Source organism: Amorphotheca resinae, assembly GCF_003019875.1.
Source record: "Amorphotheca resinae ATCC 22711 unplaced genomic scaffold M430scaffold_9, whole genome shotgun sequence".
Taxonomy (NCBI): domain Eukaryota; kingdom Fungi; phylum Ascomycota; class Leotiomycetes; order Helotiales; family Amorphothecaceae; genus Amorphotheca; species Amorphotheca resinae.
In genome coordinates, this window is record NW_020194479.1 from 1 (window position 1) to 124,987 (window position 124,987).

The window sequence follows — 124,987 nt, forward strand, 5'->3', positions numbered from 1 at the left end:
AACCCTAACCCTAACCCTAACCCTAACCCTAACCCTAACCCTAACCCTAACCCTAACCCTAACCCTAACCCTAACCCTAACCCTAACCCTAACCCTAACCCTTAGTAAAGAGAACATTTATTCTAGTCTCTTTAGATTTAAAAAAGAGTTGTTCCTTAAAGAGCTCTAGGTATTAGACAAACGACTAGATAGATTGTCTTAAGTAAAGTACTACCTTCTTACACTAGCTAAGTACCTTTAACTTTACTATTTTTAGGCCGCCTAAGTAAGATAGTATAACCCTCTTAAAACTATACTATGTCCTTATATCCTCTCCTTACTCTTACTCTTTATATATCTATATAGATTAAGGGGTCTTCTCTAGGTATAGTATAGTATACATAATTTTACTCTCTTTTATCGTATAGATGTTAGGGCTTATACAAAACTCTATCTTATAAGTATATACAAAATCGTTATATTCTAAGATATTCTTACTTATAAAGGGCTTTAGGGCTAAGGCTTATTATTACTTAACTATTATCGTTATAAATACTAGTAGTCCTAAGGGTGTTACTAAGTATCTTCTTATAGACTCTATAGCCTTATTATAGATACTGTCTTATTCTTAGATCGTGTCTCTAGCCTTGTCTTTAGGCGCGTAAAGACGTAAAGAGAGACGCTAGCTCTTTACGCGCTCTTTCTTAATAAGCTATTAGAGCGACCTTTTCTAGGCCTTACGCTCTTTCTTGTCCTTCTCTTTATTTAGTTACTTAAGTTCCTTATTACGTTTCTAGGCTTTTATAAGTTACGCTTATAGCCTTTTAACTTAACTAAGTGTTACTAACTCGTTACTAGCGTCTCTTACTCTCTAATCCTACTCTTACCTAACTACTATATAGCTTACTTATATTATAGTAAGAGTTCCTTTACTAGGGTTTCCTTTACTAGTAGCTCTTTTTACAAGAGTCTCTTAGGTGTCTCTTTCTAAACGACTAAGTACTATAACTATAACAAGCTACCTCCTTAATAGAGAGAAGAATTAGAATGTTAGAGATTAGTATTAGAGGTAATATAGTAGAGAATTATAGTCGAGTAGCTAGTAAGTCGTAGTATACTTTAATTTAAATCTAAAACTAATTCTTACCTCTCTTTCTTACTCTCTACTCCCTAAGATATATGTGTACTACCTAAAAACCCTAAGTAGCCCTAGCGTACCTATAAGTACACGGGGCCCGCGCATTCTTAATCCTACCTCTTTAAGTCCCTAACATAGTTATAGATATAATATATATAAGGTTAATAAAGAGTATAGGTCTTATATATATAATATACTAAAGAAGTACTACGTAATATAGTAAACGTAGTTAAGGTAACGTCTTTACTCTTAGAAAAGGGTTAAAAGAGTTAAGTCTAAGTAGAGTACTTATATTAGTAAGAAAAAACTTAGAATAAGAATAGACCTAAATAGCTTAATAAAGACTACTTTTACTAGTACCTTTCTTAAGATATATATGTCGCTAGTAAGATAAGTAAGCCTTTAATAAGGGTAAAGAAAAAGAAAGAAGCTTATAAAAAAAAGAACCTTATATAAACTTCTTATATAAGACAATACTATTAAGTACTTAGATAAGGCTATTAAAACCTCTAGTATTCTAAGGTTAAGAGACGTCTAGTATATTTATATAAAAAGTAAGTAATTAATAAGTCTTAGTAAGTAGTACTACCTAAAGATAGAATATAAGTTTAATAAAAAAGAAATAGACGTTCTTTCTTAGTTCTTATTATATAGTAGTATTAGTATTCTCTTAAAAAGGTTTAGAGTAAAAGTAGAACACTAGACTAGACTTCTTATAAAGGCCTTAGCCTTAGATAAGGCTTAACTAATCACGACTCTTAGGTAGTTCTTATTATATTATTATAGTAAAGTAGTAAGAAGTCCTTTAACCTAGTAAAGCTAAGACGTACTATATATATATATAAGAGTAATCTAGTAGTATATACATCTCTTTATAGAATCTTAAGTAGTTTTACCTTAGGCCTTTAGTTACGTAAGTATACCTTAGTTTAATACTATAAATAAGATATGTCTTAAGAGAGGTACCTTAAGAGCGTTAGTATAGAGTATAGTACCTAAAGGGTATTTAGATCTTGTCTACTATATTCTAGTAATAAGTCTTAAGAAGGGCGTGTCTTAAGAGGTAAAGGTAGTACTATTAATAGTACTAATAATAAACTCTTAACCTTAACCTTAACTAGATTAATCTCTAGTTATATAAGTATATTACTACCTTAGCGCTCTAAAAGTATAGTACTACTATTATAAACTTTACTATAAAGGCCTTAATAAGCTTAACCTTAACCTTTATAACGTATAGTACATAAGCCTAAATCTCTACTAGTAACGCTCTTACCTTTACTTATATAATATAGTTAGCCGGCAGGCCCTTTATAATTACTATAAACTTACTCTTATAAAGCTAGGCTATAGGCCTAAACGCTCTTTATACCTAGCCTTAATCCTAGAGCACGCTCTTTAGTATAGACTTCTTAAATGTATTAAAACCCTTAGTATTCTAAGGTTAAAGAACGTCTAGTATATCTATATAAAAAGTAAGTAATTAATAAGTCTTAGTAAGTAGTACTACCTAAAACTTAGGTTTAATAAGAAAAGAATAGATATTCTCTCTTAGTTCTTATTATATAGTAGTATTAGTATTCTCTTAAAGAGGTTTAAAGTAAAGATAGAATACTAGACTAGACTCTTTATAAAGGCCTTAGCCTTAAATAAGGCTTAACTAATTACGACTCTTAAGTAGCTCTTATTATATTATTATAGTAAGGTAGTAAGAGGCCTCTTAACCTAGTAGAGCTAAGACATACTATATATATATATATAAGAGTAATCTAGTAGTATATATATCTTTTTATAAAATCTTAAGTAGTTTTACCTTAGGCCTTTAGTTATATAAGTATACCTTAGTTTAATACTATAAATAAGATATGTCTTAAGAAAGGTACCTTAAGGGCACTAGTATAAAGTATAGTACCTAAAGGGTATTTAGATCTTATCTACTATATTCTAGTAATAGGTCTTAGAAAGGGCGTGTCTTAAGAGGTAAAGGTAGTACTATTAATAGTACTAACAATAAACCTCTAACCCTAACCTAACCCTGACCCTATCGACACCGTTAAGGTCGTCGTGGCGAGGACTACATAACAAAATCGATTTAAACGTTTAGCTTATTATAAAGTTATAGTAACGAGAAGATTTGTACTATATACACTTTCGTCTGCCTTAATCCCTTCGTATGTTGTCTTGCCTGTTGTGTTATTGTACCTACATGCTAGGCAGGTTACTAAGTCGACAATCTAAGTAATCCACGTATGACCCTGTTCTCTTGTAATGACATCTTCTAAGACTTCTAGGCAGTTTCCTTCGCGTGTCCCTCTAACTTTCTAGGAATGAGTGGAGGCGGGCCAATGCCCTGCTCGCCGTTTAGAAGATGCGATCCCCCTCTCGGGCCGTTGTTGTTCTCTAAGATACGCAAAAGCTTTGCCACCACGTCGGAATTTCCAACCCCGTGCACTTCTCTGTGCACGGCAAGTAAGTCCTGCGTCCATGCGCACTTTGAGTGAGGGAGTCGGATGTCATAGAGAAGAAGAGCTTCTTGGAATTCTGGTGGGTAGTAGCCCGCGTGTGCCCAATCTAGAAAGAAAAGATGACCGGCCTTGTCAAGTATCAGATTCCTCGGATTCAGGTCCATGTGACACATGACCAGTTGATCAAATGCCCCAATAAGACTTCCCTCTCTAAAGAGTTTCGCAGTCAGCCACTCTTCCAACTCGTGCACAGAGCTGAACTTAGTATGAGCACCATACACACTGAAGAGTCGTCCCCGTGCAGTGTTCTTTACTGGACCTGGGACTGTGCTGCAAAGACGAGCCAAGGAAATGAGAGCTTGCTTGATCTCATTCTTGATATGCTGCCGCTCCCGCTCTGTGCGAGTCTCCCATTTGATATGGTCGAGACGCTCTCCATCAATGTACTCCATAACAATGTACTCAGACTGTCCATCGGATAGGGTTCTGTAGACACGTGGCAGTCGCACATAACTTTTCTTGAGAACCTCTTCCATGTTTGCGACCTCCGCCTCTACAGAGATATCCATTTTCATAATTGCTGTAGACGTGACCTTCACTACATGAGGGCGATCGTTGGTGCAGATGCCTCGACCCAAAGCTTCAAGTTTCCAAGCTCCTATCAACTTGTCATCGGTGATATCTTTTAGATCTCTTTCTCCCTCAGGATAAGCCATATTTTCGAGAGTTGCATAGCATGACACCGCCAGATGTCGGAATCGCGGCTTGTGGCTTTTGTCGAAATCTAAGTCTAAGTTAGGCAGAATTACGAGCCGGAATATTTATCATACCTGTATGAATAGCTGCCGATATTGCGAGGATTCTTTTTCCCTTTAGGATCTATTTATTGGTTACAGTAGCTATAGGATGGATTTTTTTGTGGAAATCTCGCGCTTCGCCAAATCAAACCAGAGCAGGTCAGACGCGCGGCAAATCAAGTGAATCTTATTGGATCATCCATTAGCTTCGTCTCCCCTTTGAGACTGATTCTATTAGCCTACATGACAGAGGCGTGAAGGTTGAAACCTGACCTACTTTTTACGATTTGGCCCATTGATAGAGGAACACCAAAATCTGAAGGTCTTTGCACTTTTGTATTAGTTTTTAGGACGTAGGGAAATTCTGCCATTTTCGCTCTAAAAAGGGTCGCTTTTTGTCGGATATAGAACGGGCTTATTAGGGTCCTATTACCAAAGATCCGTTGTACCGATTTGCCACCTTTACCTGTATATAGCCTCTCTAGACCCTACCTTCAACTCTTTAATCAAGTCCTTTCCTCCCGTTTTGACACTTTTCATTTGTCCGCGCGTTCGTCACAAATTTGGTTGCCCATTCACGCATTTCGAGTCAGTTAATGGAACCTTATTCTATCGATCAAAAATATTGCCCGCCTGCCACAGACTCGAACAAACGTTGTTGAAACAATCAATTCAATTCCAAATAAAATAGAAAAGCCAAATCAGAAAAGCGATCAAGCAATCAGCAAGTTCCTAGAGGCTCTGATTCGTCCTCCTCCATACCCTCTGAGCCACCGCCCAAGTTCTTCTACCCCACCATTTAATCTCATGATCACTTCCCTTTCACTATGTGTAGAATGTCCCCTGTGTCATCTCTGGAGTTTCAGCCATTCGGTTTCCTCTGTGATCATACGTCTGAGATACAGCATCCCAAGTCTCGCGTCCGGTTCCGCCGATCCAACTTTGCTCTTTGAAATAGTCCGTTACTTTTAGAGTGCAGGTATTACGTGTATGTCTTGATGGACCATAGTGATACTTTTCGTAGCCTTTGTAAAGAATTCCCCGTACAACGTCCCCGACAGTCAAGTTCGGCTGAGCGGGGAAAGGGATGCTGAATACCACGCCACTTGACAATTCGTATGTCAAGTTTGATACTATAAGAGTGTCTGGCATCAGGGTCATATCGAGCCGAATTGATTGGCGTTCTGAAATTCGAAGATAAACGGCCCAATGATTAACAAGAACGCTACCGCTAGCCGCTGTTGGGTTTGGAGAGTGTGCAGCCAAAATAACGTGGGTTACTACTAAGTCGTAGGTTACATCAGTCATGCCAACATACCGAGGATTACTCATGGCTCTAAAGAGATGTTAGTATAAGATATTTGTAAGCTGGCTGATCCTCCTTACAAGTTTCCTCGAGAGATATGCTTTTCAGATGTGGCAGTATTTGACAATAGTGTGCTCCGTACTTGTATCATCAGTCAAGTACTCGTACTAATCACCTATAGTACTTACCAGGTTCAGAGGGCTAAGAGGAGATGAAGTCAATAAACGATATAGTATTTAGTAATGCTGTAGTAAGAAAGTTTGGGTGACAGATAAATAAATCTTGGAAGTCTTAAACCGGACGAACGTTTGATATTATACATTTTGTACGCCCTTTTCAACTTCTAATAAAGCCACCGGTTAACACAGTTCGAATTTTTGTGTGTTCGAGGTTCTGCTTTTCGAACTTTACTACAGCCAATGATTAGGTGTCTCTACTAGAGGGCCACAAGACTAGTATTCGAACAGAATAGACCATGGCGCCTCTGCCATAGACATGAGTCTGTTCAGCTGCCTGCGACGCACTGACGGTAGCTGGCTTGATTCCGGACTGTCTTGTATAGGCGTTACGCTTGTTTCGTGTTTCAACAATCTAAGAACTCATCCAACAAGACAAAATTAGAACCCGCGCCTGGATTGAGCCAAAAAGGATCACCAGAATCGGCCAAAATCAGAACCGAGAAAAGTGTACGCCAAAAACGACCTATCGTGCTTAATTGCCCTGAAGTTCGAGTCACGATGTCAGTTAGATTGACTCGAGGGTAGAGTTGATAGCTCTATCTCTGACTGTTAGCCTGGTTAGCTAGTCTAGGGCCATGGTCGGCGGTACGGTTCTTCTTACAAGACGGCGAATAGGATGATGAAGTAGGTTTTCTAAAATGAAGAGAATGAAACCATAGCAAGTAACTCTAAGGGTCCGGCGTTCGATCCTAGCCAACACGAACGGAGACAGAACCTTTACAGGGAGTTGTCTCGAAATAGGCTCGAGACAGTTGCAATGTCACAACGATGTGTTTAGGTTAGGCTAAACTCGGCTTTATTACTTATTAGCATGTATCCTATGTCTGTCGGAGCCTCATTTAAAGAGGGTAGTACGCAGTTATACAGACTTGATTAGCAGCCGTTCCCTCTGCTGTTAGAGTTGGCGGGGAGATTTGAACTAGTAGGATCAGCTCCAATCATTCGAACATTCGAACCGCCTCTCAAACCTCAACTCAGAGACCCTAACGGCGCAATTCGAGCTCCCTATTACTGTTCTCTTAGTGTTGGTTGGTGCGGCCAAGCAGCAGGGACCAGACTTTTTGGTTAGTTCCCCGCCAATAGACTTTCTTATTAGAGGAGCCTATAATCTAGCGAACCCACGTGACCGCTTATCCGTATTTTATGGTTGATTTTAAAGCCTTCCAGAATTGATGACTTACATGCTGCAGATTCTAGAGGTGGCTTTGAGGCCTAATTGAGCAAGATATGAAGAATTGTCGAGCTGGGGGATCACCTACCGGGATAACGGATCCCGTTCCCCTAATCACCAACTGATCCCTGCCGCATATAACAGGGATCGTTACTCTCACTCTCCCCTTTTCAAGAGTCTCTGTTAGACCCTGTCAGGACTGTTGGATATTCAGGCTCTCAGGCACCTATCGCGCCTTTACCTCTCCTCTTTTTTGAGTATATAGAGCAGTTAGCTACCTACCTTTCTAGTCAATTCAATCCTGTTCTAATCTACTTGAAATCGCCCTGTTATTACCACCTCTTTTGTGATATAACCTCCCATTTGTTTGACAAGAATCCCAAATAATTAATTTTCTAGAATTCGGCCACCTATATGCGAACTCACGTGGTTCCCTCACAAAACGGGCCCGAGGATAGGGTTACAGTGTGTTGGTTATAGTGATCTAGTAAGGCAGGAAAAGTTGCAGTACCTATTACTTTGAGGGGGTTGTATCACTACAATAGCAGAATGCGTATACTCACTAATCACAAACCATTGTCATTCTGTATGCAGTTAGTGTCACAGAAGCTGTCCTAAAAACATTTTTGTTGAATATAGGCGGCTAGTGCCGTGCCTCCCTGGGTCGGCCGCCCGAGGCCAATGGCCCCAGTGGGCCGCACAGGAACCAGCGACCGTTACGGAGGGAATGACCTGCATTAAGGAGTCATAATCCTAGGTAGACTCCGTTACAGTATGCCCGCATGCAGAGTGATCCTGCAGTGGTCGAGCTGATGACGCAGCACAACATTAAGCAGGGAGAATTCAGTAGGATAGAATAGTAGAGAGCTGCGCAAGACTTAAGGCGTTCGGCTTTGAGGTATGATAATTGAACCAAGCTATTTTTTAACCATGAAAAGGGGATCCAGAATCGACCCTGCTTTTACCTAGATTTCGATATTCCTTTCTGATGTGCGTTATCGATCCTAGAGCCAGTAACTTCTCTTTCACTGTTAGGGTTTCACCTTAGACCGTTACAGGAATCAGAACTGCAGAATGGTTCGTATTCAACTGGGCACTGCTAGGGCCATGGATCCTATATACATTGTACCTCAAATTCTTGATTGAGTTCGCGCTCAACGCTGACCGCGAAATATACAATTGATACGATTACCTTTTTATCGAGACCTAACGCAGTAACGAGTGGTTAACAACTGTAAAACCCATATGAATTTTCTAGTATTCTATCTGGAACTTAAATTGCAGAATTGTACCGCTAATAGAATCCTGTTGATTGAACAAGCCAGACTAGAGAACTGGTCATTTTATCCAAAGATTCCTAAGACTTTTTTCACGACACTTCCTCTCTCTAGCTTTCGTGGATTTCTTCTGGTTCCGCACTAACCTTTCGTAAAGCATCTATCTCCTGACAGTATTGTTTTCTAGTACTCTAATCCTAGGTCGCCCTCGTCGAGTTGTCGTTTCTCAAATACTGAATGAGCCATACGCCTCTCTCGATTGGCTCTAAGTTGCTCGATTAATTCCTCGCGCGTCTTGATTGCCTTGAGCAGGTTGTTGATATGCTGGATACAGTTGTTCGTGACTAGGTGGTATTCCGTATTCCCTATGAGCAAAACCTCGCCTGCAACTAAAGTTAGCATTTTTGTTCTAACAGGTTCCTAGTAAGAAGCCAGTCACCTTTGATCGAAATGTCCGTGTAAGTCAAGCTTCCATCCACCTCCCCCTTATACCTGTATTTCCCAATTTTGCAATCCCACTCCGGCTTGTTTGCCTGGAATTTCTTATTGGTGTCTGCATCTGCATAGATCTGGAACATCTCTGCCTGTACGTCAAGATTCCCGGGGGTTCCGGTAATCCTCGCGACTATAAGACGCTGGTGTCCGAAAATGGGGCCTGCCTTGAATGCATATGCGTGTCCGGCCTGCATGCCTTTTTTGAACTTGGATAGCGCCTCGTATTCCGCGCTGTTGGCTGCAACCGCAATACTGACGAGGTATGCTAGTGACAGGAGAAGGAGTTTGATGAATTGCATTGTGGGGTTTTGGGTGTGGGTGTAGCTAGAAGGTGCGCTGAAAAGGTCGCTATCGTAGGAACTTGGAAAGGTATTTCTGATTGTAATAGAGAATCTGTGTTGGCTTGATAGGTTTCCAAGAGCGAGAAAGGACAGAGCATTTATACTTTTTTGTCCACAACTGTTTTCATCAAACGAAAGAATTCCTAATCTTCTTCGCCCTCCTCCTCGTGATCCTGATCTGCTTCCTCCAAGACTTCATCGGCATGGACAACGCTGATTCCAACGCTGATGCCACCGTCTAAGCTTCTTGGTCTCTCCAAGCTTCCTCCTGACTTCCTTCATCGCCAGGAGAAGCATAGTTGTAACTATGGAAGGACCACGAGAAGCATTAGGATTGGAAGCCGTCTGGGCACACGCAAAAGCTACCATAGATAGTTACTATCCTTTGATTGACGGGGCGTGTGTACGGAGGGAGTGGTTTCACGGGTAGACCGTAGGGTGGTTAGTGTGTATCAAGAATGTCGTAAAATCTGATTACATAATTCTAGTATATGCTTAAGTCCTTGATCTACCCAATCCTAGCTGCCTGGATAAGCTTATTGAAATTAAAGTTATACGATCTCCCGGGGGGTGGGTTGGGGAGGCTAAGCTGCGCGGCAGAATTCTTACCAGTGCGTTCTGGACTATAGACCCACGACGGCTGTGTTTTGCTTCCAGCTCCTGAATGGTTTACTGCAAAGCACTACACGGTAAAATGCGCCACGTTGCATGATCATGCATGATCAGATATCAGTAGTGAAAATCCTACGGAATACATGCGCAGCTCTGTAGCGGTATCCTCGGGGCTGAAGGCTCTGCGCCACATGGGGTGTTCGTGTTCGCTTATTTAAGGCTTAGACCATAGAGCCGTGGCCGTCTTCGCGACGCAGCAAGCTTGAACACCTCTACATCCCCCTCAAGACAAGAAGTCTATCGCAGGAATTTCCATACAACCAACAAACAAGTCACTTTGATTGCCAGAAGATTCACCTAGTTATCTGACCCTTAGAACAGCAGCTATGACCGCATTACTCTCTGGAGTCGGCCTCAAGGTTAGGTCTTTGTTTAAAAGCCAGAAGCCTCTTGACACGTGGGTTAAAACTGCCACTACTGGTTCGTTGCATTCTTTCCTTTGGCGCCGAGCAGTGTTGTATACTGATCCAGGAAAGATGACGTACAAAAAGCCCTTACTGAAATCTTTATCAACGGCAACGAGGAACAAAATTTTGGGCCCGCTCTTACACCCACCGAGCTCTCTACTTTCAAAAAGAGCTTCCAGTCTCTCTCTCCAGCTGATACTGGAATCTCTGAATGCCTCAGCTTCTACGCTGGATACCCTTTTCAACCGTTACCGTTGCCGCTTTCGAGCGATAGCCTGCTTCGCGCGGTGGTGGCGCTTACAGGGAGAGATGAGAAGGCTTTAGATCGCAGAGACGTGGTGAGAAGAGGAGGGGAAGATAAAGTCTTGAAGCGGGGAAGGACTCAAGACGACAAGCTAAGGTTACTGTAAGTACGAAATCTTTGTTATAAACCTCACGGCTTTCTTTCTCTCTTGGTTGTCCCATGGATTTGTAAGCTGCTGCCGAGGCACGTATCAAGAGTACTCACGAGCTTATGGGAAGTTGACTAAAAGCAATATCAATATCTCATCTTATGCAATTTAGACTGAGTATTTACTGACCTCTTCTTTTTCAACTAGTTTTTGTGCTCTCTCGGGTGGAGAGCCAACACAGGAGGATATCCTTGATGTGCTTTCCCTCGTGCAACCTCGTCCCGACATGATTTACGGACCCTGGGGACATGAACAGCTTCGTCCTATGGCTGCAAGATTGGCGCCTCAAAGTCCCACGGCTACATCCGCGACTAAGGAGCTCGGGATTCCGAAAGAGAAACTTGTTGCGTTCATGAAGGCGGTTGACTTCGAAGGTCCAACGGTCGAGGGGGATGTTATTAGTTTAGAGATGTTTAAGAACATAGCCAATGAGAAGGTTAGTCTCTGCCATAGCTATTAGGTACATTCACCAGCTAACGTATACTCTATAGCCTGGCTTCCTTGATGCTGTGTCCCGAAAAGCTGGTATATTCCTTTCGAATCCTTAAAGGATCAGGAGAGAAGAAAGTCTGTCCTGGAAGTTTCTCTAGTCTAAATAGCAAAGGAGTAATCTGAATGGCAGCATAACGACTCTGGATTGACGACTAAATGCATGTATATATTTATATAAGGTTACTAGCGATGATGGTGTATTACACACTGAGAATTAGATGCCGCGGTGATTGCTTTATAAGATCAAATTCACCTATAGGCAAACTTGTTGTTAGCATCTAGTAGGGGCTTAATTTACCCTTTATTAATGGTTGAAAACTTACTGTTTGTGTCCCTTTAGAGCAGGATCTCCTATCAAAAGTAGGTTTAAGCTGTGTTCGCAACCAGGATTCAATGTACTAACATATATACTAACCATTATAAAGAAAATAGCAGTGATTTACTATCTATTAATACTATTATTTCTGTGGCGGGTCAGAACTCGGTACAGGGTCATTGCCTAGGTACGTGACCTAACGCCTTCGTTATCCTGACCGAGGCTCGTAGAAAGGGACTATCGTTAATTATGCCCAAGCGAGTAGAGTTTTCCAACTCTTTGTACAAGGTTCCTTTTTCTTTCTTAGAGTACTCTCCTTGTAGAGTTGGTCTAGAAAGCCTTAGTAAGTTCATTGTGGGCCTTCACATCTACAAAGCTAGTCAGACCAACTTGCTAAATCCGCCATCACATATCTGATGTTAGAAGCTTCCTCTTCTCGGCCTAAAGGTCTGACTTTCCCGCTGGAAAGCTCGTTAACCAACCGCCTAGGGTATGTGTAACCTGCTTTAGTGTGTTGACAAATGCAGGTCACTATCGTCACTCACTATCATTATTCAGCATCTATTCGTCCTGTAGATACCAATTGTGACTGATTAGTTATTTCAAAGATAACACTTAAAAAGATTGAGCATCCTTACGTCGTAACATCGCCTTACTCGTTTTACAAAGAAGATGTGAACATCCCACTGGGTGTGACTGTCTATATAAAAGCTGTCTAGGCAGCACTTCTGCTCTCTCTTCGGAATTCAACCAACCATCTTTTTCTGCTTTTTTCGATACTCAAGCCGATTATCATCTCTTATTTGCTTCAACTCTAAAGATCAAATTCCTTGCCATCTCCTCTACTTCAACACTTAAACCGGTTTTGGCAACCCAGTACAATTTCTCTTTCACATCATTCCTCAAATCTCGACGATAAACAAGTCAAACAGGAAAGGCCATAGCGGACACCACTCCAGAGGCAGATACAGCCACAGCGACATACGCGAAGAAGAGGCTCCACCCGAAGTGTTCAGCCTGACCCTGTCCATCATAGTGTACAGAGGTGACCCAATTGATTCACAATTGAACCGCTACACAACTTTCTACTGGCTTCTTCTCATTTGATAAAAGATTGAACGAAACTAGACCTCCACAACAAAGTGCAAAATTTGAGCGTGGGATTCCAGTTGCGACAACTCAATCGAGTCCCCCTAGGACTTGACCATACGAAAAGAACTCGACAACATACTCGACAACACTCCTATCAATAACAATGAACAATCCTGGAACTGTCAACATTGGACTAGTGATGGTTTGAGGAGACTGGAGGAGGCCGATATTATACCGAAGAATATTGTCAATAACGCCACAGATCAGATTGTTAATATCGGTCTCCCCTCTCCAACAAAACGCGGGGTGGAGTACGCAGTTGCGCTTTTGCCAATAGCATCGAATATGAATCATTCTTGTGTTTCAAATGTATGAATTTTCTATACAATCAAATCCATTCCGTTCCATTGCACTCCTAAGCGTCAAAACCAGGCGACGCATAAACCCAACAGCGATGGCCGCATGGTCCTCCACGCCTCTCGCGACATCGCACTAGGTAAAGAATGCTGCATTACCTATTTCGATTTAGTAGCGAATGGTTTCATTCGAGGAGAGGAAAAGAACAGTTGAGAATGTTTTCATGTCTACTTGTGCGTGTGAGATATGTGTGGAGAAGGGTGGGCGGTGATGTTGTGATGTTGCTAATAAGATGATGAAGCGCATAATGTATCTATTAGAGTTTAGACAGGTAGATAGAGGGTTGGAAATATATGCCAAGCGCTGGCTGTAAGCTAACTGCTAGTAATAAGGCATGCGTGACTATCGAGGGTGAAGAAAGAAACTGTCATAATAACTGTTTTAAAGCTCTTGCACAGGTAAAGCTGCACATGCTTCGCACTGTCTTATGTTAGCTAACGTTAAATAAATAGGCAGTAATAATAATACCGTACTAAGTCCTGAAGATTGCTTATCGTGAATCAAACAATGGGTGGTATTACAGCACATGTACAGCTTCTGGTACTTGGTATTGCATTCGCTGCACTGAAGAAGTATACATAAGACGCTGAGCAGCTTTCTAGCATAGGAGTAACTTACTAAGCGGCCACATTCGTCGCACTCTGACTATACACAAATAAATCAGCCATCGTTTGTATCAAAAGAAAGCTACCCTTGTAGATTGGATCAAAAGAGCAAAGATCCAGCATGCTCGGACACGATCGGCAACAAATAAATAGCAGCTTACCTTGGTACCCGCACTATCGAGACCTCTTGCATTGTTTTCCTTGTAACAGTTTGGTCCGCCGAATTGATAGCAGTTTTCACACCACCACTTGTTGCACCTTACACACCAACGGTGCTTTAGGCAACTGACGCAGCGAGCATAAAATGGTAAGGGGGCAGTGCGCGGGCCGTTGGAAGGAACTTCTTGGGCGACTTTGATTAATGATGAATGTAATGGTGGTGGTGATAGTAGTGGTAGTTGGTTTACCGTGGAACCAGGACCTTCAGGCGAAGAATGGCATATATGGCAACCCCTAGGACCGAGTGCCACGCTGGCGATAGTTGGGATGATATAGCGAGGATTTGGATATGTGTGTCTTGGTGCTCTGCATAGAACAGCATCCCACACTAAGACTCCCTGGGTGGCTCTAAGTAATGCAGAGTATAGGAACTCGAACTCTGGAGGTTGAAATGCTACTTTGGAACGAAGATACCAAGGGTTCGGGTCCTCGTCTGCGTCTGATGCCACAGGTTGATCGCAGAACTTTCCCGATACTGATGGAGGGCCAAAATAATAGATAGCTTCAAGACGGGGACTGTCTAAGCGGCGTCCACCCCTGAAAATGTCATCGATCAGGTGCTGGAAATCGAGTCGATCGAGACCGCGCACATCGATGAGGGAAAGTAGACGGATCTGACATGCGTGGTCGAGCAGGATATCTCGAACCATATCCACATGAACATATTGCCGGTCCAAAATCAGGGTCTGCACTGTTGGCAGCAGATCCCGTTTCCACGATATATTGGCAAGTTTCTTAAGGGGCAAACAATACCTCTCCCGTTCTTCGACGCTGTGGCCATGATCATCAACTACAGTATGCGGTTCATAGGGCTCGAGCTCGCATAGGTGATATGGCACCCCACGAACAGTTGAAAGATCGAGACGCTGGAATGCATTTGGGTCGCTGCAGATGACCTCGTTGAACCTACGCGACGTGACTGAGAGGTTGAAGAGAGCCGAGATCGATAGGTAGGGAGCTAATTGAGCGAGTACAAGATGGTTTGAGAGGAGATCTATGAGACTGGTTGGAATGTGTGTGGTCATTGTTTAAAGACAGCCGTTGCTTACTTGATACTATACAGACCACCTTGGGTAGGTATTGTCGATACTATACAGAGCACCTTGGGTGTTGTTCTTGTGTAGAATGGCCAAGCTGGCTTCGCTAGCGGTTTACATAATTAATGACTCAGCTTATTCCTGTACTGCGGCTCGGTCCGCAGGATCTGTGGATCTGTGGATCTGTAACATCACGACTTGGTCCGAGACACAATAGAGATGGAAAGAGGATGAGGCTGTGTTGTTCTCATCTCTTATTCCTCTACATCAGAATGGCTGCCCCTAAGCTCGGTAAGTCCAACTTTATATTTACAGGCACTATCTAGAGTACTCAATGCTGCTGTGCCCCTCAGGAGCCATTCTAAAACGGTTATAAAAATAGAACAACCTCCACAGCCAGTGATCCTACAACAATTCCTACAGGTAGCCCTACATCCTTTAGGGTTATTGGCTGTCGAAGCTCTTGAATAAGGTATATATATCAATATCTTTTACCTACTCAGTCAGACATTCAAACATCATCTCTTTACTTATCTACCCGAGACTACCTCTTACACATTTCCATTAAGCAACTCAGAATTCTTTGACTTCATCCCACAGTCAAACTCGTTCAACGCCATCATGTTGCTCAGCTCTTATCTGACTGTCCTCACCGCCCTCGTGACGGTTACTGTCGCGATACCGATGCCGGCGCCGCCCAAGCTGTCAATAGACACTAAGAACGTGCCGGCGAATCGGCCACCTACCCCCAATTACGACTGGCCGAAAACCATCACAGATGGCGAAAGGCGCCAGCGTCACGGCTCAGAGAGCCCGACTGTACTACCCGGCTCTCCTATCGGCGATCCAAAGAACTACCAACCCGGCCAGCATAAGCACAATAACTCCCCGGCATCAGGACACTAAAGGCGCGCCGCGCTCCGTCGTGTTATAGGCGATGAGATTATGGCGTGATATACAGAATTTGAGGTAGAGACGGAGCCTGAGTCATTGAGTTGTCTGCGACATTGTATAGTAGGCGTTGTTCGGGGGAGGCGGGGCCGTGTGGCCGTGCAGTGATTCCTACCAGACTGCAGAGGAACAGGAGGCCACACATGGAATATGGTTTTCACTAGAGGCGTTGGGTTTGTAATATAGGTACTCCAGGGAATTCTTAGCTGCCAATTTCAAAAAAAAAGTTTTGAGGTTTATCCTAAGTTCTAACATTACTGGTAGAACCTGAAGTTGTGATTCATCCAGTGAGTCGTGACAAATCAGTAGCTAACATAAAATAACATTCTGCTAGTCTGGTAGTATTTACCCTACGTCAAGCCAGCTTATGCTCTGGACAATGATACGGCGTTGTCCTCCTGCTTGAATCATCGCTCTTTCCGAGGGGCACTTGTTCCCGGAACACAAGAGGCTCAAGAGCTGGAGCTACATCGCCTCAGCCAAAGAGGTTTACTATCAGGTTACAGGTACACTTGTGATTGATTTAAATGTTGAAGATACCTAGCCACAAGGAAAGGAAGTAATATGCCAAAATCACAGACAGAGGTTATAAGGGTTTAGTAAGGTAGACACTTAAATTCTTTATGCATAGACCTGCTAACTCTATAGAGGATACGTACTAGACTTAGCAGCTGTAGTAATTGTAGACATCTAAGGCACCTAGGTATATAAAATAGCAACTGACATCTATTTCTCTAAAGTGAGCAATATAATAATCATTGAACACCATTGTCGTTCCGACTCGTTCGACAAGGTAAGAAAAAGACAAACCTGTTGTAGAGGTACACTATCTAGGGAGTTGGTGACTCGATCATTTCTTGAATATCTAAAACCCCTTTAAGTTTCTGCACGACTCGATCAATTACTGGAGCTTTGCCTCGGGAAGAGGCACTGCAGAATACGGTGCACACTTCCAGAAATCTACGATCAAATCGTCCCATGTCATGCAATTGTGGGTGTGCCCTTCGACGTAGGGCTGAATGTAACGACGAAAACGTCTTCTATCTTTAAGCAGGATCTCAATGGAATAGCTCTCAAAATCTTCGGTGATCATCAACGGTCAATCCCAGAAGCCGAGAGCCTGACGATGCTGGAGCCCAAGATCCGTAGAGTTCTCCTGTTATACCTGTAGCAGCGTTAGCACACAGATTGCCGGCGGCACTCATGACTCACCCGCACGCTCATTTCACTCCCAATTAGATACGCTACAATGAACTCCCGTCCCGTGACCGTTTTGGCTGCAATGCCCAATGCTGTAAGGTAAGCATAGTCTGAAGGTTCCACTCCGTTACATGGCCGCCCTTTCATCAAAGATTCAAAATCACCCATATCGATGCCGCGCGCCATGACCCCATTAGCGAAAGCTGTCGCTGGTGCAGGCACATTATTTCCGTGAGTCAGGAAAGGACTCTGTGGTGCACAACCCTACTCACTCACTTGCTGCACAATCTGAGGGCCGAGTTCCCAGCCCAAACCTGTCACAGTTTCTATGCGTTCTGATATATCGGATCAGTCATTTTCGAAAGGGCTGATACCAGTTCAGCTGCGAAATATGATAGGATGTGAAAGAGTTACACTCTCGGGATTGATAACCAAGGATAGAAGGATATCGCTACTTATGCTCTTGGGCAAGATATAGAAATGACTATAAGATCAAAGCAATTGAATAGTAAAACATTCCAAACGGAACACGGACTTGAGATAGAGATCTCCATGTTTCGTGGGTTGCATTCCGACTGTAGTCAAACTCCGACGGAATTCAACCCATCATATGGCTAGACCATACACCGTCGGGCAGGATCAGAGCCATGGTGGGGTTGCGGGGTAGAGCGAACTAGTAGATGTCTTGCAGGGGAGACAGGTACATTGAATACCATAAAAACATCATCCAGCTATCAGCTTCTGAGCAAAAGGTGATACGGATAAGCCCAGGACTGATCCTCCACAAGTTCCGTGATCAAAGTCAGTAATTGTTTCTTATATCCGAGATTCGAGGGGGGACGGTGATTGTTTTTGTATCTTTCGGTCCTGGAAGCCTGTCGATTAGAGTTCCTTGGATACTATATAAGCACAATATCCAGAATGCCTCTGTGATCGCGAGTTATAAAGTGGTGTTTGGCGCCGTAATTAATAGGAACAAGACAGACGATGCTAGACATGTGATCCCATACCTGATTCAGAAGTTAATTTGGGCCAAGACCTAAAGCCTCTTCGGTGAATATGAATGTGAGCTCAGCGTTTGAACAGTATTGACGATAATGCTTCTAGGGTGTGCAACATCATGGGTTATGCTACATGTAGCATCTCTTGGCCAGTAAGTGTCATCTATTTATGCTATAAATATGATACATTTCCCATCGGTAGTCGAAGGAGACACCTTATAAGGGGTACAAGTGGTAATAGTACTAAAAAGTAATACCTTTAACTGAATGCATTTACTACTAAGATTTAAGATTCAAACAGATTTCCCTTTCTTTATATTTTATAAGTTTAATTGAGGCTACAAAGCCTAATGAAAGAACACATAGGCAAATATATTATCTCCCAACTTTAGAATTGCTAATCATTCTACATATGGTGTCGCCTTCTTATGCCCCAATTCTTCAGCAGACATCACTATTTCTTTTACCATCATAGTCAAAGTAACTACATTGTAAATCTTCCAACTACATTATTTATTTTCCAACTACTGTCCTACAAAACCACCACGCCACTCACTCAGGGTTTGCAGCGGGCCCCAGACTTTCGGTTCACAGGAACATCGTTGCTCCATGGGCGCCCGGTCTAGGATGCGGGGAATGTGGTTGCCACAACCCCACCAAGACGTTTGTCTATGTCGTCATTTCAGTTGGTGGAATATAATTGACAAAAGGCTAATTACCTACAGCATGTAGAGCATATTCCTCTTTCATACATTCTTGAGCTTTCTCTGGATTACTGCTAAATATGGCGGGTAGATGATAATTGATATTTTCCTGTAGTAGGTGCCATAGCATCATAAGGAGGAATAAGCTGTTTTATATGCAGTCAGATGTTAAGCAGCCTTCTAACTTCGAACTCCTTATGATTCAGGGGACTTGTGATAAGAATGTTGACATCATGAGCGACAGATCGCTGAGCACTTCTGATTCGTTCAGACGTTCGCCAACCACCATCACCAACCGTCATCGTTGACCTAATCGTACAATTCGTACCACTGATACCACCAGCAAGGATAACTACAAGATATGCACAGCCAAATATTGCCGGTGACAAACTCTCTGCACGGTATATATCCTGAACCCTCTGTCTGTGGCTCCTCTCCCTCCAATCCAAATCACTTTGAAAATACGATCTAGTCGCCTTGGCAAAGATGGCATCTGGTGCTGATACTATCGGTCCTGTAATTAGCCCACCTGAAGATTCCATCCCTCTTACTTCGTGGCTGACAGAGGTGGCAGCAATTCAAACCGCTCCACAATGTGTGTGAGTTTCTTCACGCCCTCCACGTCTACGCCGAGGATGCCAACAAGGGAATCACGCGATTTGTGGAGGCCAACCATTTTTGCTCCCATGCTCGAAAGGGTAAGTCAAACTCTGGCCGACCATTCCTCTCTCCCGCAACTTTCGCTGATCCAGCTTCTTCTCGGTAGATCTTCGACAGTGCCTGATCTATGACTCGAATGCGAAGGATGCTCGATTGATTGGCGTGGAGTACATGATTCCGAAGCATGTATACCTTACATTAGATCCTGAAGAGCAAAAGCTCTGGTAAGTCCATGTGTGCTGTATCTTGATACATTCAACTTCTTTCCCACGAGTCTATATGCTGACTCTCCGGTCCGTTCCTAGGCATTCTCACGAGTTCGAAGTAAAATCTGGAATGTTGGTATTCCCTAAGCCGGACGGATGGGATACTGAGGAGTGGGAGAAGGCTGAACTTGCTGCTATGAAGGAAGTAGTAGGGTTGTATGGGAAGACTTGGCATTTTTGGCAAACCGACCTTGGACATGAGGTTCCTCTTGGTATGTTGAAATGTCTCTTCTATGAAACCGAGTGCCAGTCAGCTAATTGGGCGCTTAAGGCTATCCGACTCTGATGGGCTCCTTTACACATGCAGATCAATTGCATATGGATGAAGCCCTCAAAAGGCGTGATCAGCAGTTCGGAATCAGCTATAAACAGAAGGCTGCCGCGAGAGCCGATATCCCCCCGCCTGGTGTCCATGAAAGTAAGTTCCTGAAATCGCTCCTATACTATTTGAATCCTGGACTTAATATTTGCAGATGCGGACTACTGGTGGAAATCGAATCGTTGATTGTGTGTGTAAGTGCAGACAGAGTTCAGAGTGCTGTCACTATAAGACATATAATGAATAAGCGAACCGACCCTAACGTTGCTGCTCTTGGGAGAGTAATAATCAGAACATTTAATATAGCAAGAATTAAGCATTGTTAAATTCCGATGCACAAAGATGAGAACGGTGGAGGGACGCGTAAAACCTTGCTTACAATAATATATAGGAGAAGCTTCTGATTCTATATACATCCAACTAGATGTAAAATGTATGGGGTTCATAAAGGCTAGATGCATTTGGCTGAATGCATAGTAAAAAAGTATTCATCCCAAGCTTAGGTTTTCTGTGAATAGCTCTAATATCTTAGTAGCCAGGTTATCTAAGTAGCAGCCGACAACGCTTTGAGACTTTAAGAAACAAACATCTCTGTTGAAAACTTCAAACTGCCCTCGTGGAGATTTCAAGGCGGAGGAAGATTCGAAGTAGCTGACCTGACTTATTGATATTAGCCCATCGGGGAGTTCTACAAGAACCAGTAAGAGAGAAATTTTGGGTTGAGCTCGCATGACAATATGTCCTTCATGAAATAATTCCACAGGAACTTATATCAGAACGAGCAAGATAAATATTAAAGTAACCGGCCAGCGATATAAAGAGCAGTATTCCCCGGATGCCGAGCCGATAAATCTTCATTACGGTAGGGGTAGATGTAAAGTGAGGATGTTCTGGACTATAAAGGGGTGTGGAGGAGGTGCGGGTGATCTTTTGATCCTAGGTATGAAGCAATCTCTTACTGACTACACCCAGAAACCACACATAGCTTTGCCACGCCCCCATGTTGAACGGTTCATCGATCAAGGAGCCTGAGTAGAGCCGTGAGGGAACAACTACCTCCAAACACCAGGCTATATTTGCTGATGGGGAAAGAGAGAGCATGGATCAGTGAAACCTTCTGGGGATAGTTCACCAGAAGAGATAGAGATAGCATACAGCAGAAGACATGAATATACATTATGTAGAAAGGAATTATGTATGTTCGTACCACGCCCGGCGATTTCAGACCGTTATGTTCACATCATTCATTGAAACCTCAACGCCAGTTAAGCGGGGCACGAAAATCGGGCTCACAGTCCCATGCCGGCCACCGCCAAGCACCCAAGTTCCAACTGGAATTGTGTGCAGTAAGACGCGACCACGCAATATCGTTATATATATACTTCAGGACTTCCCAGCAGTTCGAACCTCTTTCATCCATTGTTCCTCGTCAATGTTATCCAATCCAGCGCCCACGATCTCACAAATTTCCTTGGCACTTGCCGCACCAAAAAGCTTTCCTTCGATTGCCGTCAGGTAGGCGACCCCAGCCCGGACTAGGACCGCATCGCCCTCAAAGACCATGACGTCCCACAGCCGGGTTACATTATCGAGACTGAGACGATCAGTGAAGAGACTCGCGAACATATCTCGTAGGTATAAGTCCGGACGTGGAGCGATGTCAGAATCTGTGAGGAGCTTGTATAATCGTGGGGATCTATGCTGCAACGTTGAAAGCAGAAGATTGTAGCTGCGCGATACTGCGCCAGAGTCGGAGGTGTGGAAAGAAAGAGGTAGGGGGCGGTTAAGGATGTTCGAAAGCGCCTGGAAACATGCCGCAGGCGTGTCCATGTTCAAGAGGAGGAGTGCTGCGATGGTCTATGGGAGCAGGTCAGTCAAGATGCCACAAAATTCCCATTCACACCATCATCCGGGAGGGTTAATAGAGTGAAAATCACAGGAGTTAAGAGAGCGAGAAGTTGCTCACATTTGTCCCGTGTATGTAACCAACATCACTCCGGTACATCGCATATGCCTTGAGCACATCCTTCAAAGGTTCATGGAGCGGCCCGGTCGGCTGAAATATCCTCAGCTCGGGAAACGTGCTCTTGACGTCAGATTCGATCCTGTTTAGCCAGCCCTTTTTCCTCTCTTCCTCAGGAGTCAATTGTGAGCCTTTCGTTATTGTCTTCTCCAGTCCTTGTGCTCTTCGTAGAGCCGCAGTGTATGAGGAGGGTGTCAATCCGAGCTCATTGCCAATTGCTTTAGCCCAGACAGTGCCCCGACTTCTCGGAGCAATGCCCCTCCACCACAGCTCTCGGGTCCGCTTCTGACGGATAACGTTATCCCAATTCGGTATGACGTGTTCCTCCCAGATCCGCAGCAACGAGCTTGCCGTGTCGTCTTTGCACGTAGATTTCGCTCGTTTCTCGGCCTCTCTTTTGCGATCAGCTTCTAGGGACATGGCCATCATCCTCTGGTATTCCTTCAGATGTCTCTTCTCCTCCGCTGGATCTTTGGGGGGGAGCCATGATGGTCGGGTTCGGGATAACACGGCTTCCTTCTCTTTCGATATGGGAAGGGGGTCGATCATTATGTTGGTTCTTCGCAGTGGGGGCAATTCAGCAATTGCGGATCTAATCCTCGTGGGTTTGTCGAAGTTGGTAGCCGCGCCGTTACCAAAGCTCCGCCGTTGTCGAGGATCGGGCTCTCTGTTTTCTTCGTCCGCGGCATGGGCTTCCAGAGCTTCCGTCAGGGCTTTTGCTTCTGCATTGAGTTCCGACAAGACTGCCGTCCAGCTCTTCGCCCGTCCTTTGGGAAATGTACTCGGAGGTCCGACGCTAGCTCCACGATTCTGAGGAGGCTTAGCTGGTCGCAACTCGCCTTGCTCGGCGGGGACAGGAGATGTGCCATTTCCAACGCTCCTCACTCTCTCCTTCGGCCGTCGTTCAGGGCTTGGGGAGGTTGATGGTGGCACGCTGACTGCGCGTTCTTGTGGGGGCCGGGGAGATATCGGTATATTCTCGAGATAAATATCGTCCGGAACATCGTCCCCGTCATCGTCGTCACATTCCTTCTCGAGCTCAGTTGCAGATTTCCGCTCACGGTTAGATTGCCAACTTCGTCTCCGCACCCTCAAGTGGCCTGCAGGCAGATCGTGTTCCGGGCCAACCGGTAGATTCGGACTTGAGCTTCTGTTTCGTTTGGTCAGGGGTAAAGATGGGGTGCTCGGACTTGTGAGGGCTCTCCTTGACGATGGGCTATTTAGAGGGCCCTCTGGCAGCAAGCCCAGCCCGACCCTCGTTGGACTGCGGGCATTATGAGCCGGCACGGCACCATCCGCTGTCACGCTCCTGAGCAGGGCCCTCCGGTTCTGGTAGGGTGCCGGTGCCGGGGATCTGGCCTTGGAGGTAATCAATTCCCTCTGCGCCCGGTTGCCATTTGTCGTCGACATCGGCACCCGATGCCGCTGTCGGGCGGATGCGCGGAGATCGGACGCGTAGGAGGCATCGTAAGGGTTCAAGGACGTCTTGACCGCGAATTCCCCGACGTCAGGGTCCGCTCGAGACTCGTCGTCGAGGCCGATGTCCTCGAAATTGGCGACGTCGGTGAGGATGGTGTTGTCGTCGGACTGGTACGAGGAGTGGAAGGAGGAGGACTTGGAGGACTTGGAGCCCGTTAGGTCGGGCGGGGATCCAGGCATCGGAGAATGGGCCGCATGGTCATGGAAGGTCATCGCATCTTTGTAGGCGGGCGAGGCGGAGGGCGGAGAGGTGAGGGCGCGTTGGAACTGTAACGTAGCTATTTTGGCGGTGGCTAATGCCCGGGCAGAAAGACTGCCTGGGGGGGTATCGCGGGTTGGGGGACGTTCGTTTCAAGAAGAAGGGGAGGATAATGGAACGCTTCGAGAAGCCTGCCCCTGATCTGATGTACGAGCAGCCGGGATGTTGGGACGGGCGGGAGTTGCAGGAAGCGCGTCGGGATGTGATATGAAGTCAACTTGGTGAGATGACTGAATTGAAGGAAACGGACGTATGTCGAAGCGGGCGATGGGAGACGAAGGAGCGTGCCAAGAAAATAGAAGCAAGGAAATGGATGCTATTGATGCTGCAGAAGCCGTAAGGGAGCGAGTTGTTGGCGAAGTCGAGCTGTCGTCGGAATTGAAGTCGAAGTCGAAGTCGATGCCGATGTCAATGGCGGAGTGGTTGTCGCCGTCGCGGGGAGCGGAGAGGGAAAACGAGAGTGGTGGAGCGGAGGTGAAGACGAAGACGAAGATGAAGACGAAGACAAAGACAAAGACGAAGATGGAGACGGAGACGGAGGAGGTTTGGAATCCTGTTGGTGATGAGCGCTGCCCCTTCCTTCCTGTTTGAACCTTGGGGGGCCGCCCAAGTAGGTTAGGCGCGCCCGCTCGTGGGGAGGGAGCCTGAGGCGGCCTGAGGCGTCGAGTCCGCCAGCAGTCCGCCCGCGAGTCCGCCCGGGGTCCGCCGCCGTCTTGGCGCGCCCTGGCCCGGTCTGGCTGGGTCGATAATGCTGTCTAATGATAATTGGCTCTTCACCAGCTATTTTGATCCCCGCGGTCCCCACTGGTAATCTCGCACCTGAATCGTGAGACGGGACCGTCATGGTTGTTACTCCATGAGATCCTTGGAAGTTGGAAATCCTACTTTTCCGCTGTATAAGACGGGCGACGAGACTGGAGATGGCAGAGCAGAAGCAGAGGCAGAGGGCACAGAGGATCAGAGCTGAGGGGAGACAGGAAGATGACAATCTGTTTCTGATGTGATGCTTCCGATGTTGACAACTTGGCTGAGGTCAACATCACTGCAGCACAGTGCAGCACAGATGGTAGTACATTGGCAGGACAGCAATAGCACCAGTAGCCGTCTACTATTGACGTGTTTTCCTTGCTTTGGCTTTTTGCCTTGGCTTTTGCGTTGGCTTTGGCTTTGGCTTTTGCACTGGCTTTTGCTTTGGCTTTTGCTTTGGCTTCTGCTGTGGCTTCCGCTACGTAAGGATGCCAGGGTTTCAGCGCCCAGTTGTCCAAGGGTTGCCAGCTTTCCCGCACATCTTTCCTGCATCCTTCTACCGCAGACCACCACTACTGTAGTACTACTGTGCTCTGCACTCTGCACTCTGCACTGTGTAACGGCATACATCCACGCTTTTTACACAGGGAATCTCCCAAGTGAAGAGTCCGTGAGGCCGTGGCCTTATCGGCGACTCGGGCCTCGTATCGCGAAATCGTGAAATGTCTCGCACACGGCTTACCTAATCCCCTGCAAACACAACCGAGGCTGGCGGCCGTTGCAGATACGGTAGAAAACAGGAACTGTTCATCAGTGGAGTGCGGCGACTCTCTGATCCACGTGAGAATCATGGCCAGAAATTCCCATCATCCTCAGTCACAGTGACATCAACCTGCGGATTCTTCCCTGTTCGGTGGTCATCACAATCAAAACCGCTCGCTCGCCGTGTGCCTGGTTCAGGGGTTCTCAGGGGATGTGTCACGTGATCTCGACCCGCGCGTCATTCCGTCGCTGGGACCGAAGTCTCGTCGTGCCTCAGGTACCGCTAGTGGGAGGGAGTGCCTGGTCCCGCACATCGAGCGTGGCAAAAGAATCTCGAGGTTTTTGAAGTATATCATCCCATTTTTGTCCTTTGTTCTTAGAAGAATCCAACAATTCGACTTCAACCCCTTGCCTTACCTAGGTACCTTATCTTACCTTGCCCTTACAAGACCCATGTCGGTTCACGTGATTTCGTTCCTTTCTGGTTCCCCCCCCCTCTTTACAGTAAAATCTCACAACACTTCCCCCTCACCCCTCTATTCAATAAGGCCAACCTGTGTTCTTGAATCAGCCTTGGTCATCTCTCGCCCTCAACAAACCGGACACGTCCCGTAGATCCATCCACTTAGCCTGTTCTTCTTGGCGGACGAGAGTGCGGCTCGCGGAAGACAGGATCCCAACTCAAAAACCATCAGCAGAGGATGCTTTGCGACGCGGGATAGGTGGGGCTGCGGCATGACGCGTTCGCGTCTCGAAAGGATATCGTGTACACCACAGCCGAGAGCCTGGATGGTCGTGGATCATGATTATAGCTGGACTTAGTAGAGGATCCGCATCGATGGAGGGGCCAAGAGCTGGTATATCAGGATCAAAGCACATCACATGCATCCTACACGGGAAAGAGGAAGTCAATCAGAGCGCGAGAGTGCCGCCTTTCTCTGGAGGATCCCTTGGTATGGGAACACGTTGGGTGCATCTAACTTATAAATCCCCGATTATCCGGTATGGTATATCAGCCAAGATCCAGTAGAGTGGAAATGGTACAGATCTGAGAGGGCGGGAAGATCAATATAGTACCACGCCGGCTGAGGCCACAGACCACCGCATAATACCACGGCACGGAAAAGCAGGCCGTGAGAAGATTTATCAGAGATCATGAGTTCGAAATTCCGGATAGCAGGAAACTGTGCATGCAGAGGTTGGGCATTGCCCAATCAGGCCGAACGAAGCAGCCGAGTGTATGCTTCCGTGAGGAAGAATGCTTCCGTCCAGGCAAGGGAAACTCACAACGCATTTGACAAAAGGGATAGAAATTCGTATACGTATATATCCATACCTGGTCTGTAGCAAAGCACTGTAGAGAAATCTTGGAGAGGCCATTTGTGTTGTTCAGTATACCCGTACCAAGAAGAGCGTCCAGCAAAATGGTAAGATTTTTCGTTTACCTCCCTCCCCGCCATCTCCCAGTCCTGCCCCTCACTTCAAGCTTCTCTCAGATACAAACTGACAACGTCGGGAATAGCATATAATCGTAATCGGCGCCGGCCTCGCCGGCCTCACAGTTTCAATCTCACTGGCAAGAGGCGGTCACGAGGTCACGATCCTCGAAAGCGCTCCCGAGATCACGTACATCGGAGCAGGTAGTCAGCCCTTCTCTTAGACCTCTGTCCAACCCCTTACAGCTCTTCCTACATACTAACTGTCCACAGGCATTCAGGTATCACCCAATGCCTCCCGCATCCTTCGTGAGCTGGGCGTCGATGCGTATATCGAGAAATACTGTACCGAGCCCGTAGATCTGCGAATGATGAGTTGGAAAGATGGAACTCTCCTCGTCTCATGCCCACTCAAAGAGCCTGCCGAGAAGGAATATGAATCTCCTTACTGGTACGCATACCTCCGGAATGGGATCCGTACCTGTGGATCAAGTACTGACAGGACGAAAGGCACATCCATCGTGCTGACCTTCACCGAGGTCTGCTGGAAGTAGCCAAGGCAGCGGGCTGCAAGGTGCTTCTGAACAATCGCGTCGTCTCAATTGATCCTTCTAAGCCGTCGCTTCTGACAAAGGGCGGGGTCACATATGAAGCAGATCTTATCGTGGCGTCAGACGGTATGGCCTTCTTAACCTCAATTCCTCAAATCGACTAACCCAGAAGCTTAGGCCTACATTCCGTGGCCAGATCAGTCGTTGTGGGAGAACCTACTCCGCCAATTCCAACGGGACAGATGGTGTATCGCGTAACACTTCCTGCCAAGGAGCTCCAAGGAATTCCTGAACTGAAGGAAATTGTCACGGTACCGCGAAATAATCATTGGCTGGGACCTCATGGGACGGTTCTGTCGTATCTTTTAGAAGGTGTCAATGATACCCTGATAAACTTTGTCTTTACGTACGTTGGTTAATCGGATCGCGGGTTCGTTGGAGCGAGAAGCTAAACTAAGGATAGGTGTGATGCCCAGATGCCGGAGGGGGTGAACCAGAGACCCGGGAATATGGCCGAGGTAAGGAGGCGGTTTCAAGATTGGGACCCTAGGTTAGTAGTTGCCCCTTGTCTTCCCTACTGCCCATCTTAGCATGACTGATCATCCGGTACCAGAATCGTCAAGATACTAGAGCATGTCGGCGAGGTTCTGGAATGGAGGGTGAGACTTTTCCAAATTCATCAACGCTCAATTCTCACGTGGACAACAGCTCTTCACACATAGCTACCTCCAAACGTGGAGTCATACCTCGTCGAAACTCTGTCTGATCGGCGATGCCGCCCATGCAATGACGCCCTACCTTGCCCAAGGTGCCGCAATGGGAATTGAAGATTCCGCCATCCTCGGTGGACTCCTCCAAAAGTATCCCTCCCCCTCAGATCTCCCTAAGACCCTCAAGTTATACGAGACCCTGAGAAAGGAACGGGCGAACAAGGTAGCGCTCGCGAGTATTGACTCGCGGTATTACACGCAGATGGAGGACGGGGAGGCACAAAGGATAAGAGATGCATATCTTCTGGCCAATCCTGGGATCAAGGAAGGCCATCAGAACATTCGGTGTAGGAAAGAATTTTTGGATTGGTTGTTTGGGTATGACGCTTTTGAAGCTTTGAAAGGATACTGACGTACAGAGTTGGGTCAAGGGCGGCGAGCCGGATATCTTGCCCATCAAAGTGACCAGTTTTCCAAGCTTTGAACATGGTGGAATAAAAAAAAACCACATCACTCCAACTGCGGCCACTGCCACACTGGTGGCTAGTTAAAACCAATGTTCCCGACATTTCTTCAGCTGCGTTGACACACGTGAAGAAAACCCCGCCTCCTGCTTTTTGAGTTCATAAATCCGTATCGAATATCCTCGCTTTTCTACCTCCTCCGATGGCACCCCTAGAGCTACTTCCACATATTTCCTAAAATATTCTGACCGCTGAATCCGCAAGATCGAGGACCAACAAGTGGACATACCACAAAGATTGTGTCGTAAAAAGTAAGTCGTTCGGAATAGGGTGGGCATAGAACGTGGGGGGTAGTGTTTTCCCCTTACATCTCAGCCGCCATAGCTGCGTCGACAGCTATCGCATATCATCAATCCGCTGTCTCATCCCCCTTTATTGTATGTCTCCTGAAAAGGGATTTCAGCTTCCGCCTCCCCGATTCGGCTGCGCATACGGGTTCTCAACCGCGCCCCACGGAATATAGCTAATATCGGGTGGGAGGGGTTGAGCCATGCTGTCCTCGTCAATTCCAGGAATATGATTACGATATACATTTCCCATCGGTGCGGAGAAATAAGTAAACGAACCCGCAGGACCCAGTCCAGAAGCATCTACTCCAAAGAAATCTCTGAAATCCCAAGGGATGTCGACGGGTCCTTTCTGGAACCAGGAATTGATCCCATTTTCGACAATGGGCAGAGTCCCCTGGGGCACTAATGGATATGATTGGGACTGTGATAATTGGGACTGCAGTTGATTATAATACTGGGGGATCTCCTCCGTTTTGGGGATCCGCTCGTTGTTGGGAACTGGCTGGGGATCGAAAATGCCGACGATCTTGGCAAGCTGCATAGCCACCGGGACCAAGATGGCAAACGTGGGACAGAGTTTTACATCTTGCAAAGCATCTGCTATGTCTCGAACGGCTTTCTTGCGAGCTGCATCCTCGGGTGTGTCCTGGTCATCCCAGGGGCGAGCGAGGAAATCGAGGGCCAGGATAAAAACAGCATGGTAGATGTAGTAGGCATCGAGCCACGCAACGCCGTCAAACATGCCCGTGGCCAGGAGTTGATTGAGAAGGTCAACCGTCTTTCTGGAAAAGTCTCCGCACGCATTGCTGAGGTTCACCTCTTCCTTATCGAGATCTTGAGAACGCACATGCTTTCCCAGTCGGCGGGCTAATTGCACACTCACCTTCCGGAGAATGAAAGGTCGTGCCACAAGGGCCTGCGTATGATGGAATTGGACGTGGAGGAGGGTAACGGCGCGGCGCTGCCATGGTGTATGGGTAAGACAGTCGAGGCGCAGAGCGGCGGGTAAACTGTTATACCAAGAGTCAAGATCTAGGAGGAACTGGATGGCAACCCCTATCTTGGGGTGGTCACCATGCTGTGCGGGATTGCTGGGCGAGGCGTAGATTTTGCGTCGAACATCTGACATCAGCTTCGTGATGCGTACAAGATATTCAACATAACCTGGTGGGTCTGGATTTGTACCCTCCAACATGATCTCATCTGGAAATGTAACATTGACTTCCATGTCGTCAATTGCGCAAGGTCTGCCGAGGATCGCGCACTGGTTCTGCTCGAAAACGTACAATGTCCACCACACCCGTTTCCTCACCTCCCGCTCCATCTCGTCGAATCCTCCCGAGGTACCTTCCCGATGCATACCGAGGGCCATAGCCATTCTCGAAGCGCAGCCCAACAACATGAAGGCACTGTTGCGCTCGGTGTTGTTATGTTGGTATAACTGGAGAAGGAGAAGGGCCTGGACATTGACCAGGGTGCTTGTGCTGACCAGCGAATGTAACCGGGACTGGACCATTTCCAAATAGTGATGCTGAATCCGCAGTGATTCAGCTTTATCGCGATTTTCCAGCGCTTGTGCTCCAAATACAAGCATCATGAAAATACAGCATATCCACCCAGGCTCTTGGTCTTTCAGGAGTCCGCCTGGTTGGGCCCACATAGACTCGTAGCGAGTCTGAAATGTACCCCGATGGAATAGACGGTAATTAGGATGGACGTGGCTAAAATATGCCTCAACAAAAGTATCGGTGACCTCCCTTGACGGAAGCAGAGATAGCGTGACGGGCTTCCTTGTCCGACCAGACACGGCCCAAGCACTGGTCGGTTTCGCGGGTCCTTTGGGGCCGTGTAATCCACGATTTGGGCCTGTGGCGACGCCTTGGCTGCTATCTCGGTCGTTGTGGTCCTCAGAAGATGTATCACTCTCAGCCTTTCCAATAGGCTCAAGCGCTTTGCTCCAGTTTGATTTTGCAAAATCCGACGAGATCCTCGAGCGCTCGTCGTCTAGCTGGGTGCTTCTCAAGGCCGCATTGAACTCTGCCACCATATGCCGTACGGTGAGCACAAAGCCAAATGAGCTCGACGGCCCAATATAGTGAGATGGGCCACGGGGGAGAGGAACGAGCTTTTCCTCGACGAGGGCCGGGCTAGCAGGCGCATCATCGATGCTGGAATGAGCTTCGGAAGGATTGGATGCGAGCGAGGGGCTCCTCACTGTACTGGCTTCAGAGTTCTCCGGAGGGGTCTCGGAATGCAACTTTTGAGGCTGGCTGAAGACCTCCTCTGCAATGGTTTGGTCACTGAAGGTGGGCAGGGTAATATCGTTTGCTTCGGCGATGGCATAGAGCGAGTCGATGCTGTTCGTATCCTTGTCGGGGAACAGAGCTTTGACAAGAGCATCCAGCACTCTATATCGTATACTCAGAGTCTCTACGCTGCCATAGATTCGAGTTTTCCGGGGCAACGTCGACTGACAAGTTGCGCCGGCCTCTAGACATGTCTGACAGGGCTGCTGGCCATCTGACCCGGAGCGTAAGCAGCGGATCCGTCTCTTCTTGCACCGGTCACAACTGACCAGCGCTCGCCGCCGGAGATGGTCGGGGATTCGCGCCTTGCCGGTCTTTTTGCCTCTGGTCTGGGCGTCCATCATGAGTTGGGGCGAGATATCAGAGGATCACGGAAGGGTGGCGAGGCGGGCGAGGTTGATATCAGGGAATCTCGCCTCGGGACAAAGCGAGGAGATGCGGATGCTGTGGCCAGCACAACACACGACTCAACAACAACAACGGGAATCGGCGGTGATACGGTTGCGGTGGTTCTCCCGGTATATCAAAGGTACACGGGGGAGGTTGGAGAGAGCATTTGCGATTTGCGGGGTCGGGGGGAGTGGAGGGGAGATGCGGCGCTGATGGGATAAGCTTTGCGGAACTCTTCTTGGTCGATCGTCAGTTGGAGCTTGAGCTTTTGGCTTTGGCGGGCGGGAATTAGGTAAGCGTGGAATCCATGAGGTATCTATAAATTCGCCATGTTTTTCGATATTGAAATGTGTAGATCAATTATCAATTTAAATTTAAATTGTAATTTAGATTCACACCCAGTGACCCAGCATTGTGCTCCCGTAATGTTTATCTTCGGTCTTCGGATCGAAGGGGGTTTTAGAGTTCGAGGGCCTTGGCTCTCTCGCATGCAGCACCGTGGTCCGTACAGGACGTACATATTGGACTTTCTCAGCGCGCACCATGGGGATTTGCGATGTTTTAAAGCTCGATAATAGCCGTCGCGGCGATGGGGTCTGTGTGAGGGCGCGAGAAGCAAAGATTCGCGTTTCTTCCCAGGGGGGAGCGGCACTACACAGGCTGTTGCGCCAGTACACCGAGGAGGGCTACGCGGGCTACGAGGGCGACGAGGGCTACTGTATTGCCTCCTTGCGTCTGGACCGCCCATCTTTTGCCTCAACCATCGACCAGACACTCAAGACACTCAAGACACTCAAGACACCAACAACCACGCCGGGCCTCGCGCCAATCGGAGCCCAACCATGGCCAGCCAGACCCATGCCCGCGCTGGGGTTCTTGGGCGCCCTGGCCGCTGGACGATCGCGGGCGTGGGGCCACCGTCCGGCTCTCAGGACTCGAGGGCGCTCACCAGGGCGCGATCTGCGACGGGGATCCAATCCGACCTCTGGCAGAGAGACAGGCCGCGAGGTGACTGAATCGCGTCGACCGCCTTCGACTCCTTGGCGGGCGAGCTCCTCTCCAGCGTACACTGTGTGCCCGTCCACCCTCAATGGGCCTCCTTGGCCTCCTTGGCCTTGGCCTTTGCTCAACCCCCGAGTTCTTGTACCGCTCTCCCGGTACAGCGTCGATGATCATTGTATTGCCTGTAGGTCTTATATACTGTGCTCTGTTCTGCTGTCCTGTTGTCGCCCGCCATGTGCTTCGCATGCGGCTTCTCCCCGTCGTTTTCCACGCGCGACCATGGCCCATACTCACGCTGCAGACCAGAAGAAAGACAACGTCGTGGATGTCATTGAGTCTCGGAGCGACGGTGGCGAGAAGGGCTCCAGCATCCCTTCCATCGACCTCAAGTTGGATTCAAAAGGCCTGCCACTGGTGCCCCAGCCCAGCGCTTTCAAGGATGATCCGCTGGTCAGTATTCACAACCCCATCACCATCCCACCACTGTCTGACACCGCCGTCAGAATTGGCCTTCGTGGCTCAAATGGACTGTATTGATCCAGGTGGGCTACATGGCCTTCCTAGGGCCGTACAATGCCGGCCTCATCAACCCCAGTCTCGTCCTCCTGAGTAAGGCGATGCACCGAGACTCGAAGACGGCCGCGTACAGCACGACGACGGCGATTATCCTTGGTGGGGTATCACCCTTCATCTTCACCCCGCTGATGCACCACTATGGACGACGACCCATCACCCTCCTCGCTATCCTGATGACGATCTTGGGAGGGATAGGCTCAGCATCCTCGAAAGACTTCAGTGCCCTGCTGGGGACGCGTGCTCTCTGCGGAGCCGGCTTCGGGGGGATGATGTCTGTCGGCACGGCCTCTGTCAACGACATGTTCTTTCTCCATGAACGAGGAGAGAAGACTGGAGTTTATGCCATCTTCGTCACGAATGGCGCTCATGTGGCCGCTCTGAGTACGTTCTCCTTGTTCTCCTTGACCTCCAAAACATCAACCTCTTCACCATTCCCCCCCTGGTCAACAGGCTCCACTTCCAACCCCTGGGGCTGAAGATGGTGTCCCATATTCCACATAAGGCTGACAATTTCTTCCTAGTTGGCGGCTTTCTCGGGCACGCCGCTGGCTGGCAGTGGGACTACTGGCTCGGGGCCATCTCGACCAGCCTCTCCTTCGTGGTCGCCCTCTTCCTCTTCCCTGAAACCCTCTTCAGCCGCTCTCCCGCCTTCCTCAACTCCAAGACGCACGAGCGCTCGTATTTCCAGATGCTCTGGGATTTCCGAGGGAACATGATCCCCGGTCACCGCCTGCGAGCGTCCGACTTCCTGGACTCTTTCCTCATGCTCAAGTACCCTAGCGTAGCCTTCTCCTTCTGGTACTACACGTGGGCGTGGACGTTCATCAACGTGCTGCCCGCCATCTCCATCGCCACCATCTACACGAAAGCCTACGGGCTGTCCTCCGGCCCTATTGGAGCGTGCCTCGGTGTCTCCTTGATCATTGGGAGTGTCCTCGGGGAATTCTTCGCCGGGCGCGCTTCAGACTACGTCGTCTACATGTTCGCAACCCGCAACAACGGCGTGCGCAAACCCGAATACCGGCTTTATCTCTGCCCCCTCTCCGCCATTTTCATGCCCGCGGGGCTCATCATATTTGGGTGCACCGTTGGTCGTACCTCCTCCTACGTGCCCCCACTGGTCGGGCTCGCAGTCGGGGTTTTCGGGCTCCAGATTGCGTCGACGACGCTGTACGCGTATGTGAGTGACTGCTACAAACCGCAGACGGCGGAATCGGGCGTGCTCTTCAATTTGAGCCGCGGCTTGAGTTTCGTGGTCGGGTTCTTTGCCTTGCCGCTTGCGAACCGCGTGGGCTATGACGGCGCCTGGGGAATATTTGCTGGGATTGTGTTTGCCTTCTTCTTACCGGTTGCTAGCTTGTTGGTCTGGGGGGAACGATGGAGGAAGTCATTGGGGGAGCCACGGTTCAATAGGGATAGGTAAGAATGGGCTAGGGTGAAATAATATTTGTGATTTGCACGTCGTTAGAGTGAATAGCTACACAGCTTAATTTTAATTCAGATAGATTCCATAGGTCACACAAGTCAGCAATGGGACGGAAATGCATCATACGAGATTCAATTGATCCGTATCAGATACTTTGGACAGGTGCTTGCAATATAGCTCGCATGCTTGAGTTGGGAGCCACAATTCATCAACCACGCCAGGCCAGACCATCCCTCCATCCCATCATCTCATTAATAGAGAACCTCGATCCTGCACAAACAAATCCCATCATACCATCCCATCATGCAAATAAAACCCTTCCAGGCCGGTCAACTGGGTTTCACCAAACCTAGCTCAAAAATGGACGGGTAAAAAAAAAGACGTGGGCCCCGAAGTTAGAGCAGCCACCAAAGAAGTGAATAGAAAAGAAAACATCGGATGGCATCGTCAAGACCACTGGAGCGCCAGATCACCCTAATAACGCCATCTAATTCTCTGAATTTTATGTCGATCCATCTGAACCTTCCCAGGACCTCCATATTATTCCGTTCTGTTCCAACGCTCATTTGAACGCCGTTAATACAAATGGAACTTTTACTAAAGCGTGCTTCAAGTTGCTAAGCGCGCGAAATGTTTACTCCAGATCCAACCGACCTGATCTGAAGGATCGTCCTGGTTCTTGGCTAGCCAGAGCTCGCCTTTCTCGCCGATAACATCGAAGATCTAATTGATGGTTAGTCCATTGAATCCGAAGAAAGGGGGACGCAATAACTTACTTCACCCGCATCGTAGGTAAGGTATGGGTATCCAGCTTCGGATTTTGTCGCCTCGATGTTGAACTCGAATAAACTTGCAGCTAGATAGAGGACATTGTAGCCGCCAGAAACGTTGCGGTCTCGAGAAGAAGCTCTTGACGATCGCTGGCTATCCTCTGGGCCATCGGGAAGAGGCATTGCAGAGTTGAAAAGTTCGGAGTATGGTCTAGTGGACTGAGGTGGCCCGTCGACGTGGTGGTAACCAGAAGTAGACGTAGAACCAGACTCCCGTCGGTGCTGGCTGTTGTAATCAGTGCTGGGTCGCGCAGCTCCACTTTCGGAGGTGTAGCTTCGTCCAGTGTTTGGTCTTGCCAGATTCGAGGCCTGTGAACGGTTTCCAAATGTAGACGTGGCATCAGGAGTAGCAAGAGTCATCGAACCGTTCCGGGTGTGCCACTGGGAATGTGATTGTGCCTGGTGAGCAGACTGCGCGACTTCTGGAGGGGTGGGGGCAATCGGCGAAAAGACAAATTGACCACTGTGCCGGTGGTGTCTTTCGAAATCTGGCGTTGGAAGACTTGGGGTATTGTCACTATCGACAGACAATCCGCGAGACCGACTCGATAGATTAGATGGACGCCCTTTAGGATCGCTTGTCGATTGTGTAGACTCAGATACCCGGCCTTTCGACGTGGCTATGCCTGTGAGGAAGTAACCATTCACAATTCCAAGCTCGTGGACAAGGGCCTCGGCATGCGTAAACTCTTGGGCAAACATATTGATCATGTCCGCGATATCCTTCGGCATCCGGTCCTCCTCCAAAACGGTTCGTAACTTGTCCTGCCATATTCCATACCACGCTGTTTGGATATTTACGAACTGAACGAGACAAGCATTGCCGACAGACTCGGTGAGAGTCGAAAGTTTCGGCAGCTCAAGCTTGAGAGTTTCATTCAAAGCCTCGTATTGGTCAACCATGTCCGCGAGCTTGTCGTCGATCTTTTTGCCCTGGCTCTTCAGCGACAAATATTTCTCGTAGTCGAGGCGGCGCTTATTGCGCTTCTTGATTGCGAGACTTGGGGGACCGTAGGATTGAATGACACTCTCAAAAGGCTCGATGACCTTTGACCGCACTAAGGCCAACTAGAAATCGGTAAGCACCGACCGATCAGAGGGGACATGCTGCAGAACTACTTACGTGATCCTCCAAGGCAACGGTTCCTATGTCCCTCATAGATACGTTGAAACGAACCCACTTGCTCTCAATCTCGGGATTTGTACTGGCAGAGATCCGCATGACGAGTTCGATTGACGAGAGGTATTCTAAGAATTTCCTCACGTAGATCGTGATTTCCCGAGTATAAAACTCAACGTCGCGTAAGACAACCTGCAATCTCAAGAAATCGTGGCCGAACCTTTCGTACAACCTGAGGTATACGTCGTCATCATGAGGACGCGCCATATTTACAGCTTGGAGTTTGTCTGTACGACGACCAAAGGCTTTGGCAATTCCTGAACGAACGTCTGATTCCTTCCGCTTTCGGCCGACGATTTTACCAACCATCTGAATCCTCTTCTTTAGGTCGTCAATGTTCTTAAGCAGCTTAGCCAACTCGTCGACAGTGACGCGCAAAGCCGGCCAGTCTGGATGATCCTCGGAAGTATGTTCGAATATCTGGGCGAGAAGCAATTGATAGCGCGTAATGCGCTGAACTGGCTTGACAAGGAGAGCGTCAAGGTCCCAGGCCGCTGTCAGATCTTTAGCAACAAGGTTGCATTCACTAAGCCACACTTTAACCGCACTGTCGGCCTGTAGCGACGCCAGTCTAGCGCTCGCGTTTTCGCTATTTTTTAAGTAGTCGGTATAGATGGTTTGCATCTTCTTGAGGTGTTTGCCAAAGTTCGCTCCGATAAAAGTTCTTCGGTCTTTCTGATCATCGCTGTCTTCCACAAAGGTGGGTGCCACAGAAAATCGGTCATCAACAGATGGGGAAGGGGCCGTAGATGCTGCAGGAGTGGCTTTGCCTTTCCTTTGTGATCGTGGAGAGTAGACACTCGAACCAGCAGATTTCAATTCGTCGAGAAATATGGTCGAGAAAGCAACGATCTCATCAGTGTTCCTAAAAATCGCCTTGATGTCATTACTATCCAGCTTAGGGCATGCCTCAGCAGTTCCCTTGTAGATTTCTTCCACCACATTCATATCCTTCAGGTAGACGGATTCAGTGTCGATCAATTCTTTGATGAGCATTCGACGCTGGAATAGCCGCTTTCTCAACTTCTCTGCGGCCTTCTTATCCTCTTCCGAGAGGTCCAGTAACACATCCTTGGATCCAAAAGATTGGTTGGCTGTACTTTCTACCGATGATATCTGAGCTGATGATCTTGGTGTACTTATAGAAGGTCTCGGTGAGTAAAAATCACCACTAGCGCGTGGGGACTCCGTGTTACGGCTTGTGTTGTTATGATTCGATGGGGGTAAGCTGGATGTCGCCCCATTGTTGTATATAATGGGCGGAGGTGGAGATCGAGTCGGACGAATTGGCTGTACATCATCTAGCTGCCGAGGGACTGGTGGTGGGGGTGGAGAATACGGCGGTATTAGCGGTACTGGTGCGGGATCCGAGAAAGAGATTCGAAAACTTGAGTCTGTCGACAAGGGAGCGGGGCGAGCATTGGAACTCGCGCGGCGTGGGGTTTCAGTAGCAAAAACTGGGGACGGCTGGGGGCTGTAATTCTCGGGTTTTGGGGGGATGCCAGGGGACGGCTGAGATTTTGGAGGCGGCGTGGGCTTTCTCTCAGGCTCCGGCATTGATTGGAGAGGCGGAGAAGAGTAATCACCATGCCCAGAAGATTCAGCTGTCTCCACTGAATCGTTAGTCCAAGAGGACTGGTGGCTTGAGCGGTAGATGCGAGTAGAACTTTGAATATCGTGCTTTTGTTCGTATGATGCCTCGTAAACCTCCGGCTCACTGGCGTTAGCACCATATCCATCAGAACTCTCGTAATCCAATTCTGTAACAGGAGTGTTCAAGTAGTCATGGACATCGTTCATGTCCAGTGATTGCGGAGCAGAGCTGATACCCAATAAAGCGCTGGAGTCTGCAGTCTCGGACTCTGGATGGAACAAGATTTGAGGAGGCGGATGGATCTGTGAGGTTCCTGCTTCCTGAGCGCTACTATCAACGTTGCCAGTAGTTTGATCTATAAATTGCAGCGAATCCACGGGTCCATGATGTTCAGCAATCTGCTCCGGACCAGCTGCTGTGGTTGTGGTAGCAGGAATGGGTTGATCGTATTGCACAGAATAGTGCCTGAAAGCGCCGGGGGGTAATGGATCCGGCTCGAAAATGTCATTGGTCGGTGTATGGTCTGGCTGATGCTCCTCGGCTGGTGAAGTATTGGGTGAACCCTCGATAGAATTTGGTCCGCTTCTAAGTGAGTGTCCCACGCTGAAGGAGGCCTGCTCCGCACTCAAATCGTCCCATTGAAAGAGGCTGCTAGACACCATAGCCTCCGAAAATTGCGCTGCTGCAGACATACGATTTAACTGCGGAGCTTCAGTTTGCTGTTCATTATCAAATTCGGTGGTTCCAGTAGCGTCAGTCATAGCTGATGCCGGCTCCTCCTCGTCAACAAGAAAAGTTCCGGGCATACCCAGTGTAGGAGAATCTGGACCCGCTAGGGATCTGCCTTCCTGAGGTTGGGAAAAAGAGGTCGTTATCTGCAGAGGTTTTACTGCAGTGGGCGCGGGATCCGGTACGGATTCGGTGGGTAGGGGCAATTCTGGCATTTCACCTCCTTCACGACTCTCCTCTCCCGCCGTCTCCTGGGCCTCATGTTCATTCAACCGCCGCATATTTGCTGCGCGGATCTCCCTTTGCTCACTCTCATGGATGGATTTTGTATAGGCCCTCTGGATTCGTTCACGGCGAGCGGCAAAGTCAACCGGGCCAGAATCCACAATCTTCCGGGGCTTGGATTCATTCGATCCGCCATTGCGTGTAATCTTCATCCCACTTCGAACCTGTTGCGGTGATCCGGAGCCATCAGCAGCCCTCGATCTAGAGCTTACAGTTGACGCAGATGAAACAGGTAGTCGCGGTCGCGAACTTCGCAAAGGTGGAGACGTCTTTGGGGGTGGAGCAGAGATATAGGCCTTGAGACTGGAGGAGTTGGTGTTGAGCTTCCTAGGGCTCTTTGCCTTTCGTGGGGACAGGCTGGTAGGGGCAGTTGTGCTGCCAGGTGGGGTGGTACGGGTAGTGGTTGTCATTGCACGGCCCGCCGGGCTCCATGGTCTCTGATCTGATTTTCGTTTCGTATTCACGGGTGTCCTGCTCGAGAATGGCGAACTTGAACCAGTTGACGTCGGGCTCGAGGAATTAGAAGGAGTGCTGCGCCTCTTAGTTGACAGCGGTAACCGTGATGCAGACTTTGCTGCCTCGTGCATCTGGGCATTACTTGCGGATGTGGCAGGAGAAGATGTGTCACCACTATTCGTAGTTCTGACTCTAGTATCTACGGGATCGCTGTGATTCCGGTTGTGGGCAGGTGATATGTGTGGTGCTTTGTTAGGATCCACGTCTTCCAAGGCTGGAGTTACCCCGAGGTACCAGGCCGTTGGGGAGGATGGAGAAATGTCCAGGCTAGACTTGCTCCGTGGTTGGGTCCCAGAAGGATCCAAACTAGATTCGGATGTTCCGCAAGTTGCTTGAGATATACCATATCCAACACCTGAGGCCTCCTGTCCGACAGGAAGAATTTCGCCAAATAGCGGTTTCCTAGCCGGTGGTTTGGATAGAGAGGTAGGTGAGATAGGAGGAAGGTTTATCATCGACTTCGAAGCTTTTGGGCTATTGCCAGATACTGCACTCCCTGGCCGAGTTGCACGAGCTACACCAGATAGGGTTTCGGAACGCTGGTTCTCAGGTGTGGGCCGGGCATACGGACTCGGTCTCGCAGCTGTCGGAGACTTCGTACCGCCAGATCCTGAATTTCGGGACGACCCTCCTGTCCTTGATGTGCCATTTCTATGAAGGTTCGAGGCCGATGCTGTTCGAGGCTGATCTCCGACACGATCCCTCATGTGTCCATGACTGCTACTAGGACTCTCCTTTGTAACAAGACGCGGGGCTGACTTTCGCGGTGCAGAGGGTGATGGTTCACTATTATTTTGGTCGAAGCGCTTTAACAAATCTTTGACGCTCGGCTTCCCAGTCTGTGACTTCCCATTGAGCGCAGGCGATGATTTGGCATTTTCTAGTACGGACTTGTCGTTGACCGGTGCAGAGGCAGATCGGTTCGCGGGCTTAAGATTGTTTCGCAGCACAGGCAAGGTAGGATTTCTAGGAGCCGTGCCATTGCTATTCGAGCTTGTAGACGGTACAGATCGAGGGTCGGATATCATTGCAGTCATCCCGTCTGCTGTGATCTCAGTATGCTCGTTCGACGCTTGTTGTACACCTCTATACTCCCTGTAGAACTCATCCGGCTCCCCATTCGGGCTCAGTCCAATTTCGAATCCATTTGCCGTCACAGCCTGGAGATTGGCAGTGGTGAGGGCAGAGATCTTGTGTTCGGATTCAGGGGAGATAGATGAGGAGTTTGACAGATCAGGGGGCGTTTGGGGAGGCTGCCGATGCTGTTGTTGCTGCTCGGGGGATCGAGGGAGCGGGCGCCTAGAATAGAAATTCTGGTCTTCGTTGGTTCCGTCCTCCATCGTGTCCGAACATTGATCAGGCCGTCGTGCCCTGGACCAAGTAGTGACGCTTCAGAGATACTCACCGATCCATGTAAGTGTGCTAAGTCGTGGGAGACGCTGAGTGGTGGTGAGACCTGATTCGCTGGCGGGTCGTTTGGAGATTCGACGTGGTACTCGCTGTACCCTGCCTGGTGTGCTGCGTTGTGCTGTCGGGGGAGGTCAGTGAGTGGTGTCGCGAAGCCGGTTTATAAACGAGAGACTCAGGGGCATTCAAGCCCTTTGATGCCGGGACGGGATGGGCAATGGGCAATTAGGTGATATCCCTTGGTGTTGCAGAGGTGCGCGACGGGGAGTATGGGCGGAGGATGCTTCGCGAGATGTTCGATGTTCTGGTATTTCGTCTAGACCGTAAGCAGTTGATTCAGCCTGCTGCTCCGGCCCACTTAGCGTCGTGCAGGGGGATTTAGCGATGTGGTGCCTCAGGCCCAACATTCACGACTTTTAGACTACCGCCGTAGCTCTTTGACGACCTACAACGTCAACTATTCACCTGTTCTGCGTCTTGGAAGATCTGCCCCCTCTTCTCAGAATCCTGAATCCCTCTGAACTCTCTGTAATTACCAAAGACCAAAGCTCTAGACTCTCGACCACCCAGAACTGTGTGGACATAGTGACTCTGACATTCACAGAATCTAGATCTAAAATCCTGCTTCAAACTTCTATTCGTGACTCCTAATAATGCTAAATGATGTTCTATCCCTGACATCCTTATTCCCATTATTAGCAGTTTGTAGGTGTCACAGTCAAGAATCAAGATAGCGAGATCAAGAAAGTCGTGCTAAACCTCCTGCCGGCTGCCACCGCTACTCCTCATCATGCTCTCTAAATCTTATTTGCTTTGTCTTCCTTGAAGCAACCGATATATGTACGTAAACATCTCACGAAAACTTCAGAAACTGCCATTGTGACCAAACTTTCCGAGCTTATAACTGACAGCTTGCTGGCATGATGAGATTTCATCGTTCGAGGTCTCTAACGTCAGCTCCCCCCCAAATGGGGTTTTGATTGTGAAAGTCCACTTCAAATTCTCTGATGGATCCAAATATCCCGGCCCCTTGTGACATCTATATTGAAGTTGGGATTGGAGTAAACTGCTTACTTAGTCTTTCGCTTAGCAGCGCAGGGAAGCCAGAACAGGACCCCTACGTTGATGGCGACTTGCTCAGGTCTTGCTCAGGTCATGCTCAGAAATGCTCGGCCTTTGCTCAGGGAATCCGGATCAAACTGATGCAGGACGAGAAAAGGTTATATCTGAAGCAACCTATGGCTCTCTTCCCAAATCCCCATACAGGAGGCAATCATGCTTTCACCTTTGGCTTAGCCGACGGGCGGCGCGGATTGATTGGCGCTAAAGACGGCAGCCGCACCGGGTGGCTCCCAGATCGTCCTAGTCCCACTCCAGCCTCCGCGCGAGTCGTGTGCCTTATGTAATCAGCCCCTTCGCTCAGCTGCTCACGACTCACGGACTAGTAGGATTATCTTAATTCTCTGTTTATCACCAGCCCTTATCGCGATACGCGGCAAGGTACGCGCAGAGTACAGGCAAGCTAAGGTACACTTCTCGCTCTTGGGATTATCATTGATGCCTTGGCTAATACAACGTGAGATCCACTACACCGGGGAACAGGGACCCTTAATAGCGCCTTCGGGGAAGCCCAATGGCCCGAACCGACTCCAACTACTCGTGCGCTCGCTCGCTCCAGCTCCAGCCAGCGCGTCTCCCTCCCATGAACTGAACCATCCCGCGCATCAACCCGCAATCCCACCTCCAACATGGCGGGAAAACGGAGAAGATCCAGGCCAGGTCAAGGAACCGAGGGCGACAGCAAGCGTCCAAGGCTTTCCGGGGCTTGCAATGGCAAGGATCCCGTAGTGAGGACGGCCTTGCTCGCCCAGTACTATCCGCAGGTCTTCTCCCTTCGCGAGTATCTGATTTCCAAATTGCCCCCGACTTCCAAAATTAGGAGGAAGAAGATCCTGTCTGTGGGCAGGAGGCCTCAATGGGGGGTTGGTGAGCATGACCAAACGCTTGCAGATATCCTAGACAACACTTTGGTCGGAGTGTCGAAATACAACGCCGTCTCGCCCGAGGAAAGGCTGCAGCAGTGGTCTTCCTTCTCGCAGTGCCTTGATACTTCCGAGTCGAATCTTACGAACCTCGGTGGGACTGGAGTGTTTTCACAGTCAGAGGTGGGCATTACACCATTGTCATCACTGGACGGATTGTCCGAAACACACTCACTGACACCTCTCACAGATCGTTGACTTCGCAATCTGGCTATTAATTTCAAAAGCGCCCAACGGGAGAGTCCAACATCTTCTTTGTCAAGGCTTTCGAAAAGATGTCAGCTCTCGTTCCGTGTATCGTAATGAGAGGATCATATCCGCGATTCCAGGCGTGATCTCTACCTATCCTAACAGTCATGTGACTTCTATCAAGGCGTCCCCGTGGCCCCAAGTTCTGGCACTGATGGGCAAGGAGGGTGAGAGGATGATGATTGATTTGATTCTGGACTGTGGGGTTTTCTTGCCTGTCCGAAGCGGACGTGGCAGCTATTATCAACTCAGCGGTTTGTCAACCTTCGTTGGATCACCAGTGGTCTTGCTAATCTGTCTCACAGGACAGCCTCTGGGGGAGCTCAAGCCTTTGCCGAAGACCAATGGAGTTACCAATCTTCCGGTTACCACGGAAAATAGCAAGTTCGCGATTGATGCCACCAAATCAGAGATCCGCACCCCGGCCAGCATAGTCTTCGTACGCAATCGCATGTTATATGCCCGAGCCGCATTAAATGCGCAAGGCGGTGTTAGGTTTGGTCTTCGACATATTCGTAGGTCATTCTGCGGGTGACATAGACCTATGTCAAATGCTGAATCTTCTAGATGTTCTCAATCGATATCCATATCACCCAGGGGATGATCATGACTACCCAGCAACGGTGGGCAATCTATCGACGCGTCCAAAGCCCCATCTGGACACCATACGTGTGATGATGTACATCTTCCCCCGACAGTTTGGTCTGCACAACGTGTTCACTTGCGATGTGGATCATCGGGAGACCGTCCAACATTTCAAGGATTATACTTTGCGCGAAGATGAGATCGGTCAAAAATACCCTTCATCGACTGCTAAGGTTCCTAAACGACTGAGGGGCAAGGTAGTAAGTCTAGTACAGAAGCTGCAGATACAACATAAGAGATGTCCTTACAAGGAACTGCTCGAGTATTACTGTCCCGTTAGTTCCCGTCATTTCCCTGTCGCGTTTCTTCGCTGAGATCTCAGGTGTTCGAGGCAACAAGGCAACCCAGAGTTTCTGATCCGCCGCTAGAAATCAACGCATCGACTTCGACAGCATTCAAAACTCAAGTCTCCATGAAAGCAAGCGCTCCAGTGACATTGTCTGGCTCCGCTCGAATACCTGTACAGAAACCTTCGTTGATCGACCATGCAACACCCAACGCCATGGTATCTGCCTTTTGCAGAGCCGTTCTCTCACATCTTGTGCCTCGTGATTTCTGGGGTACAGGGGAAGCGCAAATACACAACGAGAATGTATTTCATCGGAACGTGAACAGATTCATTAATCTTCGAAGATTTGAAACTCTATCACTCCATGAAGTATCACAGGACTTAAAGGTACGTATTTTTGGACCTCTGCGCTCATTCCACATGAAACTAATAACCTCAGTCTACCAGCATGGAATGGTTATATCCCCCGAACTCCGCAAATCAAAAACTCTCGCAATCGGATCGCAACAAGGGTCTAGAGATCTTCCACGAGTTTATCTACTATATGTTCGATTCAGTTCTCATTCCACTTATCCGAGCAAACTTCCACGTGACAGAGTCTAACGTCCATCGCTATCGTCTCTTCTTCTTCCGTCACGATGTATGGCGGTCGCTTGCGGAGCCCGCTATTACATCTCTCAAACTTAGCATGTTTCAAGAGGTAAAAATGGAGCACGCACGAAAAGTTCTAGACTCCCGAACGTTGGGTTTTAGTCAAGTTCGGTTACTTCCCAAGGAGACGGGTGTGAGGCCAATCATGAATCTTCGTCGGAAATCATTGAAAAAGGGTTCCAAACACATTCTTGGGAGTAGCATCAATGCTACCCTAGCTCCCGTCTACAATGTTCTTACATTTGAGAAGGTAAGCTTCTAGCTCCCAGTACACTGGCCTGGACTAACAAGTCAGGCGTCAAATCCCGATCGGCTCAGGTCAACCCTTTTTTCCGTCGGCGACTTATACCCCAAGTTGAAATCATTTAAATCCGCTATTCAGAACTCGCCAAGACCACTCTATTTTGCCAAAGTTGACGTCAAAGCTGCATTTGATACCATTCCACAGAATTCTGTGGTAGGATTGATGTCCACTATTCTCTCGGAATCGGAGTATCGTATTGCTAGGCACATGGAGGTCAAGCCAGGTGATGGATATCACGGAGGAGACAAGCCAATACGCAAATGGATGGCCCTCGCCAAAGCTCCTGATGACTTCCAGAGTTTCAATGAGAACCTTGAATCCGACCTTGCGGTGGGTAGAAAAAACACCATCTTTGTGGAGAGCATTGTCAACCAATTTCGCGAGTCAGATGAGCTCCTCAGCCTGCTGGCTGAGCACGTTCAGCGCAACATGGTAAAGATCGGGAAAAAGTTCTACAGGCAAAAAGAAGGAATCCCACAAGGATCTGTTCTGTCATCCTTGTTGTGCAATTATTTCTATGCCGATCTGGAAATGCATCATCTCCAATTTCTCCAGAGTGGTGATAGTATACTCCTTCGACTCATCGACGATTTCCTCCTTATAACTGCCAATCCCTCACATGCAAAACAGTTCCTTCAAATCATGCACGATGGTGTGCCAGAATATGGCGTTCGCGTTAATCCCGACAAGACACTCGTGAATTTCGAAGCTACTATCAATGGAAAAAAGGTTCCGAGGTTGGTTGGAACGCGCAAATTTCCTTATTGTGGCAATCTCATTGATACAAAAACTTTAAACATCACGAAGGATCGCCAGCGGAGAAAGCTTTCAGGTGAGTGGCCAACGAGGTTTAGCCAGACATCAGCTCATAGGGATAGCGATTGTTGATTCCCTGACTGTCGAGTATTCAAAAATGCCAGGGAGAACTTTTTATCGGAAGATCTTGAGTAAGTCTGGATTCGTTTCTGCTTTTTAAATTTGATTTATATATTCTGCCTTATGGTAGTGGACTGCAATAGCTGATAATGCTCAGATACGTTCAAAATACAGTCCCACGCCATGTTTTTCGATACGTCACTCAATTCGAAGACCACAGTCCTCTTGAATATTTATACAGCATTTATTGAGACAGCTACTAAGACATGGTCCTACGCTCGTTGTCTTCCTGTTAAGAAACAACCTAGCACGAGGTTGGTAATCAGTACGTAGTCGTCATGCCTCCAGAATATCATGCACACCGACGCTCACATTGATACTCCGCAGAAACAATACGTGATACCATCGACTTAGCTTTCATTATGATCAAAAGCAAGACGAGGAAAAAGCAGAACGAGATGTTCAAATGTGCGGTGAGCAAGGTGCAAGTTGAGTGGTATGTGATTACGACGAAGAAGTCGTTGCAAATGGAAGCAAGAACTAAAATCCTGGATAGGTTAGCAATGAGCGCGTTTCGACATGTGCTAGGTAGGAGACAGACTAGATACAATGATGTTATTGAATGGCTTGAAGCTAGGATAAAGTGTGTCGGAGCGAAGGATGTGAAGATTCTTAATCCGATAATAGGGCTTGTGAAGAGGGAGGGACTTTCTGCAAGTCCAGGGCCCTGACACAGCGTAGGGCTCTTGACGAGATTGAGCGCATCTTCTTCCAGCTGTTGAAGTTCTACCGGTTCAATACTCCACGATGAGTGGCACCCTCTCTCTACCGATCTATCAAGCATCGACAGCGTAATCATCAAACCGGCCAGAGATTTTACAAATCACAACCCACTTCGATAGCATCGTAAGAAACCTCCCCCCACCCCCAATAAAACATACAGGTTACCTACGTTACTAACGTTTACATATACAGGTCTACAATCAACGCAGTCCAAAACGTGTCGATGCTTTCGCAGCACGGCCAGGTATGCAAGTTGAGGATACCTGAAGCCGTGAAGGTGACACTCAACAAGAACGAATAAAAATGGGACTCGAGGGATTTTGATTATTTGTTCTCGAACTTAACCGGCCGAGGCTAGGTTCTTTCTTCTTTTTGTGCGCTTAAACCATGCATTGGAAGCCACAACGTATGGACCGTACATTGCCTAGAAAAGATGGAAGAGAAAAAAAAAAGAAAGACGGAAAGGGGTTATACAAAAGAAACAAAAAAGGCGGCAAGCATTTCTCTCCTATCGAAAGTCTGAAATATGCATCATTCCGTTAGTCCGGAGCCGGGGAGATGAGTACAGACGTTTTTTTATCCATCCACCGATCCAACAAGCAAGCACCAGGATCTAGCGCATCACTGTGATCGTCAAATCACGGCTGGAACGCGATTAGAGGGCAAGATAGAAGACAGATGATCGTATCGTATCTGTCCGCTCCCGAGAACATGGTACAGTACAAGTCACAACTCTCTGGGCTACCTTCCGAGTGTCACAGTGTCACATTGTTGCACGTGGACCAGGCCAGGGCCATCTTCCAAGGAAATCACTTCCTCATATCAATGGCAATCGTCTGGCGAAGACGCAGCAAAGTTGCTCTCGAATGTCTATCTCCGGCTATATAATTTGGCATCAAGTTTAATATTGCGGTCCTAATATATCTGTGCCTCTCTGCCTTCTGTCCCTCCTGTTACCCTGTACGTGTTCCCTCGCTGGCCGGCTCTATTGTTCCAGTCACTTCTTCCATTCATTAATCCTAGGGTATCAGTGTGATATCCCTAACCCCCGCAGCTCGTCCATTGCCCCTTCCCATCTTCAAAACGTACATCTACAAATCCCTTCCGTCTCGTACCATCTCTCGACACCCACTAGTGCTTTTCTCAAAATTCAAGCCCGCCGTACCCACTCTCTCCAACCGCCTCCGAGCTATAAGACCCTCGTTGAGCGCTTCTCTCCATCGAATCCCAGCCCGCTACGCTATTTCACTCAGAGAAAGGCAGAAGAAGATAAATCGCGTGGTATATATGATGTTTTGATTACGGATATCGACAACAAAGAACGATCACAACGATCACAACGATCACAACGATCACAACGATCACAACGATCACAACGATCACAACGATCACAACGATCACAACGATCACAACGATCACAACGATCACAACGATCACAACGATCACAACGATCACAACGATTCCAGGTCTTCGTTGCTGAGATGGCGAAGTGGATTGATAGAGTGGTGGAATAGGTCACGACGTGCCCTTCCTCCGGGGATCAAGACGCCGATAGGATAATTTTCGAAAATGGGCATAGAATGAATAGGGATAATGAGATTTCGGATATAGCGGGCATACAGTACCTTAAGGAGGCGACGAACGGCGCAGCAGATAAGGTGCTTACATCCATTCCTGGTTTTATCTACAGAAAGCACCGTATGATACTTCCATGTGCCCTTAGGATTAATGGCGATGTCGTTCACAAGCAAAGAGTTATGGAGCAGGGCTAGCGGGCCAGAGCGGAAGTTTCAAGTAGAAACTCACTAGTATCAAGCAGAAGTCAAACAAAATCCTTGGTTTGGGGCCCTAATACTATAGTATTCATGTGAAAGCTTTCCTGCCTTCCATAACTTCTCCGTACATACATACCTACGTGTTGCCAACATCACTCATGGTATTAGGTGAACTGATAAAGTCGTTTGAGTTCAACTAGAACTCTAGGTAGAGGATGACCCCTCAAAGGTTATATGTGTTTTTCTGGGAATCCAGAAGTTGCTTTTTTTGGTTGTTGTTGTTGGGTGGGGGGGGGGGGGGGGGGGGTGTTCAAGGTGATCTTGATATAGACTGAAACTCGTACTAGGATAGATGAATTGTTTGTTTGATAGAACCCTCGGCCCTTAGCACATACATGTATGGTGTTTGGAAACCGAATTTGCCCTATAGTCTGTGGTTTCATATATATGGACTTTGAGCCATTCAGACATTTGGGTAATAAGGTCTTTGAATATGTTCAGGCGTTATGCTAAAGTTGAAAGCTGTGGCCATAGAAAACATAACTATATACAGCAACTTTTGTTCTGGCATGGAATCCCATTATTAGATACCAATGCCTAGAATGTTGAAGGAAGCCATTCTCGATTACCTGGCTTCAGACAATCTTCGGATCATCGACGTTACGTACCTTACCTACAAACAACGCCATTTTAGAATGGATGGGTTTTGTGCTTTTGTTATCCAATCTTAACATACAAATAGCCTGATTAAGGTGAAGACATCCCTTGGTAATGACTGTTACCTTCTACAGATCGGAGACTCGCAGTGAAGCACCGATATCTTTATCACGTATGAGGTAGGTGGAAGTACCGATGTACATATTTCCACGTGACGAAGGCCTTCCGAGTTGTTCCGTCCGCATGTTTCGGGCCGCGGTCATCGAGTTGACAATTCCTCATTGCTGATTGGCCCCGGGGTTTACTACCTTGGACATTTTGAAGCTAGCGCTATTCCCGAGGTTGCCATCGACAACTTCGACGACGACAACTTCATTTCTCTTGATTGAGTTGAGCTGCTCTAAGACGCCTTGCCTCTTCACTACTCAATTGATCTGATCACATCAACTCCACTCCACCGCCATGGCATCTCTACGCACCACTTCCAGGCTTTTTGCCTCCGCCCGCCCAGCTTTCCGCACCCAGATGCGAACAATGGCGAGCGTGAGCACACCAGCCGCCGAGCCAGAACCCAGGACCAAGACCTTCCACATCTACCGCTGGAATCCCGATGAGCCTACCTCCAAGCCGCATATGCAGACCTACACCCTGGACCTGAACAAGACCGGTCCCATGGTGCTGGATGCGCTGATCCGGATCAAGAACGAGCTCGACCCAACCTTGACCTTCAGACGGAGTTGCAGAGAGGGTATCTGTGGCAGTTGTGCGATGAACATCAATGGCACTAACACTCTGGCCTGCTTGTGTATGTCCCTTGTCCCTCTTCTACGCTTACCCGGACATGCGTTTTCTGGTGGTGATGCGCTCAATGGTTGAGGGGCGAATGCTAATGACGCTGTCGAAAAGGCCGTATCCCAACCGACACCACGCAAGAAACGAAGATCTACCCTCTCCCCCACACCTACGTCGTGAAGGACATCGTTCCGGATCTCACCCAGTTCTACAAGCAATACAAATCGATCAAGCCATACTTGCAACACTCCACACCCGCACCTAACGGAAAGGAATACCTGCAAAGCAAGGAGGACCGCCGCAAGCTGGACGGACTGTACGAGTGCATTCTCTGCGCCTGCTGCTCAACCTCCTGCCCCAGCTACTGGTGGAACTCGGAGGAGTACCTCGGACCCGCTATCCTGCTCCAGAGCTACAGATGGCTTGCCGATTCGCGTGACGAGAAGAAGGAAGAGCGAAAGGCGGCGTTGGACAATAGCATGAGCTTGTACCGATGCCACACGATTCTGAACTGCTCGCGGACGTGCCCCAAGGGGCTGAACCCCGGATTGGCGATTGCGGAGATCAAGAAGGAGTTGGCCTTTTAGATGCAGAGTGAGACGGGGAAACGGGGGATGAGGGATTGGAGGAGTAAGAATGTTGATTAGGGGCAGGGTCCATATGGAACACACATGGGTCCTATCCCCTAGTGATGATCGTGACAGGCCAATCTGGTGGCGCTCTGTAGTGTAGATATATATGTTGGCTGCATTAAATGTTTACTCTTTCTTTTGTGCATATAAGATCCGGGAGGTATAAGTGAGAATTACCAAGTGAACTGTGAAAGCATAGCATGCCGTGCAATGAATCTTCCGGTGGCGAAACTCAGATTATATCAAGCCACACATATTGAGTGGCATAATTATATATGATTACACTAGTCCACTGTATTAATGTACATAAAGAATTTGTCGTCTCGAAAGGTATCTTGCATGCTTCCTCGCAACCCATAGTCACTGGTATCCAACGGTATTCAGCCCCTCCCACCGCGCCCCAGAAGCTACCCAACTCCTATCATGAGTATGCATTAACGCTCAAGCTCCGAACTCCATGCTAAAACTCCAGTGCTCCGCCCCTTTCTATATTTTCATCGCTGTCTATAATTTCTCCTTCTCGCTCTTGGTATCCAGATTCTCAACGAAATCAGCAATTGCTTCGAAATATCCCGCTTCTAACACGCTGGAATTATGGTCGCCTCCGGGTAGAGGCTTCCAGGTCTTTGTGGGCGATTGGCAGAGCTCGAAGAGTCGGAGCATGTGGCTTGGTCTGTAGACAGTCTTGTCAGTACAATGCATAGAAGCACTTAAAGGAGGCAAGATAGGGAAATGGAGGGTTGATGTCAGACAGATTCTAAAGTAGTAGTAATCAGGTCCCAGAAGGGACTCAGGTTTTGTGGATGGAAATTAAGTCATCATTCATGAATGGGCAGGAGTGAGGGGTTAAAGGAAATCGTTTCTTACGGGACAATTTCGTCCTTCAAGCCGGAAAGGAAGAGGATTGGTAGTTCAGTGATTGTGGGTAGGAAAGTATCAGATGCCCAGACTTGATGGCAGAGAGGGGCGAGGTATCTAGCTGGTGGGATGATCCTTTAATCTATCAGCTTGGGAGTTCTCGAGAGGCAATGGACGGGGAACGTACGAAGGGATCAACTTCCTCATACTCGTAAAAGTATTCTCCAGCACTAGCCCAACCAACTTCTCGTCATTCTGCTTTTTGGCAGCCAACTGTATTGCGACGGCGCCTCCCAAGCTCTGTCCAAATATGACAATATCATGATCTCGGGTCTCGGCTCTCTCCCGTAAATAATCGTATGCAGTGTGCGCATCGGTCATCAAGCCCACCTCATCCGGACTGCCCGTGCTCAGACCATACCCTCTATACTCCAACATAAAGACATTACAACTCATAGTGTTCACGAACATACGTGCAATGGGAATCCGATGTCCTATATTGCCGGCATTGCCATGAAACATCAATATCGTCAGATTTTTCCTGGATCGGAGATAGGGCGCGCGAATGAAGAAGGCGGAGAGCTTCTCATTGTCAGGCGTGGGGATCATCAACTCTTCGAAATCTGTGATGCCGAAGTGGGAGGGCCGGGGGACATCTGTGCGGGCTCCGCTGGGGATGTGCGAGGGGTAGATCAGGGTCCTGCGCAGCGGTTAGCTGTGTGCGTGGGGGTTCAGGAAAACAATTGACTGGGGGGAGCTACACACTTCTGCTTGAAATACAGCACCGAGCTTAGGACAGCCGCGATGCCCTGGGGCCATTGTAAGTACGACGGCAAATACGACGACATGCGCGCGTAGTAGTGGAAGGGGAGTGAAAAATGGGAAGACGGTGTACCGAAGAGAGAAGCACAGGCACACGCATGTAGCTGGCAGCCGAGCTGAAAAGAGCAGTCATCTGCTCCAAATAAGTGCTCGAAGAATCTTGCACGGGCATATTCCCGACAGAGCACGGGGGGGAAATGGAGAGAGAGCGTGAGCAAAGAACAAAAAGATTGAAGTTCTCGGGGGGGTGGTTGGTGGTTGGTATGTATTGGCTGGGAGGAGCGCGTTGTCTCGGGGCCCAACTGCTGATTGGTGTGGTAGGAGTTGGGTCTCACTTGCGCATCATTCGTCCAAACAATGGAGACCGTTACAGAGTAAGGGGAACCTTTGTCCTGCCTTCCGGCTGGTGCATCGACGGAAAAAAGGGTCCCTCGAGGGTCTCTGGGGGAGTTGAGTTGAGGTGTTGAAGGCGAAGATAATGAATGTAGTAGTCCCACGTATCTTCTCTGTACCTCTGTACTCGGTGTCGCGATTTAGAATTGGAGCCTCAACAGTCAGGCGCCAAGGCACCCAAAGATTTGTTTAAATCTTTATTTTTTTCTATTTATTTATCTATTTACCTCCCGGACCATTCCTCAGACTCCCACACCCAGGGGAAAGGATACTGTACGGTACATTGCTCCCAGTCTCCCAGTCTCCCAGCCGCCCCCCTCCCCCCTCACTCTCCCCCCTGAGCGGCCACCCCTCCCCCTATCTGGATCTCGTGCCATCCGCCATCAGGGCCTCAAGCGCAACAGCCAGAGTCCAGACACCCAAACAGCTGCCACACCTTCGCCGATCAGCTTATGCAGTAAGACGCCGCGAACCTGCATTCCGCAGCAACCGTACTCAGAGTCAGAAATCCCTGAGCCAGAAATAAATAAACGAGCAGGAAGGGGAAACTCCTGGAACACTTCCCCTACATCTATACATCCAGCGCCTCGTGCCATCCGAAACGAAGACTCAAATCCCAAAATCTTACACCTCCCCGCGCGCTGAACAACAAGAGCACGACGATACTTCTCGAATTTTCAGTATCCGAGTGACAGACCCAATCAGAACCGGAATCCACAAATTTACCGCCAACGCGACTCACAAATGGTCTCTTTTTCGTGCGAGGTATGTTGGTCTAGGCGCCTCGAGACAAACATGGCTCCATCCCCAGAGACCCTTTCTGACCCTTATCTAGGGATGCGGCGACGTCCTGACGAAGAAGAAACTCGACGGACACCGCAACCAATGTTACGGCGCATCGTTCACCTGCCTCGATTGCATGGTGCATTTCCAGGGCACTGACTATCGTTCCCACACGGTATGTATCTAGCTACCTGGCAACATGTCGATTAAGTTACTAACCCTTGGTAGAGCTGCATCAGCGAAGCACAGAAGTACCAAGGCGCCCTGTACCGTCCCGAGAAGGAGAAGAAGAAGCAGAATAATTCAAAGGCTGTCGTGCCCCATAACTCAAACGTCCAAGACAAGCAGCATGAACACCACCACAATTCGCATATCACCATCGTGGATCCTCCTATGCCCGAGGCCCCAACTCCTCCGTCCGCGGTTCCCGATTTCAAGATGTCGCAAAATCCGGTCAATGTCTTTGACTTCCTCGTTGATGGCGAGACTCCAAACTCCTCTCGACTAGAATTACCTCCACCAGAACCGATGCAAATGATTGAAGATGCGCCAGAGGAAAACCAGGGCCGAGAGCTCGTCCACATGCGCTCCAACGGGGCAGGAGAGAGCCTTACCAATCTGGTTGAGTACGGATCCGGACCCGTCCCCACCGAGCATTACCAAACACCCGCACCGAAATCTGAACGAGATCGAGAACGACGAGAAAGGAAGGACCGCGATCATGGTCATGATGAGAAGAAGGATAAGAAGCGCAAGCGCCTACACGTCGACACACGTGAACTCTCCAGCCGCGCCGACGAAGTCATGACCGACGCCCCTCCTGTTCTGCATTCAGGATTGACGGGTGGCCTTAAAGCCCTGCTTTCACGACCGTCAGCCTTCCCGCCTTCCCCGGACTACTCTGGCGGTGATCATGATGCGTCACCCGGAAGTCCATTGAAGAAGACCAAACATTCGAAACGAGACCGCGGGCGTAACCGTGTCGATAGTATTAGCAACAACATCATGTCTCTCATCACATCCAATTCCTCTCGCGAACATTCCGAAGACCGCCCCCGCCGCAAGAAGCACCACCGTCACCGCGAGGATTCGGAACGCCCCTCGCGCAAAATGATTGAATACCAACCGATGAACGGCGAGGTCGTGCGCGAAGATGCCGATGCTCAGAATCAGATGGTCGTCTACCAACCACGAGCGGAGTTGTTGCTGAGTTTTGTTAACAAGGGACCCGAGAGTGAGAGAGGCGTGAGCATGAATAAGGCGTTGAAGAGATACCACCGCGAGCGTCATGCCAGTGGGGTTGGGTTGAGCAAGGCTGAGGAAGAGAAGGAACTCTGGAGGAGTCTGAGGATGAAGAGGAATGACAGAGGAGAGATCGTGCTTTTCTTGTAATTGGATTTCATTGATACCATGTGGTTTCTCATCTGGACTGGCCGGCTATGGGTAGTTGCATTATTGTTGCATTTGCGCTCCAGCGGGTATACTGGAATCTGGGCATACTTGGTTGAATTAAGGCATTTCAGTCGTGGCTCTACAGCCACTGCGTTCTCGACTCCAGATACACACACACTGCGATCCGTCATAGAAAGTCTTGTATCATCTCATAGATATACGCCTATTAATCCGAAAACATATGGGTAGTTACGGTAATCTCAGCCGTGACTCTTCGATGTTTCTCCCTTTCTACCTTTCCCAAAGAATAGTAGCGGCATCTGCTTATTAATGCCATCTTATCAATATTTCAGCCTTGCCCACCACTCCTCCATGAACTTCCTGAACGTCTAGCACTTCGCCACAAAATCCGCCTTCTACCTACGAATTCTTTTCTTTTCTGTTTGAAGACGCCGTATTTTGAAAGGCGCACTCCTCATAGCTTTATTCAGTTATTATCCACGACGGATTTGTCTCTGCCTCGGCACGGCAGACACTTGCGAAAAAGCAGAGTAGAGACCCCGCCACTCGCTACTACGAACGCTCACTTCGTACATTCACATAATTTCCCAGTCACTAAGCTGCGCTCAATCTCGTGCTTTATTTTACAATGTTGAGCGCCGAAGCTCCACCGCCTCAGGGCGCCAATCGACCGCCACGACGACGACGTGGACCGAGAAGAGGAGGCCCTCGATCTGCAGGAGCCGAGACCTCTACAACCCCCAGTGCACCCCGTGCTTCAGATGCTTCGTCAGGATCTCAGCCTACACCCAGAAACCCCCCTACAGCACCAAACCAGCCATCAATGGAGCCCTCGAATTCAAACAGAGGCAGGAACGCTGGGCGAGGTGGTGGCTTTGTGAGAAGGGGGAGAAGAGGAGGAACACATGCACAGCCGATGGTGAACGGACAAAGAGCGTTTGGTGGCCAACTCACTGCAACTGCACCACCATCGGCAGAAGTCTCTCTCGCAGGTGATGCTCCGGAGTTCGTTCCCGGCCAGCCTGTTGCCCCACGAGCCCGACCTCCACAAGCACCTCGCACAAGGCGAATGTCAAAGTCCCAAGCACCAGATATCGCCACAAGGACACACGAAGATATTGCCAACGGACAATATGAATGCGTCATCTGCACTAACGAAGTGCTCCCAAATTCCAAGATCTGGACTTGCAAGACCTGCTGGTCAGTCTTACACCTTTCTTGTGTGAAGAGATGGTCCAAGAATGAGGTTTCTACGCATCAGCAACGAGCTGCTGAGAACGAAGAGCTACCTCCACCGAGACAGTGGAGATGTCCGGGGTGCAATTTGCCCAAGGAGAAACTGCCGGATCGTTATACCTGTTGGTGTGAGAAGGAGATCGAGCCTCGCTCACTCCCGGGGTTGCCGCCTCATTCTTGTGGCCAGACTTGCTCGAAGAGGAGGGCGGGTCATTGTCCACATCCTTGTGATCTTATCTGCCATGCTGGCCCTTGTCCACCTTGTCGTCACATGGGACCTTCCCTCTCGTGCTTTTGTGGCAAGGAGACAACTGCAAGACCTTGTCTCGATACGAATTATGATAGTGGATGGAGCTGTGGGCAGATATGTGGGGACGTGCTTCCTTGTGGCGAGCATACATGCGAACGGAGTTGTCACGAGGGACTATGTGGAAGCTGCGAGGTCTTGGTCGAGTCACGCTGTTATTGTGGCAGAGTCGAGAAGTCTTTGCCATGTTCAGATCGTGATGATGAGCGTCCGAGCCAATCGGAGAAGGAATCTTGGATTGGATCCTTCAACTGTGGTGCGCTATGTCGAAGGCTGTTTGATTGTGGGAATCCTGATCATATGTGCGAAAGTACATGCCATGTTCAAGATCCTACACCAGCACACTGTCCTCTCTCACCTGACGTCGTTTCACATTGTCCTTGTGGAAAGACACCCTTGTCCGACTTAATACCTGAGCCACGCCCGAATTGCTCCGCGCCAATACCTCACTGTCGAGAGAAGTGCCAAAAGCAACTTGTTTGCGGGCATCTTTGTCAGCAGGTCTGCCATGAAGGTGAATGTCCACCATGCCTTCAAACTGTTCAGATTGCGTGTCGCTGTGGACGGACTATCTCAAATTCCGTTTGCCATCAAGGGATGGAGGAGCCTCCTACCTGTGCTCGGATCTGCCGAGCACAACTCAATTGTGGCAGACATGAATGTGGAGAACGATGCTGTCCTGGAGAGAGGAAAGCAGGCGAGCGGCAAGCCTCGAAGCGCAAACACCGTCCATTGAACGCACCACCAGTAGTAGACGAGATTGAAGCCGAGCACATTTGTACGAGGGAATGTGGGAAGCCTCTAAAGTGTGGTAATCATAACTGCACCGATCTCTGCCACAAAGGCCCTTGCCGAAGTTGTCTTGAAGCAATCTTCCATGAGATTAGCTGTGCTTGCGGTCGAACCCGCCTCGATCCGCCCCAACCGTGCGGGACTCGCCCACCAAAGTGTACCTACAAGTGCACTCGACAACAAGATTGCGGGCATCCTCCTGTTGATCACACCTGCCACGAAGATGACGAACCTTGCCCTTCGTGTCCGTTCCTTGTAGAGAAGGAATGCATTTGCGGAAAACGGACGCTGAAAAATCAACGTTGCTCATTCAAAGAAGTAAGGTGTGGGCTTGAATGTGGCAAGAAATTGAAATGTGGGATCCATTTCTGCCAGAAGCAATGCCATCGACCAGGCCAATGCGAAGATGCCACGAGTCATTGCATCCAGCCCTGCGGTCGCAAGAAAACAGTCTGTGAGCACGACTGCTCTGACCCTTGCCACGCTCCATATCCTTGCAAGGAGGTCAACCCATGTCAGGCCAAAACATTCATTACTTGTGAATGTCAACACCAGAAACAGGCAGTCAAATGTTTAGCTTCAAAGATCAGCGAAGGAAACTCGAAGAAGACACTGGATTGCAACGATGAATGCCTCAAACTCCAACGCAACGCCAGGCTAGCAGCAGCTCTAGATATCGATCCAGCCACGCATATGGACGACCATATACCCTATTCGACTAAAACGCTGGAGATGTACCGTGGAAACACGAAATTCTGCCAGCAGTACGAGCGCGAGTTCCGCGTCTTCGCAGCTGACGAAAACGAGAAGAGGTTAAGATTCAAACCAATGAAAGCAGAGCAACGAGCATTTCTGCACTCCCTTGCTGAAGATTTTGGCCTGGATTCCGAAAGCCAGGATGCAGAACCACATCGTCATGTTTCTATCTTTAAGACACCAAGATTTGTCTCGGCGCCAATGAAGACGCTGGGTCAATGTGTGAAAATCAAACCTGCTGAACCCGCGCCAAGTGCCAGTGCCAGTTCAAGCAAAAGTTTGGTTCGGACGGCGGAACCATACAACGCCTTCTTACTCAGCAATCCGAGATTCGGCCTCACTATTGATGAGCTCAACGCTGCTCTGCGGCCTGAATTTTCTTCATCAGGCATAGAGTTTGAGATCTCATTCCTCCCGTATGGAGATGTAGTCCTCAGACCTCTGCCTTCAGCGTCTTGGCATCAGAAAATCGACACAACTCTCGCCGCTCTCAAACCAGCAGTAAGCAAGAAGGTCACCTCGGCCATGGATCCTCTTGCTTCGGCAGTCACACTCTGTACACTGGATGCAAGTCTGAATGTGATCAGGAGAGAGGATGAGAGTCTTGGTGGAGGTTGGAATCACGTTGCAAGAGGGGGCTCAGGCTTCCGAGCCCCGGTGAAAGAGAATCTGGGGAGCAAGAGCAGGTTCACAGTCCTGGGGAAGAGTGCGCTAAGCAAGAAGAAAGAGGTGGCGGAGGAGGCGCCTGAGGATTGGGAGAAGGAGGTAGAGGGGTGGGATGCCGGTTGAGATATCCGGATGATGGCCTGCTGTTATTTATACATGTGCGATAGAGAAATAGACGGGGTGTGGATTACACTGAAGAAAGTCGTGATGTCGAGTCCTTGATTACTTTTCATTGTGTTGGACCTCTCGTTAGTAAATGGGAAATGGTGAAGAATCAGATTCCCTCTCCGTTCTCCGCAGACGTCGTCGCGCATCTCGGCAGTACCCGCTAGCGTGCGGCTAATCCTGACCGAGCCGTGGCTGAGGGGCAGCCTCAAGGGGTGTGGCTTGGGTGTGGCTGGTGCTATGGGAATTATCAGATACGTACCTCTTAACCTCTCATCTTTCACTTTGATGTCCCTTCACCCACTTCACTTCGCACGCGACACTTCAACCGCGCAACGTCCTCTGTTTCCTAACCTTAGTCACTCTTTCAGCTGCTCCGAAGCTGCTCCTGTCCTCGATGCGACGACATAGCTCCAACGGTCATTTGCGATAACGATGGACGGCGACCCGGCGGTGGAGCCCCAACTCGACTCCTTTAGCCTTACCCTCCCTTTGCCATACCGTGTTGCATTGCTCGTTGTACTTGGTATGTCTTCCTCCTCGCTTCTCTGCTACTCTGGCACGCATTGATATCCAGTTGCTGATACTTGAGCAGGAGTCTGGGCCTGGGGCGCAAATCTGCATTATCTGTCCAAAGCGAAAATCGTACTCCCCCCTTTTCTCCCCCTCTCAACAACACAACTGACACAAACCATAGGATGTCCCCCAATTAATTCACTATCCCCCGCGCCTTCAACGCACCGAACCTCCCCATTACCTGACGACCTACCGCCTCGCGCTGATCCTCACCCTCCCCTTCACGATCTCTCTCCTCCTTTTCTGGGCGCTCTCCCACCGCTCGCCCTCTCTCGTCATCTACTACGACTTCCTCCCTATAACCCTCCTCGTCTATATCCTCTTCATATTCTTCCTCCCGGTCCCGCGCTTCTCGCCCTCCGGCCGGCGCCGCTTCTTGCACACCCTGAAACGCGTCAGCCTCGGCGGCCTCGCCCTCGCGCACGATGGCAAATTCGGCGACATCCTCCTGGCCGATGTCCTGACCTCCTACGCCAAAGTCATCGCCGACCTCTTCGTCGCCCTCTGCATGTTCTTCCGGCGCGATGGCAGCGCCACCGCGCGTCCCGATCGCGCGTGCGGCGGGATCTACCTCGTGCCGCTCCTCATCGCGGCCCCGTCACTGATCCGCTTCCGCCAATGCATGACCGAATACCTGCGCGTGCGCGCCTCCCTATCCTCCTCCTCGTCGTTATCCTCGCGCACCACCCCGCCAGCCTCGGGGTACGGATACCAGCACCTGGCCAACGCCGCCAAGTACCTCAGCGCATTCCCGGTAATCGTATTCTCTGCGCTGCAGCGCGATCTCGGGCCCGAGCACGCCCACGGCATCGCCCCCACGACGCTGTACCGCTGCTGGCTCTGCGCCGTGCTATTCAACAGCCTGTTCAGTTTCTACTGGGATGTTGCTCGGGACTGGGATCTCTCTCTCTTCTCGCCCGCGCCCTCCTCTCGCACCCATCATCACCGGCTCCTACGTCCATACCTCGCATTCGGCGCACCAGGTCTTTACTACCTAGCCATCCTCGTCGATTTCATACTGCGCTTCTCCTGGTCACTCAAGTTATCGCCGCATCTAGCGCACGTCGCTGATTTCGAGAGCGGCATCTTCGCGCTTGAGTTATTGGAGGTGGCACGCAGGTGGCTGTGGATCTTTTTTAGGGTCGAGACGGAGTGGGTTAGGCAGTCTGGTGGTGGTGGGAGTGGGAGTGGGAGTGGAGCCAGGTTGGGGGCGATCGGGCAGGAAGATGTGTTGTTGGGTGATTATGGGGAGGATGGTGCAGAGGGGGAAGAGGGGGAGGGGTTGTGATTTTTGGGGTGAAATGAATGATTTGATTTGATTTTATTTGAGCTGATTGTGTTGTGTTGTGTTGACTGATTGATGGATTGATTATGGTGTAGATGAATGGTGTTTTTGGTTTTGTAGATTCTACTACTACATATACGTGCGGGGAAAGCAGTGCAGGAGCAGGAGTTGGGATAAATAACGAAGCTCGTATGATTTTCCCGGCTCTATCCAAATGTATAATAAAAAATACCCCAATAGAAGAAGGCGTTACTTAGCTATAGCCACTTCACAGCGTGTCTCGCGAGCAAGACGCTATGGAAAGCATAAAACCAGTGAACGAATGCGCGTGAGGAATGTCTATTCAAGCTCTATCCTATTCAGTATATCCCGTAATCCGCGAGCTGCTCTTCCTCCTGAGGGGAGAGCGAGAGCTTGGCTACATACAAGGTAGCGCCTTCATCGTCTTGATAACAGGTAGATAATGATGGGTTGATATCCGAGCTGGGAAACAGGACCAACCCCCCAAGATAATATCAGAGAGCCACCGTGCACCAACGCCGGTGCGAAAAACAGAGAGGGGAAATCTTTTGATGAGCACTCTGCCACCCAATAGCAACGCAAACGCAGGCCAGGAGAACACCGTTGTAACCAAAACCGCAACCAGATACCGCCTCCCATGGCGTTACACATTAATCTGCTAAGGAGAAGAGAGAACAATGCTTAGATCAACCATCAAACGATGAGTCAGAACCAATGCGGGTATCATATCGGGATATGAAATGCACCACACAATGCAGCTAATCCTCGTCGTACTCTTCTCTATCCTTGTTGCCTTTCCCACCTGGTCCATCCTTGCGGATAGGGATCTTGATCCCTTGAGTGGCAAAACACTTGCTCAAGTGCGTGCTCTCAACCACACCAGGGAACTTCTTCGCCGAGTACACCGTAAAGACCTCCGAGAAGCAGGCCGCGAGGACTGGAGCTTTGCCCGTGTTGATCATGCTGGATTGGATTCCGGAGGAGTTGGAGGTTGGGGTATCAGGGTTTGACGTGGCACCGACGTTGACGAATGAGAAGCGGAGGCTGCGGGGAGGTTAGTCTCCTTTACCAAAGAAGAACAAGAAGAACATACCGGAAGTGACCTTCCGTCCGAACCGAAAGATCCTGCAGGACAAACCAGATTCCGATCCGGTCATCGGGGTCCGTCAACCTGAAAGCGGAAGCCGCGAGGCTACCGATCAGGTTTCGGGTATACATGCCACTGGGTTGTGTCTGGCTGATTGGTAGCCGCTGGATTCCCGGGTCATTAGGGGTGAAAGGACGACCACTGTAGAAAGTCAGCGCAGACCTAATAACTCTGGAGCGGGTGGGAGACACGTACTCGTATTGCGTTGGCCCGCCTTGGCTTTGGGCATGGATTCCAGCTCCGTAGTAAACTGGGACGGCCGGACCTCCAGCCTGATAACCATTTGGAGCATAGCCTCCGTTCGTGGGTGGTGCATAGCCCTGGTGGTACTGTCCATCCCCGTAGGACGGCTGCCCTTGTGGCTGTGCGTATGCGGTGACTTGTGGCGGGCCCGGGTATGGGTTGTAGGCCGACCCTGGGTATGAGGGACCTTGGTTGGCACCAGGCTCGAATTTAAATTGAGGATTCGAAGGTTCACGTCGGATGGCGTTGAGAGTACTCGTGTAGGCCGCAGCACCTTGGGAGACTTCTGAGAAGGAGGCCGGAATTGTGGAGGAGATGGATGGGGATGTTGCAGAATGTCGGACGAGGTTCACCTCTCGGTTTCCATCCTGCGACCACAGGTCCACATTGAGGACGAACATCCCGTGTTCGATTTCGCTAGAAAGATATTAGATGGTGGATTCTTCTGGAGAGATAAATGAGACCCACTTGCAATCAACCTCCTTTCCCGAAGCGACGTCCGTGATGATGAGACGGACACACGGCGGGGGAGTAATAGGGCGGCGATCCTACGCAGCATTAGTAAATGTTGGCCCAGGCAAGTGACTGCGCAGTTCAGTTCCCCGCGTCAGATAGGCATGGGTAATCCTGGGAAGGGAGGCATCAGACGTACCTTATCACCAAAGCCACACATGCGAGCCCGTCGCGGTTGCTGCACGACACAGAGCCTGACGGAAGATGTTAGCCAGGGCAATGCGCCGGCGGAGGGAGAGACAAGACTCACTCATATTTCCTCCCATTCTCAATGCAGGAGCGCGGCAGCGGATCGGAAACGGCCGGCGGGACTCCTGGAGTCAGGGGCGCCAGCGGAGCCAGCGCATCCGCCGGCTGCATCTGGTCGGGGATGGGAGCCCTCGAGCTCGGCGGAGGGGCATATGCGTCGCCGTAGAAGGGCGGGAGGGGCATGGAGTGAGGATGCGGCGGAGCGCCGGGCGGGACGGGTCGGTAGATGGCATCGTTGGGATGGGGGAGAGTTGTGCGATAGGGATCGTGGGGCGAGGAGGAGACCTGGGGGTGGGCGGTATTCATCTTGAGAGTGTCGAGGGGGAGGATGTGGAGTGGTGAGGGTCGCGGTTCAGCGGTTGGTGAGGCGGAAGAAGAGGCGGAGCTGGAGGGCGAGTTGGCTCTGGAGCTTCAGCTTCAAGCTCAATTGAGCTTGAGCCTTAAGCTGGAGCGCTGGGACGCGGTGGGCGTGGTGGACGCTCGATCTCTGGGCACAGCAGGGCTGAGAAGAGAGGAGAATTCAATGGCCTCGACAGGATATCGGGATCTGCGATGGCTGGACGGAAGCTGGACGTCTTGGGAGCGGGGCGGGGAGGAGAGGAGAGGTGAGGCGAGGAGAGGCCAGGCGATGGGAAGTGATTTGTACTGGGACCGATAGAAGAGAGATGTTCGGCGGGGTGGTGGATGATACGACGACAAGACGGAGTGGCACGTTGGAAGTTGGAAGTTGGAAGTTGGAAGTTGGAAGATGGATGCGGTGCGAGGGGGGAGGGGAGAGGAGAGGCGAGAGAGACGAGAGAGACGAGAGAGAGAAGGTTGAGTGATGAGTGGTCCGAGGGGGGAAGGGGGGAGACGAGACGCTAGGCCGGATGTGGCTAGGTCTTCCCACCCAGACCCTCGTCACCGGGGCTGGTCTCTGCCTGGCTGCCTGAGGAGTGGGGGGACGGCGGGAAGCAGACAGCGGACAGCGCACAGCGGACAAGAGGAAAACAGCCAGCGGCAAGCGGAGGGCGGAGAGGGAGGAGCGGAAGGCGGAAGGCAGAAAGAAGGACGGGCTGAGGCTATCTTACCTTACTTCATACCTTCCAGAGAACACACTCTCTCAAAGGCCGGCAGCGCAGAGACCGGAGCGTTCGCCGTCCAACGTTCCAGCGGTGTGTCCCACGGGCCTTGGGGCGCACCCGACAGCCAGGGCCGCCCCCGATTGGCTGGAAGCTGTTAGGGCCCGGCATGACGATCTCCCGTGCTGTTATCCTCGGTCGGGACTTGTACCTGCTGTTGTATGTGAAGGAATAATGATACTAATAAGAATAATCATGAGAGAAGATAAGATAGATCAGGTTTGATTCATAGGATAAAATGAGATAAAATCAAATCAGATAGAATTAGATAAAACACAATCGAATCCCGGGATCAAAAACGGAAGAGAAACAAGAGACACAACCCTCCCGGTCCCTGTCGGCCGGACCGCGTTACACACACGCCATGTCCCGGCCCAAGGGTCAGTCCCGTGTCCCGCGCAGCAGGTGTCGGCCAAGGGATCATCTGTCTGCACATCCCTTACCCATCCATCCACAGCTGCATCCCGTGCAACCAACCCTCTGGATGCATTGCATTATATACCATCTGATTATACATTGGTTCTCATGATTATCCGTATTTATCCATCTAATCTCATCCCCCTCCCTGCCTATATAAAATATAAAAACCCCTATTATGACCCTTCGCCACACCATCACGGATGCATCTAAGCGCCCTGCTAGGTTGAAGTGCCGAACTGACTCGGATGTACCAGGTATGTCATGTCACACAGCTGTATCCATGTGTCGGATAGAAACAAAAGTACCAAAAGTGCCAAAAATCATGAAATAAAATAAAATGAAATAAAACCATCAAACAAGAACCAAACAAGAAATCAGATAGCGACACAGTATTCCACAGAGGCACGATAAGGTAAGAGATCGGGACATGGGCACATACAGGGGGAAAACACAGCGAGGCAATATTAAGCGATCGCTTATCAAGTCCAGAAATCAAGAAGAACTCCCCCCCTTTTTATCGCTGAGTGCTGATCCTCGAGGGTCTAGGTATCTATACACGATACACTCCTACCGTCGTGTAAGGTAAGGTACGACAGCCCATGCAATAATGCGCCTTATTATTAGAGCATCCCTACTTTAGTCTGAATCCTTATCGTCACCCCGCGGCCCCTAATTAGTGACAGTAGGTAAGGTAAGGTAAGGTAGGGGAGGGGACTTGGGTACAAACGGTCCTGCAGGTAATAGATCCATGTCCTAAAGTGATATCTGACGTCTAGGTAACTTCTCTGCTCCTCAGTCATATATAGGTACACGGATACTCGTGCGAGGAAAGGCTACCACGAGGAGGGTGCATACCTACCTACCTTGAAGACGCAAAGACGCACAATAGGGGTTATGCATAGGTAAGATATATACTGATTGTGCAGTACAGCAGATGGATAGAACTCTCTATCAACCTAGGGTCGATATCGCGTCATCTCACCTTTTAACCTTACTCCGTTTGACCACAGCGTCGGCTCTCCAACAGCACACCATGCTTTGCATTCATTCGCATCTTGGACCAGTACGGCGACGGCTCTCCAAGACATACCTTACATTGCAAAGACATACATACATACTATCATTAGGGGTCGCTCAGAGTCATGTCCGAGCTTCGTTCTTCCTGTCTATGTATGCATGCATGTCTCTCACGAGGAAGTCTCCATGCGATACAGCGCCATGCATGAGCAGCAAGCAGCCGGCTATACTGAACCGCTGTTCTTTTCTTTTGTATTTGTAACGAGCATCGCAATCTAGAGAGTTCAAAGCAAAGTGTGTGAGGGGAAACCAAAGTAAAGAGTCAGCACAGCACCACCCGAAATCAACGCCGGATATCTTCCCATTCCCTCCCTAACTCCAGACCCATCTGGCGCCCAAAATCCCAAATCGAAAAGCCCATCCATCCACGAAAACGAAACCAGATCCGCAAACAAAAACCTCATCTCACTTCCTTCCAACAACCCCGCTCAACCACTCCTTTCCCCGATCCGCCAACCCCATCTCCCTCCCCTTCCCACCGCCACTTAAGCCCTCCTCCTCATCCTCAACCGCGCTCTCATCGACCCCCGCGCCGCTCTTCTCCAGACGAAACACGTTCGCGGCGCCCCCGCGCCCAACGTGCGCCGAGCCAGAGCTCTCGCGCCGCGGATGCGCCACGATATCCTGCGCGCGCCGCGTCGCCTCCGGGTCCGAGTTCTTGGCCATGTTCCCGCTGCCGCCGCGGCCCGTGGTGAAGATGTCGGTTTTCAGCGTGGGCGTCGTGAGCGACGCGGGGTCGAGATCGGGCGTGTTGCTGGAGATGTTGCCTGTGAGGAGGAAAGGGAGGGTTAGCTTGCTGCTGTTTGTTTGGGTGCTTGGTTGTATGAGGGGGGCTTACCAGCGCCGCCACGGCCAACTGATGTGTTGACTCGTCTTGAAGAGGAGGAACTGCGACGACCGCGCTCCGTCATCTCGCGGGGAATAGCAGCCATTGTGTATCTGCTGATGTATCTTTCTTTCTCTCGCAACTCCTCACTTTTCAAGATGCAATTGAAATTGAATCCGAATCCGCAGTCTTTTTGTAGATAGATGGATGGATATGTAGTGTTCGAAATGCTCGAAAGCCGTCTGTAGGTAATAAATAAAAGAGCGGGAGATTCGATATTTGGTGAGGGGTAGAGGAAGAAGAGGGGGCGATGGGTTTATATTAGGTAAAAGGGCGTCTTCTCGCAGCGCAGACGTGACACGACGGGCGGATGTTGCAATTTGCAAGAATTGAATTGAATTTGCGGTGACGAAGAGAATCAATCAATCCAGCAGTCCGAGTCTGATTTATATATCAAAGAACAAGACTCGAATCGAAAATAAAATGAAAAAAATAAAAAAGAAGAAAAAAATAAAAACAAAAATAGAAAAAATGAGAAAGCAATTCCGCAATCCAGACCCAAACCGCAAAGAGATGGAAACCAAGAAAACTAAGATGGAAAACACTGTAAAAAGCTTTCTCCCGCGTGGCCCCCTCTCCGCCTCACTCACTAACCCACCAACTAACGAACTTCTCCCGACACGTGGTGACGGCAGCCTCTGGCAGAATGGCACTATCGATGATGGCGCTCCCCCCATCATTGAATGATTCATTCACACTGCTGAGAACCTCGGGTTTGAGGGAAGAACTCTCTCTCTCCCATCTGTCCCTCCTCTCTTCCTCTCTTTCCTCTTCCAATCCACCGCAGACGAACCAATCCTACCTATACGTAACAGAAACATCCCTCCTCCCCTCTCTCGAACCCCGCCCTTCCCAATTCCCGCCAGGATCACCGCCGCCCTCCGCCTCTCCCTCCCCGAATCCGAGATCCACAGAGCCTCAGCGCACCCCGCGTCACGATCTTGCTTAGGGCTTCCCCCCAAGTTTTTTTTTCATGTCAGCCGCCCACACAGTCATCTCTTACGAACTGCCTTTTTTCCGGAAATGCGGGGACTGGACTGGGGCGGAAGCGAGGCTCCTTGCTCTTTGCCGGGGGAACCATCGGCTGGGACAAGAATAGCTTTTTCCCTTGTTCTTTTCTTTTCTCTTTCGATAGTCTCACGTTAGGGGGCCGAGGAACGATGACTCCGTATACAATAATGATTCATTTCTATTCTGAGTTGATCACCTAGGTGTGTCGCTCTGCGCCAGTCTCAACGGCCCTCTCAGTCAGGCGGCTGTAATCAATCTTCCTCCAGTAATAACAACACCACGCTCAGTAATCTGCTTTATAGAGTCGTAAAGGCATCAACCCTGACCCCGCTCTGCCACCAGTGCTTCCCCTGATACCACAACGGAATCTCCCCCCGGCTCAGGTACGAGTCCAGGTACCACCACCCCTCGTCCGGGAGCCCGAAGCCCAGGCCTTTGGTGGGGCTCAGCGGGAGCGGCTCAAAGAGGAACATGCCTCCGCGCGCACTGTCATTCTGGAGCATCGGCGCCGTGCACAGGAACCATATCGTCGTGTATGCCGCATTCCCTACCCGCCGGACGAACCGCGGGAGTCGCGCGATGCCCGATCGGAAGCGGGAGCAGAAAGCCTGCTCAAGCAGAATGCCGAGCGGCTGCACCAGGAAGAAGAGCGCTGAGTGCCAGGGATATGTGTGCGACTGCTGGGTCAGCGATCCCCCTGCGTGCACGAAGCCCGAGAGCCCAAACCCCACGAAGAGGGCCAGCACCCGAGTCGTAGTTGACCGTGGATCCAAGTACCCTTTACGGGCCAGAAAATTGGTCGGCGCGGAGAAGGCAAAGCGGAAGGATTGGTGCCACCAGCTGCCCCAGAACCCGGCCAGGCCTCCGTCGTATATGTCGGCGAGTGAACCCCACGCTTCAGGGAAACACCAGGGTTCGAATGTCGGGCCTAGGACTCGCGGTCCGAGGAGAACGACCGCGACCAGCGCCCCCAGGCTGAAGAGCAAGTTCAGCGAGACAACAGTAGCGAAGGAACTCAGGGCCCACCGGTAGGCGTAGAGCGTCAGAGGAGAGAGATTTTGAAGATACGGAGGGAGAGCGTAGGTGTTTGGTCCGAAGGCGTAGTAGGGGTCTTTGGCCCCAATCGTCTTGCTGGCATCGAGAAGGAGGTAGAGAACTATGAAGCGCGGGAAATGATGCTTGAAGTGAGCGCGCCGGGTGGTAAAGTAGCGGTGGGAGCCTCCCTTTGGTCGATTGTGATCAATGGGATCTCCGAGCTGCTGTTTGATAGGGAGTGGGATATCGGGCACCTTGGTAATGGCCCAGTTCCAACCAACGCCGCGGTAGTTCGACAGCAGGTCGAAGACCCAGGGGATTCGTTCGCGGAGGTTATCTGGGTATGGCTGCCAGTAGTACTCGTAGTCCCCGAACTTATCCTGCTGCCGCTTCAAGTCTCTCGAGTCGTTTGCCTCCGCGGGCTTCTTCATGTTCGATACTGGCTTGTCCACCACCAGCCACTCCCCAGTTACCCCGCGCCGCTGCTTCAGACCTTTGTCTCCCGCCACAGCATTCCCACTCGCTTTGCCCTCCGCTGCTCCTTTCTCCGCCCCGCCCACCACTACCACCGCCGTCCTTCTCCGCCTGTTCAACCTCCGCGCCTCAAACTGCGGTCTACACCACACCAACCACGTCGCACTCAGCACCATCAGCCACGCCGACGCAACACCGGCATAGTACGCGATATCCGTGCTCCCACTACTCGTCTCGCATAGCTCCTTCCACTGGAAATGCACGATGGCAGCCAGCACCGGCCAGCGAGCCGCGTACACCAACGGCGACTTCGTGTGTGGAATGCATAGGTAGACAAAGAGGAGGACAATGCCGTAATAATGGTATGGAGCCACGACAGGCCGTACCGTCCCGGCCGCGAGGCGGGACTTGAAGATGTGTTGGTAGACGCGGCGGACGTCCCGCTGGAGGGGGGCTGCAGAGGTACAGGTTAGGTGTGGGAAGGGGGTTTCGATGGACATGGTGGCGAGCGTTATAATGATATAAACGTATAAGGATAGGATGAACGAGAGGGTAAGTTGTGTAGAAGGTGAGAAAGCAATGAGGTGTTGTTTGTGTTGTCTGTTTGTTGGGATATGCCCAGTGGCACGGCAAGATATACTTGATGCTTCATCCTTCCTTCCTTACTTCTTTCCCTCTGAACAGCCAGCTCCTCTTGCCTGATGTCTCTTGTTGTGCATCAGACCCTGACCTTCGTCAAAACCCAATGTACGTGGAAGTCAAAGACGACGTCCCGTCTTGAAAGTCATACATATAATATAGTCTAGGACGCCATTCTTCTGCGAGCAGCTCATATAGCACTGTCGAATGTCTTCCCCTTCCTCTATATCGCCCCAATATTCCAATTAATCAGAAGAAGTCTTCTCCTGCTTCCTTCTCTGCGACGATAAAGAACAGCTTTACTGTGCTCTTGCCTGCCAAGGGGTCCCGCGATCATGGAAGCCATTTCGAGCATAGCATTAAAGGGGATTGTGGGATCAGAAGTAGCGACTAAGTATGTACCTAGTTTCTGTGTGCATACCCAATCTTTCATTATGTGTTTTGTAATCAGCAATTTGTTTGGTGTTTTATCCGGACACCGTGCCATGTCAAAAGAAATGCGCCTTTCAAATCGTATATCCAAACCAGTCTCGCCGTCCAGCCAAACCAAACGGTCCAAACCTCAAGCTCAAACAAAACTCCCTTCCTCTCCAGCCATGGAACTCGCGGCCGACTCCAGGGTCTCCACCCCCTGCTCCGCATTGTCCTGCTGCTCAGCCCTCTCGATATCAAGACTCGCAACGGGCATTTTGACCGCCAAGACTGCCTCGATATCGCGTTGAAGGTCCACGGTCCGCACGAGTAAGCCGCGTATACTTTGGTGCATCTTCTGGTTGATTTCCACTCATGGCGTTAATTCCTGGCGTAGTACTTCTAGCTGCAAGCTTTAGAGCTCTTCACATCCGGCAAAGAAGAGGTGGCTTAGTCACCGAAACGCTAAGCCGAAATGAAGAACTCAACGCCCGTGCCTGGTAAGGTAGGTAATATTCCAATGCGTCCAATTCTACCTAGCCTCATCATCTTAATCTTCGCGACTCAGCCCCATTCAGCCTCACCTTCTCACAAATGTTTCATTCCTTTCTTTTGCATTCTCATCTATGACTCTTAAGTAACATATGATCATTCTCTTATAGCAATATTTCGTACGTCCTAGTACCTTGCTTTTCCATGTTATGACCTTTGCAGTAACGAACCCCTACCTACCTCGCTTATGGACAACCCGCCGATATCAGTTTTGGGCTACATTTATCTGGGGTGCATTTCCGTGGTGGTCCTATTATTCTCCCAATACACTTGGTTTTTCGACGTGGAGCCAGTCGAGACAAGATTATTGCCTAGCATAGAAGAAACCTGGAACAAGATACGACAGGGCTTCACGAGTGTTTTCCGACGAACCTCCCGTGACTTCTACCAACCATTGAATTCTGAGAATCGCGAAATTCGTCTCCTACGTATTCTTCCAGGGCAGTCAGGGGAAATTGAATGCGAATTAATACATGCCTTGCCAGATTAGAAAGTCGACTTATTGCGTTTAACTGTCGGGCTTCCAACAACCACAAATGTCGTCCCCATCCTCACAAGCTTTCCAACTCTCTCGAATCCACCACTTAAGCCTCTCTTTAGGGTCTACGCTTATCCCAGATTTCTCAACGTCCTCTTCTGACCCCTTAACGCTGCCATTCTTTATACATTCTCTCCGAATCTGTCTGGCAATACCACCCATCTTCAGCACCCATCCAATTTTCCACATGGGTTCCCAAAACGTGTGACACCAAACGACTACAAGAAAGCAGCCAAATCCTTGCACAAAAGCCTCCTCGCGTCCTTCAAACGGGATGCCGCTGTGCTTAGACCAGTCTTTGAACGGTATGGTTGCAAAACATAGCGCAAGCAGTGGACTCGACATCATCGTAAAAATGTATCTTCTCCTTGAAAACAACGACAGACAAAAAGGGTCTGGGTGATATGGATTTGCGAGATATTGAGCAAAATCCATCTTGACATATCTTGCGAGCTCTTCGGCATGCACAGGATTAGGATGTTTCATGTCGAAAGGGAATCTTGCTGTCTGCGCCAAAGTCTTGAATGCTGATTCTAGACCAACAGCCCATTCTTCTTTTTCTTGCCTGTTGGAAACTTGAATACTGTTGGACCTATAGCCGCATACAATCGAAGTGAGGAAAGGTACCATCATAGATATGAATAGGATTATCGACTGAAAAGAGATCCCAATCTCTATTGGTCGTGCGAAGACGCCGGGCCCCAAAAAGAAGTACAGAAGACCGATGCATACGGGGATGTATACTAGCGCCATGAGTATGTAAATGGTAATGAAGATAGGGTGGGGCCATTGACGAAGATTTGGGTATGGCAGAGAAGATTTAGACATGGTAGTGCCTGAAGATTGCGCGAAGTAATGTTGTCTGAATATAAGATTAAACGGGGGCACAGACCAGATTAAATACAAGAGGGAAGAAAGAAGTCCAAGCTAACGTCGGAGACAGATTTACAGACATGACGTGGATATCCTACTAAAAGCCACACATTCTGGATCACTAAAAGTTCCGCCAATAGACTAGACCTACATAGTATGCCACAATTTAAATTAATAACTAAACGTTTTATGGAGTTATATATATCAAATATATAGCTACATGCTAACCAAGCTCCTGCAAAGATCAAAGTATTACAAACGAGATGAAGTGTAGTCCCTCGCAGTAAGAGCGAAATACAATTGCCTATGCAAATTCTGTACGTACACGTTCTTTGGTACAACAAGTATTTTGCTCCTATGTTTGTCATTAAATCACTATATAAACATCCGACTTAGATCTACACTTTTGGCCGAGGTAACAAGACGAGGTGGTGGTCGCAACGTAAGCGAGCTTGTATAAGGGGGAAAGGGGGAAGATGAAAATGTAAAGGTACACCGTCATTGTAGTTGTGAAGTTGCTTCATACTTAGGAGGAAAGAACAATACAATGGACATTGGGAATCCTTACATCGTTCCAAGTCGACTCAACTTGTCACTCCCAACAGTAGCAAGCTGTCATATAACAATCAGGTCACATGATACCCTCGCTTAAGGGGTCCCCTATAGCTACCTACCTTCTATATAAGGTAGTTTTTCTAGACACTTACCTTCTTCACTCTTCAATCGAGTCCTTTCCTCCCATTTGACACAAGCCCAATGACAACAAAAAACAATAACAACAACACTGCCCTCAAAATTTCTCACGATGGCCGACATATACATGACCCCTGCCGTTTCGTTGTCGATGGTCCTTGACTTTCTAGCGTTGTTGGTTCTTTGTGGCAGCTACTAGGAGGTTCAAATTGCTAATCGTGGTAGTGACCTCGTTGACCATTTGGAATCCTACTGCGGCAATTCGGTTTGGCCGACCCTTCGGTCAGGGCCACACAGTTGACGGGCTTGTTTGCTTGTGCAGCGGGACTGTCCTCAACATAACGACCTTTGCCTACCAAGCGTGCTATCGCAGGGAAGCTGACCGAAAGGAGCATGGCTCACAGACAACCTTGGGCCAAAACTGCTGATCGGTAACGACTTTCTGCAACCCCATCAGGCAATCTTAGACCTCGGCGCTGGAAAAAGGCACAATATACCTGGAAAGTTGGAGTTTGGTTGGAACTGTTGTGGATGTTGTTGCTCTCGGTCTCAACGAGGGCAACAGATGGTGCCTTGCTGTGGGGATAATATCGTTGATATACTCCCTTGTTATGCTCCTAAGTGAGTGGGCTCCTTGGAAGAGGTGGGCTTGCTGGAGGAGTTTGAGGAGAAGATTGAGAATGGCTGTAGCGGGAGAGGAGGAGGGTGCCTTGTGGAAACTGGTGTGATGGTGTATTTCGCTCTTCGCCCAGGCGATTTCTACGCGTCCTCTGAGTTTGGCAGGGCTTCTTCTGAACGATTAAAAGTCTCGGGGTTGGACTGACCTGTTTGCGTGGCCTTGGGCGTCAGTATTCGTGTATGACAGTATGGGAATGGGCTCCTTAGAAGAGGCGGGCTTCGTGGAGCAGAAGAGTAGGAATAGCTATAGCGGCAGAGGAGGAGGGTGCCTTGGGGGAACTGATGCGATGATGTATTTCGCTCTTCGCCCAGGCGGTTTCTAACCGTCCTCTGAGCTTAGTACGAATGAGAGGAATTAGAGCTACGATAAGAGTAAGGGACATGTATAATTCAAAACTCTGTATAAGGTGTGTCAAGGCGGTATCTCTTGCAGCGTTTAATAAGTCCGACTCAACAAGCTAGTTGTATCAGTCCGGACTGGCAATTCTAATTACCAGTTGCCATGTAGTTATTATCCTTTCATTGGTTATCACGCCTCAATCATATCATAAATAAATTCCCCGCTTTCCTCACTACCAACAGAGCTCCATAATCCATTCACACCCCAAACGGAGTATACCTCCACAGCTTCCTCTCCACCTCGAGCTCCGGTTCATAATAATTTCCCAATGCACGACGATACAAGCCTCCCATTTCCGCACTACCTAGCGTAGTCCAAATCGCCTTCGTGAATTCCCAGTACTCCGGCAGATACCCCGCGCATTCCCAATCAACGATGCCACTCAGCCGACCATTCTCCACCAGCAGATTAGTCCAGTGAAAATCAGAGTGCGTGAAGTATGAGCGGTGATCCAGGCGCAGAGCCTGGTCGGGGAAGAATTCGGCTGAGGTGCATTTTAGATGGCTCGTTAGATGGTTGTTGAAATCTGATTCGTTGTTGAAGGGCCCCCCGCCTCCGTCTGGCATTCGATGGTCAATAATGGGACCCCCCAGCGTGTCGCAAAAGAGATATGGGGTGGTGTTGGGTATCCTTCGGAGCTGTGCGGCGTACGCTCCTAGGTCATCGGCAAAGCGATCACGCTCGGCGTATGTCATTAGATGGAAGACATCCTCCAGTGTCTGCCCGGGGAGGCGCGTCATAACGAGATACTTGGCATCTTTGTACTCTCCGACATCAATCACGCGCGGCGCGGGAATAGATGTATACTTTTCAACCAGTCTGAGAGCATTTGGCTCATTCTTATATCCGCGGACGCAGTCCTTGACGACCAGTCCAAACGGGACCCGTTGAACCCATGACGCTGTAGAAGGGCCGTAAAGCCACCTTCCAATTCGTACGAGTAGGCTATAGCACCGCATACGTGCCCAAATAGGTACGTAAAGCCACATGCGATAGAAAACCTGTCGGGCACGTGGGCCGAGAAAATCTAAGCAGGTATCGAAACGTTAGACTGCAAGTTAATTAAAAGGTTCTTTTTGCCCGCACCTTTCTGTGGCCGTGGCCAGCCCCGGGCAATTTTATCCTCGATTGAAAAGAGATGTAAAGCAGTAGCGAATCGATGATGGACCCTGAAAAGAAAGGGGCTTGGAAGACTTAAGGCCTTGGCGTCGGATGTGGAAATGTTAAAGAACCATAGCGAGCCCTCAAATTTGGTCCTGTTTCCAAAATCAAGGCCCGAAGCTTCTTCGGGATACAACCTGCGCAGCACATACTATGGGTGAAACTTCTTAGTAACGCTTTTAGCCTTCCTATCTACTACAAGTATACTACTCACCTCGAATGTCTCCGTCGTTTCGTCTACCTCGGATTCAGGAATTTTGCGGTGGAGTAGTTCGGACTTCAGTTCAGATTTTAGCCTCACCTCCACATGTCCCGCGCGAAAAGCCTTGTGGATACTTGGCGAGAGGAGCCAGAGATTCTGAAGAGAAGCTTGATCATCATCTGTCTGGTTCAAAAGTAGAGCCCACAGTCGACTGATGTGAAAGGGAGACAGAAAGGCCTCTAGTACAGAAAACAAGCGACCCTAACTTAATTAGTGAGAAATCAGTCACCTGAGGCTGTTGGACGGCGTAGCTCACCTCTCTGACAGATTCGAGATTACGAAACATAGAGGGAGGAAGTATATACGCAGATTCAGAAGCCACAACAGAATCACCCTGTTGACCCTTGGTCATGAAGCAGTTGGGGCCATCTCTCAGGCGGACCAAACTGTCAAGGCGCTTAGGGATTGGGTCAAAGGTCGTCGCTTTGTGGCATCAGTCGGGAAAGCAGGTGGGTCCGCCAATGCTTTGGCTACTCACCTCTCGTCACCAGATCTCTCCAGTCCTGCTTGAAATTACGCAGACATGTCTCTATGTCATGTTGGGCGCTCTGGTTGATTCTCGAAAGTAAGTACTGTGCAGCGAGGTCCGAGTCGACGGCACCCTCGATGAAATGCTTCAGAAGTTGGTGTTCAGTTGGCCGCAGGTTTGCCGAGGAGATGAGTTCCAACGCGGCCGTGGCGGTAGCCATATGCTAATGTTAGAGCGCTGTGGGGAAGAGAGGGGAGATGGTGAGAGATGGACAAGGAGAGGTTGGGTTGGATGGTGATAATGAGCTCGATCATATCAGCCGAGATCTAAACTATTAGCGCCCAGATAGCCGAGCGCTAGGTAAGCGAGCCGGCCCCTCTTTGAATTAAGGTATGGCGAATGAAATCGTTTCCCCAGCCGTCTAATTCTAGGCGGTTATTTTGGCTGCCAGGGACCAGATCCCAGGTGTACTCTGTGAAGGAGTCCGACCTACTGAAACATGCCATTCCAACACGACTTCCAAATTATATTGCAATGGGGTTGTTGAGCGCTTATCATATCTACCTGCTTGTCATCTTCCCAGCTCAGGGCAATATAGATAGGTAAGTAACGTACCTCATAGCTCCTAAGAGACCTCGAAGCAAGATACTATCAGTTGGACACACAATCTTCACCGCTGTACTCATATTTTCTCCGAGCCACACTTTATCGAACCTTCGTTGCTACAACGCTGCAGCCTACAAGCATATATATGTATCCCTGCTCAACGCTGCCACCTTTTTCTTCCCCGAATCTCCGTTTCATTGTTGGATCCTACTCCTCTTGCACCCGCTAGCACGAGAAAACCATGCCTTCCAACCTAATCTCTTTTGATGTCAACGGCCTTTACATCCTCCTCTCAGACATTGGGGCTGAATCACAGTTCCACTGGGGCCTCTATCTCGCAACGGCTTCGAAAGAGGGCATTATATTTCATGTGGTTAACGGCCCCCAAACGGGCTATAACTGGGAGTATCAACGCAAGAAAAGCTACAACGTCCCCAGCTCACTCACCCTACTGGTTGGGATGAAAATAGCTGTGATGGAGCCTCTGCTGCATGAAGCGCTGGCAGAACGGTTAGATGCAGTTCCTGTTGCACCGTCGAGTCGGTACGGTGCCATTACCTGTCGGGTGTGGGTCAAAGAAGCTTTGCACGCCCTCGATGACGAGGGATATATAAAGCTCACGACAACCGTTGATATGATCGAAGATGAAGTCACTTTTGCTGCCACAGAGAATAAGTCGCACATGCGGAGAACCACTGCTAGGAGCAGGGGAAGCATCGCTTAGATAATTGTGTGATGCAAGCCACAGATCGATGGTAATGGTACTGATGGGCTTCCACCACACCAATAACGGACTTGATTCCTTTTCTATTGTTTTGCTTCATGTCCACTATAGTCACTCATTTTCAGAGGCAGTACTTGAATATTCCAGATGAATCCGTTGTCTTGCCTGTTCTAAGCTTCATATAATCCGTTGTTCTGACTAAGGTAGTGTACCAACGCCGAACTGACGCCGTATCAAGTGAATACCTATCCGAGGTAATACAGGGGAAACCACGGCACGGTGTTCCTATACGGGCCAGGTACATCAAGCAAGGAAAACACTCGAGAGTCGAAACTTGCTATCACCCCATGTACAAAAGCCAAGGCCTTTTGCCGCGCCTAGAACCAGCCGGCGCGGCGCGGAGACGTGTGAGCGGGGGTCGCTCATTTGGACTTCTGGGGAGAGGCGAGGGGGAGACGTGGCGCCAATCATGGCATAGTGAAGCAGCGTCGTGAAGTATAAATATGTCCGACAGCTCAAGAGGCGCCTTTTGACAATTGAGAAGACTCAAACCTCATCACTACTATCGCAATCTCTATACACTCACTCACCTTAGCTCAAGTTTGCGACAACGAACTCACAACTCACAACTCACAATTCTACGTCTACCCAACGATGTCTGGCATCGATCCAAACGCTCGAAGGGAAGTCAACGACGCTCTCATTAGCTCCGGGGGCGCCGCCGTCGGACAGATGGTTGACACCGCCCACTCTTCTGTTGAGAAACGTCGCAGAAACAAAAAGGAGCGAGAGAAACGCGAGGCCGAAGAGAAGGCCGCTAAGGAGAAGGCAGACGCTGCTGTTCGTGCTTAACCCCTAACCCGCCAACCTTCCAAGAAGCTGAAACCCCCCGGACCTGCTATGCGCTGACGGTTATCAATGACAGAAGGGCGGCGCCTCCGCCTAGACATGGCCTACCTGCGTACAACCCTTTGAGACCGATTTGCTGGCCTCGCGTGTGGTCCGTACCTAGCTAGAAGGCCAGAAGGCTCTCTCTACCGTCGCGTCCACAACTTTCCTTCCCACCAGTCATTTCTATCTTTATTGTCTCTGATTTTCACTTTGCAGATCAGGGGAGGCCTGCTCCGCGCCCCCGGGGGGGGTGGGGAAGGGGGGGTGCTTTGGCGACCCTACGCTTCTTGGTCCCTTTGCCTCGACCGAGTTTGATCTTTGCTCGCATTTTCAGGAGGCTACTTCTATCGAGTATTTCTCTCGTAAAAGCGCCAGACATAATCACCACCTCGATTATACTATATTTATTTGCAAAGGCCTTATTTAGAAATAGGTGTATATGTAGGTGTAGGTGGGACTCGACTATTTGGTCAACTTTTTACCGAGACGCTACGAGGTTCGTAGCGAGATTCTGCTTAACCACTGCGATTCGACCCGTTGTGAGTGACCGTAGGCTTTCAAAAGTCGTGCCAAAAAGTTGACCAAATAATCGATCCCGTGTAGACACCGTGTGCCTGTAGGTAGTATTTTATGGATGCTGCGCACCAAAAAAATGGTTGCTGCGACGCCTAAGGCACCCAAAGCCCGTGCACGACTCAACCGCATCTTACCTAGAGGCCCATCTTAGCCGCGCGTCTCCCGAGTCCCGATCCGCTCACTCACTCACCAGTCGTGTTCTCCCCAGTGCTCGACCTCAACCATTGAGGCACTCTCTGACGTTATGGACACCAACGCGCTTATCGATATCGTCCACGAGGTGCAGGGCCAACTTTGGGTCGACAAGGTGAACGAGACTCACAGAACGGGCCGTCTCTGCCAGTGGGTGTCGACTTTCCATCCCGACAAGCTTCCCTGCCAACTCGACGGTACATTTCACCATGGCGCATTTAATGCCGGCATGAAGATGGTCTTTAGCGACAGCACTGCCTGGATGGTTCGTTTCCCTCGTGTAGGGATGGTCTGTGATGACTACGCCGACGAGAAGGTTTCTATGGAGGTGACCGCCCTAGGTCTCATCCACGACAGGACTACCATTCCTGTTCCAAGAGTCCACGCGTGGGGTCCCGCTACTAGCAACCTACTTGGTCTAGGTCCGTTCATCATGATGGACTTTATTGACGGTGTGAGCCTTAGCGACCTTCTCCAGGATCCTAACGCCGAGCGCTCTACTAGACTCATGAGGGAGGACATCAGCGATAGTGATATTGAAGTTATCTACAGGCAGTTGGCGAATTTTCTGCTTCAGCTCTTCAAGCTCGATTTTGACCGGATCGGCAGCCTGCCGTCGCCAAGGGCTAAAGCCCAAAGCCCTACATCGAGACGGCCGCTAACATTCAAGGCACATAGCATCCTACAAAATGGAGGAGTTGACACCTTCGGTACGGCTTGTTACTTTTTTTTAATCTTCTCTTCCCTAAAGCTCTGATCGAGTTTGTTGACTAGGAAAATGATATTTAGGTGACCGAAGCCATGGGTTTGCGACGACGACCGAGTATTTTCAATATATCGTCGGGCAAGACTGGGAGCAGCTCGTTCACCAGCCGAACTCGACTGTTGGTTTATATGATGCTAAGAACAAATATGTGGCGTTCAAGGTCCTAAAATCCCTGATAAGTGACCTGGTCAACGCGAAGTATGACCGTTGCAAGTTTAAGCTGATTTGCGACGATCTCGGCTTGGCGAATCTGATAGTCCGAGGCAGGGAAGACCTCACTGTCGTCGGAGTAGTGGACCTCGAGTGGTCTTACATCGGACCCGCCCAGTTGTTTGGCTCGGCACCGTGGTGGCTTCTCCAAGACAGACCTGTCAACAGCGCGTGGGACTGTAAGGGCGACGAGCCGCCGCCCAAGATTGCCGCCCGGTACTCCAAGTGTCTAGAGATTTTCATACGTATCCTAGAGGAGGAAGAGGCAAAAATGCCAGGGCACAAAGAGAAAGAGCTCTCTAGTCTCGTCAAGTGGTCGCAAGCCTCCGGGGCAATGTGGCTACACATGCTCCTCTCATCCGGTTTCAACGATCATCGCAGCTTCCCTTTTACGCAGCTACGCCGACATTTAGGAGCTACTGAGTGGGCGAAGCGTGAGAAGGAATTTGACAATGCAGAAGAGCTTGATGCATTTGCTGCGCGGAAGATGAGCGAGTTGGATGAATACGATAAAGCCTTAGAGAAGAGAGAAAAGGACAAAGCGCTCGTGGATAGCGGGAAGATGACAAAGGAAGAGTTCATCACTAACGCTTTGACCGAGCCCGGTTGTCCCCTCTCTTCCTCGTTGTCCTTGGTCAACGATGAGTTGAGAAACGAGGGGTTGCCCTATAAGGTGGCTGTCCGGCTCGGCTTGCGAGCCGTAGAGCCAAGACGGGCCGCAAGGATAGGATGAAAGATTGCATGATGGCCGCTAATCTAGCTGCCTTCACGAGTTGCGCGACTCGAAGCTTACGAGCTTAGAACATATCATTAGGTTCTTCTGGGCAATCTCCGCCACCCGCCGGGGTTACATGTCTCGAAACTTCGGAAGACGGGACAGGGATCATGGGGATGACACGATACCCTTCCGCGTAACCCTAACCTCGACTCACTTACAGGATGTCAGGATGGCACTCTCCGAGGGAACCGGGGTTGTGCAACAAAAACGGGCAAAGGTATTTCATTCTTACAACCAAGATCCTCTTGATCCTCTATACCAGACTTCGTTGTTGACTCTCATCAGTCTTTTAGAACCCCGCGTTGGTTAAGGTTAATTAGTCCCCCACCCTCCAGAAAGTCCCCGCCAAGAGCTAGCTATTAGCTATATACATCGCTGCCCCCCACTCGATCCATCGGCGGCTCTCTCGGTAATACTAGCTTTATTCGTAGGCGGTGAGCTCCTTTATCTGAAATATCTGACCTCGCCCTCGCTGACATCATTACGAATACAGTTAGTTTTATGAAGAAAGAAGATGCGCCTGGGGTACAATTAATAAGCCGTTTGTATACCCATGAATCGGCTTCTCGTAATCTGCACTTGATTGATGACCAAGCAGGATGCGGCGCTTTGAGGTATCTTAGCTATAGATACGCCGCTCTCTCGAGGATTGGGTAACTGGCTTCCCAATAATAAAGAACACCATTCCTCAACACCACCTCTGTTTTCTACCTCCCGCTCTTTACGATTCCAGCACGTTATGGCACCAACTATCGTGCTGATCACCGGCACCAACAGAGGCATTGGCAGGGGCCTCCTCGAGCTCTACCTCGCCAAACCAAACCACACGATCATCGCCGCCAATCGCGACCCCAATCATCCAACATCCAAAGCTCTCGCCGATTTGCCCAAGGCTGAAGGCACCTCTCTTCTCCTCATCAAGATCGATGCCACCGTCCCCACTGACCCTGCCGACGCTGTAAAGGAGCTTGCATCCCATGGCATCGATCATATTGATATCCTTATTGCTAATGCTGGGATTGCCTTCATTTGGCCCAAGGTTTCTGAGGTCAAGGTCGAGGATATGCAAAAGCATACCGTTACCAACACCTACGGCGTAATCCATCTCTACCAAGCTACTTTACCCTTGCTAAAGAAGTCCAAAAATCCTAAATGGGTGAGCATAGGCTCATCTGCCGCATTCCTCACGGTAAGTGTGCTTCAACATACCTGAAATACCTATTTGGGATGTCACTGTTTGCTAACTTCGTGATCTAGTGAGTGACATCTGTTCTGTGACCATCAATATACCCCTTGCATTGACTTCTGTAGGGACATGATTCCTATGCAAAACGCTGCCTATGCACCAACGAAAGTTGTCCTCCACTGGCTTACCAAGGCAATCCACATTGAGGAGCCTGAGCTTACCGCGTTTCCTATTGATCCAGGGTAATTCCGAAAAAGTCCCTGAAGTCTTAACATGAGCTGTCACTGACTTTCTTATAGCTGGGTTCAGACAGACCTTGGCAACGACGGCGCAAAAGCTTTTGGGGTTGAAAAGGCTGCTATTACCGTTGAAGAAAGCGCTGCGGGACTGATCAAGGTTATCGATGCTGCCACAAGAGAGACTCATGGCGGAAAGCTCTGGGTGTGGGATGGTAGACAGGTGCCATGGTAATACCTGTCTTCCACTGAAGTCTATTTTCCTGTCCTATCCTGAGGACCTGAACATGAGCGGTTCGCGATTCTTGAAAGTGTTCAACTACGATGGATGCAACTCAGAGTGTCAAGTATGTATGCGAGACATACATATATAGAGTAATAGATTGCTGGCAAATGCCTCGACTTATTTCCATATTGACTCTTGGTGTCTCCTGGAATTCTCTCGGCTTGCCATGTCGCTAGTTGTCGATCTGGGTGATCACCTACCTACCGGATAACAGATCATGTTCCCTAAATCACTAACTACTAATCCCTGGTGCTGCTGACGTTGACGGCGTAAGAGGATATAGAGACAGGAGTACTCACCGTTAACTCACCCCTAACTTACTACAAAAGCTGGTCTATTTCTCTTAAGTTCACAATTCGTTGTCTTAGACCTTTATCCTTTATTAACATCTGTTTAGGCTGCGCAATAGGTCCCTATAGGTTAGGTTTCTATAGGTAGGACCTAACCTATAAGGATCTAACCTATAAGGTAGGTTTAGACTAGTAGGTAGGCCCTAACCTATAACCTAACCTATAGGTTACTAAGACCTTAACACGTAATTTAAGCCTTAATAATATTACGTAGTAGTATAATAATTATAGTTTATACTAATCTTTATACTAATTACTTTATAAGGCGTTATTTAATAGATTATATTTAGGAATTTATAAAAAATATATAATAGAATCGTACCTTATAACTTATAATCTTATTACTACTCTATTTTAAATTTAGCCTTATAGCCTTTTACCTCTTAGTATAGTATACTTAAGTATTCTATTATATATAGACTATATAAGCTTTATATTCTTTTACTAAATTATAACTTATTTAGTATAAATAGTAGTAAGATTTGTTACTATATATTATTTAATTAGTATAAAGATTAGTATAATAGATTAAATACTTATAAGAAAACTTAGTAGTTAATATAGCCTTTATAGATTCTTATAAGGCTTTTATTATACTTTTTTAGACTTAGAATTTAAGGTATAGCTAAAGTATAATCTTAGTACTATTATTATAAACTAAAGTAAGGAACGGTCGTCTACGCCCCTTACTACCCTAAAAACTCGAAAATAAACGATAGAATCAAAATTAGTACCTTTAGATACCCTCTAGAGTACTAGTAAACTATAGGCGAGCCTATAGTAACGGATAGTAGGTGTGCTAGACTTAAATAGAGCTAACACTACCTACTTGTAGGTAGGAGCTAGTACTCTTATACCCTAACTAAGAGCTATAGTAAAGAGCTAGAGAGTAGTAAGAGTAATAGAGACAATAAGACAAAGAAAATCATATAAAGGATTAAAGCCTATATAATACTAAGTAAAGAGAAGGAGGTATCGTGTCTCTTACGCGACCTTATTACTATAACAACAATAGTAGTAGAGATAAGAGCTACGAACACAACGACCTCCTTACGTACCCTTAGGTCCTTTTCTAACGATAACCTAGTAACGATTAGATAACTAAGAACAATGTTAGAAGAGGCCTTCTAGAGGCTAGTAACGACAGTAGCCCCTTAGGCTACCTATACGTTAGTAGTAAGCTAGCGCCTAATAAGAGTCTAGGTTATACTAAAGAGGCGGATTAAAGAGCTAAGGATTAAGGCAGACAGACAGATAAAAGACCTAGTATATTATAGCGCTATTAAAGTAGTAATAGTAGCTAATATAGTGATAAGGGGCGCTAAGGTAGTAGCAACCTGCCGGCTACCTAGTAGTAACACTATCTTTACGTTTAAAGAGGCTATACTAAAGAACGTAATCTAAGATTAGGGCTAGGTATAGAGGGCGTTTAGGCCTATAGCCTAGCTTTATAAGAGTAAGTTCGCTATAATCGTAAAGGGCCTACTAGTAGAACGGATTATATAGGTAGAGCTAAGAGCGTTACTAGTAGAGATCTAAGCCTACGTGCCGTATATTACAAAGGTTAAAGTTAAACCTGTTAGGGCCCTTATAGTAAAGTTTATAATAGTAGTACTATACCTTTAGAGCGCTAACGTAGCGACGCGCCTATACGAATAAGGGTTAATCTAGTAAGCCTAGATCTTTAACTATAAGCTATATTCGGCCGACCTACAAATCTAAAGATACTTCTAGTACTACTAGTTTAGCTACATTAGGCGGTTCTATAAGAACTAGGCCTAGTATAGCTACTATATAAGAGCGGCGTACCCTTAGGGTAAAGAGGAGTACCCCTAACTTAATAGTAGAAAGAGATACATTAACTATAGTAGACTATACGTAGTATAGGACTATTAGTGTCTTAAGGCCCTTAAGGTAAAGGAGTAAGTATATACCGTATATTAATAAAGGCCTAGATAGTTTAAGGTGTCTAAGAGTAGCTTTACTAGCCGGGTACCTAGCGTTACGCTAGTGTCCTTATAAGATAGCGACAATAGCTACTAGATTGTAGTATATAAGAGACTACAGACAGGTAATAGTAAGAAGCCTATAGTAAAGACTCTAGTAAGGTAAGGGCGCCCTTTTATTAGAGTACTAGACACTATAATAGTCTAGAGCCACGACATTATAGAGATGTTAAGCTAAGGGGCTAACTAGGGGTCTAGCGACTCTTTTGTAACGTAAGAATCGTAGATCCTAGACTCTTAGTAATAAAATTAATAATAGTATACTAGAACACTATAAGAAGGAACGGCCTTACCTTAATAGTACTTTATAATAGCCGTAAAGTCGACGTTATAGTAATTTAAGAGCTATAGTATAACACTTAGATAAAGACAGTCTACTACCTAGTGTAGGTAAAGTACTAGCGGGTCTATAAAGGCAAAGGTAGAGTAGCTATCTACATCTATAAGTAGTACCTACCTCTTACCTAAGTAGTAGAGACAGGCGTTAACTAGTGTTACGTTACTTTATAAGGAGTTACTGTCTAGTTAATATACTTACTAATTTCTAACTCTTTAGGCTAGGCTAGTCCTCTCTAGCGGCTTACTAGAGAAGACCTAGAGGGGCTATAGATCGTTATAAGTAACATAAACCTTTATTACTTACTCTAAGACAGAGCTAGTAAGACTACCCCTAAATTAGAGACCCTTCTCTGTCTAGCCTATAGGTAGTAGCTCTCGTTACGTACACCTTAGAGAGAGCTAATATAGTAGCGATATAACGAACAAGACTTAACGATTAACTACGTATAGGTTATAGCGATACTCTAGTATACTTATTAAGGTAACCTAAGGTATAAGGGATCTAACTACTATACTTAGCTAATTAAGGTTATTACCTAAGTAAGGGATTACTAAGAGAGAGCTATAAAGGCACTAGGATAGAGCTAGACCCTAATAGACAGAGAACTAGTAACGATTAAGGCTAAGAGGCTCTACTTCTTCTTAGAGCCGCTAGACACACCTTATAAGGTCGATAAGGTAGTTAACTCGCTTACCTTCTAGCTTATACGTATTATAGACATATCTACCTTAAGGAAGAAGGTTAACTAAGGGCGTACTAAGCCCTAGTAGAACAGCGAGGTCTTTAAGGCCGTCTAGTAAGTACGGGTAGCGCGCTATTAATACGTTGCCGCCCTAACTAAGCTCTACTAGCACGACCTCTAGTAGGCTAGTACCTATTAACTCTATATAATATAAGACGTAAAAACTAGGAGCTAGCGTAGCGCCCTTACTACTACCTTAAAGGACTAATAGAAACTATAGAGTCTTAAGAGGTAGGCTAGGCTCTATAGCTATATGCCCTTAGAACCGGCCTTACTCCTGCCTCTTTAAGGCGTTAATAAAGAGGTACTAGCTATAAGCTACTATAATAAAGTAATAGTGTTAGGCCGACAGTTCTTTCTAGAATTAATAGCTAATCTTAGTAACGTTGTTTTAGACCTTTAAGACAAGTAGTACTAACAGTTTACTATTAACGACGCTATAATAAAGGTAGATATTACTAACGTTCTCTAAAAGACAGGTGCCTAAAAGGTACTAGGCCTTAACCTACTACTTACTAGCTTCTTTAAGGCATGTAGGCGCCTCTTAGCTAAGCTCCTTATAGTAATAGTAACTACAAGCCTTTAGCTAAGGTACTTTCTCGCGTAGTTTAAAGTAGTAAAGGTAGTAGTACTACGTAAGCCTAGAAAGACCCTTAAGTAGTAACAAACTACTAGGGCTTATAGGCTAATATTACTCTTAAACACAATAAGTAAAGTAATTAAGTTAGTAATTAGCTAGCGCTTTACTAAAGCTATAGAGTCGTAAGGGCTTCTCCTAGAAATGTAGATAAGGAACTAGCTATAGTACTTAATAGACCTTATAGTTAAAATAGTAGTCGACACTATATATATAGCGTAGAGCTATAAAGCTATAGCGTCCTTCTTTTAACTCGACATTAAAGGCGCCTTTAATATAGTAAACTATATACGCCTTCTTTATACTCTCTAGTACTTAAAGTTCTTTATATAGGCTGTACAGTAAGTATGTAGCTTCTTTACTAATTAGACGGCTAGTCTCTTCTTTAATAAGGAGGCGGCACCGCCCTAAGAAGTTACTATAAAGGTACTATAAGGTTCGCCCTTCTCTCTTATCCTCTTTCTCCTTTATACTACTAGCTTATATACACTACTATAAGGTTATATAGGCCTTATTATAGTAGGGTTTACTAACGACCTTAACCTCTTAGCTTTTAGTAGAGACACGATAAAGACACGCTAGTACCTTAAAGGGGCGTAGTAGATATATAGCTAGTAGTCGTGTATAAGAGAGATAAAGTTTACCCTAAAAAAGAGTAAGCTCTTTTACCTTACCTATACCTATACTATACTAATAACGCCTGTCTACCTTAACGGCCAGGTTATACCCTTAGTCTAGGAGGCGCGCTTTTTAAGAGTTTAGTTAGACTAGAAGCTTAGATAAAAGGGCTACCTTAACGCTATTAAATAAAAGTTCGCTACCTAGTAGTTTACGCTTATAAGGCTCGCTATATCTGCGTAGAGATGTAGCCTACTACGCGTAAGGGAGATCTATATAAAAGTGATCTAGAGTACTATATAATACTAAACATACTAACAAGACGCTAGTAAGGCGCTAGTAAGGCGCCGGCTACTAGCTAGGGCTACTCTCTCTCTTATAACTCTTTTACTAAGTAGTACTTAGCTAAACAAAACTATAGGAATTAGCTAGTAAATAGTAGCTAATAGATTAGTATATAAGTACTCTTACCTTTCTTTGTTACTACTATAAAGTTATAGAACGTTTATAGTACTCTTAAGTAAAGTACTTACTATAAGGCTTACTACTATTAGTCTAGCTACTAGTAGTTAAGAACTAGGTAAGCCGTTATCTCTAAGGCCTTACTATAAGAGTAATAAAGAGTTACTACCTCTAGTACTCTATACTTAAAAAAGAAAGCTTAGAGTCTAACTTTATTAGTATAGATCTATATTAAAAGAAAGCTCTTATACTTATAAAAGAGTAGGTACTTCTTAAGGACATCTACTAAGAAGACAGGTAGCGTAGCTAGGGTAGCGCCTTAGTAGTATACCGGCAAGCTATTGTGTTAAGACTATCGTACCTTCTAGTTCCTTTATAAGGTCTCTTTTAGGAAAGAGTCCTTGTACTAGTCCTTTGCCTACACGGCTTAGCCTACCCTATACTTAAGTAACGTATAAAGTAGTGCTATAGTAGTACTATAGTAGTGTCTTTAGCGTTATTAAAGACAGGCTACTACCTTATTACAGATAGACTATATAAGTTCTCTCTTACTTATACGTTTAAGACGTTATTTAAAGTCTACTACCTACTTATTAAGGTAGAGGTCGAGTAAAGGCGTAGCTATTTTAGACTTAAAGAACTAGACAGGCGTTACTTAGTACGCTCTTACGATAATATAGAAGTACTATAACTACTTTATAGTAAGGTCTTTTATAATCTCCTTAGCTTACTACCTAAAGAGGTAGTACTAGACCCTTACGCTATATACCTAGGCTAAAAGGTTAAGTTCTAGTAAGGTAGTAATAAAGACCTAGCGCCTTAGTAGTACTATAATAGTATAAACGTAAGTAGTAGTACGTAGGTTTTTACCTAGCTTTAGCACGGTTTTACTACGTAATTTATATAGTATAGAGGTTCTATATATAGTATATATAAGTAGTAAGAACAATAATAATAATAATAATTTACTTTATAACTAACTACTTTACTTATAGCGCTATAATAATAGTACTATATAATATAATAAGAATAAGGATAATAAGACACGTTAAACGCGTCTATCTATTATTTATTTTAATTATTATACTAATATTTCTACTAATTATATAAAAGAGTATTATAAAACATTATATAGAAAATTTTAAAGTATTATTTAAACTTATTACTAATTTACTTTTAAACCTTTTTCTTTTTCTTTTTTTTTTATCTTTATTTTATACTTATACTATTTAATAGTCTAAATATAAAACAAAGAGTCTAAAGAACTAAGAGTCTATTAAATTAGCCTAAATATTAAACAAAGAGTCTAAAAGTAAAGTTATAGCCTAAATATTAAATAAAGAGTTTAAAAGTAAATTAATTTTACTAAACATTTTTTACTTTTACTACCTTACCTCTTTTACTACTACTCTACCTTTATAATAATAATAATAATAATAATAACAACAAGTATAGTTTACGTATTAATCTATACTAATTATTATACTAATTATTAATATAGTTAATTAATAATAATAACGACCTAATCTATAGCTTACCTTTTAAAGAATTCTTTTAATTAATCTATAGCTCTCTTCTTTTAAAGAATTCTTTTAATTAATTTATAGCTCTTTCTTTTTAAAGAATTCTTTTAATTAATCTATAGCTTACCTTTTAAAGAATTCTTTTAATTAATCTATAGCTTTCTTTCTTTCTAAGAATTCTTTTAATTAATTTATAGCTTTCCTCTTTTCTAAGAATTCCTTTAATTAGTCTATAGCTTTCTTTCTTTTAAAGAATTCCTTTAATTAATCTATAGCTTTCTTTTTTTTAAAGAATTCCTTTAATATAGATATAAGAAGGTATATAGTAAGTATAAGTTTATGTATTAATCTATACTAATTATTATACTAATTAATAATATAGTTAAATTTTAATAACTATAATAGTAATAATAGATAATAGTAATAGTAGAAACTTAAAGTATAAGGCTATAAAAGAGCTCTTAATAAACCTAAACATAATTAAAGTATAAAAGTACTAAGATATAGATAATAAAGTCGTTAAAAAGATTAATAAAGTAAAAGCTACTAACTAAAGGGCTATAATATATACTAGAAAGAAAGTAAAAGAGACATCTAAATTTATTAGTATATCTAATATATAGAAATAATAGATACTTAATAATATAAGAGACTAAGTTCTACTATAAAGGTATATTTAACTTTTATATACTAAGATATTTTATACTAATCTTTATACTAATTAATATTAGATTATAAATAAGAAAGGACTAGAAGACCTTAGCTTAAGAGCTAGGCTATAGTAAGATTAGTAAACAATTTACTATTAAAGATAATAGAAATCTTACTTAAAAAGATATTAACTTTAAAGAAGAAAATACTATATAATATAAAGAGATATAATAAAAAGATAAAAAATTAAATAATAAAAGCGTTAATAAAATTAGTAATAATATTAATAAAAAGAGAGTTAAGGTATAGTAAAGCTATGTCTAAGTATACTAGTTCTATATTAGATTAGTATAAAGATTAGTATAACACTAACTATACCTAAGGTAATATAGCCTAAGAGTTTTACTTCTAGTAATAAAAATAGTACTAGAGTAAGAAAAGCTTTTATTATAAGGTAATAAAGCTTAAGAGAAAAAGAATAGAATAGCTAAAAAAGGATAGACTATATTATCTAATAGTAAATAAGTACGTATCTTAGTAATTATTATACTAATCTTTATACTAATCTACTATAAATAATAAAGACTTATAAGACTTCTTACTACTTAAGTAATTTTTTATATTAGAAAAGAAAGCTATATAAAAGAATATAGTTATATAGTATAAAGAGAATAATAAATAAGTAGATTTACTAAGGCTTATAGATTAGTAACTAAAAGATCTAGAGATTAATAATATAAGGTTTATGTTTTCTAACTAGTACTCTAGACATTACTAGGTATATAGACTAATCTATACTAATAAAGAGCCTTTTAATAAGACGTATAATTACGTATTCTTATCTAGTATAGACCTCTTTATAATAAAGGATTTAATTAAGACTAAAGAGATACTAAAGACGTTTTTTTATATTTAATTTTTTATAAAAAAGAAATATAAAATAATTATTCTTTTCTTTATATATAACTTATATTTAGTTATTGTTACACGGGATATTTAATCTATTGTCGTATTACAGGAACTAATGAATTAAATTAACTAAGTAAAGTAATTATATAGAGTGCCTGTATAACAATAGTAAACAACTAACTTTTGGCAGGTTACTAACCCTAATTAGGTTAGACTTAAGGCTCTAGACCTCCTAGTCCTGTGACTACTAACCCTACGTGATCAGGCTAGTAGTTTCTTATAATACACTCTTAAATCCACGCCTGTAACGTCCTATCTATCTATCTAGCCTAAACTCTATACCGCCTGCCGTTCTGCTAAGTAAGATGCCGAAAGAGGAAATAGAAACAGTAGACCGGTAAGATTCTGCCGCTACTATCGCTAAAAAGGGAAATAAAAATAGTAAACTAGTAAGATTTTGCTGCTACTATTACTAAAAAGGGAAATAAAAATAAGGAATCGTCCTAATTAGGTAATTAAGATAGCTATAGTGTATAGATTTAATAGCTTTAAGAACTTAGTGTGTTTAGGTCCTTTTAGAGCTTTAGTAAGCCTATTTACTACTATATCCTTTATATACTTAAACTAGACCTCTATTTTGCCTAGCGCGACTTACTCTTAAATATAGTAGTACTACACGTTAATGTACTTAGTTCTCTAGTAGATAACTAGGTTATCTGTTAGCGCTAAGGATCCTTAGTTGTTACTATATATTTAGATCGTTTTAGTGTCTTCTAAGTTAATACCTAACTCGTAGAATAGCTGTCTTAGCTAGGCGGCTTCTCTTATAGTATTAGAGAGCCTATAGTACTCTGTTTCTATAAAAGAGAGTGCTACTACTTGTAGGCGCTTTAATCTAAAGGATATCGTGCTACTATAGTAGTTAAATAGATATCTAATAGTTAATCTTTGTGTTTTTATATAACTAGTATAATCTAAGTCGCTATATCTATATAACCCTTTTAACACTCTTTTACCTATCTTATATATAATTCCTAAGTTAGGTATACCTTATAAGTAACGTAAAGCGTGTTTTATAGCGCTTATATAGTTAGTAAAAGGATTCGTAAGATAGCGTAATAATACAGATATTAAATAGTATAGATCTAGGTGTGTTTATATTAACAGGTATATAAGAGAGCTAACGATCTACTAATATAGTTTAATCTAATCTACTATAGCGTGTTTTAGGTTTAAAACTATAAGCTTTACGTAAGCTAGATCTAATAGCGTCTTAGAGGCTTTATAATTACTTATCTTAAAGCGTTTAAGTACCTTATTAATGTAAGCGTCTTATATAAGGGATATAGTTCTGTTTTCTCTATTTCTAACGATCCTAACGCCTATAAAGTAGTAGTAAGGACCTAGATCCTTTATCTTAAAAGCGTTCTATAAGGCTACTTTTAGATTAGCTAGTTCCTTTCTCTTTAGGCCGACTAGTAGAAAGTCGTCTATATAGGTTATAATAATTAATCTACTCTTAAGGTGTTAGTATATATAATCATTAGCTATTAAGGGCTTAAAACCTAGCTTAATAAGTACTTGTCGTAGCTTTAGCTACTATAACTATAGAGCTTACTTTAGACTATATAAGGCCTTATTAAGTTTATAGACGTAAGTGTTACCCTTACTAGACCTAGTTAAAAGTTTGATGTATATATCCTTATTAGCTTCTTTATTTAAGAACGCTATAACGTAGTCTATTTGTTCTACTTCTTAATCCTCTTTAGCTACTAGGGCTAGGATTACCTTCTAAGTCATGCTTTTAGCTACGCTAGCGTAAGTTTGATTGTAATCGCGTCTATAACGCTACTTATATCCCTTAACTACCTAGTGTACCTTATAACAGATTACAGAGCTATCGACACTAGTTTTCTTCTTAAATACCTACTTACTACCTAGAACCTTAGTTCTCTTTTAAAGGCTTAATCTCTTAACTAGAGTCTATATATTGTTCTTTACAAGTAAGTCGAGCTCGTTCTAAATAGCCTCCTTCTACTACTTAGATTTAGTACTACTAACGGCCTTCTTATAAGTAATTAGAACGTTCTCTAGATTGTCTTTAACTATAGTCTAGTAAGTAGTGTAGAACGCTATAGCTATAGCTAAATAAGCTAATTACTACACCTCTTACTTAGTATTATCTCTTGTATCCTCCTCCCTAGTTATGTAACGTAATTAGGATCGAGTTACTTAGGTAGATTCGAGGTTAATAGAACGTATAGAGTCTTAAGCTTAAGCTAGAGCTTAAGCTACTGTCTTTAGCTTATTCTTTAAGCCTTTTAGGCGCCTCTAGCCACGCTTAATAGCTACTAAATCAGGTAGTACAGTAGTTGATTAATCTTAGATCTGTTCTATAGTAGAGTTAGTATTAGCTAGTAGATTAACATTAGTAGTAGTAAGGGGTAGTTTCTTAGCTATTTCGGCTACTTTAGCTAGATCTTAGTCTTTAGCTAGCTCCTAATCTTTAGCTTTATCTACCCCTTTAGCGTTTGTTAAATCTATAAGTAGATTAGTTAGTAGGCGCGGTTTAGTTAGTAGTAACTATATCTTATTATCTAATACTTCTAATACAAAACCTCTTTTATTAAATCTTATGTTTAATAATCTAACGATCTTATAAGCTCTTAAGGGCACGTAACAGTAGTATATTTAGTAGCCTTTAAAACTAAGAAGGATCCTTTTTTTAGCGCGCTTATTAAACTTCCCTAACTTAACCTGTCTCTAATCTAGGATATAAATATATACCTTATAGCTAAGTACCTGTAGGTAGGCTATAGACGGCTTGTTGTCTTAATTTAGGTATAGCTAATCTATAAAGGCTTAATATAGGGTTTTGCCCTTAATAGCTAATGTAGCTGTTCTATTAATAATATAAATTGTCCTTTCTAGTAATTCTAGCTATAACTCTTTAGGGACGTTCTAGTTAATTATAGTAGATTATAGCCGTCTAGCTATAATCTTGTTTATAATCTTAGACACGCCTAGTTACTTAGAGGTATATAGTATAGTCTCTTTAACTTAAATCCCCTTTACCTTATAGACGCTAGTTAACACGATACTACTGTATTCGTTACTGTTGTTAACTATTAATATAAGGATCTTAAAGAGGGTAAACTAACGCTCTGTTATGTTAATAAAGCTAATAATCTTATTATAAGCCTTTCTTTTCTTCTTATAAGAGTAGCCTTATCTAGTATAAGTTACTATATCTGTTATAATAGTAGTGTAGCGCTTACTATAGAATCTAATTAGAGTAACCTTTACTACGTCTATACTTACCTCTTAGAGTATAATAGTAGGCCAGTATTTAATAAAGCGTCTAACTAAGCGTAGTAGCTTAGACAGCTTGTAAGGCTTATATAGAACCGTAACGCTAAGATCTATATCTATAGGCTTATCTATAATCTGTATACTAGTAGTGATTTCTACGGTCTTTTAGACGTTATTAAAGCCTAAGTACCCTAGTCTCTTGTACTATAGTTTGATTCCTAGTTTGCCTTATTAAAGAGTAGCTAGTAGTACTATAATATAGTAGCTAGGCAAGTCTAACTATAGATATACCCTTATATCGTTAACCTTATAGAGTATAAGCGTCTCTCTTTCTCTATCTAGAAGGGCTCTCTTTATAATAGATCTACTATAGCGTAATAGCTTAACACCTAATAAGAGATTAATAAGAAAGGTTAGAATAAACAGAACTCTCTCTAGTTATAGTTTATAATACTAATCGCCCTCTACCTTAGCCTTTAGGACAATATTGCCGTAACCCTCTAGTTAGATTAATCTAGCGCTTATTAGAACAGGTTATAACTACTTAGTTACTTTAAAGCTATAGAAGATTAACTTATTATTATATATATAGTAAGTTACCCTTATATCTAGGCACTAGTTCCCCTTTTAAAACTCTTTCTAAGTAGCTAATCTAAGCGCTACCTTTAACGCCCTTAGGCCTAGTACGCTATTAATCTACGGCTACTAATCACCTACTATATAGAGTAATATAGCGCTCTTTAAAGAGTCCTTTTAGTCCTTCTTTAGACGCTTCTCTAGGAACGTAGTCTAATAGTCGTCTTTATCCTTTATAACATAAAGCTTACTATAGTAGTAGCACTACTTTTTCTTAAGCTTCTTCTTATCCTTATCCTTACCCTTACCCTTTCCTTTATCCTTGTTATCCGGCTTACTACTATATAGTAATACTAATAATAGTACTAATCCGCTATCCTTTATATAAGCTTTGTCTCTAATCTCTATAATTAACGTGTCGAGTAATAAGGTACTCTTTTTACTACTCTTTTATAGGTTTTAAAGAGATTAGTGTCTCTTAGCTTATTAAGAAAAGGCTTTTGTAAGTCGATTAATAAAGATAATAGCGTACAAGTAGTTACTCTTAGGCGCTATATCTAGTTAAGTAGCTTGTTTAAGTCGAGTTATAAAGGCGTTAATAAACTTCTCTATATTATTGTAATCCTTATATCTAAGTAACTAGAACTTATCTATTACTTAGTACTATTAAGTAAACCCTTTACCCTTATAGTAATTAGCTAGCTTAGTCTATATAGCCTCTACTAAGTCTACTTTAGCTATAAGATTAAGTATAAGAACTAACGAGATGTTCTCTTTAATAACCCGGCGTGTTACTATATTACTAGCTCTTTATTTACTATATTGTTCTTGTTCCTCCTTTATAGCTTTAGCGTTACTATACTTAACAACCTTTAGAATAGAGTAGTTCTTAGATATATATCTATTAAGTCTATTAGCTTCTAATATGTCAAATACATTAGATTTCTAGGTATAGTAGTTACTCTTACCCTATAGCCTCTTACTACTTGCGAGCGTAGTTAAGTTAGACATCGTAATTAGTCTAGGGTTCTATAATATAGCTGTTATCCCTTAGGCTCTGTAATCTAGTCTAGAGCTTAGTTTAATCTTTAGGTACGCTATAATTAAAAACAGGCCTTGCCGTAAATCTTAATAGATTAATAGATTAAACGATTTAAATTCGAATTTAGTGTTAGAAGAGATTAAATAGTATTACTACTATGTTATACAGGATATTTAATCTATTGTTGTATTATAGGAACTAATAAATTAAATTAACTAAGTAAAGTAATTATATAGAGTACTTGTATAGTAATAGTAAACAACTAACTTTTAGCAGGTTGCTAACCCTGATTAGGTTAGACTTAAGGCTCCGGACCTTCTAGTCCCGTGACTACTAACCCTACGTGATCAGGCCAGTGGTTTCTTACAACAGTTATAATACTCTTATCTATAATAGTATAGCTTATAATTTATATAGTAGAAATTAAGATATCTAAAATTAAGGATTATTAAAGACGTACTATATATAGTAGAGATTACGATTCTTAAAATAAATAAATAAAGAGATAGCTAAGTTACTAATAGTATATAGTAGTAGAATTAAAGCCTTTAAAGGATCTTTAAGAATTCGTTATTACTATAAGAACGTACTTAGTATAACTTAATATATTATATTATATATTTATACTAATCTTTATACTAATCTCTTTAATTCTTTCTTTTTTAAATATAACTTACTTTCTTTTTTAAATATAACTTACTCTTTTAAACATTTGTATTATTAAAAACTACTTTTTATAATTATAATATTATATAATGTCTTTATTATCTACTACTATATTTATTTCTAATTTCTTCTTAACTATAAACTTATTTAGTAATAACACTATTACTAACAGACCTTTACTAAATACTATTAGCTAAAGAAATTAATGTTTTTAGTAGACTAAAGACTAACATTACTAATTCCTTACTTAGTAGCTATAAATAGATTAAGTAGCTATAATAGTAGGTTTAAATAATACTAACATAGTAAAATAGCTAGGTTAAGACATAACTAAAAGATTAGTATACTAGTAATAATTCTACTAGGCTATAAATTAGTATACTAGTAAACTAGTAGTTATATACTAGAAGTATTTTATAATACTTACTTATTCTAATTTAAGAGTACTTATAACTAGTACTACTACTCTTATAAAATACCTAATATCTAAATAATATATTAACATATCTATAAGTTAAAGTTAAGGCTTATAAAGATAACTCTTCTTTTATAAGGCTGTTTTATTATCTATAACTATAAGTACAACTAGTTAGTATAAAGATTAGTATAAACTAACTAGTATATATAGTCTACTACCTTTATAACTAAGGCTTTTTAAGACTAGGTCTTTAAAACAATTATTTCTTTATAACTTTCTTTTTAGGCTATAAAAAACACTAATCTCTAATAGCTATTAAAGCTATTAAATCCTTATTTTTAATTACTATTAGTAATAACTATATAGACCTACTTAACATAGTACGTTACTTAAGTTAAAGAGAACATACTTATAAACCTAGTACTAGGTAGTAAGGTAGCTGTTATAGTAGAGTAGTGTATAGTATACAAGACATAGTACATAGTGTACAGAAAGAAAGAAGCGTAGTGTACACAGCTTGTAAATAGCCTACATCTTAAGAAACAAGAGAATCATAGAATTTAACACATATAAAACGTACTATAAGTAGCGATTCTACGTAATAACTATAACATCTAGTAGTAATACTACTAAGACTAGCCCTGTTACTTAATAGGTATACTAGTAATACTACGTGTCGTACTAGTAGCCTAGCTATACTATTAGGGATTAAGGACCTCTATTAAATCAAATCATTAAGAAACACGTAACTCTGTTAAATTAAATCATTAAGAAACACGTAACTACTAAACCTGTATTAAGGATCGATTATTATTAGGGATTATTACAGGATTACTAAACCGGTTAAACAATACGATTATTAAGTTATTAAGACAATTGTTAGGGACTTAAAAGAGGTAGGATTAGGAATACGCGGGCCCTGCGTACCTGTAGGCACGCTAGGGCTACTTAGGGTTCTTAGGTAGTATATATATATCTTAGAAAGTAAGGAGTAAGAAAAGAAGGTAAGAATTAGTTTAGATTTAAATAAAAGTATACTACGACTTACTAGCTACTTAACTATAATTCTCTACTATATTACTTATAATACTAATCTCTAATATTCTAATTCTTTTTTTTATTAAGAAAGTAGCTTGTTATAGTTATAGTACTTAGTCGTTTAGAAAGAGATACCTAAGAGACTCTTATAAGAAGAGCTACTAGTAAAGGAAACCCTAGTAAAAGAACTCTTACTATAATATAAGTAAGCTATATAGTAGTTAAGTAAGAGTAGGATTAAAGAGTAAGAGACGCTAGCGACAAGTTAGTAACGCTTAGTTAAGTTAAAAGGCTATAAGTATAACTTATAAAAGCCTAGAAACGTAATAAGAAACTTAAGTAACTAAATAAAGAAAAGGATAAGAAAGAGTATAAGGCCTAAGAAAGGTCGCTCTAATAGCTTATTAAGAAAGAGCGTATAAAGAGCTAGTATCTTTTTTTATACTTTTACGTACCTAAAGATAAGGCTAGAGATATAATCTAAGAATAAGATAGTATCTATAATAAGGCTATAGAGTCTATAAGAAGATACTTAGTAATACTCTTAAGACTACTAGTATTTATAACAATAATAGTTAAGTAATAATAGGCCTTAGCCCTAAAGCCCTTTATAAGTAAGAATATCTTAGAATATAATGATTTTATATATACTTATAAGATAGAGTTTTATATAAGCCTTAATATTTATATAATAAAAGAAAGTAAAATTATATATACTATACTATACTTAAAAAGGACCCTTTAATCTATATAGATATATAAAGAGTAAGAGTAAAGAGAGGATATAAGGATATAGTATAGTTTTAAGAAGGTTATACTATCTTACTTAAGTAGCCTAAAAATAGTAAAGTTAAAGGTACTTAGCTAGTATAAGAAGGTAGTACTTTACTTAAGATAATCTATCTAGTCGTTTGTCTAATACCTAGAGCTCTTTAAGAAATAACTCTTTCTTAAATCTAAAGAGACTAGAATAAATATTCTCTTTACTAAGCTAATATAAGAGCTTTAAGTTAAGGTTACTAAGTACAAGCTTTTATAGACTTATAAAGAACTTATTATAGTAGTAACTTAGATCTAGAGAAGTATAGTAGGTTAGGATTCTAATAACGACAAGTATATAAAAGGGTACTAGTAAGGATATAATAAACATATAAGTCGTTAAAAGAGTTAGTCCTTATCTAAAGAGTACTAGTAAAGACGTAGTAAGTACCTAGTGTATTAATAAAGCTACTTTACGTCTAAAGAACATTTAGGGAAAAAAAGAGGCTTATAAGACTTATGTTCTTAATACCTTAGTATAAGCGTTAATAATACGCTACTATAATCTAGCTTAAACCTAGGTCTATACTTAGAATACTATAAGTATAAGAAAAGAAGATATTATATAAGGGATTATAGGTCTACGTCTATACTAAGGATATACCTAGAGGTCGTTTACTATATCTATAAAGAAAAGAGCTATATAGCCTTAGCCTACTCTAAGAAGGCTAATAAGTATACTAACTTAAGGAAAGAAAGGGCTTAAAGATAGTCGCCTTAATTAACTTAAGCCTTTCTAATAAAAGAAGGTAGTTAGATTATAAAGAGTAGCTAAAGATATGCCTTCTTGTTACTATTAAGGTATAAGATAGCTAAAGAAGAGTAAAGAAAGTATAAGGTCTAATTAATAGTAAGGTAAAGGCTAATATAGTCTTTTAATCCCTTATAGTTAAGTATAAGTAGTATAATAAAAACACTACTTTCTTATGTTTATAGCTTTAGACAGTTAATAGTAACTTAATTTTTATCTTTAGAAAGTATTAGGTCTTAGTAAATACTACTAACTTAAAAGGTAAAACCTAAGAAGACACGTATAAGTTCTTAGCTATAAACTTAAAAGTATACTTAATAGTACTTAGATACTTATAGCTCTATAAGGTAAACCCTAAGATTAATTTTGTTACTAAGACATAAAAGTATTACTAGAGATATAAAGGTATAAAGATTATAGAACCTAAGGAATTTGTATAAGTCTTAGAAAAAGAAGAGAATATACTACTATTTAAGGCGTTCTTTAAGAGAGGTTATAATAGCCTTCTTATAGTAGCTATACTTAGTAATAGTACGTTAATAGCGTTATATATACCTACTAAGTATAAGGATTTTATACGTGTATTTAGTAATAAAGAAGTAAAGAGGCTTTTAGATAAAAACAAGGCTTAGTACGTAATTAAGCTAAAACCTAGTACTAAGCTACTATAAGGACTACTTTACTTACTAGTAGAAAAAGAAATAAAGGTATTATAAGAATACTTAAAAGACAAGTTAGAAAGAGGCTAGATTAGAAGGTCTTATAGTCTAGTAGACGTACTTATTATATTTATACTAAAGAAAGATAAGGGCCTACGCCTTTATATTAACTACTAGATACTAAATAAGATTACTATTAAGAATTAGACGCCTTTACTACTAATTAGTAAGACACTAGATTAGCTTAGAAGAGCTATAGTCTTTATAAAGCTTAACCTAAAAGATACTTACTACTATATCTATATTTAGTCTAGTAATAAGTAAAAGATAGTATTTTATACATAATATAGTTATTTTAAGTATTATATTATACCTTTTAGATTATATAACGCGCTAGCTACGTTCTAGTAGTATATTAACAAGGCGCTAGTAGGCCTAGTAGACGTTACTTACGTAATCTACCTAGATAATATCCTAATCTTTTTAAAAAAGGTAGAAGACTATATAACGTATATATAGTAGTAAGTTCATGCTCTATTGAATACCTAACTAGGTACTATAAGAGTTATCTATACATAATTTCCATTAGTTCTACGAGAGGGAAAAGAAAAGAAAAAACCCTCCTGCTAAGGCGCCGTAATATCGCTGGTCCTGTGTCGCGCAGTAGTACAAGCTAGTGCCGTACACAGTACAGCCCCTACCCGGAGGTAGTCCTGTACTACGTTGTAATACAATTCTGTTTTATCTGCCTCTCCTCTACATAAGCCTATATAATGCGTGAACTAGAGCCTCCCCGGTAGCTCTAACAAACAAAGCCCTCCTATCCGGCCTTACCCTCCTGTCCTCTCCTTACGCCTTATCGTCCGGCTCCTGTCCGGCCCTCTGCCAAAGCCGAACCCGGTAGACAAAGTCGGGTTTCGTCCTCTACACCTATACTTAGGCAGGATCGCACCCGGAGGGCAGTCGGGCCAGACTGCTAGGCCCGTACAACCAGGCCTACGCTGTTGCGATCCTGCCCTTTCTTTATCTATATGTATTCGCCGGATCGTAGTCAGTAAGATAGTCGTAAGTCGAGAGAGGGAGAGAGAGTGTGTCGAATTCGAAAGAGGTTATTATAAAGGGGTCTGTCGGTGTCAATATGTAGTGTATCGAGAAATCGTCTTTAGGCGCGATCTGCCGACGTGTATAGCTACCGGGCAGGCTCTGCGCATATCGATATAATTTAGTGTGTTCGTAACGTAAAAATAGAAGGAAGGATGTCGCAAAGCGACTGTCGAAATAATAAGTGTTCTTGTTGTTCGTAACGGTATTGTTGTGATCCTTAAGTTTTCGCGTAAAAACTCTGTTTTGTCAGGCCTCCGGCCCCCTCCCGCGACGTTAACGGCGATAACTCTATAGCCACTCGAGATATCGACATATAGATCACAGGAGGGGCTCCTGCGTTGCTCCCTCTTCACTCTAGCAGTGGTTTTAAGGCCTCTTTCCAAAAATTTTCGTTCTGTAAAAAATCATGTTTTTCAACGTATATATACTAAGTACTTAAATAGTTATAATAGTATAACCTTTATATTAACCTTAAGAAATACGATTTTAATACTTAGTCTATAAAGTTCTTAGGTTTTATTATTTTAACTAAAGGAGTGTTAATAGAGTTAAGCTAGGTCTTTATAATTAGAGAGTAACTAGTACTATATACTTTTTAAGATATTTAAGTGTTTTTAGGTTTTATAAACTTTTACTACTAGTTTATTAAAGGCTACTTATAGCTAATAGTACTACTTACTAACCTCTTAAAGGGTATAAATTAAGGTAAGAAGGTAAGGCCTCTAGTATTTAGAAAGAAAGTATAGCGTACATTTAATAAGCTAAAAGATATATTTATAACTACTCTAATACTTACTTACTTTACGCTAAGGTTACTTATACTTATTAAGACTAATATATCTTAGTTTACTATAGCTAGGGTTTTGTTATAACTTGTTAGCTAAAGAGATATAAAGTAGTAGTACCTTATTACCTTTTACTTAAAGAAGCTAAACTTAGTATAATAAGTCTACCTAACCTATAACTAAGAGATACTAGTAATTATTATAGTATTTAAGTAGTAGAGACACTACCTTAGCTATACTTTTATACTAGTAATAGTTAAGATAGACTATAATAACCTAAAATAGTTTATAGAAAAAGAGAAGCTAAATAAGAGATAAGTATATTAGGTCTAAAAGCTAGCTAAGTTTAATTTTAGTATTAAGTACTAGCCAGGTAAGAGTAACCTTACTAACAGCCTGTTAAGGCGCCTAGACTATAAGTCTAGTACTAACGAGATTAGGTAAGACTTACTCTTAGTCTTAAGAGAAAAGCTAAGAGGCGTACTCTTAATAAGAGTTACTAGCGCTATAATAAAAGAGTAATAGATCCTAGCTATAAGGGTAAGATCTCTAGAACTCTTAGAGAGTAAGGACTCTTAAGTAAGATAAGATGTCTTAGACTAACCTAAGTATTAGTAGCTATAGACTAGGTAAGATACTATAAGACTGTTAGGTACGTATAACGTAGCTAAGACCTAGCTTAACCTTATTACTAAGACTAGTAACTATAGATACCTTGTCTTATAAGAGTCTACTAGGTTAGTAGTAGGCCTTAAAACAGTATATAACGTACTATTAGAATTAATAACTAACTTAATCTAGAGTACCTAATAAGAAGACGCTTTTATTTAGAGAAAAGAGTAAGAGTTAATACTAATATATAAGGTACGTACTAGTACTATAAAGGGGCGATAAGGCCTTAGTAATAGTAAGACTACCTTAAGGAGGTAATAAGGCCTTAGTAGTAATAAGACTACTATAAAGAGCTTATAAGGCCTTAGTAATAAGATAAAAGAAAGGTAATAAAGCCTAGATACCTAAATCTAAAGTAATATTATAAGAGATAATATAAGTAAAAAACTTAAGGATAAAAGAAATAACTACTTAAAGTAGTACGTTAACTTAACAGGTCTACTTTAGTATAATAACTAGGTCTATGTCTTAAAAAATAAGGCCTTAAGGAGTAAGATCCTTATAATTAACTATAACGATCTAATAGTAAGGTACTTTAGTATTACTAAGACACTAGAGCTTCTCTAGTATAAATACTTTTAGTAAGGTATATACTATAATGTTAAGAAATAAGTTAAGACTTATATAGTCTACTAGAAGACTAAACTTAAGAGGTACTAGCTATATAGTAGGTTAGTACTACTAGAATAGCTAATAAGGCCTTAGGTATAGATTTTAATAGATTTTATTATAAGCCTGTCCTTAAGTAAGTTTAATAAAAAGGTATTTAACTTATGTCTTATAGTTATTAATAAGTATATAAAGGTAGTACGCTACATCTTATACTATAAGACGATTATAGCCTTATAGCTAGTAAAACTCTTTATATACTATATAGTTAAGGATTTTAAGACTTTAGAAGAGATTATATTAGATAAGGGCCCTTAGTTTATAAGTAAGTTTTAGGCCTCCTTATGTTTTTACTTAAAGGTAAGATACTAGCTTAGTACTACCTTTTACTTATAAAGTAACAGTTAGACTAAAGTATAGAACTAGATAATTAAACATTACCTTTAAGTATATATAATATATAGACAAGACAACTAGGTATTAAAGCTTACTCTAGCTAAATTTATATATAATAATAGCGTACACTCTTTAATAAAGGTAACCTTATTCTACGTACTATATAGATTCTTACTAGAAATCTAGGTTAATATTAAGGACGACATTATAGAGAGAAAGGTAGTAGTAGTATATAAGAAGGTAAAGTAGATTAAGAAAGAGAGGATAGTACTAGATAAATACTAGTATAATACTATTAAAGTATAAAAGAGATTTTATAATAAGAAACGTAAACTTATGTCCTTTTAGGTAAGTAATAAAGTAATACTCTTAACTAAATACCTTTAAGTTACTAGGCCTAACAAGAAGCTATTAGATTACTACCTTAGCCCTTTTAAAGTTACTTATATTATATTAAATAAGTTAGCTTATAAGCTTAAGTTACTTTTAGTATTTAAAATCTACCTTATGTTCTATATGTCTTTACTAGAGCTATACTACTATAAAGCCGGCATAACACTAGAGCTACCTAGCCTAGACGTTATAAAAAGGTAAGAAAAGTTTAAGGTAGAATTAATTCTAGTATATAGAGAATAAGCTATAGAAAGGTAATACTTAGTAAGATAAAAAGAGTATACCTTTATAAATAATATATAAGAGCTAGTAAGAAACCTTAGAAACACTACTAATATAGTCTAAGAGTATAAGAAAGTAGTACTAATTAAAGACTAAGGTAGTACTATAAAAGAAAAACACTAGAGAAGGCATAAGTTATAGTAAGTAGTTAGGTTAAGAATAGTTATTAATTTAAAAAAGAAAAAAAAGAAAAAGATAAAAACAAGTCTTAGCTATATACTAGTAACATATATACGTAACCTAAGCCTTATAACTATATAGCCTAAGACTACTAGACTAGACTAGACTACTACTTATTATTACTATTATTATTCTTGTTATCTTTTATATTATTATTGTCGTTATTATTATTATTACTATTATAAAGATCTGTCTTAGTAATAGGTAGAAGGTTAGACTAACTAGAGTTAGTAAGTACTAGTAAAGTAAAAAGGACACTTACGTTATATTAATAAGTGTCTATAATAACATTAATTAAGTAGTAAAGACTTTATAGTACGTTAACTATAATTAGGACGGCTTTAGTAGTAGTACGTAAAGGCTATAAGAGGCCTTAGAGGTAGGCTTAGCAAAAATAGCTCTTAATACACTAAGTAAAAGAGTACTAGTAAGGCTCTAGCTTTACTTTAAAGGTCGTAGAGTAAGTAGAGACAGGATTAGCTATAATAGTAGCTTTAGCGTAATTAGATAAGAGAAGTAACTTGTTAAGCTTAGTTATAAACTCTTATAAGATCTTATAACAAGCTTTACGCTTAGTAGTATATTAGTTATACTTAGTCTAACCTACTTAGGTAATATAAGTAAGCCTAGGCTTAGCTACTTATGTCTTTATATAGTAGACGTAGTAAGTATAAGAAAGGCGTAAGAGTATACCTTATAAGTATAGAGGTAAGTAAGGTTAGCTATAGTAAAGTAGTATTATATAAGGTAAAGAGAGAGTTAAAGAGAGAATAAGAAAAGGCGTAATATATAAGGTAATAGCTTAGAAGAAAAGGCTTAGAAAGGGTAGTACTAGAAAGGTATAAGAAGTAAGGCTACTTAATTTAAAAAGAGAGAAAAAAGAAAGTAAGAAAGAGAAAGTTTACTTCTTTATATACTCTTTCTTAATAGTATATTATAAGACACTTACTAATAATATAATATAAACATTTAGTAAGGCTTTATAAATAATTCTTTATATTAAATAAATTCTTATATAGATAAGGTACTATAAGTAAAGAGCGGCTAGAGCCTTTATTATATAGCTTATTAAGAACGCGCTAGCGCGGATCTAGTACGATAAGCGCGCTACTATAAGTATAGATAAAGATAGAAGGTAGATAAAGAAAAGAGATATTCTTTCTTTCTTATATCTATACTATATTATTATTATTATTGTTCTTACTACCTATGCCTAATATATATAGAACCTCTATACTATATAAATCACGTAGTAAAACCGTACTAAAGTCAGGTAAAAACCTACGTACTACCTCTTGTAAATACTTTATCGTAGTACTACTAGAGCGCTAAGACCTTATCGCTACTCTACTAGAACTTAACCTTCTAGCCTAGTAATACTAAATATACTAACAAGACGCTAGTAAGACACTAAAAGGACGCCGGCCGTTAACTAGGATTACTCCTTCTCTTTCTTAGCTAGGTAGCGCTTAGCTAGCCTAAACTATAAGAACTAGCTAGTAGATAGTAGCTAGTAGATTAGTACGCGCGCACTCTTTTCTCTCTTTATTACTACTATAAAGTCGCGGAACGTCTATAACGTCCTTAGGTAAAGTACTTACTATAAGGCCTGCTACTACTAGTTAAGCTACTAGTAGTTAAGGACTAGGTAAGCTACTGTCTCTAGGGCCTTACTATAAGGGTATTAGGAGGTCGCTACCTCTAGTACTCTACGTTTAAAAAGAAAGGCCTAGAGCCTAACCTTACTAGTACAGACAGATCTACGTTAAAAGTAAGCTCTTATACTTATAAAAGAGTAAGTACTTCTTAAGGGTATTTACTAAAAGGACAGGTAGCGTAGCTAGGATAGTACCTTAGTAGTACGCTAGTAAACCGTTGTATTAGGTCTATTATGTCCTCTAGTTCTCTTATAAGGTCTCTTTTAGTAAGGAGTCCTTATACTAGTCCTTTACTTACGCGGCTCGGCCTGCCTTATACTTAAGTAACGTCTAAGGTAGCGCTATAGTAGTGTTATAGTAGCGTCTCTAGCGTTATTAAAGGCAGGCCGCTACCTTATTATAAATAGACTATATAAGTTCGCCCTTACTTATACGTTCTAGACGTTGTTTAAAGTCTACTACCTTCTTGTTAAGGTAGAGGTTAAGTAAAGGTATAGATGTTTTAGACTTAAGAAACTAAATAAGAGTCGCTTAGTACGCCTTTATAACAACATAAAGGTACTATAACTACTTTATAGTAAGGTCCTTTACGATCTCCTTAGCTTGTTACTTAGAGGGGTAGTACTAGACCCTTACGCTATATACTATAACGCTCTAGATTACCTTTATATAGATCTCTCTTACGCGTAGTAGGCTATATCTTTACGTAGACGTAGTAAGTCTTATAAGTATAAACTATTAGGTAGTAAACTTTTGTTTAATAGCGTTAAGGTAGCCTTTTTACCTAAGCTTCTAATCTATCTAAACTCCTAAAAAGCAGGCCTCTTAGACTAGGGGTATAACCTGGCTATTAAGGTAGACAGGCGTCGTTAGTATAGTATAGACGTAAGTAAGGTAAAGAAGCTTGCTTTTTTTAAAGACAAACTCTATTTCCCTTGTTTATACCTACTAGCTATAGGTCTATTACGCCCCTTTAAGGTACTAGCGTGTCTCTATCGTGTCTCTACCGAATACTAAAAGGTTAAGGTCGTTAGTAAACCCTACTATAATAAGGCCTATATATCTTTATAGTAGTATATACAAGCTAGTAGTATAGAGGAGAAAGAGGATAAAAGAGAAGGGTAAGCCTTATAGTACCCTTATAGTAACCTCTTAAGGCGGCGCTACCTCTTTATTAAAGAAGAGGCTAGCTGTCTAATTAGTAAGAAAGCTATATACCTACTATATAGCCTATATAAAGAACCCTAAGTATTAGAGAGTATAGAGAAGGCGTATATAGTTTACTATATTAAAGGCGCCTTTAATGTCTAGTTAAAGGAAGGACGCTATAGCCTTATAGCTCTATACTATATATATAGTGTCGACTACTATTTTAACTATAAGGTCTATTAAGCGTTATAGCCGGTTTCTTATTTACGTTTTTAGAAAGAGCCCTTATAACTCTATAGTGTTAGTAAAGTACCGGCTAATTACTAACTTAATTACTTTACTTATCGCGCTTAAGAGTAATATTAGCCTATAGGCCTTAGCGGTTTATTACTATTTAAGGGTCTTTCTAGGCTTATATAGTACTACTACCTTTACTACTTTAAACTATACTAGGACGTGCCCTAGCTAGAGGCTTATAGTTACTACTACTATAAGAAGCTTAGCTAAAGGGCGCTTATATACCTTAAGAAAGCCGGTAGGTAGTAGGTTAGGTCTTAGCGCCTTTTAGGTACTTGTCTTTTAGAGAACGTTAGTAATGTCTACTTCTATTATAGTGTCGTTAATAGTAAACCGCTAGTACTACTTATCCTAGAAGTCTAGAATAACGTTACTAAGATTAGCTACTAATTCTAAAAAGAACTACCGGCCTAACACTATTACTTTATTATAGTAGCTTATAGCTAGTACCTTCTTGTTAGTACCTTAAAGAAGAAAGAGTAAGGCCGGTTCTAAGGGTATATAGCTATAGAGCCTAGCCTACCTTTTAAGACTCTAGAGTTTTTATTAGTCTTTTAAGGTAGTAGTAAGGGCGTTACGCTAGCTCTTAGTCTTTATATCTTAGATTGTCTAGAGTTAGTAAGTACTAGCCTACTAGAGGTCGCGCTAGTAAAGTTTAGTTAGGGTAGTAGTATATTAATAGTATACTGCCTACGTTTACTTAACGGCCTTAAGGACCTTACTACTCTACTAGGGTTTAGTACGCCCTTAGCTAACCTTCTTTCTTAGAGTAGATAGGTCTATAATATATATAAGCTAAGAGGTAAGCGAGTTAACGGCCTTATTAACCTTATAAGGTATGTCTAGCGGCTTAAAGAAGAGGTAGAGCCTTCTAGCCTTAATCGCTACTAGCTCTTAGTCTATTAAGGTCTAGCTCTATCTTAGTGCCTTTACGGCTCTCTTATAGTAATCCCTTACTTAGGTAATAACCTTAATTAGCTAGGCGTAGTAGTTAGATCCCTTATACCCTAGGTTACCTTAGTAAGTATACTAGAGCGTCGCTATAGCTTACGCGTAATTAATTATTAAGTCTTGTTTACTATATCTCTTTTAGGTTAGCTCTTCTTAAGGTATATATAGTAAGAGCTACTACTTATAGGCTAGACAAAAGAGGGTCTCTAATTTAGGGGTAGTCTTACTAGCTCTGTCTTAGAGTAGGTAGTAAAGGTTTATGTTACTTATAACGATCTATAGCCCTTCTAGGTCTTTCTTAATAAGCCGCTAGAGAGGGCTAGTCTAGCCTAGGGAGTTAGGAATTAGTAAGTATATTAACTAGACAGTAATACCTTATAAAGTAACGTAACACTAGTTAGTACCGGTCTTTACTACCTAAGTAAGAGGTAGGTACTACTTATAAACGTAGATAACTACGCGGCCTTTACCCTTATAGACCTACTAGTACTTTACCTGTACTAGGTAGTAGACTATCTTTGTTTATTTGTTATACTATAGCTCTTAGATTACTATAACGTTAGCTTTATAGCTATTATAAAGCACTATTAAGGTAAGGCTATTCCTTCTTATAGTATTCTAGTATACTATTATTAATTTTATTACTAAGAGTCTAGGATCTATAAGTCTTATGTTATAAAGGGGTCGCTAGACCCCTAGTTAGTTCCCTAGCTTAACATCTCTATAATGTCGTAGCTTTAAACTATTACTATGTCTAGCGCCCTAATAAGAGGGCGTCTACGCCTTACTAGAGTCCTTACTATAGGCTTCTTGTTATTACCTGTCTATAGTCTCTTAGGTACTATAACCTAGTAGCTATTATTACTATCTTATAAGGACGCTAGTATAATACTAAGTACTTAGCTAGTAAAGCTACTCTTTAATACCTTAAACTGTCTAGGTCTTTACTAATATATAGCATGTACTTACTCCTTTACCTTAAGGGCCTTAAGACACTAATAGTCTTACGCTACGTATAGTCTACTATAGTTAACATATCTCTTTCTACTATTAAGTTAGGGGTACTCCTCTTTACCTTAAAGGTATACCGCTCTTATATAGTAGTCGTACTAGGCCTAGCTCTTATAGAACCGCCTAATATAGCCGAACTAGTAGTACTAAAAGTATCTTTAGATTTATAGGTCGGCTAAATACAGCTTGTAGTTAAAGATCTAGGCTTACTAGATTAGCCCTTGTTTATATAGGCGCGTTACCGCGTTAGCGCTCTAGAGGTATAGTACTAACGTTATAAACTTTACTATAAAGGCCTTAATAGGCTTGACTTTAACCTTTATAACATATAGTACGTAGGCTTAGATCTCTACTAGTAACGCTCTTAATTCTACTTATATAACCTAGTCTACTAGTAGGCCCTTTACGATTACTATAAACTTACTCTTATAGAGCTAGGCTATAGGCCTAAACGCCCTCTATACCTAGCCCTAATCTTAGATTATAGTCTTTAGTATAGCCTCTTTAAAGGTAAGGATAGTGTTACTACTAGAAAGCCGGCAGGTCGCTACTACCTTAGCGCCTTTAATTACTATATTAGCTACTATTACTACTTTAATAGCGCTATAATATACTAGGTCTTTTGTCTGTCTATCTACTCTAATCCTTAGCTCTCTAGTCTGTCTCTCTAGTATTACTTATACTCTTGTTAGGCGCTAGCTTACTACTAACGCGTACGTAGCCTAAGGGGCCGCCGCTACTAATAGCCTCTAGAAAGCCTCTTTTAACATTATTCTTAATTACTTAATCGTTACTAGGTTATTGTTAGAAAGGGTCTTAAGGGTACGCGAGAGGGTCGCTATATTTGCTACCTTTAGCTCTACTACTACTATTGTCGTTATAATAAGGTTATAAAAGAGGCGTAACGCCTTATCTTCCTTACTTAGTATTACGTAAGCCTTAATTTACTATAAGATTAACTTTGTTTTATTATCTATACTACTCTTACTACTTGCCGGCTCTTTACTATAGCTTTCTATTAGGGAATAAGAGTATTAGCTCTTTCTTACAAGCAGGTAGTACTAGCTTTGTTTAAGTCTAGTATACCTACTATCCGTTACTATAGGCTTGCCTATAGTCTACTAGTACTCTAGAGGGTATCTAAGGGTACTAATTTTAATTCTATCGTTTGTTTTTAAGTTTTTAGGGCAGTTAGAGGTATAGGCGACTGTTATAAAAGTTTTTGTTTTTTATCTATACTATATTGTTTTAAGGTTTTAAAGTAGAAATAGTCTATATATAAAGTAAGAGTTATAAGAAAAGGTATAAGGCTTACTTAGTATAGCCTTTATGTATCTTAGGTACGCGTTATAAAAGAAGAGCTTAGCTATATCTAGTATAAGTTTTATATAACTCTAGAGAAGTACTATATCTAGTATAGCTTATATAACTCTAAGATAAAGCTATAAGAGAGAGAAGTAATGTTAAGGACTTAAAAAGAGTAGGATTAGGAATGTATAGGCCTTACGTACTTATAGGTACGCTAGGGCTACTTAGGGTTCTTAGGTAGTATATATATATCTTAAAGAGTAAGAGGTAAGAAAGAAAGGTAAGAATTAGTTTAGATTTAAATAAAAGTATACTATAACTTACTAGCTACTTAACTATAATTCTCTACTATATTACCTGTAATACTAATCTCTAACAACAATTAAGTAATTGTCAATACATACTAGACGTCTATAGTACTATTATATATACTACTAATTTATTAAATTAGAACTATATAATAGTATACTATAGTTAGTAAAGAGACTATTCTCTTTACTAGACAAATTAAAAAGTTTATAAAGGTAAGTAACTCTTTTATAAAATAAGTCTTAGCCTTAATATAACAAATCGTTAATTACGTTCTTAAATCTGTTAAAGACGACTTAATAGTAGTATATCCTAATAAGTAAGTAATAAACAGACTAACGCTATACTAAGTAGTTAAATATTTTAATAATATAATAATAAACATTATAGTAGAATTAAACATTAAACACTATAGTAGTACGTTAATAACAGCTTTATTATAAGCCTAGTTAAGAGAGCCTCTCTTAAAAATTAAGAAAGAAATAGCTTTAGGTTTAAGAACAAATAAGGGTATACTACTAGCTAGCTTATTAGAGGTAGATTAGAAAGCGATTACTTAACAAGTTATACGTCTTCTTAGTAATTAGAATTAAAGAGGTAATAACAATAATAATAATAATAAAAGGGCCCTTACTACTAATACTAATACTAATGTATAGTATCTAACTACTAAGGTAATAAGATTGTTTAACCTGTTATTTAATAGTAAGAGTACTAAGTTAGGAATCGTTTAATAAGGAAAGTATATAATATATATAGACGTTTACCTTTATATAGACCGGCTCTAATACTTTATAAAGTAATACTTAGAGAAGGTAGTACGTAATATATAAATAACCTGTTTATAAGGTAAAGCGTTACTATAGTATTCTATAGAGCTTATAGAACTTAAGAGAGAGTTTCTAATAGACATAAGTATAGATAAGATCTTTAAAGAAATAAACTAACGCTTTTAAGAACGACCTAAGGTTACGTATACTACATTAAATACAAAAAGATTTATAATAGTAGATTTATAAGACAGTAAGTTAATATATACCTTTTTAATACAAATGTTCTGTTTAGTACGTTTATTAAAAAGTAAGTTAACCTTCTAGAACTTTTTGTTAGTATAGACAGTACTTAATCTATAGATCTAGTTATACGTATCTTACCTTATAAAAAACACATTAATTAAGAGATTTTATAAGAAGGTAGACTTAAAGATAGTAGTATTAGTTAACTTTATAAGTAGAGTAAGAAGAAAGAAAGGCGTAAGAGAGTAGGTACGTAAAGAAGGTAGAGTATACTTAATAATAACGTAAGTAGTATAAAGATAGGTTAAGTAAGTTAAGGTAATAGTATATAGTATAATAGTATAAGTAAGTAAGGTTATATACGTTAAGGTATACTTACTACCTAAGAGTATAATAACAAGTAAGATATATACTAAGCTAGCTAAGTATATAAAAGTAAGTACGCTCTTTAAGGACATTAATACGTACTTCTTAAACTACGTATAGTAGTAAGAGGCGCCTAGGCTATAAGACTAAGTTAAGGTATAATAAGAGTTTAGCTAAAGGGCAAACTTATAGTAAGTAGTACTAGTAATAAGTAAGAAGTAGCTAATAGTTAACTACGCCTTTATCTAAGGCTACTTAATAGCTAAGGCGACCCTTAGGCTACTAAGAGTAGTAGTATAAGTATAGACTAACTATATATACGTACTTACGCTATAACTACTAGTATAAGAGAAAGGCTAAGTAGTATAAGAGAAAAAAAAGAAGGCACTTATCTACTTTTAGGTTATATAGCTAGTAAAGCCTTAGGTTTAAAAAGAGATTATTATAAAGGTAAGGTAAGAGCGTAAAAGACTAATCTTTAAAGAAAGAGATAGCGTAAATATAATAAATATAAAGCTAGTAAAGTAGTACTAAAAGATATAAGTATAAGTACTTAAGTAAGTAAGAGGTAAGAAAATAAGTAAGAAAGTAAGGTAGCTAAAGTAGCTAGAGGTCTAGACAAGACTTAAGAGTAAGTAGCTCTATAAAGAAGTAGTATACGACTCTTATAAGAACAAGCTAATTATAATAATAGCTAAAGTAATAGTATAAGAAAAGGATACCTTAGCTAAGAACGTATAGATCTTTAATAAGTAGTAGTAAGGTAAGGGCTTTATATAAAAGGCGCTAATAAGGTAAGGACATTAGTAGTTATAGGCTAAGCTTAAGAAAGAGATTAGAAAGTAAGTAGCTAATAAGAGTTATAAGATAGATAAGATCTATATCTAGTTCTTATAAGTTATAAAAGTAATAGTAGTTAAGACATAGCTCTTATACCTTTATAATACGTATATATAGTAAGGAAAGACACTATAAGTATAGAACTAGGCTAAGGTATACCTCTTAACTAAGGATAATAAGTAGTAGTAAGATATAGTAAACCTTTATCTTATCTTAATTATATATATCTTTTAAAAGGTATTTAAGTAGCTCTTCTTATATGTATACTAAGAAGAGAGGTAAGTACGCCTCTACTAGGCCTAGGCTAGGTTCTAGCTAAGGTACTTAATATATATAAATATAGCTATAGTATATATAGTACTTATAACCTAAGAGTAGATAATAGTAGTCTTTCTTAACTTCTAGATAGCGTTTAATATAGTCTCTTAAGTATAGCTTAACTAAAAGCTAAGGGTATATAGGTACCTACTAGAAGTATACTCTTTCTTATAAGGACTAATGTTTATAAAGTAAGTATAGTAAGTACTTATAAACAAGAAGGTATTAGCGTAGTTTAAGTAAGAGTAAAAGGTACTTTAAGGCTTACTACTCTTTTTATAGCTCTTTAACTTATATATTAACGACTTACTTAAGTAAGTAAATAGTAAGGTAGTAAGGCTCTTAACGTACCTCTTTTACGTAAACAATAAAGTACTTATAACGTAAGGGCTTAATAAGGTATAAGTACTCTTAGTAAAGGTTAAGACGTAAATAAAGAAGAACTAGCTATAGCTAAACCTGGCTAAGTATAAATACGTAATAATAGTAGTAAGAGAGAAAGGGCTTATAGTATATAAGTAAACTATCTCTTAGGTTATAACGTATATATACCTTAAGTTCTTAATAATAGTAGTAGGTATTAACTTCTTAGTATACTTAAAGTAGTGGTTTAGTAGTATAGTTAGCTAAGTATACTAGCTTAAGGTCTTTAAGGTAAAGTAAGAACTAGTATACTACGTACAAGTATACTAGTAGTACGTAATACTAATTGTTAAGTATAAGGCACTACTTATAGTAGCCTAGTAAAAAGAGAGTATAGTAAACAATAAGGCCTTTATAGTAGCGGTTAAGAGGTTTAAGAGCCTTCTTAAGTAGATTATAAGGGTAGAGAAGCTAGAGCTATACTACCTCTTAATAGCGTACTTATATAGCCTTTAGTAACTATCTAAGTACTTTAAAGACCTTAAGACGTAGTTTTAAGAGTACTTCTAATAGCTAGCTATAGTAAACCCTTTAGCCTAAGTATTATAAAAGTAAGGTAGAGTATTTATTATCTAGCTCTAAGAAGACAAGTAGTTTACGTACTTTTAAAAGGCGCTATAACTTAAGGAGTAGTAGTAAAAGTAAGGGGTAAGAGAAAAGCTAATACTAAAGGGCTTTTTCTAATAGTAATAGTAAGAGGTAATAAAAGAACAAGGCTACTTAAGTAGGCTACTTATAAAAAAGGTAAGGTAAGTACTAGGACTTAGGCTAGTAGACATCTTGTTAAGTATAAAGGTAAAGTACTAAGAAGATCTATTATAGTATTAATATAAGATATAAATATAAAAGGTACACTATATCTATAAAAAAGAGTTCTTATAAGAGTATAAGTAATACTTTACTCTAGTAAAGAAAAGGATCTTAACTTAGATAAAGTAGTAAAAGTAGATATAGCTATATAAAGAGTAAGGTAAAAGGTAAGTAATAGATATTAACTACTTACTATATAATAAGTAAGTAAAGTAAGTAAGGTAGGCGTTAAAGAAGATATAAGAAAAGATATAATAGTAGTATTATAAAAAGTAAGTAGTATTAGTAAAGGTAGTAGTAAGAGGTAAGAAAAAGGCGTTTATAAGATAGTCTTACTATAAGAAATAAGAACATTTAAAAGAATAGTATTTCCTTAACTTAAGACGTTGTTAAACTTGTTAAGACTTAAAGAAGTCTTTAAAACATAACTAAGTAAGACTCTTACCCTTAACTAGTAAAGTCGTTAAACTTATATAGTATTAACCTTAAGAGATAGTAGACTTATATACTATTAACCTTAAGAGATAGTAGATCTATATAGACTTAAGATATTTATAAACTTAACTAAGGTAAAAGCCTATATCCTTAACAACTAGTCGTAAAAGTAGACGTAAGAGGTCTAGAAACTTAGATAAGTAAGAGCCTAAATCTCTAATAATAAGTTATAAAAAGTAGAGTTAACCTAAGAAGTCTTAAAACTTAACTAGAGTAAGAACTAATAACCTTAATATTATTATTGTTCTTACTGCCTATACCTACTATATACAAAACCTCTATACTACATAAATTACGTAATAAAACCGTACTAAAGCCGGGTAAAAACCTACGTACTACTACTTGTGTTTATACTATTATAGCGCTACTAGAGCGCCAGGTCCTTATCGCTACCCTACTAGAACTTAACCTTCTAGCCTAGTAATACTAAACATACTAATAGTACGCTAGTAAGGCGCTAGTAGGGCGCTAGCTACTAGCTAAGGCTACTCCTCTTCTTATAACTTCTCTACTAGGTAGCGCTTAGCTAAACAGAACTATAGGAATCGGCTAGTAGATAGTAGCTAACAGATTAGTATATAAGTGCTCTTACCTTTCTTTATTACTACTATAAAGTCACGGAACGTCTATAGTACTCTTAAGTAGAGCGCTTACTATAAGGCCTGCTACTATTAATCTAGCTACTAGTAGTTAAGGACTAAGTAAGCTACTGTCTCTAGGGCCTTACTATAAGAGTACTAGAGGGTCGCTACTTCTAGTACTTTACGCTTAAAAAGGAAAGCCTAGAGTCTAACTTTACTAGTATAGATCTATATTAAAAGAGAGCTCTTATACTTATAGAAGAGTAGGTACTTCTTAAGGGTATTTACTAAGGGGGTAGGTAGCGCGGCTAAGGCAGCGCCCTAGTAGTGTACTAGTAAGCTATTGTATTAAGACTATTATACCTTCTAGTTCCTTTATAAGGTCTCTTCTAAGAGAGAGTCCCTAATAGCTAGGTTATACCCTTAGTCTAAGAGGCGCGCTTTCTAGGAGTTTAGTTAGACTAGAAGCTTAGATAAAAGGGCTACCTTAACGCTATTAAACAAAAGTTTACTACTTAGTAGTTTATACTTATAAGGCTCGCTACGTCTACGTAAGGATATAGCCTACTACGCGTAAGGGAGATCTATACAAAGGTAATCTAGAGTACTATAGTATATAGTACAGGGGTCTAGTACTGCCCCTCTAAGTAGTAAGCTAAAGGGATCGTAAAAGACCTTACTATAAAGTAGTTATAGTACCTCTACGTTATTATAAGGGCGTACTAGGCGACGCCTGTCTAGTTCCTTAAGTCCGAAATAGCTACGCCCTTACTTAACCTCTACCTTAACAAGTAAGTAGTAGACTTTAAACAACGTCTTAAACGTATAAGTAAAAGAGAACTTATATAGTCTATCTATAATAAGGTAGCGGCCTGTCTTTAATAACGCTAGAGACACTACTATAGCGCTACTATAGCACTACCTTATACGTTACTTAAGTATAAGGTAGGCCGAGCCGTGTAGGTAAAGGACTAGTATAAGGTAGACAGGCGTTGTTAGTACGGCGTAAGCGCGGGTAAGGTAAAGAAGCTTACTCTTTTCTAGGGCAAACTCTATCCCTCTTGTACGCGACTACTAGCTATATATCTACTACGCCCCTTTAAGGTACTAGTATATCTCTATTATATTTCTACTAAAAGCTAAGAGGTTAAGGTCGTTAGTAAACCCTACTATAATAAGGCCTGTATAACCTTATAGTAGCGTGTACAAGCTAGTAGTATAAAGGAGAAAGAGGATAAAAGAGAAGGGCAAACCTTATAGTACTCTTATAGTAACTTCCTAGGGCGGCACTACCTTCTTGTTAAAGAAGAGACTAGCTGTCTAATTAGTAAGAAAGCTACGTACCTACTATATAGCCTATATAAGAAACCCTAAGTACTAGAGAGTATAGAGAAGGTGTATATAGTTTACTATATTAAAGGCGCCTTTAATGTTAAGTTAAAAGAGGGACGCTATAGCCTTATAGCTCTATACTATATACGTAGCGTTAACTACTATTTTAACTATAAGGTCTGTTAAGCGCTATAGCTGGTTTCTTATCTACGTTTCTAGGAAGAGCCCTTACGACTCTATAGCTTTAGTAAAGCGCCGGCTAATTACTAACTTAATTACTTTACTTATTACGTTTAAGAGTAATATTAGCTTATAGGCCTCGGCGGTTTATTACTACTTAAGGGTCTTTCTAGGCTTATATAGTACTACTACCTTTGTTACTTTAAACTACGTAAGAAAGTGCCCTAGCTAGAGGCTTATAGTTACTATTACTATAAGGAGCTTAGCTAAGGGGCGCCTATATACCTTAAGGAAGCCGGTAGGTAGTAGGTCAGGGCCTAGTGCCTTTTAGGTACTTGTCTTTTAGAGAACGTTAGTAATATCTGCCTTTATTATAGTATCGTTAATAGTAAACTATTAGTACTACTTGTCTTAAAGGTCTAGAATAACGTTACTAAGATTAGCTATTAATTCTAGAAAGAACTATTAGCCTAACACTATTACTTTATTATAGTAGCTTATAGCTAGTGCCTTCTTATTAGCGCCTTAAAGAGGTAGGAGTAAGGCCGGTTTTAGGGGTATATAGCTATAGAGCCTAGCCTACCTCTTAAGACTCTATAGTTTCTATTAGTCCTTTAAGGTAGTAGTAAGGACGCTATACTAGCTCTTAGTTTTTACGTCTTGTATTATATAGAGTTAATAAGTACTAGCCTACTAGAGGTCGTGCTAGTAGAGCTTAGTTAGGGCGGTAGCGTATTAACGGCGTACTACCTGTACTTACTAGACGGCCTTAAGGACCTTACTGTTCTACTAGGGCTTAGTACGCCCTTAGTTAACCTTCTTTCTTAGGGTAGATATGTCTGTAATATATACAAGCTAAGAGGTAAGTAAGTTAACTACCTTATCGACTTTATAAGGTGTGTCTAGCGGCTCTAAGAAGAGGTAGAGCCTCTTAGCCTTAATCGTTACTAGTTCTCTGTCTATTAGGGTCTAGCTCTATCTTAGTACCTTTACGGCTCTCTCTTAGCGATCCCTTACTTAGGTAATAACCTTAATTAGCTAGGTATAGTAGTTAGATCCCTTATACCTTAGGTTACCTTAATAGGTATACTAGAGCGTTACTATAACCTACGCGTAGTTAATTATTAAGTCTTGTTTGTTATGTCGCTATTATATTAGCTCTCTCTAGAGTATATATAGTAAGAGCTACTACTTATAGGCTAGATAGAGAAGGGTCTCTAATTTAAGGGTAGTCTTACTAGCTCTGTCTTAGAGTAGGTAATAAAGGTTTATGTTACTTATAACGATCTATAGCCCCTTTAGGTCCTCTCTAGCGAGCCGCTAGAAAAGACTAGCCTAGCCTAGGGAGTTAGGAATTAGTAAGTATATTAACTAAATAGTGACTCTTTATAGAGTAACGTAACACTAGTTAACGCCTGTCTCTACTACTTAGGTAAGAGGTAGGTGCCGCTTATAGACGTAGATAGCTACCTTACCTTTGCCCTTATAGACCTACTAGTACTTTACTTATACTAGGTAGTAGACTGTCTTTATCTAAGTATTGTACTATAGCTCTTAAATTACTATAACGTCGACTTTACGGCTATTATAAAGTACTATTAAGGTAAGGCCGTTCCTTCTTATAGTGTTCTAGTATACTATTATTAATTTTATTACTAAGAGTCTAGGATCTGTAATTCCTACGTTACAAAGAGGTCGCTAGACCCTTAGTTAGCCCCCTAGCTTAACATCTTTGTAATGTCGTGGCTCTAGACTATTATAGTGTCTAGTGCCCTAATAGAGAGGCGCCTTTACCTTACTAGAGTCTTTACTATAGGCTTCTTACTATTGCCTGTCTATAGTCTCTTATATACTACAATCTAGTAGCTATTATTACTATCTTATAAGGACGCTAGCGTAACGCTAGGTACCTAGCTAGTAAAGCTACTCTTAGACACCTTAAACTGTCTAGGCCTTTATTAATATACGGCATGTGCCTACTCCTTTGCCTTAAGGGCCTTAGGACACTAATAGTCTTATACTACGTATAGTCTACTATAGTTAACGTATCTCTTTCTACTATTAAGTTAAGGGTACTCCTCTTTACTCTAAGGGTACGCCGCTCTCGTGTAGTAGCTATACTAGGCCTAGTTCTTATAGAACTACTTAATATAGCCGAACTAGTAGTACTAAAAGTATCTTTAGATTCGTAGGTTAGCCGAATACAGCTTGTAGTTAAAGATCTAGGCTTACTAGATTAACCCTTATTTGTACAGGCGTGTCGCTACGTTAGTGCTCTAGAGGTATAGTACTACTATTATAAACTTTACTATAAGGGCCCTAACAAGTTTAACTTTAACCTTTATAACATATAGCGTATAGGCTTAGATCTCTACTAGTAACACTCCTAGCTCTACCTGTATAATCTGTTCTACTAGTAGGCCCTTTGTAATTATAGCGAACTTACTCTTATAAAGCTAGGCTGTAGGCCTAAACGCCCTCTATACTTAGCCTTAATCTTAGATTACGTTCTTTAGTATAGCCTCTTTAAACGTAAGGATAGTGTTGCCGCTAGGTAGCTAGTAGGTCACTACTACCTTAGCGCCCCTTATCGCTATATTAGCCGCTATTACTACTTTAATAACGCTATAACGTACTAGGTCTTTTGTCTGTCTGTCTACTCTAATCCTTAGCTTCTTAATCCGCCTCTTTAGTATAACCTAGACTCTTGTTAGGCGCTAGCTCGCTACTAACGTGTAAGTAGCCTAAGAGGCTACTGTCGTTACTAGCCTTTAAAAGGCCTCTTCTAACATCGTTCTTAGTTGTCTAATCGTTACTAGGTTATTGTTAGAAAAGGACCTAGGGGTATACAAGAGGGTTGTCGTGTTTATAGCTCTTATCTTTACTACTATTGTCGTTATAATAATAAGGTTGTATAAGAGACGCGACGCCTCTTCCTCCTTATCTAGTATTATATAGGCTTTGATCCTTTATATAATTTTCTTTGTCTTATTGTTTTTATTACCTTTACTACTCTTTAGCTCTTTACTATAGCTCTTAGTTAGGGTATAGAAGTACTAGCTCCTACCTGTAAGTAGGTAGTGTTAGCTCTGTTTAAGTCTAGCATACTTACTATCTGTTACTATAGGCTTGCCTATAGTCTACTAGTACTCTAGAGGGTATCTAAAGGTACTGATTTTGATTCTATTGTTTATTTTCGAGTTTTTAGAGTAGTAGAGGGCGTAGACAACTGTTCCTTACTTTTTTTAATTAAACTATATTAGTTAATAACCTTAATAGTAAAAGTCGTAAAACTAATAGTTATAGTAAAGAGTAGATAGTAAGAGAGAAAAGGCGGCTATTCTTTTAAAAAGATAAAAGAAGGTTATAATTAGAGATAAAGGTTATAAAACTTAGACAGAGGTTATTAAACTTAGTTATAAGACAGATAAAGGTCGTAAAACTTAGATAGAGGTTATTAAACTTAGTTATAAGACAGATAAAGGTTGTAAAACTTAGTTATAAGACAGATAGAGGTTATAAAACTTAGATAAAGGTTATTAAACTTAGTTATAAGACAGACAGAGGTTGTAAAACTTAGTTGTAAGATAGACAAAGGTTATAAAACTTAGTTATAAGACAGACAAAGGTCGTAACTTAATAAGAAGCTATAAACAGTTATAAATATAATACGTATAAGGTTAATAAAGAGTATAGGTCTTATATATATAATACGCTAAAGAAGCGCTACGTAATATAGTAAACATAGCTAAGGTAATGTCCTTACTCTTAAAAGAAGGTTAAGAGAGTTAAGTCTAGGTAAAGTACTTATATTAGTAAGAAAAAGTTTAGGATAAGAATAGTCTTAGATAGCTTAATAATAACTACTTTTACTAGTGCCTTTCTTAAGACATACGCGTTACTAGTAAGATAGGTAGGCCTTTAATAAAAGTAAAGGAAAAAGAGAAAGCTTATAAGAAAAAGAACCTTATATAAACTTTTTATATAAGATAATACTATTAGGTACTTAGATAAGGCTATTAAAACCTCTAGTATTCTAGGGTTAAGAGACGTCTAGTATATCTATATAAAAAGTAGGTAATTAATAAGTTTTAGTAAGTAGTACTACTTAGAGATAGAATATAGGTTTAATAAGAAAGAAATAAATGTCTTCTCTTAGTTCTTATTATATAGTAGTATTAGTATTCTCTTAAAGAGGTTTAGAGTAAAGGTAGAACGCTAGACTAGACTCTTTATAAAGGCCTTAGCCTTAGATAAGGCTTAACTAATTACGACTCTTAAGTAGTTCTTATTATATTATTATAGTAAGGTAGTAAGAGGCCCCTTAACCTAGTAAAGCTAGGACGTACTATATATATATATAAGAGTAATCTAGTAGTATATACATTTCCTTATAAAACCTTAAGTAGTTCTACCTTAAGCCTTTTAGTCGTATAAGTATGTCTTAGTTTAATACTATAAATAAGATACGTCTTAAGAGAAGTACCTTAAGGGCGTTAGTATAGAGTATAGTACTTAAAGAGTATCTAGATCTTATCTACTACGTTCTAGTAACAGGTCTTAAAAAGGGCGTATCTTAAGAGGTAAAGGTAGTATTATTAATAGTACTAATAATAAACCCTTTAACCTTAACTCTAGGCGCGGTTATACGTTTTCTTAAGAGAGGGTTAGGGTCGTACAATAACCTAATTATACTATAAGGTCTAGACAATAAGGGTTTAGCTAGTGTTTTTCTTACTTTTCTCTTCTTTTAGTATAATAAAAGGTTATACTCTTACTTAATAATCTGTAACTTATAATGTCTGTAATAACTATAACTCTATACACTATAAACAATAGTATAAGAAAAAAACATATATAATAACTTATCCTTATACCTAGTAGCGCGTTATATAACGCCTGCCTTATTAGGTATTCTATTTCTCTTTTTTTTACTACTCTTATTCTTTATATAACGCTAGTACAGTCGTGTTAGTTAGTATAGACGTAGGTTCTTAGGTAAGGGCTTAATACTTTACTTACTTAACTAGGTACTATACCTAGCTACCCTAGCCCTGTTATATAGTATACTTTCTTATAATCTTCTTAATATAGTATTCCTTTTTCCTTTTTATAATTATAGGCCTAGGCTAATCGTTAGTTACCTCTTATAATAAGAATAGATTATATAATACTAAGCGTAAAAGGTTAGAAGAGAACACGTTATAGATCTCTAGTAAGGTGTTAAGCTAGTAGCTATATAAACCTACGACTTCTATTACTATAAACTTAGTATACTTTATATTAAGCTTCTTTAATAGATAGCTTATATAGACGTTCTATAGATTAAGCTAGACCTTATTACTAACATTAAATTATATAGCTTATAAGCGCTACTAATTTACTAAGTCTTCTTATACTTACTAGGCTATAGCTATTAACGCTTATACTTACTTAGTCGTATCCTTAAGCTTTCTTATAATATTATCTACTTACTAAGTAAGGCTCTTATAAGTACTATATAGTATTAGGTCGTATAACGTCTAGATTAAGCTAATATAGTACTTATAGGTTAAAAAGAAAGGGCTTACTTTTATAGACGTTATATCTTAATTATTAATTACTAGTTCTATAGCTAGTAGTAGCTTAGCCTAATTATCCTAAGTATAATTTATAAATATATAAAGGTATGTCTTTACTATCTAGTTTATATACTTTATTAACCTATCTATTTTAGAGTAAAATATAGTTAATAGCCTTTATACAATCTTTAAGTATATATAAATCTATACTTATATAATCCTTATAAACTATAGTCCTTTATTAGATATAATCGCGTATAGTAGTCTATAATATTAGTAAAAGTATTATATAAACGCGTTAGCTATGTCTTTTACTCTAATCTATACTATTAGCTTAAGAATTACTCTTTTACTTAGCCGGTCTATAATAACTATTAGGTTTATATAACCTTAACTCTTAGGTAGGTTAACTACAAAATTAATTAAAATCTCTTTTTATATCTAATTAGGTATAGGTAAGGGTTTTAGGAATCCTTACTTCTAATCTCTTTAGGCCTTATTATAGCTATATAAGTTATAGTTCTATATAAAATAGTAGATATCTTTTAGTATCCTTAGCTAGAAGAACTAACGTATTATAAGAGTAGATATAACCTTATAACCTAAATAGCTTATTAAGACTAAGTTATATATATACTAGATTAGCTTTATATAAAGCTCTTTAGAGTCTAAGACCTAGTACTTATCTTAAAAGAGTAGCTAATTTCCTTAGTCTAAGCTATACTTTATAATTAATACTTTAACCTTAAGTTTAGTTAAGAAGACCTAGTTACTTTAGGCTAGTACTTAGATTATCTTGTTATATACTTAATCTTTTACTTAAGCGCTTACTTAAAGCCTTTTTAAGCTGTCTTCTCTCTCTAGTATCTTGTACGCTAGCCTGTTACTAGCTAGTATAGTACTCTCTATAAGGGTAGTATAGATTGTCCTTATAAGTAGTAAGTATAGCTTTATAGCCGCTATTAATCTCTAGAAAAGAGCGTTCTTCTTAGTTATTACTTTCTACCTTAAGAGCGACTTACTTAAAAGGTTAACTAAGTAGTTTAGCTTTAGTAACTATATTATATAGTACTATAGTCATTTGTCTTTCTAGTTTAATAGTATCTCTTAGTCTTATTATAATAGCGCGTTAGCTATTAGGTTTATCTTTTTCTTAATATATAAGATTATAAAGTTATATTTTAATAAGATTAAGGACTACCTTATTTATTGTTTAGTTAGTTTCTAGACTATTATAAAGTACTTTAGGTTCTTATAGTCTATACAAATCTTAAAACTCTTAACGCTTTATAAGCTTAAGTCTTACTCTTTTAAGTATTAGATAATTACTAACATTTTCTTATTATAGATCTTATAATTATACTCTACTAGGTTATTCTTTTTTAAGAAGTATGTATAAGGTCTTACGACTCTTTTATTATTAACCTAAAATAGTATCTTACTTATATACTACTTAGAGAAGTCTGTTTCTAAGATCGTTTTATAGTTATAGTTAAAGAGAGTAAGAATTAGTACTAATATAAATATCTTCTTTAGCTATTTAAAGGCCTTCTTAGCTTTATCTATCTACTTAAACGCCTTATTCTTCTTTATAAGGTCTATAATTAGGCGTATAATATTAAAGAAGTTCTAGATAAACTTCTTATAGAAGTTTATAAATCCTAAGAATCTTTAGACCTCTTTAACTATATAAGGTACCTCTTAGTCTAAGATAGCCTTAACCTTACTTAGGTCTATCTATATACCTTACTTAGCCTTAATAATAAACCTAAGGTACTTTATTATCTTAACCTTAAACTTATACTTATTAATATTAAGCTATAGGCCTACTTCTTAGAGTCTAGTTAGTACTTTTTATATATACTCTTAGTATTCTTTAAGAGTCTCTTTTAAGTAGATTAAGACATTATTTATATATACTAAATAGAACTTGTCTAAGTAGTCTTAAAAGGCCTAATTAATATACTTTTAAAAGGTACTTAGCGTGTTTATAAGCCTAAAGGGCGTTACTAGCTACTTATATAAGCCGTACTTTATACAAAAGGCTGTCTTTTATTTATTATCCTTAGTAATCTATATCTTATAAAAGGCTATAATTACGTCTAGCTTTATAAACTATTTTACTTATCTAATGTTCTATAAGGTCTTATAGATTAATAAGAAAAGGTATTAGTCCTTTTAAGTAATCTTATTTAGCCTTTAGTAGTTAATACAAAACTAGAGTCTACCTTTTAGCTTTTATATAAAGAGTACTAGAGCCGCTACTAGTAAGTTACTAACTTAGATAAATTACTTATCTAGTAAGTTAGTTAAGGTCTTTTAGAAGACTAA

At 43.2% G+C, this 124,987-nt stretch overlaps 26 protein-coding genes across 26 annotated transcripts; 12 read left to right on the forward strand and 14 right to left on the reverse strand.

The window, feature by feature from the left end:
• Positions 1 to 3,283: 3,283 nt before the first annotated feature.
• On the reverse strand, positions 3,284 to 4,444 carry M430DRAFT_36041 (hypothetical protein). Its single transcript, XM_024866855.1, is given in 4 exon segments — positions 3,284 to 3,792; positions 3,811 to 3,817; positions 3,866 to 4,366; positions 4,413 to 4,444. The coding sequence occupies 3 exon segments, from the start codon at positions 4,296 to 4,298 to the stop codon at positions 3,405 to 3,407; spliced, it is 828 nt and encodes a 275-aa protein (XP_024718754.1). The 5' UTR covers positions 4,299 to 4,366; positions 4,413 to 4,444; the 3' UTR covers positions 3,284 to 3,404.
• Positions 4,445 to 5,204: 760 nt separating this feature from the next.
• Positions 5,205 to 9,166, reverse strand: M430DRAFT_20674 (hypothetical protein; the record flags this gene model as incomplete). Its single annotated transcript, XM_024864343.1, has 5 exons — positions 5,205 to 5,715; positions 5,766 to 5,826; positions 5,874 to 5,886; positions 8,607 to 8,755; positions 8,812 to 9,166. 5 exons carry the CDS (start codon positions 9,164 to 9,166, stop codon positions 5,205 to 5,207), a joined length of 1,089 nt encoding a protein of 362 aa, XP_024718755.1.
• Positions 9,167 to 10,095: 929 nt separating this feature from the next.
• On the forward strand, positions 10,096 to 11,460 carry M430DRAFT_43608 (hypothetical protein). The gene is made up of 4 exons (XM_024867631.1): positions 10,096 to 10,300; positions 10,357 to 10,693; positions 10,887 to 11,175; positions 11,231 to 11,460. Exons 1-4 carry the CDS (start codon positions 10,207 to 10,209, stop codon positions 11,285 to 11,287), a joined length of 777 nt encoding a protein of 258 aa, XP_024718756.1. The 5' UTR covers positions 10,096 to 10,206; the 3' UTR covers positions 11,288 to 11,460.
• Positions 11,461 to 13,033: 1,573 nt separating this feature from the next.
• Positions 13,034 to 14,925, reverse strand: M430DRAFT_260715 (hypothetical protein). Its single transcript, XM_024865344.1, has 4 exons — positions 13,823 to 14,925; positions 13,675 to 13,701; positions 13,530 to 13,620; positions 13,034 to 13,476 (listed from the first exon to the last, which is right to left on the reverse strand). The coding sequence occupies exons 1-4, from the start codon at positions 14,903 to 14,905 to the stop codon at positions 13,424 to 13,426; spliced, it is 1,254 nt and encodes a 417-aa protein (XP_024718757.1). The 5' UTR covers positions 14,906 to 14,925; the 3' UTR covers positions 13,034 to 13,423.
• Positions 14,926 to 16,967: 2,042 nt separating this feature from the next.
• M430DRAFT_29357 (hypothetical protein) lies at positions 16,968 to 17,717 on the reverse strand (the record flags this gene model as incomplete). The annotated part of the gene is made up of 4 exons (XM_024865869.1): positions 16,968 to 17,024; positions 17,081 to 17,271; positions 17,341 to 17,403; positions 17,696 to 17,717. 4 exons carry the CDS (start codon positions 17,715 to 17,717, stop codon positions 16,968 to 16,970), a joined length of 333 nt encoding a protein of 110 aa, XP_024718758.1.
• Positions 17,718 to 18,447: 730 nt separating this feature from the next.
• M430DRAFT_260728 (hypothetical protein) lies at positions 18,448 to 18,861 on the reverse strand. The gene is made up of 2 exons (XM_024865345.1): positions 18,793 to 18,861; positions 18,448 to 18,738 (listed from the first exon to the last, which is right to left on the reverse strand). Exons 1-2 carry the CDS (start codon positions 18,804 to 18,806, stop codon positions 18,594 to 18,596), a joined length of 159 nt encoding a protein of 52 aa, XP_024718759.1. The 5' UTR covers positions 18,807 to 18,861; the 3' UTR covers positions 18,448 to 18,593.
• Positions 18,862 to 19,259: 398 nt separating this feature from the next.
• M430DRAFT_29358 (hypothetical protein) lies at positions 19,260 to 20,204 on the forward strand (the record flags this gene model as incomplete). The annotated part of the gene is made up of 6 exons (XM_024865870.1): positions 19,260 to 19,289; positions 19,339 to 19,471; positions 19,540 to 19,657; positions 19,739 to 19,911; positions 19,971 to 20,117; positions 20,173 to 20,204. The coding sequence occupies 6 exons, from the start codon at positions 19,260 to 19,262 to the stop codon at positions 20,202 to 20,204; spliced, it is 633 nt and encodes a 210-aa protein (XP_024718760.1).
• A 1,197-nt stretch (positions 20,205 to 21,401) lies between these two features.
• Positions 21,402 to 23,700, reverse strand: M430DRAFT_106157 (hypothetical protein; the record flags this gene model as incomplete). Its single annotated transcript, XM_024861058.1, has 2 exons — positions 21,402 to 21,875; positions 21,985 to 23,700. The coding sequence occupies 2 exons, from the start codon at positions 23,698 to 23,700 to the stop codon at positions 21,402 to 21,404; spliced, it is 2,190 nt and encodes a 729-aa protein (XP_024718761.1).
• Positions 23,701 to 26,355: 2,655 nt separating this feature from the next.
• M430DRAFT_43613 (hypothetical protein) lies at positions 26,356 to 28,469 on the forward strand. Its single transcript, XM_024867632.1, has 8 exons — positions 26,356 to 26,536; positions 26,811 to 26,931; positions 26,998 to 27,175; positions 27,235 to 27,401; positions 27,453 to 27,681; positions 27,739 to 27,825; positions 27,889 to 27,934; positions 27,984 to 28,469. The coding sequence occupies exons 1-8, from the start codon at positions 26,444 to 26,446 to the stop codon at positions 28,395 to 28,397; spliced, it is 1,335 nt and encodes a 444-aa protein (XP_024718762.1). The 5' UTR covers positions 26,356 to 26,443; the 3' UTR covers positions 28,398 to 28,469.
• A 156-nt stretch (positions 28,470 to 28,625) lies between these two features.
• M430DRAFT_260783 (hypothetical protein) lies at positions 28,626 to 31,630 on the reverse strand. Its single transcript, XM_024865346.1, has 2 exons — positions 28,739 to 31,630; positions 28,626 to 28,683 (listed from the first exon to the last, which is right to left on the reverse strand). The coding sequence occupies exon 1, from the start codon at positions 31,447 to 31,449 to the stop codon at positions 28,909 to 28,911; it is 2,541 nt and encodes an 846-aa protein (XP_024718763.1). The 5' UTR covers positions 31,450 to 31,630; the 3' UTR covers positions 28,626 to 28,683; positions 28,739 to 28,908.
• Positions 31,631 to 32,655: 1,025 nt separating this feature from the next.
• M430DRAFT_143077 (hypothetical protein) lies at positions 32,656 to 34,496 on the forward strand (the record flags this gene model as incomplete). Its single annotated transcript, XM_024862797.1, has 3 exons — positions 32,656 to 32,947; positions 33,001 to 33,454; positions 33,595 to 34,496. Exons 1-3 carry the CDS (start codon positions 32,777 to 32,779, stop codon positions 34,494 to 34,496), a joined length of 1,527 nt encoding a protein of 508 aa, XP_024718764.1. The 5' UTR covers positions 32,656 to 32,776.
• Positions 34,497 to 35,108: 612 nt separating this feature from the next.
• Positions 35,109 to 40,973, reverse strand: M430DRAFT_20684 (hypothetical protein; the record flags this gene model as incomplete). The annotated part of the gene is made up of 3 exons (XM_024864348.1): positions 35,109 to 35,222; positions 35,276 to 36,397; positions 36,453 to 40,973. 3 exons carry the CDS (start codon positions 40,971 to 40,973, stop codon positions 35,109 to 35,111), a joined length of 5,757 nt encoding a protein of 1,918 aa, XP_024718765.1.
• An 8,701-nt stretch (positions 40,974 to 49,674) lies between these two features.
• Positions 49,675 to 50,690, forward strand: M430DRAFT_143086 (hypothetical protein; the record flags this gene model as incomplete). Its single annotated transcript, XM_024862798.1, has 2 exons — positions 49,675 to 50,116; positions 50,218 to 50,690. Exons 1-2 carry the CDS (start codon positions 49,774 to 49,776, stop codon positions 50,688 to 50,690), a joined length of 816 nt encoding a protein of 271 aa, XP_024718766.1. The 5' UTR covers positions 49,675 to 49,773.
• Positions 50,691 to 50,954: 264 nt separating this feature from the next.
• On the reverse strand, positions 50,955 to 52,587 carry M430DRAFT_67964 (hypothetical protein; the record flags this gene model as incomplete). The annotated part of the gene is made up of 5 exons (XM_024869318.1): positions 50,955 to 51,408; positions 51,603 to 51,728; positions 51,781 to 52,293; positions 52,359 to 52,402; positions 52,489 to 52,587. 5 exons carry the CDS (start codon positions 52,585 to 52,587, stop codon positions 51,240 to 51,242), a joined length of 951 nt encoding a protein of 316 aa, XP_024718767.1. The 3' UTR covers positions 50,955 to 51,239.
• Positions 52,588 to 53,063: 476 nt separating this feature from the next.
• Positions 53,064 to 55,230, forward strand: M430DRAFT_43620 (hypothetical protein). The gene is made up of 3 exons (XM_024867633.1): positions 53,064 to 53,573; positions 53,644 to 53,766; positions 53,820 to 55,230. The coding sequence occupies exons 1-3, from the start codon at positions 53,553 to 53,555 to the stop codon at positions 54,981 to 54,983; spliced, it is 1,308 nt and encodes a 435-aa protein (XP_024718768.1). The 5' UTR covers positions 53,064 to 53,552; the 3' UTR covers positions 54,984 to 55,230.
• A 146-nt stretch (positions 55,231 to 55,376) lies between these two features.
• On the forward strand, positions 55,377 to 58,976 carry M430DRAFT_143093 (hypothetical protein). Its single transcript, XM_024862799.1, has one exon. It carries the CDS (start codon positions 55,633 to 55,635, stop codon positions 58,882 to 58,884), a length of 3,252 nt encoding a protein of 1,083 aa, XP_024718769.1. The 5' UTR covers positions 55,377 to 55,632; the 3' UTR covers positions 58,885 to 58,976.
• A 385-nt stretch (positions 58,977 to 59,361) lies between these two features.
• On the forward strand, positions 59,362 to 60,790 carry M430DRAFT_106411 (hypothetical protein; the record flags this gene model as incomplete). Its single annotated transcript, XM_024861080.1, has 3 exons — positions 59,362 to 59,452; positions 59,522 to 59,571; positions 59,624 to 60,790. The coding sequence occupies 3 exons, from the start codon at positions 59,362 to 59,364 to the stop codon at positions 60,788 to 60,790; spliced, it is 1,308 nt and encodes a 435-aa protein (XP_024718770.1).
• Positions 60,791 to 61,566: 776 nt separating this feature from the next.
• M430DRAFT_29369 (hypothetical protein) lies at positions 61,567 to 63,266 on the reverse strand (the record flags this gene model as incomplete). Its single annotated transcript, XM_024865871.1, has 6 exons — positions 61,567 to 61,852; positions 61,902 to 62,096; positions 62,151 to 62,615; positions 62,667 to 62,746; positions 62,851 to 62,905; positions 62,962 to 63,266. The coding sequence occupies 6 exons, from the start codon at positions 63,264 to 63,266 to the stop codon at positions 61,567 to 61,569; spliced, it is 1,386 nt and encodes a 461-aa protein (XP_024718771.1).
• A 2,453-nt stretch (positions 63,267 to 65,719) lies between these two features.
• Positions 65,720 to 66,768, reverse strand: M430DRAFT_36049 (hypothetical protein). The gene is made up of 2 exons (XM_024866856.1): positions 66,417 to 66,768; positions 65,720 to 66,345 (listed from the first exon to the last, which is right to left on the reverse strand). Exons 1-2 carry the CDS (start codon positions 66,508 to 66,510, stop codon positions 65,984 to 65,986), a joined length of 456 nt encoding a protein of 151 aa, XP_024718772.1. The 5' UTR covers positions 66,511 to 66,768; the 3' UTR covers positions 65,720 to 65,983.
• An 854-nt stretch (positions 66,769 to 67,622) lies between these two features.
• On the reverse strand, positions 67,623 to 69,547 carry M430DRAFT_143105 (hypothetical protein). The gene is made up of 2 exons (XM_024862800.1): positions 68,966 to 69,547; positions 67,623 to 68,869 (listed from the first exon to the last, which is right to left on the reverse strand). The coding sequence occupies exons 1-2, from the start codon at positions 69,482 to 69,484 to the stop codon at positions 67,772 to 67,774; spliced, it is 1,617 nt and encodes a 538-aa protein (XP_024718773.1). The 5' UTR covers positions 69,485 to 69,547; the 3' UTR covers positions 67,623 to 67,771.
• Positions 69,548 to 73,965: 4,418 nt separating this feature from the next.
• M430DRAFT_20696 (hypothetical protein) lies at positions 73,966 to 75,880 on the reverse strand (the record flags this gene model as incomplete). The annotated part of the gene is made up of 5 exons (XM_024864349.1): positions 73,966 to 74,795; positions 74,855 to 75,080; positions 75,144 to 75,392; positions 75,448 to 75,614; positions 75,670 to 75,880. 5 exons carry the CDS (start codon positions 75,878 to 75,880, stop codon positions 73,966 to 73,968), a joined length of 1,683 nt encoding a protein of 560 aa, XP_024718774.1.
• Positions 75,881 to 76,507: 627 nt separating this feature from the next.
• On the forward strand, positions 76,508 to 76,990 carry M430DRAFT_29373 (hypothetical protein; the record flags this gene model as incomplete). The annotated part of the gene is made up of 1 exon (XM_024865872.1): positions 76,508 to 76,990. The coding sequence occupies one exon, from the start codon at positions 76,508 to 76,510 to the stop codon at positions 76,988 to 76,990; it is 483 nt and encodes a 160-aa protein (XP_024718775.1).
• A 649-nt stretch (positions 76,991 to 77,639) lies between these two features.
• Positions 77,640 to 78,397, forward strand: M430DRAFT_36053 (hypothetical protein). The gene is made up of 2 exons (XM_024866857.1): positions 77,640 to 77,830; positions 77,916 to 78,397. Exons 1-2 carry the CDS (start codon positions 77,645 to 77,647, stop codon positions 77,934 to 77,936), a joined length of 207 nt encoding a protein of 68 aa, XP_024718776.1. The 5' UTR covers positions 77,640 to 77,644; the 3' UTR covers positions 77,937 to 78,397.
• Positions 78,398 to 78,701: 304 nt separating this feature from the next.
• On the forward strand, positions 78,702 to 80,358 carry M430DRAFT_29374 (hypothetical protein; the record flags this gene model as incomplete). The annotated part of the gene is made up of 2 exons (XM_024865873.1): positions 78,702 to 79,359; positions 79,439 to 80,358. 2 exons carry the CDS (start codon positions 78,702 to 78,704, stop codon positions 80,356 to 80,358), a joined length of 1,578 nt encoding a protein of 525 aa, XP_024718777.1.
• A 784-nt stretch (positions 80,359 to 81,142) lies between these two features.
• M430DRAFT_106153 (hypothetical protein) lies at positions 81,143 to 82,060 on the forward strand (the record flags this gene model as incomplete). Its single annotated transcript, XM_024861056.1, has 4 exons — positions 81,143 to 81,596; positions 81,665 to 81,677; positions 81,715 to 81,831; positions 81,889 to 82,060. The coding sequence occupies 4 exons, from the start codon at positions 81,143 to 81,145 to the stop codon at positions 82,058 to 82,060; spliced, it is 756 nt and encodes a 251-aa protein (XP_024718778.1).
• A 9,099-nt stretch (positions 82,061 to 91,159) lies between these two features.
• On the reverse strand, positions 91,160 to 91,336 carry M430DRAFT_106277 (hypothetical protein; the record flags this gene model as incomplete). The annotated part of the gene is made up of 1 exon (XM_024861070.1): positions 91,160 to 91,336. A coding segment is annotated over one exon (177 nt), but the record flags the coding sequence as incomplete, so codon positions are not given.
• Positions 91,337 to 124,987: the final 33,651 nt, after the last annotated feature.

What these genes read in the sequence shown, in the direction of transcription:
- M430DRAFT_36041 (XM_024866855.1), bottom strand. Translation starts at nt 4,298, where the DNA reads ATGGCTTATCCTGAGGGAGAAAGAGATCTAAAAGATATCACCGATGAC.
- M430DRAFT_43608 (XM_024867631.1), top strand. Translation starts at nt 10,207, where the DNA reads ATGACCGCATTACTCTCTGGAGTCGGCCTCAAGGTTAGGTCTTTGTTT. An exon ending in GGTTAAAACTGCCACTACTG is followed by an intron (nt 10,301 to 10,356) that starts GTTCGTTGCATT and finishes GATCCAGGAAAG; the next exon opens with ATGACGTACAAAAAGCCCTT. An exon ending in AGAACATAGCCAATGAGAAG is followed by an intron (nt 11,176 to 11,230) that starts GTTAGTCTCTGC and finishes TATACTCTATAG; the next exon opens with CCTGGCTTCCTTGATGCTGT.
- M430DRAFT_260715 (XM_024865344.1), bottom strand. Translation starts at nt 14,905, where the DNA reads ATGACCACACACATTCCAACCAGTCTCATAGATCTCCTCTCAAACCAT. An exon ending in TCGATAGTGCGGGTACCAAG is followed by an intron (nt 13,702 to 13,822) that starts GTAAGCTGCTAT and finishes ATTTGTGTATAG; the next exon opens with TCAGAGTGCGACGAATGTGG. An exon ending in TAAGCAATCTTCAGGACTTA is followed by an intron (nt 13,477 to 13,529) that starts GTACGGTATTAT and finishes AACATAAGACAG; the next exon opens with TGCGAAGCATGTGCAGCTTT.
- M430DRAFT_43613 (XM_024867632.1), top strand. Translation starts at nt 26,444, where the DNA reads ATGAGTTCGAAATTCCGGATAGCAGGAAACTGTGCATGCAGAGGTTGG. An exon ending in GCAGCCGAGTGTATGCTTCC is followed by an intron (nt 26,537 to 26,810) that starts GTGAGGAAGAAT and finishes CGTCGGGAATAG; the next exon opens with CATATAATCGTAATCGGCGC. An exon ending in GCGAGGTTCTGGAATGGAGG is followed by an intron (nt 27,935 to 27,983) that starts GTGAGACTTTTC and finishes CGTGGACAACAG; the next exon opens with CTCTTCACACATAGCTACCT.
- M430DRAFT_260783 (XM_024865346.1), bottom strand. Translation starts at nt 31,449, where the DNA reads ATGATGGACGCCCAGACCAGAGGCAAAAAGACCGGCAAGGCGCGAATC.
- M430DRAFT_43620 (XM_024867633.1), top strand. Translation starts at nt 53,553, where the DNA reads ATGGTCTCTTTTTCGTGCGAG. An exon ending in TGGTCTCTTTTTCGTGCGAG is followed by an intron (nt 53,574 to 53,643) that starts GTATGTTGGTCT and finishes ACCCTTATCTAG; the next exon opens with GGATGCGGCGACGTCCTGAC. An exon ending in CTGACTATCGTTCCCACACG is followed by an intron (nt 53,767 to 53,819) that starts GTATGTATCTAG and finishes AACCCTTGGTAG; the next exon opens with AGCTGCATCAGCGAAGCACA.
- M430DRAFT_143093 (XM_024862799.1), top strand. Translation starts at nt 55,633, where the DNA reads ATGTTGAGCGCCGAAGCTCCACCGCCTCAGGGCGCCAATCGACCGCCA.
- M430DRAFT_36049 (XM_024866856.1), bottom strand. Translation starts at nt 66,510, where the DNA reads ATGGCTGCTATTCCCCGCGAGATGACGGAGCGCGGTCGTCGCAGTTCC. An exon ending in AGTTGGCCGTGGCGGCGCTG is followed by an intron (nt 66,346 to 66,416) that starts GTAAGCCCCCCT and finishes TCCTCCTCACAG; the next exon opens with GCAACATCTCCAGCAACACG.
- M430DRAFT_143105 (XM_024862800.1), bottom strand. Translation starts at nt 69,484, where the DNA reads ATGTCCATCGAAACCCCCTTCCCACACCTAACCTGTACCTCTGCAGCC. An exon ending in GGGTAACTGGGGAGTGGCTG is followed by an intron (nt 68,870 to 68,965) that starts GTGGTGGACAAG and finishes GGGGACTACGAG; the next exon opens with TACTACTGGCAGCCATACCC.
- M430DRAFT_36053 (XM_024866857.1), top strand. Translation starts at nt 77,645, where the DNA reads ATGTCTGGCATCGATCCAAACGCTCGAAGGGAAGTCAACGACGCTCTC. An exon ending in AGGAGAAGGCAGACGCTGCT is followed by an intron (nt 77,831 to 77,915) that starts GTTCGTGCTTAA and finishes TATCAATGACAG; the next exon opens with AAGGGCGGCGCCTCCGCCTA.